Genomic DNA, 144,179 nt, shown 5'->3' with positions numbered 1-144,179 from the left:
ATTTTTTAGTTTCTAGTAAAAGCAAAGGAGGTGCTGTAGGGGTCCAGGTGCCTTAGCCCCTGCTTTGATTTCTTGCACGTACGGTACCTGTTTCCAGGATGGAATGAATTCACAGGCAAACTTACAACTCCGCTAAAAGAGACATTCTTGGGTTACTGCCATATGACCAACTGCTCTTACAGCTTGAAACTCAATAAACCAACGTTAATAAATAATTCTCTGGCTATTATTTACAAGACAAGTAATAATAAGTGTTGGAGAGGTTGTGGAGAAAAAGAAACCCTCACGCACTGCTGGTGGAAATGTAAATTATTATAGTCGCTATGAAAAGACAATATACAGGCACCACACAAATTAAAAATAGAGTAACCATATCACCCAGCAATCTCTTAGTTGGTTACTACCTGAAAAATTTGAAAGCACTTATTTGTAAAAATATAGGCTCCCTTATGTTCATTGTAGCATTATTCATGGTGGCCAAGACATGGAAACAACAGAAGTGTCTCTCCATAGATGATAGAACAAAGAAGATGTGATACATAAATACAAGAAAATACTACTCAACCATAAGAAAAAATGAAACACTTTCATTTGCAACAACATAGATCGGTCTTGAGAATATTATGCTAAGTGAAATCAGTTAGATGTAAAAAAATAAAAAAACTATGATTTCACTCATATGTGGGATCTAAAACTGAAAGCAACAAATGAACAAACAAGACAAACAAAAGAAAACTTATGCACAGACACAACAAAGAGTATGGTGGTCACTCGAGGGAAAGGGGGTTGGGGCGAGGTAGAAAGGATAAAAGGGGTCAAGTACATGGTGGCGGAAGAAGACTTAATTTTGGGTGGTGAACACACATTACAAAATACAGAGGACATATTATAGAATTGTACAATTGAAACCTCTGTAATCTTATTAACCAAGCATTTAAAATATGAAAAATAAATCTTTAATTATTATCATTTGTATGCTTTTATTTACACTTATGGTATTTGCATTCTATATTTGTATTATTTTTCTTTTGCATGTATTTTGGGCTGTGAATTTAGAAGCATTTTATCTGCTTTCCTTTTTGTTTTACTTTCTCTCTCTTTCTTGTTTAAAATATATTTTTATTGATTTCAGAGAGGAAGGGAGAGGGAGAGATAGATAGAAACATCAATGATGACAGAGAATCATTGGTTGGCTGCCTCCAGTATGCTCCCTACTGGGGATTGAGCTTGCAACCTGGGCATGTGCCCTTGACCAGAATCAAACCTGGAACCCTTCAGTCCGCAGGCCAATGCTCTATCCACTGAGCTAAAACCAACCAGGACGCTTTTTCTCTCTTTAAAAAAAAAATTATATATATATTTCAGAGAGGAAGGGAGAGGGAGAGAGAGAGATAAAAACATCAATGATGAGAGAGAATCATAGATCAGCTGCCTCCTACATGCCCCACACCACGGATCGAGCCCGCAACCCAGGCATGTGCCCTTGACCAGAACTGAACCTAGGACCCTTCAATTCGCAGGCCAATGCTCTATCCACTGAGCCAAACCAGCCAGGGCTAATTGGGTGTTTTAAATATAAATGAATGTTGTATCTTATCAAATGTTTTTCTGCATTTATTGATATGATCACATACTTTTTATCCTTTATTTTGTTAGTGTGGTGTTTAACATTGATTGATTTGCTTATGTTTAACTATCCTTGTGCTTCTGGAATGAACTCCATTTGATCGAGATGTATTATCTTTTTAATGTATTGTCTTTGATTTGCTAGCATTTTGTTTAGGATTTTTGGATCTATATTCATCAGAGATATTAGCGAATAGTTTTTGTTTCTTTGTTTTTGTGGGGGAGTTATCCTTGCCAAGTTTTGGTGTCAGAGTAATATTGGCCTCATAAAATGTGCTTGGAAGTATTACCTTTTCTCTAATTTTTTGGGAAACATTGAGAAAGATAGGTATTAAACCGTCTTTGAATATTTGGTAGAATTCACTAGTAAAGCCATCTGGTCCTGAACTTTTACTTTTTGGGAATTTTTTTATGGTTCTTTTAATTTCCCCACTCTTGATCTGTCTATTTAGATTTTGCAGTTCTTTGTGATTTAGTTTAGGAAAGATATATATTTATGGGAAGTTATTCACTTCTTGTAGGCAGCACGTAGCCATTTACAGAATTTTTTTGTATGGTCCTTTGTATTTCTGTAGTGTCTGTGATAACTTTTCCTTCACTTCTGATTTTGAATATTTGCATGTTCTCTATTTTCCTTCGTGAGTCTAGCCAGGGGTTTGTCAATTTCATCATTTCTTTCAAAGAACCAGCTGTTTGTTGATTTAAATTGGTATTGTCTTTTTATTCTCTCTTTTATTTAATTCTGCTCTAGTTTTGTTTTGTTTTTTTTCCTGCTGACTTTGGGCTACAGTTGTTTTCATTTTTCTAATTTTTAAAGATATAATGCTAGGTTTTTAATTTGAGATTTTTATTGTGTTTTTTAGAAGATAGGCTTGTAGTGAAATAAACATTTCTCATTACTGCTCCTGCTTCATTCTAAAAGTTTTGGCATGTTGTATTTTCTCTATATAACTTTTGCTCTCTCCTCTTATTTCTTTCTTGACCCAGTCATTTCTACTAGCATGTTGTTTAATGTCCATATATTTGTGTGTGTGTTTTCTGTCTTTTTATAGTTGATTTTCAATGTGAAAACATTGTAGTCAGAGAAAATGCTTGACATAATTTCAATCTTCTTAAATTTATTAAGACTAGCTTATACTCTGATATGTGGTGTATCCTTGATAATGTTTCATGTGCACTAGAGAAGAACATATATTCTCATGCTCTGGGGTGAAAGGCTCAGTATATGTGAATTATGTTCATTTGGTCTAGTGTTTCATTTAAGGCCATTTTCTGTTTTTCTGATCTATCATAGCTGTCAATGGAATATTGAAGTCCTCTATGTTAACTGGGTTTTTGTTAGGTTTTTTTTTTCTTAGTGCTATTAGTAGTTGCTTTATATATTGGTCCTCCTTGATTGAGTGCATAGATATTGAGAAGTGTTATGTCTTCTTAATATATTGTTCTCTTCATCATTATAAAATGTAAATCTTTGTCTTTTGGTACCTTTTTTATCTTGAAATGTATTTTGTCAGATATAGGTAATGCTATACCTGCTTTCCTATTGATGTCATTTGCTTGGAGAGTTTTTTGGGTTTTTTTTCCCCTTCAGTTAGTCTGTTTGTTTTTGCAGCTGAAATGTGTCTCCTGAAGGCAGCATATGTTTAGGTTGGTTTTGTTTTTTATCAAATCTATGCCTTTTTTATTAGTGAGCTTAGTCCAATTATATTTAGTTCTGGGTGTTTTTTTTTTGTGTGTGTGTGTGTGACTGGTTACCACTAGGTTTATGTAAAAGAAAAATTTTACATAAACATGTAAGCAGTATTCTTTTTTCTTCTGAATGCATCGAATTACCATCCTGCTTTGCAAATTCATTCTTTCACTTCTCTTTTTTTATGTTTTATTTGTTGTCACAGATTATCCCTACTACTGCTGTTTGTTCATTTCTGAATTCAAGTAGCTTTTGTCTTCTTCCTTTTTAAAAATGCTATTACCTGCTTTTGTCTTCGTGTGATATTTAAGTGCACCGTGCCCTGTTCTAAAAAAGGGTTGTAATATCATGCTTCTGTCTGCCTGTGGGTAATCTCCATGTAGTTTTGTGACCTTTTGTTCTTTGTTTCAGTTATATTAACCCTCTTGAGTATTTCTTGCAATGGAGGTCTTCTGTGGCAAATTCCCTCAGCTGCTGTCTGTCTAGAAATTTTTTTCTTTCTCCTTCATATCTAAAGGATAACTTTGCTGGGTATATTATTCTTGGCTGGTAATTTCTCTCTTTAAGTACTTTGAATATTTTATTCCCAGCTTTCCTCCCTTGTAGGGTTTCTTCTGAGAAATCTGATGATAATCTAATGAGATTTCCTTTGTAGTTACTGTCTTCTTTTCTCGGCTACCTTGGTAATTCTTTCATTGTCATTAATTTTTGACAGTTTTAATATAATGTGCCTTAAGTAAGGCATTTTTGAATGGAGGTAATTAGGTGTTCTATTTGCTTCTGCAATTTAAGGATTTAGTTCTTTCCATAGGTTTGGAAATTTCTCACTAATTCTATTTTTTGGAGTAGGCTATTTCCTTTTCCCTTTCTGCTTTTTTCCCCTCATATGCCCATTATTCTTATATTGTTCTTTCTGATAGAGTCAGATAGTTCTTATAGAGTTCTTTCATTAAAAATAATTTTTTTTCCAGTATCTCTCTTCTTTGCCCTGCATCATTTCTAGATTTCTGTCTTAATAGCACTAATTCTTTCCTTCATCTGGACAAGCCCATTTCTTAAGATCGCTTGTTCATTCTTTATGTATTTTATTGAGTTTTTCATCTCAGAATATCATCTATGTGGTTCTTATTAAAAAGTTTTAATCTTGTTGGTAAAGTACTAGTTTTGTTCATTGATTTTATTTCTGGATTCATTAAATTGCCCATCTGTGTTTTCTTATATCTTGTTGAGTTTTTGTAACTGCAATACTGAATTATTTTTCACTTAAATCACATTTTTTATGTCTTTAAGTTCATTTTCTCAAGATTTAAAAAATTTTCTTTCTGAGCTGCCTCATTACCTTGGTTATTCATGGTGTTTGATGGGTTTCTTTTTTGTCTAGGTATTGATGTATGCATGGCATTACCGTGTTCGGCAAACTGCGGCTTGCGAGCCACATGCAGCTCTTTGGCTTCTTGAGTGTGGCTCTTCCACAAAATACCACGTGCGGGCGTGCGTACAGTGCAATTGAAACTTCGTGGCCCATGCACAGAAGTCGGTTTTCGGCCTGGGCGAGTCTATTTTGAAGAAGTACTGTTGATATTGGGCTCTGTTGACCTAATGAGTTTGCTGACCACTGCCCTAGTAGATTTATTCAAGAAAAGTCTTTCTAATGATTTCTAGTAGGAGTCACAGGTTTTTAAGTTCTCTTGAACTTCTTTGGCTTTTCAGATCTCTGTGAGTTGGTGGAAAATGTCCTGGGAAGTTGGACATCTTTTCTGTGTCTAGTTCGCTTCAGTCTCAGGGGACAAACTCTGCAAAGCAATGGGGTGGGCATTAGGTTTCCCAATCTGTAAAATCCCTGTGCTGTTTCCTGAAGCTAGACACTGCCGGCAGTTCAGCCACAATGGGTGGGTGTGGGCTTAGCTGGGAGAAGCAGGCTGCTACCTTTGTTGCTTTATATCCAGTAATGTTGACTGGCAGACCTCAGTGGCCTCCCCTTTGTATCTCCACTGACCCTGGAAATGGGTACAGAGTGCAGCCCTCGCTGAGGGGAAAAAAAATGTTTCTGTAGTATTAGCTGTCAGGTTTGCAGATAATGCACTCTGCAATCCCACACTCACTGCTACAGCTTCTTCTGGGCCCTGCTGCTAGCTCTGGGAGGGTGATGGGAGGTGGCCAGGTTTGGTGACTTTCTGTTTCTCTGTCTGAAATGCCAATTGCCAGACAACCATGACCATGCCTCTGTTCTTTGTGCTTGCCCAGGTCACTGGGTTCAGCTGCAGCACACACTGACCACTTCCCTAGGAATGCTCACTGCATTTCTCTGTTCCTGTCTGAGGGGAGTGCCAGGGACAACCTACTAGTAACTCCTTCCCTCCCTGGGCTGAGACTCCCAGTGAGCTCCAGGTTGCAAGCTCAGGGACTCATCCCCGGCACCGTCTTAGCTCTTCTCTCTCCCACCTCCTGGTTTGCTCCCCTTGCCCACCTTCAGATGCTTCATTGTGCAGATCTCGCAGATGTGTTTGTGTGTTGGGAAGGGAATTCTTTGTTGAATTACAGCTGTTCAAGTAGCTGAAACTTCAAGAGGAGAAGCCAAGGGGGCCTCTCACTCCACCATTTCTCTGACCTCTATTATTATTTTTTTTGAGGAAACTCCATACTGTTTCCAGAGTGGCTGTACAAATTCACATTTTTGCCAGCAGTGTATGAGGGTTTCTTCTCCTCTACACCCTCTCCAGCTCAAGTTATTTCTTGTCTTGTTGATAATAGCTGTTCTAACAAGTGTGAGGTGGTACCCCATTGTGATTTTAATTTGCATTTCCTTTTCATTAGTGAGGTTGAACATCTTTTCCTATATCTGTTGGCCATTTGTATGTCTTCTTGGGAAAAGCATCTTTTCAAGTCCTCTGTCAATTTTTAAAAGTTGGATTGTTTTGTTGTTGTTGAGTTGTAAGAGTTCTTTATATACTTAGCTCCTTATCAGAGATTTGGTTTGCCCATATCTTCTAACCTTTAGTTGGTTGCCTTTTATTTTGTTGATGTTTTCTTTTGCTGTGCAGAAGTCTTTTGGGTTGATGTACTCTCATTCATTTATAAAAATTGGCCTGGCTGGCATGTCTCAGAGGTTGGATCATCAGCCCATTGCAATTCAACTCCCAGTCAAGGGCGAGTACCTGGGTTGCAGGTTCGATCCCTGGTCTCAGTTGGGGCATGTGTGAGAGGCAACCAATCAATGTGTCTCTCTCACATCGATGTTATTTTTTTCTCTCTCTCTCTCCTCCCTCCTTTCCTCCCTTTCACTCTCTCTAAAAAAATTTGTATCAGTATTCCTTGCAATATTCAGGTTAACTTTCGGTTTGACTTAGATCATTAATTTCATAGGAAGAGTTATGTGGCATATCCTTTGAGTTTTTGAGTGTTCAAATATGGATTAATTTTGGCCATATAAAATCATGATGAATTATTTGAACAAAAAAATTTAAGATTATATCACATTACCTCAGAATTCTCAAATATTTCTCCACAGCATTGAACATGAGGATTCTAATGCTAAAGTCTTAAAATTCAGACAATGGGTGAGACTGAGTGTAAACTTTTCTCAGTAACTCGGAGCACAGTTCTGTGAGTCCTCGATAGTAGAAAAGTAGAGGTTTTAGGCTGGGTTTTTGTTTTCTCCTAAGGATATCAATCTGAAATTTATTAGTGGCTGGCATATCTTTGCAAGTGGGCCCTGACTAAATGTCAGTTGAATGCTTATATAAAAACCAAACAAAGGAATAATAGTTAAACTGTCTTCAGGCTGCCACAGCAAGCATTAATGAAAGGGTAAAAAACATAAAGACTCAACACAGTAATTAATTCTCCCATAAACACTCTAGTCCCTGGAGTCACTTCTCTGCCTCACATAAAACTCCTCTCTAATCAAATACCACCCAGGGGACACCAGTGCTCCCGGGCCGTGAACTGTGAACAGAAAGCTGCATGGCTGCTCTTCAAACTCAGAGCACCTGTGGACACACGCAACTCATTTAGGGTAGAATGGGGATCCTAGGCCTCTCCCTGTGTATTCCCTACAGACCCATTCACACAACATGAGTGAAAATGTCTGTGTATCAGCTCACTACCTCCAGGTCAATCCCACTCATGGGTCCCTTTAACAGCGATAGTTTGTGTAACTGGGGAAACTGAGAAGAAGTGCACCTTCCTTAGATTATCCCATCATCTGTATTGCTACTGCTGCTCCCTTTTCACTAGGGAATATGAAGAGTTGCCCATGATGATACAGCTACACTCAAAGTGCCTAGTGTGTTCTAATGATGTTTTTGTAAGGAGCAGAATAAAAAGATATAGAGAGTCTAAGGGGATAAGGAGAACAGGCAAGGGCACGAGAACATGACGGTAGACTCCAGAGGAAAAAAATGATGGGTAGGTAAAATAATACAGAGAAGATAAAGAAGAAAGGAAGGCTGGGAAGCTGATAGGAGGAGGAGGAGACCACAGAGAGATGAGGAGTGGGGGCACTGCTGGCAAGGCCACTGGGCACTGCCAAGGACCTTCTATCACCTCTTTCTGTAGAAAAGGATATGAGAACCCAAGTATGGACTTGATTTCTCCAAGGCCAAGAGGGACATAATTTTCCAGCCAGACCACAGACGGCAGACCTTGTTGGAAGCCAGTCTCATTTTATGGTTGTTGGCACCACGGGGAGGTTAGGACACAGACAAGAGCAGGAAGAAAATGTGGAAGCCCCACAGTGGTAGAGATGGAGGGGAAATGAGAGACCTTGTGGGAGGCTGTGGCGAGGGAGGCAGCAGGGTTTCTCTGACAGAGAAGTGAGCAGAGGGAGAGGTGTGTCTGTGTGGCAGGGGAAGTTACATAAGAGCACAGAAGGGTTTGAAGGGAAGCTGGTCTCTGAGTTCTGAGGAACCCTTGTCCTGCTGTGGCATCCTTTACCCAACAAGCTTCAATGCTGCTGCTGCTGCTGCTGCTGCCCTTGCTCTTCAAGGGAATTCTCTGCCCTGGGCCAAGCCCAGAGGGTAAGGGGAACCCAGGTGGAAAGATACCTGTGGTCAGGCATAGCAGGGTGGAGAAAGGTTCTGGGGAGGATCTGGGGGCAGGGAGTAATGCTCCCCCGGGTGCCCTTGTAATCTGCATGCCAGGCTAGTTCTTGGCAACATATCCTTGACCCCAGGCTCAGTTTCTCTCTCTGATTTTGGGGAGAAGAAACTGGATCAGGGGGAAGGGGAGATGAGAATATGTGCAAACTTTACCTGCATTTCTCTTTGCCTAGATGGGCCCTTCTTCTCCCATCCTTTCACCCTCTCTCCATTGTCATTTCTCTGTCTCTCAGCTGGCCATGTCCTCGGACCCCATCATCTAGCAGGAGAGGAACCCCTCTCCTTTCGCGTGATCCAGATCTCCTCCTTTGCCAACCACAGCTGGGAGAACACCCAGGGCTCAGGCTGGCTGGGCGAAGTGCAGACTCATCGCTGGGACAGTGTCTTGGGCACCATCGTCTATCAGTTGCCCTGGTCGCGGGGTAATTTTAGCAAGGAGGAGTTGGAGAACATCCATGTGCTATTGCAGCTGTACTTCCATAGATTTCCCCGGGAAGTGCAGGCGTATTCCAGTCGGTTTCAGTTGGAATGTGAGTTTGCTATTCCAAGCTGGTTTTTGCCTGAGGTGCCCGACCAGGTGAAGATGGTATATGGGTTCTGACCTTCATACAACCTTCCCGACCTTGTTTTCTGTCTCCCTTCACTCACTCTCTCCTCTTTGCTTCACCCTTCACCATCATTCCCACTCTACCTCACCCCACCACAAACACAGAAGGACCTACACCGCTGAATGTACCTCATATTCTGGCTCCTTGGAATAGCTGTCTCCTTTTGATGTTCTTTCCTCACCCTCCGCTTCAGACTCAGCTTTTCCCAGCCAGGATCTGCTCTCCTTCCTTCCTGGTCTGAGTGTTCACATGGCCTAACCCTAACCCAAGCCTCCCAAGTAAGCTCTTTCTGACAAGTCAGCTATATTTCTAAGTCTTCCCGTCTAGCCTTTTCAAATTAATTATTATTTTTTAAAATAACAATTCTTTATTGTTGAAAGTATTACATATGTACCCATTTCCTCCACTGACCCCCTCCAGCCTACCTGCACCCTCCCCAGGCCCCCGCTGTCCCATTGTCTGTGGCCATGAGCCATGCATATATGCATACAAGGTTCTTGGTTGATTATTTCCCACCCACCCTCCCCCGCCTTCCCTCCAAGATTCTGAACTCTGTTCCACGCTTCCATGTCTCTGGATCCACTCCATTTTTCAGTTTGTTTTGTACCTTAGATTCCACATATGAGTGAGATCATGTGATACTTGTCAGATTCATTATTTTTACATACCTTTATTCTCTTCACATTTTCTTCCCACAATTTCCCCCTCCCCTTTTCATCCCAGCACGAGTATCCCATGTGATTCGCCAGAATATTTTTCTTCCCTTGATTCCCTTTACTTTACGGATTGTTCACTTTCCCTCCCAACAATTCTTTCCATACTGACGATCTCTAGTTTGTCCCCCTCAGATCCCTTTGTGATCCAGATATCATCGGGCTGTACAATGCATCCTGGGAAGGCCCCAGAAGCCTTCTTAAATGGGGCATATCAAGGATCAGATTTCCTGAGTTTCCAAGGATATTCCTGGAAGCCATCCCCAGGCGCAGGAAGTCGGGCTCAGAATGTCTGCAAACTGCTCAATCGCTACCGAGTTATCAAAGAAATTGTGAAGAACCTTCTAGGTAACACCTGTCCTCGCTTTCTGGCTGGCATCGCCGCAGCAGGGAAGTCAGAACTGGAACGGCAAGGTCAGCCCAACTTCCTCTCCCCTCACATCCTTCGCGCTTTAGTTCTTGTATTTGAGTTTGTAGCTCGTTATCATCTCTTTGTAACACACAATAAGAGGCTAGGCTAGGGGATGAGTGTTGTTTCCAAGACAAGAGAAAGAAGTGGTTACTCCAACTGCTGAGGTAGCTGACTCACTAAGTCCACTTCTTCTCATCTTTCCAGTGAAGCCAGAGGCTTGGGTGTCCAAAGGCACTAGTCCTGGTCCTGGGCGTCTGCTGCTGGTGTGCCATGTATCTGGCTTTCATCCCAAACCTGTGTGGGTGCGGTGGATGCGCGGTGAGAAGGTGCAGCCAGGCACTCAGCAAGGCGAAGTCCTGCCCAATGCTGACAGAACATGGTATCTGCGAGTCACCCTGGACGTGGCAGCTCGAGAGGCGACTGGCCTGACTTGTCGAGTGAAACACAGCAGTCTCGGAGGCCATGATCTCATCATCCACTGGGGTGAGGAAGAACCAGGGCAGCTGGGGACAATGAGAGTCTTCCCATAGTTCCGGGGCTAGTGAATGAGCACCTGGGGACATGAATAGAATGCTAAGCACTGAGGATGAAAGTGGGAAAATCCAAGTAAAGAAGGGTGAAGAAGGAAAGCAAAGAAAACAGGAGAGGGTTAGAGGTAGTAAAGAGAAAAAAAAGAGGGCTCTAATGATTTAGTAAAAAAAAAAAAGAGAGAGAGGGGTGAGATCAGGGACATAGACCAGGAAGAACTGAGAGGAGAGCTCTAGAAAATACAGAGGAAAACTCGTGGAAGCTCCCACCCTGGGAAACAAGAAGCATTAGCTGAGGCAGAATAGAGACACTTCACAAGTTGGCATTCTTATTCTGTCCCCTACCAGACGGACACCCCGTCCTCCTGATACTGATCTGCTCGGCTCTAATGGTTACCCTGGTTATGTTGGTTGTGGTTAGCCCGTGGTTTCAAAAGCAGAGGTGAGATTTTCTTGTTCTGTTTCTTCAACTACTTCCTCTATTGTTTTCTTTATTCCCCCGCTTTTCTTTTTCTTTTTTTAAAAAAAATTTTTGTGAGTTTATTTGAGCCCAACTGTCGACAATTGCTGGGAAGCAGTATCTCAATGGATTGAGATAGTGCTCCAGAGAATGGTGGGTTTTCATCTACTTTATACCTTGCAATCAAAGGAAGGGGACTTGATGGGTTACTTGAAATCCACTGATAAATTAGAGAGGCAGGAGAAAGCAAATGGGGGAGGGGGAACCTCTGGATTAGATAAAAAGTAAAATGATAGACACTTAGGTGGGTGCAGGATAGTTAGCAGTCCACAATTAATATGATACTAATAACAATGAAGGAATTGGTGGTATCTGCCCTGGCGCCCAGGCACATTAGGGTGTGCCCCAAGGAGTCTGGAAAAAGGGAAGTTATAAGTTACCCAGACATTTCAAGGATGTGTTATCATAGATGCAAAAAGACAGATCAGCTCTGTTAAGGTACAGGTTGGCCTTGTCAGCCTTCCCCCCTTTCTAGATTTCCTTTCTTTGAGATCAAGATTCTCTTCTTCTCCCACAGCTCAAACTGGAAGGTCTGCTCTCCCCAGGCACCCAGCCTTGCCTTTCCCACAGGAGCCAACATCCAAGAACCCAGGAGTTTAGGAAATCAGCTCTACTTGGCACAGAAATCCTGGATGAAAAACAGATTCTTGAAGAAAGTAAAAATAAGCCTAAGCAAATTCTGATGGCATTTGTTTTACCTGATGTATACAATTCTTGTCTGTATTTTTATTGTAGAAAGTATTACAGATGTCCTCCCTTTTTTCCCATTGACCCCCTCCACCCTGCACCTGCCTCTCCCAAACCTTCACCACACTATTGTCTGTGTCTATGGGCTATGCATGTTCCCCATTAATCACCACCCCCCATTCTCTCACCCACACCTTCCATCTGAAATTCATCAGTCTGTTCCATGCTTCCATGTCTCTGGGTCTATTTTGTTCATCAGTTTATTTTGTTCATTAGATTCCACATATGAGTGAGATCATGTGATACTTGTCTTTCTCTGACTGGCTTATTTCTGGCTTATTTCGCTTAGTGTAATGCTCTCCAGGTCCCTCCATGCTGCTGCAAATGATAAGAGTGCTTTCTTCTTTACAGCCATGTAGTATTCCATGGTGTAGATGTACCACAGCTTTTTTATCCACTCGTCTACTGATAGACACTTGGGCAATTTTCAAATCTGAGCTATTGTAAATTTCTCTGCTTAAACAAAGTGTTTTATTTTTAAATACCGTATCCTGATAGAGAACCTGACTCCTTGGAAACCTATCCTCCCGCCAACCCCCATCTGGTGATAACCTCTTTTCTGCTTTGGCCACATGTTTAGTGATCCTTCAAACTCGAATTCTTATGCCTGTTTCTCATGGAAGCTTCCTGGGATTGTTCAATTGAAATCTCAAGACAAATGCATTAATCCATTGTGTGGGACCCACGCAGTGGATTAATGGACTTCATCTGACTGAATGGACGGGACCAGCTTCACCATGAAACAGAAGCTCTGGACTCTGGCCTAGCTTCTGGCTCTGCTGGAGCCCCAGCTTTACCTTTCTTAGGGCTGGGCTAAGGGGCAAGGGACTTTGGAGCCTGAGGAATGTAACTCAGTGCAAATAAAGTCTTTTACCACATCCCCTTCTCCCGTGTGGGCTTCTGAAAGTGCTCGTGTCAGCCGAGTCCCCAGAGCCCAGCTCCCACCAGTGGCAGAGAAGTTAGATTCTTTAGTAGCAAAAGGACATTTTTCTTCTATGTCTTTAAGTCTTATATATTTAGACTCAGGATGGAGATTCATCTCCCTCTCTCTTTCTTTAGAGCATGCCTTTAATATGAAAACCAACCAATCCAGAGTCCAAACCCTCAACACTCTGCTTTTTCCAGCTCTTACACTATTTCCCTGTCCAATCACCTCATGACCAAGCATCAGACCTCTGGGGACAAGATCTACCACAGGAAGTTCACTGAAACTATTCAAACTAGCTAATACTAAATCTGTTTAGCCTGTTTGCCCTGCCTTTGTCATTCACATAAAAACCACAAAAAGGTCCTAGCTGGTTTGGCTCAGTGGATAGAGCATTGGCCTGCAGATTGAAGGGTACCAGGTTCGATTCCAGTCAAGGGCATATGCATGGGTTGCGGGCTTGATCCCCAGTAGGGGGCATGCAGGAGATAGCCGATTGATAATTCCCTCTCATCATTGATGTGTCTATCTCTCCCTCTTCCTTCCTCTCTGAAATCAATAAAAAATATATATATCTTAAAAAACCCCCAAAACACAAAACACAAAAAGGCTTTCTCTCAGTTCCCCTTGCTCTGGTTGTCTGTGACTAAACTCAGGTGTTCCCTGTCGTAGCCCTGAGTGGCATGGCATACCCCCTCCCGGAAGCTGTGTGTAATAAAGTATTTTTAAAATGACAATCCTGATCTGTTGGCCTCACTTTATCCGGATAAAAATAAAATCTAGATTTTAAAACATATTGGAAGAAAGGAATAAAGTTGAAGGACTGATACCACCTGACTTCAAGACACTATAATGCTATAGTATCAAGATAGCATAGTATTGGTAAAACAATAAAAATATAGGGGAAAAAGCTATCCTGACATAAAAGGACATTGAGAAATCTTATATGCATATTGCTAAGTGAAAGAAGCCAGTTGAAAGGGCCATATATTAGATGATTCCAGCTACATGACATTCTGGAAAAAGCAAAACTATAGAGACAGTGGTTGACAGTGGTTTGCGGGAGGGAGAGATGAATAGGTAAATCTGAGGACATTTTTAGGATGCTGAAATTTTTCTGTGTGATATAATAGTGGACATATGACATTATACATTTGTGAAAAACTATAGAACTGTATAATACAGAGAGTGAAGCCCAATGTAAACTATTGACTTTGGTTAATGCTTATGTATCAATATTGGTTTAATTGTAGCATAGCAATTCAAGATGTTAATAATAGGGGATACTGTGTGGGTGTACATATGGGAACACTGTATTTTCTGTGCAATTTTTTCCATAAACCAAAAAATGTCCTAAAATACAAAAGTTCTAAATGACAAATTAAAGAACACCATCCAATTCTCACAGTCATGATATGTGAAGAAATAAGACAGAACAACATGATTTTATTTGTATAATGACCAAAAATAAAAAAGTCAGAATTATGGTAATAGAACTTTAATGAATTAAGACTGTTTTTCTGAATAATCTCTGACATTCATAATATTACATACTTAACCCAGCAGAGAAACGGAATTGTTTTGTTTTGTATATAGAACCTGAAATGCTGCCACAAGGACTTGGGTGGTGAGAGGTATTTTTGTAGCTGACATTCTTAGAGTTACTAGTCCTTAAACTTATTGTATAAACTTTTAGACTATGCATCTGACCTGTAAAATATGTACAGTATTAATGTTAGCCATCTCTGAAAAGTGAGCCTACAAATAGTGTATAACATTCTTTAGTCAGAAACATTTGGACAAAGTAGTGCCACTTGGGTCAGAATTTTTTTCAGTGCCACTTAGCAAACCAACTGTCTTTAGTCTTTGCAATTAGCAACAATGGGTATAATGCAACAGAATACAGTTGTCACACTTTAAATGGCAAATGAGGGGTTATTCATTACGATTCTGGTACCCAGTCTAGCAAAATCAGAATAAGGGAGATCCTCTGTAGTGTTCACGCTCTCATCTCTGGTCTACTGATGGCGATGATTACAGAACTCTTTAAGGGTGTTTATATTCCTATCACCAATACATTTTACAAATGCATCAGGTCCCCTGGGAAGTGATGGCTAGGGGCTGAGGAGGTTGTCTACAGGTTTTGTTTTTTTCATTCCAACACATTCATTTCCCAGAGTCTTTGGGTTAATTCCTTTATGGTGTGTTTCAAAAACTGTGGCATTTCCAAATTATTGACCATGAGTCAATGTTAATTTAAGTTTAGTCTTTAATTAGTCACTCTAGCAGACTATCAATCCCATTTCTGAATACATGAGCCAATCTATTAAATTCTGAATCCCAGGGGGATGCTCCTACATCAATGAATTTTACTAGATTGAGATATATGTGTCTTCACCCTTGGCCTAAGATCTTTATAATTTTCTCACATATATGGCCCCCAACTCCCAATGATAAAAATTGGCAGGCTTTTTAGTGTTTTGCATGTTTGCGTGTGTGTGTGTGTGTGTGTGTGTGTGTGTGTGTGTGTAAGCTATCTCAGAACACCCCTTGTACCTCTTTATCCAGTGTACATTGCCATCTATTTTCTATTGTAGGCCTAGAAATAAAGTCAGGTGATGGAAAAATTGCCCCAGGTGTAACCACTGAGCCTTTTATGCAGAAGACGGTTGAGTGCCTTAGATGTATATATGCAGGAGGGGTGGTGGTATCTTCTTCAACAAAAACAGGTGGTTTAAGGGAATTGGAGAATCAAGATCAACTTCAGTTAGATCAGTTAAAATGCATCATTCCATTGTCTCAAGAGTTCATTTCTTATTTAATATGAGTGCTCTGGGAAGGGACATGTTACTTAGCCTCCATGTGTTGGTCTGGGTTTCACTTATTTTTTTGAAATTGATTTCTAGTTTCATATTATTGTGTTTGAAGAAGATGCTTGATCTAATTTCAATCTTCTTGAATTTATTGAGATGTGTGTCATGTCTTAAACTGTGGTCTAATCTAGAGAATGTTCCATGTGCTCTTGAAAAATGTATATGCTGCTGTTTGGGAAAAATGCTTAAAAATATCAATTAAGCTTGACTGGCATGGCTCAATGATTGAGCATCTACCTATGAACCAGGAGGTCATGGTTTGGTTCCTGGTCAGGGCGTATGCCCAGGTTGTAGGCTTGATCCACATAGGGGCGTGTGCTGGAGGCAGTTGATCAATGATTCTCTCTCATCATTGATGTTCTTCTCTCTCTCTCTCTCTCTCTCTCTCTCTCTCTCTCTCTCTCTCTCCCTTCCTCTCTGAAGTCAATACAAATATATTATTTAAAAAGAAAGAAAGAGAGAAAGAGAGACTTCGCTGGGGAACAACAGGGAATGTGCTAGTAGACATGTGAGTTTAATTGCATTTTTCTGACAATTAGTGTTGAGCATCTTTTCATATGTCTATTGACCTTTCCTCTTTGGAGAAGTGTCTATTCAGGTTTTTCTGCCTGTTTTTTTTGTTTGTTTGTTTTTTTGTGTTTTTTTTTTTAACCAGACTGTTTGTTTTGGGGGTAAGTTGTATGAAATCCTTATATATTTTGGATATTAAACCCTTATCAGATATTTCATTGGTGAATATCTTCTATTCAGCAGGTTGTCCAAGAAAATGCTTTATTTTTTTTATTAAGCCATCCTGTACTTGTTCTCAGTGACACCTGCTGATATGACCTCCCCTGGCAGGTAGCGGGAGGACCAACACAGGTGTGTACTGACAGTGTGGTAAAGGGTGCATCCATCCTCTTTTTGAAGTGGTGCAGTTTTGTGGTTAGAGTCATGTTGTTTTTATTGGCAGCAGTGGCTCCTATGATGTTTCTAAGTAGGTGCAGAACAAATGCTTTTGAGGCTTTAAAAATCAATCATCCATCTTTTTCACCAGCCCTACAACCTCCTCCCCTCGGACAGCAGTCAGTTTGTTCTCTATGAGTCTGTTTCTATTTTGTTAGTTTAATTTGTTCATTAGATTCCACACATGAGTGAAATCATATGGTACTTGTCTTTCTCTGACTGGTGTATTTTACTTAGCATAATATTCCCCAGGTCCATTCATGCTGTTGTAGAGGTGAAGCGATTAAGCAACAAACAAACAAACAAGTTGCACCTCATAGATACAGACAACAGTATGGTAATTACCAGAGGAAGGGAGAAGTGGGGGGAATTGAAGAGGTTATGGGGGTATAAATGCTGATGGAAGGAGACTTGAACTGTGGATGGTGAACACATGATACAATCCACAGATGATGTGTATAGAATTTTATTAACCAATGTCATCCCAATACATTCAATAAAAATTTTTTAAAAAGTCAATCATTCAGAAATTCCAAAACATATACTGATCCATGGGTTTTCTATCAACACAGAAAAGATTGATAAAGATTGATAGAGAGGAAGCTATTTCTTTAGAAAGCAACGTGCAATTTTATGTCTTTGAGCGCCCTTTAGAAAAACCAGTTTGCAAGGCTGATATTTACTCTTTCACGTGACTTAGTTGTGGCATATACATAGTAATGTTTTCAGTTTAACTTGAGAATGTTATTTTAAATCCTATATCTGCTGCATATAAAGTGTTTAAACCAATTATCTGAGGTGCTTTCTGTTTCTCAGTGTTTTTGTGCCTAGGAACCTATGTTTGCCGATCACAGCCTTCATTCGAATACACTGTCAGCTGGGTTCCCTAACAGAAAATTTGTTTCTCAGGGAACGCTGGGAACAAATTCCCATATTTCAAGGTTACACCAAATTCCATGCTAACCCAAGCTCTTTCTTTTAGCAAGTATCCAGGTTAGTGGTTTTCACATATGGGGTCTCGGTTTCCTGGTCTTAGAAATGGTACATGACGCTTGGTAGGCCCGAGGGGATGCGTCATACATGGGAAGGTCATTGTCATTTGTGTAGGAGCAGAAAAGACACGGGATATGTCTGATTTTGGGACAACAGATGTAGTGTGTAAATATTATGTAATTTACCCAGATGTACAAACCAAGACAGTTTTATTTTCTATAACAACTTAATTCCTAACTTTATGAGATATGTTAGAAAAATGATTAGAAATGTATTCTTTTGTCCTCTGAACTGAACTTTGGCTGGTGTACAATCAGTTTTCCTCAATCATCATTCCGTTGTTAAACATTTGTTACCCTACAAGAAATTTAGTTTAATGAGGTACATAATCAGAACATATGCTAATTTAACTAAAAAATTTTAAACTTCAGTTACTCAAACCTCAGGGCTGATGTAGAAATATGCATTTAAATGTAAGTAACAATGTTAGAAAATTCCCCAGAGATCACTTTTCTGCAAATAAACCATTTACATTTATTTACTGCTTTATGCCTGAATCTCTTTAGCTGTATAACTCAGATATGAGTTTCTATCAATAGTAATAATAAAATACCCCCTTAAAATAGCTTTCTTATGAAAGCACACTCTGTCCTCTACTTTTTAAAAAACCAACCAGCCAGCAGAATAACATATTGCTCTCATCTCTGTTTTTTTCTCAGCTATTGCTCCATATCTCTCTGCTTCCTTTCCCGACATTTTTCAAATTAACTGTGTTTTTTTTTCCTGCTTCTATTTCTTCATTTTCATTGGCTCCCAAACCAATTTCAATTTATCTCCCATTCTCCCCGCTGACTAATCTTGTCAAGTGCATTAGACCCTCCTTGCTGCAAACCTGATGGTCACCAAGCATCTTACTCAACTATCAGCAGACTGGTACCCTCTGTGTTATACAGTCCCCTCTTCACTTTTCTAGCTTTCCCTGCCTCATAGTCACTCTACTTCAGTCCTTATTACTGTTCTCTTTTCTTTCCTGGATTACATTCACGTTGGAACACCCAAGTCAGACCCAAGTCCTCATCTCTTCACCAACTCTATTTTCTCCATTGAATGTATGCCTCACCATGCCCCATGCCCTTAAGTACCATCTGCATGTCAATGCCACCTTAAGTTTTATCTCTATATTTGACCTCTCCAGCAAGCTCCAAACCCATTTATCTAACACGCTCTATGGATTTCTAATGGTTATCATAAACCCAGCATGGCTAAAACACAATCTAGCTTCCTTTTTAAACCTTTCCCTATTCTATTCTCACCTATGTCAAACACTCACATCAAATTGCGGCCAGTGCTTAAGCCACATATCAAGAAGTAACTTTTTTTCTTTTATTCCAAAGTCGTTTTTTAAAACAAATATTTAATTACAGTGTATTTAATATTATATTAGTTCCAGGTGTGCAATATAGTGGTTAGACAGTTACATAAATTATGAAGTAATCCCCCGATAGTCTAGTACCCCCTGGTACCATACATATTTAATACAGTATTATTGACTTTATCCCCTATGCTGCACTTTACATCCTCATGATTATTTTCTAACTTCCAGTTTGTACTTCTGAACTGTTCACCCTTTCACCCATGCCCCTGACCCCCTGCCTACCTAGCAACCATACATTTGTTCTCTGTATTTATGTGTCTGTTTCTGTTTGGTTTGTTCGTTTTGTGTTTTAGATTCCACAAATAAGTACACTCATATGGTATTTGTCTTTCTCTGTCTGACTTGTTTCACTAAGCCTAGTACCCTCTAGATCAGCCGTGGGCAAACTATGGCCCGCAGGCCGGATCCAGCACGTTTGAAATGAATAAAAGTAAAAAAAAAAAAAAAGACCGTACCCTTTTATGTAATGATGTTTACTTTGAATTTATATTAGTTCACACAAACACTCCATCCATGCTTTTGTTCCGGCCCTCCGGTCCAGTTTAAGAACCCATTGTGGCCCTCGAGTCAAAAAGTTTGCCCACCCCTGCTCTAGATCCATTCCTGGAGTCACAAGTGGCAAGAATTTAATCTTTTTTATGACTGAGAAATATCTCATTGTATATATGTATGACAACTCTTTTATCCATTTGCCTATCAATGAACACTTAGGTTGCTTCCATATCTTGGCTATCTATATATATAAAAGCCTAAGCGACTGGCTGACCAGCCGGCCAGTAGCTATGACATGCAAGGAGCAGATGCTCAATGCAGGAGCTGCCGAGCGACAGCAACTTTGCAGAGTGCACTGTTGCACTCCAGGACCCCTCGGGGGATGTTGGACTTCAGGTTTCAGCTGGATCCCTGCAGGCCAGGCAGAGGGACCCCACATGCCAGAGGGACCCCGCTCACTCTGCAGATGACCTTTGAGTCTCAGCACTGCCCCAGGTGCAGCCAGCTGGGGAGGGACCATGGGAGGTTGGCTCCAGGGTGTGCCTGGCTCCTCTCACCCAGTCCTGCTCTGCCAGCCACCTTCTAATTAATTTCTTTTTAATGTGCATGAATCTGTGCACCAGGCCTCTAGTTGTAAATAATACTGTAATGAACATAGGGAAGTACTAGTACATATCTTTTTAAATTCATATTTTGAATTTTTTGAATAAATACCCAGAAGTGGAATTGCTGGGTCATATGATAGCTCTATTTTGGATTTGTGAGTAGAAGTTGCCATACTACTGACAATGCACGAGGGTTCCCATCGCCACATCCTTACCAACACTGTGTTTGTTAATTTATTGGTGACAGCCATTCTGATTGCTATGAGATATTATCTCATTGTGGTTTTAATTTGCACTTCTCTGATGATTGGTAATGACACTGAGCATATTTCCATATGTTTATTGGTCAACACTATGTCCTCTTTGGAGAAATGTCTACTAAGGTCCACTGACCATTTTGGATGGTTTCATTGATTCCAAGGTGTTTATTTATTGATGCAATTGTAAATGGGATTGTTTTCTTAATTTCTCTTACTGATAGTTATTCATGTATAAAAATGTAACTAGTTTCTGAATATTATTTTTTATCTTGTTTCTTTACTGAATTTATCTGTTATAACAGTTTTTTGATGGAATCTTTAGGATTTTCTATATGTAGTATTATGTCATTTGAAAATAATGATAGTTTTATTTCTTCCTTTCCAATTTGGATGTCTTTTATTTGTTTTTTTCTTGTCTGATTGCTGTGGCTAGAGCTACCAATACTATGTTGAACAAAAGTGAAGAAGGTGGACATCCTTGTCATGTTCCGGATGTTAAAGGAAATATTGCTAGTTTTCCATCATTGAGTATTTTAGCTGTGGGTTTGTCATATATGTTCTTTATTATGTTGAGGTATGTTCCTTCTATTACCATTTTGCTAAGAGTTTTTATTATAAATAGATTATGTCAAATGCTTTTTTCTGAATGTAGTGATATGTTCATATAGATTTTATCTTTGTGTACATGGTGTATCACACTAATTGATTTCCAAATACTGAAGCAATCTTGCACCCAGGAATAAATTACGCTTAGTCATGATGGATTATCTTTTTTTAATGTAGTGGTGAATTCAGTTTGTTAATATTTTGCTGAGAATTTTCATGTCTATGTTCATCAGGAATGTTTGTTTGCCTATAATTTTCTTTTTGTGGCATGTCTTTGTCTAATTTTGGAATCAGGGAAATGCAGGTTTCAGACAATTATCTCAGGAGCCTCCCTTTCTCTTCAGATTTTTGGAATAGTTTAAAAAAGAATAGGTGTTAATTCTTTCTGAATGTTTAGTAAAATGTACCTGTGGAGTCATCGGTAAGGACTTTTGTTTGTTGAGGGTGTTTTCATTACTGATCCAATATTATTATCAGTTATTGATTTGTTAATGTTTTCTGTTTCTTCTTGATTCATTCTTAGAAGACTGTATATTTATAAAAGTGAATCTTTTTTCTTTTAGGTTTACTTATTTGTTGGCATATATTACTCATAGTATTTTTTTATAATCATTTGTATTTTTGTAGTGTCAGTTGTCACTTCCACTCTTTCATTTCTGATTGTATTTATTTAGGTCTTATCTATCTATCTATCTATCTATCTATCTATCTATCATCTATCATCTCTCTCTTGATGTGTCTAGTTAAATGTTTATCAATGTGGAGGATCTTTGCAAAGAACCAACTCTTGGTTGCATTAATCTTTTGCATTTTTTAGATTATTTTGTTTGTTTCTGCTCTAATATTCAACATTTACTTAATTGTACTCACTTTGCATATTATGTGTTCTTATTTTTTAGGTCCTGTAAGTGTAAGTTTAGATTGTTGATCTGAGATTTTTCTTGTTTCTTGAGGTAGGCCTGTATTTCTATGAATTTTCCTCTTAGCACTGCTTTGGATGTGTTAAGCAGAATGTGGATTATTACTTGTTTTCATTTTTACTTGTTTCAAGGTATCTTTTGATTTTTTTTATCTCGTTGTTAATCTATTCATTGTTTAGCAGCAGGTTATTTAGCCCCCACATATTGTGTGTTTTTCAGTTTTCTGTTTGTAATTGATTTCTAGTTTCACATTGTGATCAGAAAATATGATTGATATGATCTCAAACTTCATAAATTTATTTGGACTTGTTTTGTGGCCCAACATGTTGTCTATCCTGGAAAATGATCCATGTGCACTTGAATAAAATGAATACTCTGCTGCTTTTGGGTGAAATGTTCTAAAAGTACCAATTACATTCATGTGTTCTAACGTGTCTTTTAAGGCTGCTAATTGCTTGTTGATTTTCTGTCTGAATGAACTGCACATTGAGGTCAATAGGATGTTAAAAGTATTTTACAATTACTCTGCTAATGTAAATATCTCCCTTGATGTCCATCAATATTTGTTTTATATACTTAGGTTCTCCTATGTTGGGTGCATAAATTTTTACAAGTGTTATATTCTCTTATTGGTTTGATCCTTTTATTATTATTAAATGGCCTTCTTTTTCTCTTGCTATAGTATTTTTACCCCAACTTTTCTTCGTTTTGTTTCCATTTGCATGAAATAACTATCCATCTCTTTCCTCTCAATCTCTGTGTTGTTGGCTTTTTTTTTTTTATCATAAGTGCATCTCTTATAGGCAGCATATGTGTCTTGTTTTCTTACCCAGTTTGCCACATTTTATCCTTTGTTTGGAGTATTTAATTCATTAGCAACAAAAGTAATTCTTGATCGGTATGTAGTTATTACCATTTTATTATTCATATTTTTGTTCTTTTCTTTCCCCTTTAGCTTGTCTTGTCTGAGAAGCTTAAAATATGGCTATTTTAATCTTAAAATATGGTGATTTAAAATATGGCTAGTTTAGCACAGTGGGTAAGAATTGTGACTTTGAAGCATTTTTGCTTAGGAGCAGATCCCAGTACACCCCTTTTCCAATTCTTTGAAGAGGGCATATTCTAAAGTTTAGAGGAGAACAAAAATTAGAAGTTTAAGAAAGGAACTTTGTAAATGAGACTGCTATAGAAGAGCAGAAGTACCAAATCAGAGTATTATCTCTGCCCAAAGCCCTGACTGATTAGAGGGTGTTCAGCGAAAGAAAAAACATGCACAAATGAAAGCAAAACTTACTCCTGGAAGACTCAATGGCTCATGGTAAGATTTGTAAGTTTCATGTGTTTTTCAATGACTATATTCTCCCTGACTATTGCAGTGATTTGTGAGCTAAAGTTGGACTCTTTACTGCCCCGAGTTGTCAGATAGCAGTAATTGGGAGTAGCAAAGCAAGCAGAATTTTAGAGAAGAACAGAGAAGAGTCTCAAGATCCAAAAGTAGATGCTGCACAAATATTTGCTGACAGCTAAGCTGTGTATGCACAGTACTTAGGAAGCCGACTTTTAGAAAACAGCAGCATCTGGAAGCCAAACACATTTTGAGCAGAGACATCAACTGCTACAAAAAAATAGGTGAGAAATATTTTGAATTTTCAATTCAGAGAAGTTAACTGCCTGCTAGAAATAAAAGCACATACTTCAAAATATAAAAAGACAAACAAACAAAAAAACCAACCCCACAATAAAACAAAAACAAAATTTACAGAGTCACTGCTGTCTCTTATCTAAAATGTGTTTTTTAACAGAAAATGATTATTTTAACAAAAAATTAGTAAAGTGTAATCCATACACAGAAAATAACCCAGCTAATAGAAATTGATTCCAAGGGAATCCACAATTTGGATTTTTCAGCATTCATGTTAGGTATTATAATTGTGTTCAAAAGATTAAAAAGAAGTATTAAAAACTGAACAGATGAGAAATATTAGCAGACAAATGGAAGTTATAAAAGGAAGCAATTGGAAATCTAGGCATTAAAGTTATAATAGCTAAGATAAAATTTATGAAACGGGGCCAGTAGTATTTTGGAGATGATCAAAGAAAGAATCAGTAAATTTGAAGATAAATAAATAGGAATTATTTGCTCTGAATAGGAAAAGATAGAGAGAAATGAACAAATTCTTTGAGATTTTGAGACAATATCAAGTGATCCAACATATGTGTAACTGGAATATCCAAAGGAAATTAAAAGATAAAGAAGAAGAAAATATTTAAAGAAATAATAGCTAAAACTTTCCAAACTGGTGGAAGACTTACAAATTCGAGATGTTCAATGAAAAAGAAAAAAGAAAAAGTACATGTAAGCACATTGTAATCAAATTGCTGATAGCTGAAGGTAAAAAGAAAATATTTAAACAGCAAATGAAATTTGACATATTACATACAGTAGAGTGGTGAAGCAATTAATAGCAGCATTCTCATCACAAACTATAGAGAATAAAGACATTAAAAATGGCATATTAAAAAAATGAAAAAATACCCTGTCAATCAAGAATTTTATGTCCAGAAAAAAATACACCCTACATAAAATGACATTTTCAGATAAACAAAAATTAAGATAGTTTGTTGCTAGCAAAAGTTCACTATAAGAAATACTACAGGAAGTTTTTCAGGCTAATAAAAAATGAAACCCATGGTAACTTGGATCTGAAGGAAAGAATGAAGAGCACTGAAAATGAAAAATGTATTAAATATAAAAGATTTTATATACACATATAACTTTTCTATTAATTTCTTTTTAAAAGTGTATGCCTTTCTAAAAGTTATAACAATAATTATTGGATTTCAGCTAATGGAACTATGCCATTGTAAATTTTCTAAATTTTACTGGAAGTAATTTAATATTAAGTTTAAGTACATTATATTAAAACACATGCTTCACTCTAGACCAGGGTTGGGCAAACTTTTTGACTCGAGGGCCACAATGGGTTCTTAAACTGGACCGGAGGGCCGGAACAAAAGCATGGATGGAGTGTTTGTGTGAACTAATATAAATTCAAAGTAAACATCATTACATAAAAGGGTACGGTCTTTTTTTTTTTTAGTTTTATTCATTTCAAATGGGCTGGATCCGGCCCGTGGGCCGTAGTTTGCCCACGGCTGCTCTAGACCAACAAATTAAACAATGCTACAAGGAGAATAGCTATAAAGTCAACAGTTATGCTAGTCTCCACATCTTACTCATCTTTTGGATTCTCCTAATTGGTGCAGAGTACCAGGAATGGTATGGTAGTTAAGAGAATGGGTTCTTGATCCCATTTGCCACTGTGTGCATTTTGATTAAGTTGGCTGTATCTTGAATAAGTTATTTAATTTTTCCATGCCTCAGTTTTCCCATCTAAAAACCCGAGGGCAATACTAATAATCCTGTCAAAAACCAAACTCGGTATACTGAATAAAATCAGCAAGTTCATTACAAGGATTTTTACTTGCAAGCTGGGAAAACTCAAGGCTACAGAAGGAGTGGGTGCTGAGTTGCTTACAGACTAAGGGGTTCTTATGGGACAGACACAGAAGTTTATATATCTTAGCTTATTGGTTGCCTAGTGTTCTTTCTTATTTGAATCAAGGTACCTGAGTCAAGGGAGGAAAGAAGTTTAGCGATGGTGTGAAAAATATATCGGCTGATGTCTTCTGCTGATTGCTGAGAAGAGTTGTAAATTCCTGTAAGGTTAGATTAAATTTCCTTTAATGCACATGCATTGAACTATCTTATTTGATTCCTGACATAAGTGATTCCATTTTAGTTGGATTCTGCAATCCTTCAATATTCTAATTTTAAATTCATATAATAATACCACCAAAATGTCAGGTATTGAACACATGTTAATAATTATCATTATTTCCATTGAATCAGTGAATGGGCAAAAATGTATATTGGAGGTGCAAACATTCACACCACTTGTGTATTAGAGAAAAATACATGTTGAGAGTAAAGAGATAAAATGATTAACCTTGATGAACTTTCTGGACATTTTCAGGTTCCAGGACAATCTGAGTGATCAAAAGTAGATTGGAAATGTGGGTGCAGACATTACCATATTGTAGGAAGAAGAAAAAAGAAGAAGAAGGTAAAGTTTCTTTTAAAGTAAGATGTGTTTGAGAGAAGTGGAGCAGATAGACGAGGCTACAGGAAGGAATTGAATCGATGAGAAATCAGCATACTTTTCAATATGTGAATATGAAAGTGCATGTGATTCTGAAACTGGAAACAAATCAGAATTGGTTACCTCAAGCTCTTAAAACAACAGTATGGAAAAAGCGAATTCTATGCATCTTATAGTGTCAATTTAGAAGGATAAATCTTGAATTCTGTTACTTTGGACTGGTCACTTATACTCTATCAGGCTCAGTTTTCCCCTATATAAAATGCAATTATTAATTTATTACTAAATAATTATAAGTTTTAAAAGAGATTTAACATGTAAAATTATTAATATAATATTTAGCATTATATACACATATACATATATATACATAATGTATATATATGCATTATATACATACATATATTCATATCCATATCCATATCCATATCCATATCCATATCCATATCCATATCCATGGTTTGAATCATGATCCTAGCATGTTTTTGTTCATTTTCTTTTCTGATTTCCCCCCAAAGCATTCCCAGCTAATGACAAACACAATTAGATGTGCTTCCTGAAACAGCACCCATTGGGACTGGGGAACCCTCAGAGAAAGAAGTTGTTTTGACGGAAATAGGTATGATTCACCACCTGGGGGTAGGGGTGTAAAAGGAGATTTCCTAGTATCATTTGGGAACATCACTCTTTGTTCAGAATAAGCGTTTCTGAGATGGGGTTCAGGTTCTCTGTGCTGCAGGCAGGCCTAATGGGCGGCAGTTAGTGCATGGCAGCCGAGAAGCAGGACTTGTCTTGCTGTGAGCCTCTTCAGGTGAGTGGAGATCTTGCCTTGCTCAGTCTTTCCCATGCTTTGGTTCATAGGAGGTTTTTCTGCGACAGTAGAGCCTTGAGGCTGATCATTGGGCTGCAATTACACAACTTGCCCTGAGCCCTGATTCTTCCTTCAGTGATTAGCACAGACTCACATGTGAAAGGGCTTGGGGTAGGGAAGGTATAGACACAAGAAATTATTGTTAAGCAAGATGTTTCTTATTCTGTATTCATGTTAGTGAGCATCCCCTAGTGTCTGAGAAGAGGCATCAGGTTTGGGGAAAATAATGTTAGATTAGAACAAAAGACACTTTTTCTCTAGTCTTGCCTCTGTGTGAATTTGAGAAAGTCACTTCACTGTATTGGCTTTGTTGCCTGATCTCTACAATTACATTTCTCCAGCCACCCCACCTTAAATTCTAGCAGGCAATGTGTAAGTGTCCATATGTGTATTCTTATGTGGCAGCTTATGCCTGATGTTGGTATGAATAAATGTGTGGTGCATCTGTATATATATATGTATGTGCTATCTGAATATATATGCATTTGCATGACTGACATATTTGTGGATCTTGTTGTGAATGGTACATGTGCAATGCATAGTTTTGAATGTGTGGCATGTGCATAATAATGTGTGAGTGCTTTGTATGTGGTATGTATATGTATATATGTGCCAGCATATGTGTAGTGATATGTTTGCATGCATGTGTGTGCATATTGTGCATCTTTGTATGTCTGTATGCACAGGTGTGCCTGTGAGAATGGATCCATAAATGTGTGTATCTAACGTAACAAATACCTTTCTGAAGTTAGTTGCTGTCTAAATCAGAACTTCATTTTCAAGTGACAACAGGCAGAGGAAAATGACAATCCTAGTCATCCTGCCTTCAAAAGGCACTGGGCACCGACTGGCAAGGTGGAACGGATCAGCACAGCTCTCAAGGATGCCGCTCAGCATGGGGCAGCCCAATACCACCTCCTGGAGCGTCTTTGTCTTCCTGGGCTTCTCCAGCTTCGGGGATCTGCAACTCTTGCTCTTCGTGCTATTCCTCTGCCTGTATCTCGTCACCCTAACCAGCAATGTCTTCATTATCATAGTCATCAGGCTGGACAGCCATCTCCACACCCCCATGTACCTATTCCTGTCTTTTCTATCTTTTTCTGAAACCTGCTACACCTTGGGCATCATCCCCAGAATGCTCTCCGGCCTGGCCATGGGAGACCAGCACATCTCTTATGTGGGCTGTGCTGCCCAGATGTTCTTCTCCGCCTCGTGGGCTTGTACCAATTGCTTCCTTCTGGCTGTCATGGGCTTTGACAGATACGTGGCCATCTGTGCCCCACTGCACTATGACAGCCGCATGAATCCCATCCTCTGTGCCCAGCTGATCGGCATTTCCTTCCTGAGTGGCTACGTCTTTGGGCTGGGAATGACACTGGTCATTTTCCACCTCCCATTTTGCAGCTCCCATGAGATCCAGCACTTCTTCTGTGACACGCCACCAGTGCTAAGCCTGGCCTGCGGGGATACAGGCCTGAGTGAGCTGGGGATCCTCATCCTCAGCTTGCTGGTCCTCCTGGTATCCTTCCTCTTCATCACCATCTCCTACGTCTTCATCCTGGCCGCAATACTAAGGATCCCCTCGGTTCAGGGGCGAAAGAAGGCCTTCTCCACCTGTGCCTCCCACCTCACAGTGGTCATAGTTCACTACGGCTGTGCCTCCTTCATGTACTTGAGGCCCAAAGCCAGTTACTCCCTTGAGCGGGATCAGCTTATTGCTGTCACCTATACTGTGGTGACTCCTCTCCTCAACCCCATTGTTTATAGTCTGAGGAATCGGGCTGTGCAGACAGCTCTGAAAAATGTTTTCCAGCGTAGATTGCTGGGGAAAGGATGAAGTCTGCAGCAAGGAGACCGTCTCCTCTGCATAGGCTGTCATACACCCGGACCTGAGGCCTATGGGCCAGGTATTCAGGACCTCACGCCAGAGCTGCCCTACGGGAGAGCTCCCCCTGCCTCCTGAACTTACCCCGGGGCTGCAGGAGGATGAGCTCAGAACTTGAACTTTCACTTTCAGCCTCAGAGACACCACCTTTCGTTACTGAAACCCAGTGCTGTACACCTGAAACTAGTTCAAAATATTATTCAATGTAAACTGTAAATAAGAATTTTAAAAGATAGAGATGTAAAAGTAAAACCACACACACAAAAGCATTTTATAACTGACCTGAGCAAGATGAGGGAAGTTTGGAGTGCTCAAGTTCAAAGCAGAGCTGGCTGGAGCCCTATCAGGGATGCTGTAGTGATTCCTAACATAATTACATGATTCGTCTATTAGATCTATAATGGTCTTCCAAGATCTGAAACTCAGTGAATATCTGTGTGAATGCTTGGCTAAATAAAAAGGGAGATTGTTTTCTCTTTCTGTCATTGGGTGTCCTTCCTCTGTCCCTGGCTCATGATTACTTTACCTTCTTTCTTTCTTTTTTTAAAAAAAATATATTTTATTGATTTTTTTACAGAGAGGAAAGGAGAGGGATAGAGTTAGAAACATTGATCAGCTGCCTCCTGCACACCCCCTACTGGGGATGTGCCCACAACCAAGGTACATGCTCTTGACCGGAATCGAACCTGGGACCCTTCAGTCTGCAAGCTGACGCTCTATCCACTGAGCCAAACCAGTTAGGGCTACCTTCTTTCTTTTAACTGGCTCTTCTACTTGGGTAGATTCTATTTTAGGAAAATATATTTATTTTCTAGTTCTCTTGATAACTGCTGTTGCTCTGTAATGACCTCATAATCGTGGGTGTCAAAGACCCCCTCATTTGGGTCACTCCCTAGCACTTACACCATCTTTTAGAATCGGTGGTGTAACCCTGTATTGTGTCTGTTCCCCTTCCACCTACCACATGTCATGCCTAGTGCCAGACATTCTCAGGGATAAGTAGAGGTGTAATTCATTCACGCTGCTATCAGGTAAGAGTTTGCATACAGGTTCTGCAACTTAATGTGTGACCCTGGATAAATCACTTACCTTTTCTCAGCTTCAGTCTCCTCATAAATAAAATGATTACAACTTAATAGTCTTACTTTCCTGACTAAACAGGATCACACATGTAAAGAATTTAGCACAAAACCTGGATAATAATAATTCCCCAACAAATGTCAGCTGCTGCAACTGATAATGTGCTAAGCAAAGGTAATAGTGGCTTTTAGTTTAGGGAGAGGTTATTCTCAGCGGAGAACCAGAGACTTGATGACTGAGGTAGCACTTAAATGCACTCCTAAAGGATGGGTGTGTGTTGAATGCAGTGAGTGAGAAAAAAAGTACATGCTAAGAAGAGAGAACAGAGTAACTACAGTGTCAGTGGCAAGATAACATAGGCCTGTCTCAGAGAGTCCAGGAACTAAAAATGTCTCACAGGTGGTGCTGAGAAGTTGGCTTGGGTTAAGATTCCTTTGCAGACAGCAGTTTGAATATGCTGTTTCAGACTTGATCCTCTTGGCAGTGGGTGACAGGACACAGTAACACTGTGAGCAAAGGGCAGAGCGGCCTCTGGGAGTGACATAGGATGTTTAATTCAGCAGCAGAGTAGATCACGGATGTCAGTAGGGAGAAAATGCAGGAGATCAGTGAGAAACTTATTGACGTCATCCTAAAGAAAGGCAAAAAGACCTGAACACTGAGAGTGTGTTGGAAACTGAAGAAAATTATGGACGTAAGAGATTTTGAAAATGATATTAACATGACTCATGTTGGAAACGGAGTAATACTTGAGAGATAGGGAAGGACATATTGGGAAGACATTTTTCAGATAGAAATTTGTAATTTTCCTTGCTCTCAGGGAAGAAATGCTTCCCCAGGTGAGATTGGGTGCAAACCAAGTTTGGAAAGCAAGAAAGAAGCTAGGTCCCAGAGAAGAGAACAGTCTGCAGAGAAGTAGGAAAGCTAGTCAGATGGCACAAAGGGCGGTGGTCAGGGGAGAAAGGTCATGCCCTCTAAGGTCTTTTCTGCTATAAGCGGGAAGAAACCCCAATTGTCCTGAGGCTATCTGAGCAAGTTTCTTTCTGAAATCTATTCAGCTATCTAGTATAACATTCACTAAATGTACACTAAGCAAGGGTGAGTAAAGATATTCCAAGATTGCTAAGTAATACTCAAAGGTCCATCTAACTTTCAAAAGCAATGGTCTTAAAAAAGGGTATAAAATCACTTGGGGGTATTTTTCAGAAAAGATGTTTCTAGGAGTTATCTCTATAGACATTGTCACAATTGATCTGGGGTGGGGGGCAGGCAAAAATAGTTTACAAAATTTCTGTGGGTACTTAAAACTCCCTCCCTTGATTAAGAATGTGACAGTGCAGCCTGGCCAGTGTGGCTCAGTGGTTGAGCGTCAACCTATGAACCAGGAGGTCATAGGTCAGGGCACACGCCCTGGTCAGGACACATGCCCTTGTTGTAGGCCCAATCCCCAGTGTGGGACATGCAGGAGGCAGCCGATCAATGATTCTCTATCAACATTGATGTTTCTCTCTCTCTCTCTCTCTCTCTCTCTCTCTCTCTCTCTCTCTCTCTCCCTCTCCCTTCCTCTCTGATATCAATAAAAATATATTTTAAAAAAATGTGACAGTGTGCTTAAAAAAAGACAAATTCTTCTTTCAGGCTCACACATACACACATGCATACACAATGAAAGAGTAGTCCCTTTGATGTGAACATGACCACATACACCCAACTCATGGCTCTTTAAAGAGCCAATTAAGACCAGAGGCTCTGTAGTCATATTTCTGTGATTAGAGTCTAATTTTGCCACTTTTTAGATGTCTGGCCTAGAACAAGTTTCTTAACATTTCCATGCCTCCATTTTCTCAACTAAAAAATATAAAATGGTAGCAGCAGCTATTTATAGGGCTTTTTTTAGTGAAGATTAATATAAAGTCTTTAGATGCGAGCCTGCCGTACATGAGGCACTCAATCTAACCACCTGTTATTATTTAGAGTTTCTAGACAGCATCACTGTGGGCTGCATGTCTGTTGCCTAGCTGATGTTGGAAGAAGCCAGAGCCAGTGATGTCCAGCCTCTTATATGTAACTAGAGGCCTGGTGCATAAAAATTCATGCACTGGAGGAGGGGTCCCTCAGCTCGGCTGCCCCCTCTCACAGTCCAGGAGCCCTCAGGGGTGGGAGGCAACCCAGTGATCAGGGGAAGGTGACATCCACATCACACCTCTGCTGTTGCCACTGCCAGCAGCACAAGCCTGGTTATCTGAGCCTCGGGCTGCTGGGCAGTCGCTATCTGAGACTTGCCTGTGCCTCGGCCAGCCCTGCTTGCCTGAGCCTCAGTCAGTGGAGGGTTGCAGGAGGACCTGAGGCCCCTGGAAGAGCTGAGATCACTGAGCACCACCATCATGTGGCTGTGGGCATGGCCATCTTGTGAGGGCATGATGGTCAATTAGCATATTCCCTCTTTATTATATAGGATAATATAACCAGACAAAGAAGAGTGAAGTGTGGTTACCTGGCACAGTGTCTGACTGAAGAAGATAGAAATATGGACCTAGAGTCAGTAACTTGAGAGGATTAAGTACTGGGAAATGGTCAAGTTCCAGAAAACAAAAACGAGATGGTTCCCAGGAAAATGTTTTACATCAAACAGGTTCATACCAAGCAAAAGGCATTGTTCTCTTAAGAGTGGAAGAATTTTGAAGTCACAACCAAGCAATAGGAATCATGAAAGACAGTCACAGATATAACCATATGGCTGGGGCTCAGAGGCTGGCTCCAAGCTATGGGTTGCATAGAAGATAATTAGTAAGAATAGTCAGGGATTCCATTTTATGGTAAGTAAATAGAAGGTCAAGAAAAGATGAGTATAAATTATAAGGAACTTAACACTGAAGTGAAGAGGTAAATTTGATCCAACTTCCAATTGTTATAATATTATAAGTTGGATATTTATAAATTATGTATGCTGATTCCAATATTACCATTTTTTGCTTGAGTGCACAGGTGGCCAAAATTGATTTCAGAAGAAGCTATATTAACTCTGACAGTGCCATCTTCTTAGGGCATTTTGTTGATTCTTTGGATAAATATTAACTTCTCTAGCCTTTATAGTACTCACTCTCTTTTATAAGATGGTGCTAATGGTCCCTTGTCTAAAAGAACGTTTCTTGACCCATCATTTGTCTAATAATCTGGTTTGGGCCTTGGCAGGTGTTGGGAGGGGAATGGAACCTGCTCACCTTTGACTTTGGTTATTACAAGCACACTTTTTAAAACATATTCTCCATACTTGGTAAGTGTGACATTAAATAATGCTGATTTTGATGGGTCATAAGGTTCTGCTTCTTTTTAACTGTAACTATTTTTGGTAACTAATAATCAGGCAATTTAGACATTTAAGAACAGTTTTGTCATCTACATATTTTTCATTGTTATATTCTACTAGAGGCCTGGTGCATGAAAATTCATGCACTGAAGGAGGGGTCCTGCAGCCCGGCCCTCTCACAGTCCGGGAGCCGTCAGGGGCAGGAGGTGATTTGGCAATCAGGGGAAGACAACGCCCCCATTCACAACTCTGCTACTGCCACTGCTGGCAGTGTAAGTTTCAGCTGGCCCTGGTTATCTGAGCCTTGGAAGGCCCTGGGCGGCTAGGCAGCTGCCATCCAAGGCTTGCCTGCTCCTCGGGCTTTGGCTGGGCAGCTTCTATCAAAGGCTTGCTTGTGCCTCAGGCTGGCCCTATGTGGCTGGGGGACTGAGGGAAGGTCTGGCCACACCATGTGCCTGCCACCCCCCCTTGGTGGGCTGAAATACTGGGGGACTCCAGCAGAGCTGAGGGGACTGGGCACAGTCATCTTGTGGCTATGGGGCCTCCATCTTTGTGACAATATGACGGTCAATTTGCATATTCCCTCTTTATCAGATAGGATAGTATCCAAATGTTTAAATAAAAGTCAGTAACACTTCTCCCAAAAAGATGTACAAATGGCCAACATAAATATAAAAAGACGCTCAACTTCACTAGCTATTAGGAGAATGCAAGTGAAAATGGCAATTAGATACCATCTCCCACCTGTTATCAATCAGGCAAATAATAACAAATGTTGGAGAGGTTGTGAAGAAAAGAAAAATATACTCATTCACTACAGATGGGAATGTAAATTGGTACAGCCACTATGGAAAACAGTATAGAGGCTCCTCAAAAAATTAAGAATATAGTTACCATGTAATCCAGCAATTCCTCTTCTGGGTATCTACCCCAAAATTTGAAAACATTTATTCACAAAGATATATGTACCCCTATGTTCACTGCAGCATGATTCATGGTGGCCAAGACACAGAAACCGCTGCAGTGTCCTTCGCTAGATGACTGAATAAAGAAGAGGTGGTACATATACCCACATCCAGAGCAACAGGCCAGTGAGAGAAATCTGTATACCATCTGGCTTTGAAGATCAGCACAGATTCTTTCCACCAGAGAGAGAAGAAGATCTGCCAGAGACACAGCTGCCTCCTTAAAGGGCCGCACACAAAATCTCATTCATAGCACTCACCCTAGGCTCTGGAGGAGGGAGGGCAGAGTGGATTAGAATCATGTGAGGAGAGACTAGGGTTGGTGGCTCTAGGGAAAAAGCTGAAGAGATAGCCACCAGGATCCCTGTACTTCTCTTAGGGCAAGGGAAACCGAGGAGAAAATAAACAAATGGGACTATATCAATAAAAAGCTTCTGCACAGCAAAAGAAACCATCAACAAAATGAAAAGAAAGCCCACTGCATGGAAGAGCATATTTGCCAATGAGACATCCAATAAGGGGTTAATATCCAAAATATATAAGGAACTCATACAACTTAACAAAAGGAAGACAAACAATCCAATTTAAAAATGGGCAAAGGATCTAAATAGACACTTCTCCAAGGGGGACATACAGATGGCCAAGAGACATATGAAATGATGTTCAAAGTCACTAATCATCTGAGAGATGCAAATTAAAATGGCAATGAGGTATCACCTCACACCTGTCAGAATAAACAAATGACAAGTGTTGGCAAAGATGTGGAGAAAGGGAACCCTACTACACTGCTGGTGGGAATGCAGACTGGTGGCTGCAGCCACCATGGAAAAGATTATGGAGTTTTCTCCAAAAATAAAAAATGGAACTGCCTTTTGACCCAGTGACCCCATTTCTAGGGATATTTACTAAGAAATCAGAAAAACCAATCAGAAAGAATATATGCCCCCTATGTTTATAGTGGCACACTTTAAATAGCTAAGACGTGGAAACAGCCCAAGTGCCCATCAGTAGATGAGTGGGTAAAAAAGCTGTGGTACATTTACACCATGGAATACTATGCAGTAGTAAAAAAGAAGGATCTCTTACCCTTTGAGACTGCGTGGAGGGACCTGGAGAGTATCATGCTAAGTGAAATAAGTCAGTCAGAGAAAAAGGTAAGTGCCACATGATCTCACTTATATGTGGAATATAATGAACAAAATAAACTGATCAACAAAATAGATCCAGGCACATAGAAGCATGGAACAAACTGAAGAGTCTCAGAAGGAAGACAGGGGTAGGAGGGTAGGTGGAGAGAGATTAACCTGGGAACGTATGTGAATATATGCTTAGCCCATGGACACAGACAATAGTGTAGTGAAGGCCTGGGAGGGGCGAGTGCAGGGTGGAGGGTGTCAATGGGGAAGAAAGGGCACATCTGCAATTATTTCAACAATAAAGATGCATTTAAAAAAGATACAGAAAAAAGAAATGAAAAAACATGAAAATGAAACAAAAACTCATAGATACAGACAACAGTATTGTGGTTACCAGAAGGAAGTGGGAGGGAATTTATAAAATGTAAAAGGGGCCAATGTTTGGTGATGCAAGAAGATTTTACTTTGGGCAGTGGGCTTACAATGCAATATATAAATGTTGTCTCATAGAATCGCATACTTGAAATTTATACAATTTTATTAACCAATGTCACCCTAATAAATTTAATTTTTTTAATTTTTTTTTTTTTTTTTTTTTTTTTTAGAAAAAGAGAGAACTTGACACCCATCAGTTGGTTTAATTAGTTTCATGCAAAATAAGCCCCTGGTCTCCTCTTCTCCAACTCTACTAATGCCTTATAGCTCCCAAGGTTGTTTCTCTTTGGGGTCCTACAATAAATGTAATACACACACACTACTATCTTTCTACCCTCTGTGTTCACCTCTTTCATTCCCCAATAATTCCATAACTAAGATTTTATTTGATCTAGTATGAGTCGCTTATCAGTTGCCAAAGAAGGAATTGGTGAAGCCAACATAATCATAGCCAGCAGGGTGGCTCCGGCCCCGTGGGTCCACGTATTGCTGCATGTGTGAGGCACAGAAGGACACTTGTTCTGGTGTTAGAGCCTGAAACATAAGAGGAAAAAGATGCAGTAATAAGAATTCAAAATAGCTGGTTCCTTGGGATTCCAATATTCCCCAAACTCAGCGAGTGGAGGAACTTTAGAAGAAAAAGCCAGCACTGTTCATATCACATACCTTTCACATTAATTCATAATTCCTTGTGAATAAAACCAACAATCTCTTCAAGTCAGCTGTTACCTGAAGAGTTCCATGTCTCTTTGACTACGCTTCTTATCCCATTCCCTAAATTTGGCTTATTAAATAAATGGGATAAAAAGAATTCTTGAAGACGAGTTTCAGATTTGAGCTTGACCCTGATAGTCATTAGAGTTTGACTCTGCATGTTGATCACAACATGAAATGGTGACCAAAGCAGATGATAGCTAGAGAAAAACGAAGAGGTGGGGGCTAGTAGGCAAGTAGGCCTGAGATGAGCAAAATCTAGATTGTTATGAGAGCATAATGAGGGAAGGTGCCATTGGAATCGTACCTGCTTCATGTCCTCTTTGGTAATATAGTTCTTGCCCTCTGCCAAAGCTTGGAAAGCGTTCTCTATTTCATCGCTGGTCTTGATGTTCTCTGATTCCTTGTCAATCAGGAATGAGGTATATTCTTCCAGTGAGACATAGCCCTTCCTGTCGGATAAAAGGATCAGGAACTGTGCCCTCTCAACACAGAGAAGAAACAGGTCCGATCTCATTCTACTTGGTGTCACAGGGACAGAGGGAAGCTGGATTTTCCAAGCGCCTCTTCCAACTCAGCTCTCTAAGACCATGACCTATTTGACCCTCATTCTCCTCCCCTTACAGCCAAATAAATAGTTTCCCAAGATCCAGCTTCTGTTTCCACATGGGCCTGACACACTATATAGAATTTCAGAATTTCCCATCAGCACCAGTGCCCTGTATCTGTACCTCAAGCTCTTCAAGTTGATTTGAGGAACTCTATTTCTGGTCTTCTTTGGGTTTGGTATTAGAAAGAATCAGTCCCTAACCATAATGTGGTACCTCTATGATTCTACACCACCCTCACAAGCGAACAACACCCCCACTCCCACATGTTACTGATCCTCTCCTAAGACATTATACACATGAAGGGACTCTTCTGTCAAGTTCCATTCTCAGAACTAACGTAAATTCATGTCAAACATAAAGCAGGCATTAATCAAATTGCAGGACTGGTGCCTGAGTTGCAGTTAGTGCCATGAACTTCTGAGCCAATCCTGGAAGGGCCCCCAAAGCTGCCCTGTTCACTTATTGTCTCGGCCTCTGTCACTCCTATTCTCAAGATGAGTTAATGCCTATGGATTATTTTACTCTTGGTGCTCGTCTTGCAAAGCCCCAGTCCCTGGTATGGTCTGGCCTTGATCTTCCTCCTACCTCCCTGGATCGACGACATCCAGGAATTTCTCAAACTTGGGCTCAGGTTCACCCTCCTCCACCATGGGCAAGTAGTAATTGAGTCCTCTCAGGCAGGACCGGAAATCTTTGTGACTCAAGCGCCCTGTCAAATTCTCATCAAAGTGTCTATAGAATAAAAACATTTTATCAAGTTCAGTAGAGAAGCATATTAACAACAGAAAAGAACAGTTTTGTTGCATCAGCTGGGCCTTTATTAACATGGCATAATTTTTTTACAAATATATTTTTATTGATTTCAGAGAGGAAGGGAGAGGGAGAGAGAGAGATAGAAACATCAGTAATGAGAGAGAATCATTGATTAGCTGCCTCCTGCATGCCCCACACTGGGGATCAAGCCTACAACTAGGGCATATGCCCTGACCAGGAATCAAACTGTGACCTCCTGGTTCATAGGTCACATGATGCTCAAACACTGAGCCACGCTGGCCAGGCAGCATAGCATCATCTTATCAAAGAAATGAGTGGACAGCTTGCCTGTGTTTCTACACTTTTTTTAAACCTAATGGTTGGAGGGAAAAGGATAAAAAGTTGAACATAAAAAAGGTATTTCTAAAATCTAGGAATTTCAGAGACATATTATAAACTACAAGTTAAAGCTAAATAACATATTTAGATCTTCATTTAAAATCCTAATAAGCCACATTGAAGGGAAAAAATGTATTTGAGGTTTATTTTGAATGGTCTAAAAAACAAAGAACCAATCATTATAAAGTTACTAGAGGCCTGGTGCAAGAAATCGTGCACTTGGGGAAAGGGAGGTCCCTCAGCCCAGATGTGAGAGAAAATAGTTCACTCAGGGGGCAGGGAGAGGGTCCCTCAGCCCAGATTGCAAGAGGGTGCAGGCCAGGCCAAGGGACCCCACTGGTGCATGATCAGGGCCAGGGAGGGACGCAGGGGGATGGCCAGCCAGGGAGGGACCGTGGGAGGGCTTCAGGGCATGTCTGGCCTGTCTTGCTCAGTCCTGATCATCCAGAACCCAGCAGCAAGCTCACCTACTGGTTGGAGCATCTTCCTCCTGGTGCTCAGTACACATCATAGTGACTGGTCAACCAGTCAACTGTCTGCCCCCTGGTGGTCAGTGCACATCATAGCGAGTGGTTGAGTGGCCTTAGCATATCATTAGCATATTACACTTAGATTGGTTAAATGGCAAACCGGATGACTGGACACTTAGCATATTAGGCTTTTATTATATAGGATACTCACTTATAGGTTGTGCTAAACTCCTTCAGTGTCTCCTCACTCACACCTATAGTATCTCTGAAAGAAAAAACAACTTAATTACCTCATGAAACAAAACAGAGAAAAGCAGAAGCTATATCACATGAAATAGAAATTTTAGTGATTGTTTCACTATTTGGGTCATCTACTTTAAGGCCAAATCCAGTCTGTCACTTGCTTTTGTACAGTCAATGAGCTAAGAATGTTTTTTATATTTTTAAATTGAAATTGATTAATAAGTTTATATAGATTTCAAGTGTACAATTCTATGATACATCATCTGTGTATTGCATTGTGTGAAACCATGTTCATTGCAGCATTATTCATGGTTTTTATATTTTTACATGGTTGAGATAATAAAAAAAGAAGAATGCTTTGTTAAGCATACATTAATTTTAAATGTCCATAAATAATATTTTATTGGAATTGGTCCATGCTCATCCATTTATGAATTATCAATAGCTGGTTTCTCTCCACAAAAGCAGAGTTTAGTAGTTACAATTGAGACTATATGAGTCACAAAATTTAATTTTTAAAATTGATGAAAGAGAGAGAAAGAGAGAGAGAGAGAGAGAGAGAGAGAGAGAGAGAGAGAGAGAGAGAGACTTATTTGTACATTCGTTGGTTGATACTTGTAAGTGTCATGGCTGGGGACTGAACCCATCAACTTGTTGTATCAGGACAGTCCTCAAACAAAATAAGCTACCCAGCCAGGGCCTGGCTCATAGGGTTTAAAATGTTTATTATCAAACTCTTTACAGAAATCTCTGATTTAGATAATAACACTGCCAAAAAAGCTATGGAAACCTAAAGCTTCTTTAAGACAATTAATTTGTTTAGGGAAAAAATGAATTCTGTTTTTCTGCTCCATATCTTGACTATCTCTTGCATTTTAGACATTTTAGAGAAAAATTTACAAAGGGGAATGTTCTCTGAAGAGATTACATAAGATGGTGAAGGAATTTGAGAATTGGCGGACGGGTATTTTTAGGACAATGAGAGCACTGTTTCCTATTGCATAATAGAATAAAGAGAAACCGTCGTTCTGTGGGGCAGTAAAGAGAATATTGTTTCTGAATACAGTGAGTGTACTAGCTCTTAAGGAGTACTTTTAACCAGTACCCCAAATTCTAGCCCTTGGAGTTAACTACCTAAAACTAGTATCATCCACACCCTTCCCTAGCCCTGCTCATAGATTCCCAGTACTTGGCTTGGATCTGTTGTTCCAGGTTGTGTTGCATTCTCATCCCAAGCTGATAGAGCTGGTCCCACTGCTGCGCCAACCCAATGGTGCTGTATTTGATGTCCAGAACCAGAGCCTCTTCTAAGTTGTCTCCCAGATCCTCAATCTTGGTCAGCTGGCGCTTCATCAGCTGGATCTCCTTCTGCTTCCTCTGGAAAATGAGAAGAGAGAGAGTCACCCAGGGCACCACTCCTAGGGAGGGGAGTGAAAATAAGAAATGGATGAGTTTCCTCTAATTGCTTCCATTCAGTTATTTTCAGGGATATTCCTGTCCCCCATGATAAATAAACTCTTCAGAAAAACTATTGGTATCTTGATAGGAATTGCATTGAATCTGTAGATTGTTTTGGGTAGTATGGATGTTTTAATGATGTTATTTCTTCAAATCCATGAACTTGGTAGATGCTGGGATTCCCTTTGCTCCTCAGTGGGGACTTCTGAAGCTGAGATATACCCCCAGATTCTCAACCGGCACACCTGGCTGTGGATCCAGCCTGCTTTAATTCTTCCCCTCTTCATATCATCTGGATGGTGGCTTCTTCTTTGTATGCTAAGTAATAACACCTCTGTTCGGCTAGTATTCAAATGGTTCTGCAGGTTTATTATGCTATAATTTAATTGTAGTTTTGATGTGGTCATGGCAGGAGGCCAGCACACCAATTACCTACTCACCTTCTTGACCAGAACAAGAACTCCCTATCTGACAATGTCTTATTCTTTAGTATTTAACTTCTCTCATTAGGAAGAAATAAAATGTAACTAGTTAAAATTTTCTCCTAGGGGGGTCAATAATGAAATAAGGGTAAGAAACACAGCGGTAGCCCAGTGCTTCACCCAATTGTTAAGAGATCGTCTAGATTCAATTGTATTATCAAATAATTGTCATTATCAAATTACAAAATTGTCAGTGTTTCTAGGTGTAAGCTAGCAGCCTTGCACTTTTTCCTCTTAATCAATAACAGTAACTCTATCATAGAAATATCATTAACATTATTACATAGATATAGAAATTACAGTTTAGCGAGTTCAGGAAACATGTCCATAAAGTGGTGGCCAATGGTTAGAATAACATTTTGGCAGAGTTGGCACCAGAGCCATAGGCTCTTGACTTTCAGGCCAGGAAATTTACATAAAAGTCTTTATTTAAGAGTTTCCTTTAAGTACTCCTTATAATTCTGGAAATACCTTGACCTAATGAATAAACATTACTTACTTTATTTGCTTCCAATTGGGATTCCAGAGTTCCTGTTTCTTTGAGCAAAGATCTAGTTCAGAACCAGATAAAAAGTTACTTATAATATCAGAGGTCCATATTTCACAAAGACAGACAAACTCAGAGCTCCTACATTTCTCTACTGCAACTTCTTCCAAGTCACTTGGCCTCTCTAAAATAAATTTACACAACACCAAATTTTCATGAAACCAACCCTTCTGTCCATTGGCCACCTTGCCAGACATATGAGAAGGAACTCAGGCCCCTTCTAGCTCTTCTCTGCCTATGAGAAGGATTCCAGGTCTTTCTCCTAGTTCTTATTCTCAAACACACTCTTAACTTAATGTCAGCAAGACTCCACCTAACGGGGTATTGAGCCAGAATAATATATGTACTGTGCTTCTCCTTCTCACCCCACATTTTTATTGAGGCATCATCAGATTGAGATGAGATGAGATGAGATGCCCCAGTAGTAAGGTCTCCTTGTTTAATCATTCCCGAATGTGATAACAAGACAAACATGGTAACATAAAATACTGACCCATCCAGAAAATAAGCCCTGGGCATGAAGGTCCGGAACAGGAATCAGAAGAAAGAAAGGGAAATCATATGTTAATATGGATTACTTTAACGATCTTTTTTACTTCAGATTTATAAAACATTCTAAATTCTTTTGTAGCCTAAAACATATGCACATGTTCCATCCACTGTTTCCAAAGTAGCTTTCACACCAAGAAGCTAAGAGCCTTCCATGCAGCTACTTGCTGTAGTAGAGAGAGCTCAGGGGGTCAGGTGACGTGCTCAGTGGTGAGCACGTGATGCCGGAGGAGGAGGGACCAAAACCAAAGGAAGAGAAGGAAGAGCGATGTCGCTTGTGCCTTCTCTCAGGTGTTTTTGGCCATGAGACTGACTTTGCTTTTGTTAACTGTGTGATTTATTCTTGTCAGTGGTGTGTAGAAACAGTCGATACCATGGATTGTCCAAACCACTTATTTAACTCTCAAAATCCCACAAATCTGACCCAATTACTGAATAGTCTACCAATTTAGACCATTTATTCTAATGTATATTACACCTTCCAAGTCTCCTCTTTTTCAAGGTCATTTGCCCCAGAAGATGTGACAAATGTTATTTTCACATATAGGACACTTTGGATTCAATCAAAGCCATTAGCATATACTATCTCATTTGATTCTCATCACAGCTTTAGTCAGGCAACATACGAGCTTCATACTAGATGTTTACAATGTGCTCTACTCCTGCTGTGTCAATAAATACACATGTGACCACGAGCCCATCAATGCATCTACTAAACTTCTTTCCACACAGAAGTAATAAGGTCTTCTCTGTATACTTTTCCAGTGTGCTCTAAAAGTTACGTGAGTTACTGGACAGAGAAGTACTTTGTAAAATGCAAAGATAATTTCAACATTAAAATGTTTAAGTAAGAAAGAACTGCTAATATTTTTGAACTGTAATTATAGGCAACAGGGAAAAAATGAGAATATCCAGAATTGAATATTGAAGGGTACACAATGGGTAGAAGGCTGGAACTCTCATTTCTCGGTTTTGCAAGGATTGATTCAGAAAGTAACCAATTACCAATAGAAAGCACGTGGTAATTTAGGACAGCATAAATGCTGTAGGAGTCTCTCCTCCTCCCCTCCTTTATGAACTTTATCCTTGTGGGGAATGGAGTGTGTAGAATAAGGATCATAAATTTTGCGGTAACATAGCACACCTGGTTTCCAAGATCCACTGAAGGAAGGCACTGGCGTTCTGTTCAAACTCCTGGCACATCTCAAAGTTCTTGACCTGTCTTTCCTCTTCCTTTTGCAGCTCTTGCTCCCGTTCCTAGAAACCCAAATCACAGACAGCGAATTGCACGTTGAAAACCTTTCTTTGCAGTAAAATAATTGGTTCCCAGGCTCAGCCATACATTGTAACTCTCCCAAATTTATATTCCAGAGGCATGTGCCTATGTGCTCACATTGCTTCCAGCCCACTTCTTCTCATCTTGAGAAGGTGAGGAAACTTACATCAATTCCCATAAGTACTTGCAGATGTCTCGAAGGCAGAACTCAGTAAAAATAATAAAATAATGAAGGCAAATATTTCTACTTATTTTTTTCCAGGTGAAATTTCATTTAAATGAGCATCAAAACAGCATTAAAGAGAAAGGTAGTTATAAGAGTTGCCATCTAAAATGGGTGATTTTATGGTAAAATCTTTCTTTATTAAACTTTTAAATATTTTCCATAGCGTCTATAATGAACATCATTATAGACAGACAAAAGTTAAATGCAAACACTTTTAAAAGGCACTTTTGAGGTGTGTATAAAGTAGAGAATGCTTTGGATGAAGGCATATAGAGACTTTAAAGATATCTGCAAGCCTCGTGAACTTTCTGTAACTCATTTTCAGAGCCATGTCCTGGAGCTTGTGTTTGCTGCCTTAAATCATTGCTCAACACCCTGAAGCATAAAACTGTTCAAACTACGTTACATAGGGCTATACTTATTTTGAACATATTTTCAAATATTTCTTAGACTATCCAATTTAAGGCTGCTTTCCCAATTAAAAATGCTCCTTTCTTTCTCAGAGGTCCCCCAGCTTGGGTACTCCACTAAACTGTCATGGTCACTATAGCCAAAGGAGGTCCCTGCTGTGCCTCAGTCTACCTTGATGATGTCAGGTAGGTGGTTCCACATCCTTTCCAGCACCTCCATGGTTAACCAGGTGTAAGGGCTGGAGGGCACATTTAAGGACTTAATCTGCTGGTCTAACTCTCGCAAATAGTTCAGGTCTTCCTGGGCCTTGGCCAAGGAGGCCAAGAAAGCCTCGTGGTCCTTCTGCAGCTGGCGGATCTCATTCAGGGAGACACAGTGCACATTTTCTGACAGGTCCTCCTCAGCATTCTCACACCAGTGGTTGAAAGCTGAAGCCTTGTGTGCAAATTCCATGAATAGCTCCTCAGCCTACAGAGAAAAAAAAGACACCTTCATCTTTCCCAATAGAAAGAGGAGAGGAGAGAAGACTCGGAATACAAAATAAAAAAGTAATTGCCTTCAATATTTTCAGGGCAAACCCTTCACAACGGCAGAACTAAAACCAATGGGAAACCAATGGACAGACATGTGAGTTAGAAATATAAGTCCTGATCCTGGCATCTCATGGTGAACTTGGTCAAGTTTTCTATCATGTACAAATGAGAAAGTTGAATGATTTCTAGAGACATTTTAGCTCTAAGATTCCAAAAGTGACAAAAGGTTGTTTTCAATGAGAAGATTTTATGATTTCTTATTCTGAAATCTGTTTCAATTCTATTTGGCACATAGTAGACATGCAAAACTAGATGTTAGATGAATGATTAAATGAATGAATCATTCATGAAATAGGCAAATCTATCCTATCCTTTATCCACTTCCTCTTTCTTCTGATGGTCTATAGACCATACCTCTCGAATGTCTCTTTGAAGACTGAGTTCTTTTCCTAACATCCTTTTAAAACTTGTTTAGGGCTCACCTCATGCTTGCAGTTCCTATTTATTTTTATTTTTAAATATATTTTATTGATTTCTTAAAGAGAGCAAGGGAGAGGGATAGAGAATTAGAAACACTGATGAGAGAGAAACATCGATCAGCTGCCTCCTGCACACCCCTTATTGGAGATGTGCCCACAACCAAGGTACAAGCCCTTGACCAGAATCGAACCTGGGACCCTTAAGTCCGCAGGCCGACGCTCTATCCACTGAGCCAAACCGGTCAGGTCTTGCAGTTCCTGTTTAAATCGATTTCCTACACTCTAACCTTTATCCCTCCCCCTGCAATACACTCTGGAGTTATCTGTATGTTCTCAATGATTGAACTTCTGAATAAGAGCAATAACATGGATTGTTCCAAACAGTATGTCATCAAAAATTTTTTAGATTTAAAATCATCATAAATTTGAGGTCAGCAGATAGTACTTTCAGGGAGATTTGTTATGCAAATTCGTTTTCATCCCCATACATAGGCATTAAAGAGGTTGTGCACTATTATATTTTCCCTGTACTCATTTCTGCAATCTATATGTTAAAATAGATCAACACAGAGAAAACTCATATGAAGAATATAAAAACCTATGAAGTACTTATTATTTTCAAAATAGTATGGATCAACTGAATATTTTACAAATATTTTACAATCAGAAAGTAAAATAATAGAATCAGATTGTGAAATATCTTACATATCTCTCTCCATATATATTCCATTAATTGATTTATTCTTTTTTTTTTCACTAAAATTAGGTCTCATGTCTTTCAATAGAGTAAAAATTAACTAAGGGTCCAGACTGACTATTTTTTTTCAAACTGACTGGTTTTTATTTGTGTGTGTGTTTTCCAATTTCCCTAACTCCCTACCTTATATGGTATAATACTTGTTATGGCCTAGGAGTGCTCAGTAATTTACTGACTATCCAAATTCCGTTCATTATTGTTTTTTTATTATCAACATCTAATACCTTAGCAGCCACCATTAGAAAGGACATTTTAATCACTTATATCCATATAGAACTTAGTGGTTTATACTGAATTTTTCAGATCCATTATCCTTTTTAATAGTAATAACAGAGAACAGCAAGAGGTGGTGGTAATATTATCCTATTTCATAAATGGGAGAATCAAGGTTCAGAGATGTTAAGTGCCATGTCAGAACACAATACGTACTTGTCTAGGTCTTGTATTTGAACTGGAGAAAAGCATAGGGATGACCGTATCTCCTGCCTGCCAGCGGTAGGTCTGCTATACAGGAAGATCGTTCACCCTGTTGTGCCACCTACCTCTTCTATCACCTGTGCCGAGCTTTCGTCTCAAGTCAGCTGGATAACTGACAAAAGTCTAAAAAACCTCCCTAGCAATCTAAAGTCCAGACTGTCTTTCTGGTCCTTTCCAAAGTACACACTCAAATATATCCAAACAGGGTTTCCACTATTTGTTGGTAGATTCCATGGCTCATATATAATCAAGGTCTTATCGTGCCTCATCATCTTGTACCATTTACCTTCTGTAGGGGCAGCTGTTTCTCTAGCAATTTCTGCCTGTGGGCTGCACAGGCTTCCAACAGCTGTTCCCAGCGCCTCAGCAGGGCAGCGTGGCGCTCCTCGATGGCTTTGGATTGGCTGTGCTGAGCAGCCACCAGCTGGTCCTTTAGGTCAGTTATCTTACCCAGCCTCTCTTGTTGAAAGCTCTGCACACTGGCATCCAGTGTGTCCTGAGAAAGACCAGAGAGAAGCAGTGAGCAGAGAATGAATGCAGATTCCAAAGGGTCATTTACACCTGGGTTCCACCATATTTTTATCACGAACAAGGTAAGGACTAGAAAAGAGTTAGAATGATGACCAAGGAAAAGGAAATATGATTTAGAGACTTAAGTAAACATTTGGGATTGGGATTATGGCTAAATTCCGATGTATGTTTTGAAATTAGATTTGAACTCACATTCTAAAACTCTTTTGTATCACTTATTAGATTTTGTGTTCTACTAGAGATCTTGGAAGTATGGAAATTAAAAAAAGACCTACAGATGCTATATTACACAAGTGACATTTTTGGGACATGTTGGTATCAGAGTCACAAAATTAGGGATGTTCCACTTCCAGCTTTAATCGAGTAGCTTGTATTGGACCAATTCTCTCTTTGAGAACAGCTTTAACCGCTGGTAAAAAAAAAAAAAAAAAAAAAAGTACAAAGTTGTTTGAAAAAGATCAGAATGCAGTTCAGGTGGCTGTAACTCAAGGATTAAAATCATGGAGAGGAGGGATTGGTAGTAGAGTAAGAGTAATATTCTCGGTTACTTTTGCTTTTGAAGTATACACTGTACAGGGTAAGAGGGGGAAGCAGCTGATGAGAGCTTTGGACGGAGCTAAAACGACAAAAATTGGAGTTCGGGGCAACTGGGGCAGCCAGGATTGAGGAGCAATGAAGAGGGAACTGCAGAAAAGTAGATCCACTATTCCCACTGCATTTTCCTCTCAAGACGTTTATATGTTCCTAAACTGTGGGACACAAGTCCGAGAAGCCAAGCAGAAAACAGCAGCTGTGATATAAAACGTTACATACAGTTCTCTGAGTCACACAGTGCTGATTTCAGGACACAGTAAGCATGGGCAGCCCCAGCGAAAGGGAGTTAGTTGAGACCCCTGAAAGGTCCCAGGTGTAAAAGCAAACTGAATAAGGACTAGTCCTTAGATAGATAGATAGGTAGGTAGATAGATAGATAGATAGATAGATAAACAAAACTGAAAGTATGCTTTGAGCAATTTAATCCCTAGCTAAAAAGTAGGGGTTGGATGGGGAATGGGAGGTGTTAGATTACAATTTTAAGTAAAACTTATCAATGAATTAGTTTAAATGTAAATGAACACACTATTCCAGTGATGGCGAACCTATGATACTCATTTTTTTGGTTGACTTTTCTGTGTTAAATGGCATTCAAATATGTAAAATAAATATCAGAAATATAAATCTTTGTTTTACTATGGTTGCAAATATCAAAAAATTTCTATATGTGACACAGCACCAGAGTTAAGTTAGGGTTTTTCAAAATGCTGACACGCCGAGCTCAAAAGGTTCGCCATCACTGCACTATTCCAATAAAATGATAAAATTAGATAGACAAAGCCATACTCATTATATAAATCTATAAAATTTTAGAAAATTTAAAGGCACTCTGCATTTTTATGTTCACTGGAGCATTATTCACAATAGCTGAGATACAGAAATAACCTAAGTGTGCACCAACAGATAAGCAGGCAAAGAAGATACAAGATAGCCCTGGCTAGGTGGCACAGGTGGTTGGAGCACTGTCCCATACATCAGTAAGGTTATGAGTTCAATTCCTGGTCAGGGCACATACTTGGGTTGTGGTTCAATTCCCAGTCAGGGCGTGTAGGATAGTCAACCAATTGATGTTTCACATCGATGTTTCTCGCGCTCTCTCTCTCTCCCTTCCTTTCTCTAAATCAATAAATCATATCTCAGGTGAGGATTTTAAAAAAGAAAAAGAAAATGTAATATAGAGAGGTAGATATATAGACACATACATATATACATACATGCATACATACATAAAATGGAATATTATTCAGTCATGAGAAAGAAGGATACCCTGCCATTTGCAACAACTTGGATGAAATTTGAGGGCATTGTGCTAAGTGAAATAAGTCAGAGAGAGAGACAAACACTGCATGATGTCACTTATATGTGAATCTCAAATAGTGGTTACCAAGAACTGGGGGCCAGGGAGGGGTGTAAAGGGTATAAACTTCCTTTTAACAAGTTTTGGGATCTAATATAAGCAAGGTTATTTTAGCAAATAATACTGTATTATATACTTGAAAGTTGTTACGAGAGTAAATATTAAATGTTCTTACTAAACACAAATGGTAATTATGTGACAGAATGAAAGCATTATGTAGTTCAATGGTGGTAATCATTTTGCAGTTTATAAGTGTATCAACAAGAAAAATAAAATATAAAGTCACAGAAACATAAAAAACAACAGAAGGTGAAAACAGATATATACTATAAACAAACAAAAAAGAATTGGTGTAGTATTCTAGTATGCAAAAAAAGACTTTAAATTAAGAAATGTTATTAGAAACATTTTTCATAATTATGAAACTTTTTTCATAATTAAAAGTATCAATTCATCAAGATGATTGCATTATTCTAAATATCAACACAACTTTTAACCTAGCCTCAAAATATATAAAAATAATAAGTATTTAAACAACATGATTAACAAAATATAACAGGTAATATAAACCACCGAAAAAATACACATTCTTTCAATTGTACAAAAACTATTCACCAAAACAGAATAATTAGTGGGTCAAATAAAAATTAAGTTAGATAGAACATATTTAACTGGATAACAAAGACATAACAGTTCTGAGATGCAGTTAAGCTTTACTTAGAAATTTATATCCTTAAATCAATATATTATAAAACAATAGCTAAATATTTGAAATCTATCTTAAAAATTTTTTAAATCAAGTAATCATGAAGAAAGTTAAAGAAAATGGTAAAGATATAAAGATATAAAAAGCTATTAATGGAATATAATATAAAGATAGAACAGAAAAAAATTAAAAGCCAAATGTTGATTCTCTAATAAAAATGATAAATATCAGTTGCAAATTTAATTAGAGAGAGTGGGCAGGGAGAGGCAAAGAGGGAGAAAAAAATAGCAAATGATCAATATCAGGAAGAATAAAAGGACCAATATTACAGGTCCTACAGACAATAAAACCACACGACTTAGGAGTGGCTAATCCTATTCTGTGCGATATGGGTCTTGGCCCTCACAGGCGTCTATTACAAAGGCAACCCGGCTCTCACCTGCTTTGCCAGGAGAGTGAGGAAGGCAGTGAGGTCTGCACCGTTGCCATTGATCTTCAGGCTTCTTTCCTTCTCAGCTAAAGAGCAAAGACCATTAATAGGTTGAGAAAGATAGTTGCTCTTGGATCAGACTTGATAAGGAGAAAAGGAATATGTCCTATAGTTCACAAGAGAGCCTCCTAACTCTACACATCAGCAATTCCTTGGGCTGTGAGTAAACATTAAATTGGGGATGAATGGATTGTTCTATAGACTTATTCAGGATAAACTGACGGAAACAGCTAGCACCAAGGGAACGTCTGAGTGCTTCATAGAACACAAAAATTTCATATTAGACATAAATTTTAATTAAATCAAACATACATTTATTTCCTAGAAGTTTTGGCCACGGCCCTATCTGAATATCACATGCGAAATCACCAATTCTCAAAAAGATGCTCTCTGATACTTCATTGTGTGTGTGTGTGTGTGTGTGTGTGTGTGTGTGTGATTGTAATTGCGTCTCAGAAGGACAGGAATGAGTGATAGAGGGAGCACCTCTCTTCACAAGGTAAGTGAGAAAGCCCCAGGAACCATTGCATTAAAAAATGTATCAGCATTTCTCAAGCCCCAGCACCCTGGCCTTCACCATCATACCTATCCAGGCCTCTGCCACATCAGCCTTCCAGTTGAACTCCTGAAAGGCCAGATCATCTTCCAACTGCAACTTCCAGGAAGCTATGGCCTGGGCCAGAGACGGTGTCTTCGCGTTCAAAGCCTCTATCTTGGCGGAAATCTTCTCCTTGTGCCGACTTTCCTCCTGCAACGCCAACAGTGAAAGGAGGAAGAGAGAGAGACCAAGGTCAAACATCTGAATTCTTTGGGACGATTAGAAATCTCTCCTCTCTCTCTTTAAAATATTTAACGGCTCTCCTCTAGGTCTAGTGAATTTATTCTGTGATTTCTCTATGTCCCAGATGGTTATTTCCACCCCAGCACTTGGATGACCTTCTCATGCTTGTTCACGCAACTGTGATTATCTGAATGGGTGTAAGCATCTAGAAAGTATGACGTCATCTCTGCTTAGGGTTCTTCGTGTAGTACTTAGTCAGTGAGGTGTTGTAAAAACAAGCATTTAAACTAAAGAATGACACTCAGGTTACAAATAAGTTTCCAACGGGTCCTCCTCCGTAGAGGCTTACAAAAAAAAATTCCCCATTCTTACAAATATTCTCTGATCAAAGCAAGTCATTTATAAAAGCTTCATAAATGCCATGTTGTGCACAGGATAAGAGTAAGTGTGTCAACAACTAATTTAAAGAATCTGAAAGGTGTATTTATAAGAGCTTGAAAAAAGAGTTTTCAGAAAACAGAAATTAAATAACTATTTGCTGACAACAACAACAAGAAAAAAATGGCAGCTTAAAAAGATGGATTCAATTGGGCCACTGTGGGAAAATTTATTCCACAGAAATAATCAATTGTGGCATTAATTTTTGGGGAGCAGTAGCTGGTTGTTAAATAATTACCAGCACATCCCCTCTAAATAGCCGCTGTGGCTAGTAGCCGCCATATTGGACACTGCATCCCTAGATAATAAAAATAAATATATATTTGTTAGATGTTAAAAATAGGTGATTAAAATTCTGTGTATGATTTTAGCACTGCTCATGAGTCGATATTTGGGCCAATCCCTTTTGAAAATGAAAGTCTGGCCGTGAATTCCCAGAAGCGCTCACCTTACTCAGGATGCCTTCCCCCTGAGCACACACATTTTGCACCCGGGCCTCGTGGACAGCAAAGTCATTATCCAGGCCTTCATGCTTCTTTAGCAAACTCTGCATAAACGAGTCGGTGGGAATCAAAACATCTGGGCAGCATATCCCACCCACACTGCTCCCCAGATTATTCACTTGCCCCAAAAAGGGCAAACGTACCAGGAAAAGGGTCACGGGTATATAAGTGATATTGAGTCCATCTCACCACGTGACCTGACAGTTTTCTGGATTTTGGAATAAGAGTGTTGATCAAGGCTTTCTCCATATTGAAATTTAAACATTTCTAAGCAACACTCTATTTACCAGAAAAATATTAAGTATCAAGAACATCCTATATTAAGGGCTATTCTTAAATTTGTTTTTTTTCCCACCAGGAGGGAGATTCTAATTTTAAGGTGAAATCACTGAGAATCTAAGAAGAGATTCCTCTTAAAGAGAAGACAATGGATTCATTCCGCCCTTTGCTCACCTGAGTAGCAGCCAACGTGTCTCCAGAATCTCCTCGGGCAACCATCGCTTCCTTTTCATTGATCCAAGCTTCTTCTTCCTCGGCATTCTCCATAAATTGCAGGTATTCTAGGGACTCTTCCAACTGAAGCCCTCTGCAGCAGGCCAGGAAGCCCCGGGAAGAAGAAGAGCAAACCAGCAAGCGTGGGAATGGAGCCAAAGGCACAGCCTCACGAGGCAGCCACCGTTGAACTGGGCCACAGAAGAATTGAGCCTGTGTCTACTAGTCAGTGGTGGTGATCTCCTCTGAAAAGGGGGAGACTCTTGACCCACAAGTTCCGTTTTGTAGCATCATCTACTCTCCAGGAATGTTTGTTGGGGAAAGGAAATCTTGTCCAAACAAAAGTGCTAAGACTTTGGAGTTGGAGAATAATGGCAGTGAATCAGAACACTGTCGTTCATCTTAAGTGCTTTTATTTCCCCGGGAAGAAATGTCTTCCTATGCCAACCGACATGAAATTATAGCAGAAATTATTTTATTTGGCTATCTGACTATATGATTCTAAATGGCTATATGGCTATAAGGGAGAAAAAAACATTTCTCTCACTACTAACTGTTGCATACATGGCTAAAATTGGGGCACCATCAAACAGACAGGTGGCAAATAACCTGTTACAAAGAGCAGCAGTGATAAAAGATGGTTGCAGGTAAGTGCAGGAGTAGAGGTCTGTGAGCACAGAGGCAGCGATGACTTCTGCCTGCGGCAAATGGGAGACTGTTTAACGGAAGACTGCGCTTGAGGGGGGCCTTAGAAGATAGAGGAGGGGTGGCCGGGGAGAAATGCTAAGCAAGCACGTGGGGGTCCTCCCCAACCCCCGTTCCACACCTGCCACACAGGCGGAGAACCGGGCCTCCGCCCCACTCACCGCGCCTTGGTCAGCTCTTTGAGCTGCTCCCAGTGTTGAACAAACTGCGCCAGCCGCTCCTGGATCTCCTCTCGCCCCACCGCGGCCTTGTCTGCCAGGCCCTCTGCCATATCCAGCACGTTCTGAAAAACACACCCCCTCCATGCTGCGCCACCTCACGCCCTCTCCCGATGTAGGCGCAGTTCCCTGGCAAAGTATCCAGGCAGATTATTTCTTAGCTTCATGGTACTCGGGGTGGACTTAAAAGTCCTGGGAGGATGAAGAAAGCTGTAGCAATAGACCATGTTAAATTGACCCAAATAGTTGAGCGGACACATTGGCATCTGTACCAGGCCATGCACTCCATGATCTGATTTATGGATTAGTCACGGTCATAGGGTGGCCAAGCCGGAACCAGAGTTGCCTTTTTTACCATACGGTTCTGCTCAAGCACAGCTTCTCCGAATGTCCCAACCTGCATCCTAATTGTCAAAACTGTGCCCTGGCGTGTAAAGTGCTCCCTCCAAGGAAGAGCACGGATCCCTGTGCAGGATTCTTCTAGTCACAGGATACAGCGTGTGGAGGAGAAAAGAACGCTTTTGAATGGTGTGACTGACTATGTGATCGTGGCACGCCGCCTTCACATTTTACAGAATCATCCTCCTTATCCCCACACAGGAGGGCCTACTATTGGATTAGCTCTGCCCTCCCAGGCCTCAGACTCTCCTGTTCCTACCTGGATGGCAGGTTCGTGTGCCATCAGCTCTCCCTCCAGCCGTCTGTGCTTCTTCAGTAAGTTCTGAACCCCCTGCAGATCCCTCCCCTGGTCCTGGGAGCGCACTCGAACCAACTTCTCTCTGCAAACAAGGGAGGAACAGTTTAGGCACCTGAGGTCACCCTAGAGCAGCAGTTTTCTGAATGTGTGTGTGGCTGGGGGTGAGGTGCTGGTAACGCTCTGGAGTCAGTAATCACAAAGATAATTAGTACCAAAGGCTTTCAGCTAAATTTCTGACTTAGGCTAAGGCAGTTAAAATAGCAACTGATCTCCACCAGGTGGACAGCAGCTCCAGCCTTCTCTTTAGTTCCCTTGCCTGTCTCATGACTCATCTTCTCTCCTTTGCTCAAGAATGTAACTAGTGTTCCTCTTTGAGTAAAAGTGAAAATTATATGCATACACATACCCACAAACATATATACATATATGACTTCATGGCATTTATTATGTTTGTCTACCGATACATTTAGTTAGAATGAGTTATAAAGAGCTGATATTATAGAAGTATGGAAGCAATGGTGCTGAGTGTAAACTATTTGAATATCACTATGAAGCACAGTAAAAGACAACAAAGACAAGATTATATTACCTCACTGTTTCTAAAAGTGTTTCTAAAATGCCCTACTTGTTGCCCTGTGCACAACATTTTTCTCTAATTCATTGATTACTGTGAAGAATCAGCAGATGTGTTGAAGACAAACATGATGAGGCAGGTTAAACAGAAAATAAAACAAATAATTTGATTTGCTAGTATATTCCTAATCATATTTTTCCAAATAAATATAAACATTTTATTTTTTTGTTTTATTTTAAAAATCTAGTTAAATTTATTGAGGTGACATTGGTGAATAAAATTATGTAAGTTTCAAGTGTACAATTCTATGATGCATGATCCGTATATTGCACTGTGTCTTCACTACCCAATCTTCCCTCACCACATATTGACTCCCTTTACCCTTCCACTCTCCACCCTTCCCTCTGGTAACCACATACTCTTATATTTATCTGTGAGTTTTGTGTGTTTGTTATTTTTATTTATTTGTTGCTTTCAATATTATATCCCACATATGAGTGAAATCATATGGTTCTTGCCAATTGTATGTTTTTGCAACAAAGGTAGAATTAATTAGTAATAAAACCACGGTAGGTAATGTGTAACATTCCCTGTCCAGTGTCTAGTTTAGTATCATATTAGATACAGAGGATACAGAAAAAAGAAAGACAATGAGCTCATCAGTTGGGTAAGTTGTAAATGTCCAGCTGTCTCATTTCGAAGGAGCATTACACATTCTATGAGCTATCTAGAACTATGGTTTCTTTTTTTATTGTTTAAGGTATTACAAATAGTAGTACACGTGTCTCTTTTTTTCCCCACTGACCTCCCCCCGGCCTCCCCTCGTCCCCTTGCCCCCGTGTCTTGCGTCTGTTGGTTGTGCTTATATGCATGCATACAAGTCCTTCGGTTGATCTCTTACGCCACCTCCCCCTTAACTTTGTTCCCAGACTACATGTGAACTATTCCCCACTCCTTCTTTTCTTATCTCCCTCTGCATATATACAGTGAGGGAATTTGGAAAAATAAAATAAATGTTAACTTTAAGCTAAGGTCAACATGATTAAGAAGTAATACCAACGCCAAGAAACATCACCCATTTCATTTCAGCATCAAATAGAAACATGTTGTGTGGATTATCTGCTCTCTTGAATCACCAACTGGCAGCACATACTCTATCCAGGCCTCCTCATCGTCCAGGTCCTGGAAGAACTGGAACAGGGCATAGGTCTCTTTCAGTTTCTCATGGTGTGCAGCTGCTAGATTCTGGACGTCCAGGAAGCGCTTGTTGACATTATCTCTTTTCTCCACAATCTGGTCAGCATTGAAAGTCCCGCTGGAGAGCAGATCAGCAGCCAACTCATTCAGGTCCTTCAGTGCATCCTAGAAAACCCAAGTGTGTTCAGTGAATAGTACAGTACACGCATTAAGCTGGTAGTGGGCTCGATCCCCAGTAGGGGGCGTGCAGGAGGCAGCCGATCAATGATTCTCATCATTGATGTTTCTGTCTTTCTCTCCTTCTCCCTTCCTCTCTGAAATATATATATGTATACCCCCACACACACATATACATACATATATATTTTTTAAAAAGACGTGGCAGATTTACACAATGGAATACTACACAGCTGTTAAAAAGATGGAACTCTTACCCTTCACGTCAGCATGGAGGGACCTGGAGATTATTATTCTAAGTAAAACAAGCCAGTCAGAGAATGACAAATATCATAGCATCTCACTTATAATGTGGAATCTAATGAGCAAAATAAACTGACAAACAAAATAGGACCAGAAACATGGGTACATGGAACAGTCTGACAGATCTCAGAGGGGAGGGGGATGGCGAGGACTGAAAGAGATTAACCAGAGACCATGTAGCATATATACGTGGGCCACGCACACTGACAATAATGTGGCAGAGGTCTAGGGGTGGGGAGCGAGGGTTGGGTGGAGGGAGACAAAAAGAGGGAAACAAGACATTTACGGCAGTGTCAAGAGCAAAGAAAAAAAGATAATTAAAAAAAAAGACTATTGCAACCTCTCTCTGCTGCCCATGGATATGACCTGGTTATAATGACTAGTGGTCGAGAACACTGTATCTCAAATGACCTCCTATGATGGGAAACATTTCCTCTCTTGGAAAGCAAGCCCCAGAGCAGTGGGGTGCCAACACTACTCACATTTCGGGCCAACATCTCCGTTTCCAACAGCTGGTGCTTCTTGAGCAGGTTTCCTGCGGAAGCCAAGTCCCTGGCCTGGTCCTTCATGGCCAGCAGTGTCTCCGCCTGGGCACAGAAGAAGAAGCAAGAAAGCTGTCAGCCAAAACGATCTTTAGAAGGAACAAGATTGGCAACTGTGTCCCCAAACTTTCCCCAAGAAGAGTGAAGGGGGTTATTCAGGCATGAATCTGATGATCTGATAAGCTCCCATCCCCTCACCGCCCCCCCCCCCCAACTCCACCCACACTTCCAGGTGCAATTACCTCTGAGAGCCAGAACTCAAAATCCCGGATGCCTGTGTTGAACCTCTGTTGGCGACTAGCCTCATTGAGCTTCTGCCCTTTGTCAATTGTTCTCTCAAGCAGGTAGTCCCAGTGTTTCTCCAGCTCTTCCAGTTGACCCTAACCCAGAGAAATTGAGAAGGTCATTAGGATCGTTAGAATCCTGGGTCCTGTAACAACTTGAATGGATAATATAGGAAGGTTATGAAGGTAGGGACTAGCCAAAATTTTCCAATACTTGAATATCATAGGTTTTTATTGATTTCAGAGAAAGGAAGGGAGAGAGAGAGACAGAAACATCAATGATGAGAGAAAATCTTCGATTGGCTGCCTCCTACTGGGGATCAATCTTGCAACCCAGGCATGTGCCTGACCAAGAATGGAACTGTGACCTCCTTTGTTCATGGGTTGATGCTCAACCTGAGTCATACCGGCTGGTATGAATATCATGTGTTAAACCAGTATGCTTAATCTGGGAAAAAGAACAGAAGGTACAAGAAGAAAGTTTGAAGAAAGGGTGCTGGACTGCTTACAGGGACTGATGCCTGAATGGCAATGACTCTTGGCCGTAGGGATAGAAAATGTAAAACAAGTATGATGATGCTTAGTAATTAAGTCTAAAACTTTCTTGGAGTTTTAGGTACTAAGTGTGGTAGGAGCAATCAGGTCCCAGCATCACTGTTTTCCTCCTTCCTTGTGCAACAATCAGACAAAAGGCCACTAATCAGAAAACATATTTCATATCCCTACACATGGAAACAATAAAAGAGTAAAAAACTTATCTTCCTGTGACTCTATAGCCCAAAACCCACGCTGGCAGCACCCCTACCTTCATGGTCTCTTCATTGCCATCGCATGCCCTTTGCTCAATCAGAGAGTTCCCCAAGTTGATGACTCCTTCTACTTGCTCAGCTCGGCCGTACACCTCATTTTCAAAGGTCTGGTGCTTCAGGTACTTCCTCTGCAGGAAAAGAAGAAAGTAAGTCATCTTCTCACTTAGGGAAGCAAGAAAAGGTAACTTCTGTTGACAAAGAAGAGGTCACGTTTTCCACCATAACCAACGTGATGATGGCTTCTGAAGAACCCACTCCACATTAGATTCCAAAGTCTCTGAGGACAGCAGGAGTGATCACAGCAGTAAGCAAATGTTCACTGTAGGGAGGTGACCATTCCCCTGACAATCTCCGGACGCTGACTTTCCCCACGGTTTTTATTTTGAGCTTGCCTGAATGTTGGTAGGGTCTTTGTAGGACTCATCACAGGCGGTGGGCAGCATCTCACTGATCCATTCTTCCAGGTCCTCGAGGTCACGGTAGAATTGTTTTAGGTCCGCATAGTTTCCCAGTTTTGTCCGCTCAGCAATCAGCAGTGCTTTGAGAGCCTTCCACCTGGAAGAGGGGGCGGGATCATTTTCTGCCCTCTGCCCTCCCCTCAACCCCGAATGGCATAGACATGACTCTTGCCATTTGCCAACCTGTCCCTTCCCCTCTCATTATTTATATATTTATGAGTTACATATAACAGAGTTAAAAATTATTTAGTCTCACACCATATTATTATATGTCATATTATTATCTATACACCATATGTCTATGTTATATATAACATAGTCTCATAATTCTTAGATATAAAATAGGGTGGTTAAGTCAAGTAATTGCTAAGGTAACGTCGATGTCTTTTATTCTGTGAGTGTAGATCATAAAGTTTCCCAAAGTGTCAAGGTAGTTTTAGGCACCTAGAGAGGAGAAAAGCTCAGTGTTACCCCCATGCTCAATGCTAGCAGAGGGGATGCTTTGCTACATCCTCTTGTCGCTCAAAAACAGTTGCTCAGGTCTGACCTGTCCAGCACCCGCTGGAGGCGAGCAGCAATCTCTTCCTTGGCATAGTGGTCATCAGCTATGAGGCGCTCAGCAAAATGCTCTAGCTCAGTGATCTTCTTTTCCTAGTACCAGGGAGAGAGAGAGAGAGAGAGAGAGAGAGAGAGAGAGAGAGAGAGAGAGATTAGGCCCTGGTACAATCCCAGACTCTCTCCTAGAAAAGAACAGAGATATCCTTTGTGACTTCAGGACCAAAGGGTAGATGCCTTACAGGGAGATGGGTTTTAAATAAACAAGATGAGAACTATTACTAAGAATACTTAGATGGGCTACTTGTGTGGCACCGAATTCCTGTCTTTGTTACTTCCCATGGCCATTGTGGAGGGTAATTTCTGCACTGGGTGGGATACTGGAATAGACACTATAAAAAATCTCTTCCAACTCCAAAATTCAGATTGATTTTTAAAAAATCCTCAACAGAGGATATTTTTCCATTGATTTTTAGAGATGGTAGAAGAGAGAGAAATATCCATGTGAGAGAAATGCATCAATTGATTGCAAGGAGCCTGCAACTGAGGTATGTGTCCTTGACTGGAATTGAACCCAGGACCCTTCAATCTACAGGCCGATGCTCTATCCACTGAGCCAAAGTGGCTAGGGCTAAAATTCAGGTTTTGAAAGGTTGGACATAAAGTAAGAAAGGTCAATGCCATGTGTGTCTTGAGTTAGAATAAGCCAAAGTATCAAACTACCTCGGGGTTTCCTATAGAAGCAAATGGGAATACTTTTAAATCATAAACCACAAACATACGTAGAGTTTCTGTTATTACTAATAGTTATTTTTTGAATTCTTATATTGTTACCTGGGCAGCGATTGCTTTGTCCAAATCATCGCGTTTCTTCATCAAGGCCTCCAGACTGTCTAAGGAACCCTTATCATCTGACCTCAGGAAATTCTCACGAGCCACCATCCAGCTCTCTGCCTGGTCACAGTTGCCTTGGAACAACTATGGGAAGTCAAGTTAGAGGTACATGAGACATCAGTCCTCCCTTATCCACAGTTTCATTTTCTTCAAGGTCAACCACGTTCAGAAAATATTACATGGAAATGCCAGAGGTAAACAATTCATAAGTTTTAAATAATGTGCCTTTCTGAGCAGAGTGAGAAGTCTCCAGCCATCTTGCTCTGATACACCTTGCTTCATGCATCTGCGTTATTATACACTCCCCAACTGTTAATCACTTAGCTGTCTTGGTTATTAGACCTGCTGTATCAATATGGTTGTGTGCAAGTAACCCCAATTCTACTTTATAATGGTCCCCAAACCATTCACATAACTTGTACTATAGTATATTGTTATGAAGGTTGTATTTTATTATTTAGTTGTTGTTGTTAATCCCTTACTGTGCCTAATATATTAATTTGCAAACTTTACCATAGGTATATATGTACAGAAAAAAAAAGATTGTATATCTAGGGTTCAGTGCTGTCTGTGGTTTTAGGTATCCCGAACTCTCTCCTAGAAGAGTCTTGGAACATATCTCCCACAAACAAATGGGGGACCACTGTACGGGACCTCTTACATTTCCCTGTAACAAATTTATGTTTTTACATAAGCTATCTTCATTCTTGGGGTGCTATTTCCCACATCTACCCCTGGTGAATACTGGCTGGTTATTTAAAGTGGGTGAACATTCTCCTTCAGGGTAGCCTGGAATACTCACTCTTTTCCCTCAAAAGTGTTCATCACTTCCTCTTCTTTAACCTCAAAACATTCATACGTTTTGTTTCATTAACAAGTACTAGAATGATCTGTCTACATGTCTAATTTCACTCCTTAAGAAAAGGGATGCTATCTTACTAAACTTTATGTTGCCAGGACTCTGCACACAGTAGGCTCTCAATAAAAATCAATAAATCTAAAGGTCAATGAATACATAAATTATAATCACCCTACTTCATGCTGAGAAATGGCCCCCATTTTGTTTGGCTCTTTCAACAGGAATAAAGGCCATGAATACAACAGTCATCAGTCTACAAAGCAGAGGATACAGTGTCAGGTAACCAAGAGATACCCTGGTGCTTTCAGCATGGGAAGACCAGGGAAATGAGCACCCGTACTTAACCAGATAAAACTGCACAGAAGGAACAGACAGAGGCCAATATGCTCAATGACTGTAGATTTGCTGTACCTGATACTCTAGACACTGATTTAGCATCTTCTCGCGTTGCTCCCAAGCTTTCTCCAAATCATCTCTCTCTTGTCTGACAGCTTGAAGCTTTTTTTCAATTTCAGGACTGTCTCGGTGCCCGCTGCCTATAAGTTCTGCACCGAAGTCTTCTAAGGCCTGGAAGGTCGGAGCCTCAGCCTCCATGTCAGCATGGTGTTCCTGTGGGGAAGAAGGAGAAGAAACTGGTGAGGCCAATGCCATCACAGCCAAGTCACGTGAACAGAAGCTATGGCTTTTGTAGCCATACCTGGTGTCGCTCTATCAATATCTCAGTACCGGTTAAGTCCTCAGCCATCTCCTGCGATGATACCATGCCATCCATGCCACTGATCCAATTCTGTAGGTCCCTGGAGAAAAAGACACATTGGGATTGACAAGAAAGCCTTGCAGCTCACTACAGGGCTGTCTGTCTTTGGGCTTTTTCCTCTCTTGAAAATGTTTCCAGATTAATACCTTTGATCTGGCTTTATCTGCCTCACAGATCTTAGGTTTTTGTTTTCACTGCATGACTAACAATAGCAGCCCCTCGCATTTGAAAATCTCTTCACATATATTGTTTTCTTCAGTTCTTGTAATAATCCTGTACAGAATTCTGGAAATTCTCTTGTTTTCATTTTGGAGATGAGGAAGTCAGCTTAGAGATAATAAGTGATTTGTCCATGTTATATAAGTAGAAGAAGCATCTAGACCGGGATCCAGACACTGGAGTCCTGAAACAGTACATATTCCATCACTTCTAAGGGTTCATGTTCCTTTACAGTAGATTCTTTTTTATCATTAATAATACTATAGTGCATATTCGAAAGTTTCTAAGAGTGAATCTTTTTATTTTTTAATTAAATGTTTATTGATTTTTAGAGAGAAAGGAAGGAAGAGGGAAAGAGAGATGGAAACATGGATGAGAGAGAAGCATCAGTTGGCTGCCTCCTGCATGCCCTCTGCTGGAGATCAAGCCAAAAAGCTGGGCAAGTTCCCTGACAGGGAATCAAACCAGTGACCTCTTGGTTCATGGGTTGATGCTCAACCACTGAGCCACACCAGCTAAGCTAGATTTAGTTAAAAATATATCATCTTATGGAATCTCAAGGAAGGCATATATCACGCAAAACAGTCTCTTCTTTTGTAAACTCATTTATTCAATTATTTAAACAATTAAAATTTGTTGGGTGCTTACTGATATGCTGAGAAAAAGTGTGGAAATTGTTCCACAGACAAAGTGTACATTTGCTAAATTTTTAATAATGTCTACATGCTTCTGTCAGGCAATGATAATTCTCTAGCATTTGATCTCAACGTTTCTAAGCTTCTTTCTTGCTACTTCTCCCAACCCCTCTGAAATACAAAGCCAGTGCTCTAGCTATCCCTGCCTGTTCCATGAACAAGCTGCCCCTTTCTGAGCCTTGTGCCTTTGTTTGTATACTAGTACAATTTCATTTACCTGTTAAGATGAGAGTTTGGGGCTGTATTGCGTTCTACCATGGTTATCTGTATTCCTCTGTGCCTTCTCAGTACAATGAAAATATCCATATCCTACAACTCCTCACATAGCACCTTATGTGTGTATAGCATACACTCTATTGAAGTTTATCTAATTTGCTTAGATAGCCTCACATTCCTTCAAACTTCAACATTTTATGGCTCAACGTATTGAACTTCAGATTTTTTGTGCCTGATCAGAAATACCATCTGGACATTGAGGTACCCTCCAGACCCGCAGTAAAGAGCCCCTATACCCAGGCTGCCCTCAGGGCCAAGCAGAAAATTGCCCACCCACCTGGCCGTCTGATCTTTACCTGGCCTTGCTGAGGAACAGGTAGAATTTCTGGGCCTCACTTAGATTCTCCTTCCGGTCCTTTGTAAGTCCAAGCAGGTCATCCCAGGCCTCATTCAACTCCGTCCGCTGCTTCTGCAGGTCATCAGTGGCGTCTGGGTGGGACTCGCTGAGCCGCTCTGCTGTCTCTCCCAATATGATCACCTGAGGAGGTACAAGAGCTCTGATCATCATCCTAGAGTCACACCTAGATCCTCGCAAAAGAAAAGGCCCCCAGTCCTGAATGTCCCTGTTCCTCAAACAGACATCAATGAGGCACAAGAACATCTTGCTGCTTTCTCTACTAAAATGGCAGCTCTATCGGTGACTCCCTGAAGTAGGCCACATTGACATGACCATACATCTTTTTTTTTTCCCCAAAAAAATATATTTTATTGATTTTTTAAAGAGAGGAAGGGAGAGGGATAGAGAGTTAGAAACATCAATGAGAGAGAAACATTGATCAGCTGCCTCCTGCACACTCCCTACTGGGGGTGTGCCCTCAACCAAGATACATGCCCTTGACCGGAATCGAACCTGGGACCCTTGAGTCTGCAGGCTGATGCTCTATCCATTGAGCCAAACCAGTTAGGGCCCATACATCTTTTTAAAAATATATTTTTTATTGATTTCAGAGAGAAAATGAGAGAGAGAGAGAGAGAGAGAGAGAGAGAGAGAGAGAGAGAGAGAGAGATACTGAGGATCGGGCAGCAATCTGGGCATGTGCCCTGACTGGGATTTAAACCGTAAACTCCTGGTTCATAGGTCGATGCTCAGAACCGACCCATGGTGGCTGGGCCATAGTTCTTTTAAGATAAGAAGGCGTTCGGGGAGGGTGCTTAAGTAAAAGATGGTGAGTTACAGCATCATTAGGGAACCAAGGATCCTGATTTTTATTGTGAAGATCTTCCCAATATCAAGATTTCTGGGCGTCTTTTTGCTCTGCTTGATAATGCCATGCTGTATGATGACTCTGATTTATCCCAGAGTGTATCTGGCAAGCTCCAGGGTTCACTTTTGGGTTGGAATAGAATTAAAGTCATTCGATTACTTGTGAAGGAAATGAAGCACCATGCTCAGGCATAGGCCTGGCCATCTGGGCTGTGACCATTTCCTACTTATTTTAGGCTACTGGCTTCCAAATAGCTTCTGTATGCTCTGCTCACTTGTAGCCCATTCAATAGGCACTTGGGCAGGAGGTTCATTTCCAATATATTTTCCTCCCCTGCTAATGGGCCTGGGGCATGTCCTTTCAGTGATCTTGCTTTAAGGACAGGATACAAGGACAAGTATGGAGTAATAGAAAGATAAATGTAAGAATATGAACTGGAAAATAAGACCACAGGAGAGGGCATTGATAAGTCAAGAAGAAAGTGCTAGAAAAGCTTGGAAGCTCCTGTCTCACCTTTTCTCCCAGGGGTGCGAGGTCTCTCTCAAAACCCTCGTGTTGTCGCTGAAGGGCCTGAACACTGAACAGGTCGGAGCCAGGATCCGCAGCACTGAGGGCCTGGCACTTCTTCTCAATCTGCTCCTTCATGTCATCTGCTTCTCTTTTCACGAGAGGAAAAGAGAGTTTAGGAGTAAGAATGTGCACCAGAGGATGACTAGCTGGCCTCATAAGGAAGTCTTCCCTACCACCACCACATCATCATCATCATCATCATCATCATCACCATCATCACCACCACCACTATCATCATCATCATCACCATATCATCATCACCATCATACCACCATCACCACCACCACCACCATCACCAGCACCATCATCACCATCATCATCATCACCTCCATCATCATCATCATCATCATCATCACCGTCATCATTATCATCATCCTCACCATCATCACCACCATCATCATCATCATTATCATCCTCACCACCACCACCACCATCATCATCATCATCACTACCACCACCACCATCATCCTTTTCAATGTGCTAGAACATATGCTCATTTCATCTTCACAACTACTTGAGGCGTAGTTACTACTACCATTCCTACTTCATTTATGAGAAAACTGAATTTTAAAGATGCTAAGTATATGTTTTCAGAGTTGCACTACTGCTAAATGCCAGCCTAAGTTTGAACCAGGTGGCTTGCCTGCGGAGCTGCATGCTTAACTGTTATACTTCACAGCATTCCACCTGAAGCCATTTTGAACAAACTCAACCATCTGCACTTCACTGTTCCCTTCTCTGGATATTCAAAAATACATTTATGCACAGAGAAGGTGTTTGGTTTTCTATTTGTTTGTTCATTTGTTTGCTTGCTTGCTTAGTTGTGTATGTGTATTTCTTAGTATAGAAACAGAATGAAAATCATAAATAAGTTGTTGAAGCAACAGTTAATGTCACTGTGATATCTGTTGTTCTCTACTGTCTACATCTAGTTCAGAAATATAGTTACTTAAACCTCTTGCTTCTACTTAAAGTTTTATTCACTGACATGACAACACACATGGACTGCTGTTATGTACCAGGGCTCAAGCTTAGGCACTAGAAAACTGACATTGGTTGTCTGGGAGTATGCTATGTGCCAAGTGAGGAATATACTACTGAAACACCTGATCTACCATCTCTATCTTAGGAAGAAGAGTTATACTAATAGCTATGGTTCTACTATAATAATTAGACCTGGGGGCTTTTGAGTGGCTTCTAGAACAAGACTGCCTCTTAGGGTTCAAGTGCTCACCTGTGGAACATTTGGACAGCATGGGCACTGCCCAGCAGCTGGCGCTGCTCCTCTGCAAGCCTCTGCAAGGAGCTCCAGCGGGTGTTCAGCTCCTAGAAGAGGTGAACATGTCAGACCTGAGCCAGGGAACTGACTCAGACAGCTCCATGGTGTGTGAACACTAAACAGGGTTTAAATCATGTTAGTTTTCGTGTTATCGCCTTCAAAAATTGGATAGATTCATGTCTTTGTTGGATATTTCTAGTTCGGGCCTGATTTATGCCCGTGCAGTTAAGAAGGAGATCACTTTCCTTCCCAAACTGATGTTTCAGGGCGAAGCCATCCACCCTGGAGTGGCAATCGGTGTTTGCTGCCACAGAGACTAGGTTGCATCCTCTGAAAAGCGAGTGGAAAGCATTGCCTTAGTGATTAGAAGCTATTGCATTTCTCTAGGAGAAATACATGCCTTTCTTCATCCTGCATTCATGAAACAAATAGTCTCTTAGAGTCCTACTTTCTGTAGATGGCAAGTAAATTGTTCCTGTGAACATTCCTTTTCCCTTTATTCCATATCCACCACCACAAAAAGCAGAAGAGCACTCATCCTCATTAGTTTATTACAACCCAGAGAGCTGGACGAGACATTCCATTAATGTTCGTTAGACATTTTATGAAACCATAGGTCCAAATTTGAGTCAGCTCTGGAATGCTCCCTTCCCCATTCTCTACTGACCTATATTCATGTCCTTTTTTCATCAGATTTTATTAGGACCTATCTCTTCCAATATATCTTTCTTGATATATCCCTTCCATTATCATAGCTCCTTTGTCTGCATTTTCATTGTATTCATATTCGAGCACTGAATTTCTGTCTGTGATGATAGGGGAAAAGTGAGTACGTGTTGCAATGTGTGGACTTCAGATCAGTTCAAATGGCTGAACAAATTGGTCTATTGTCTTTAACCTTTTCGGTGGCCAGCTCCATGCTGCCATGACCTTCTGCATGTCCTAGCTGAACTGTGGAATATGAAGTTGAGTATGTTTAAGGAATGAGGACTCCCCAAGCTCAGCCTGGTCGAGAGGAGAAATGGACAGAGCCTTAGTTACCTGCCGTATATGAGTTCCTTCTGGTGTTAGAAGCCCTTCAAATAGCAGATCATCAGCTACCTTGTTGATGTCCCTCAGTCGAGGCTCATTGGTCTTCAAATCCTAGATGGGAAAATGTATGCAAAGCAGTATAGATCGCTTCTGATGAACCTTTCATATGTGCCTGCTTATCTCTGCCCTGACATGGCTAAACATTAAAACATATTGCTAACCTGACATTCAATACAGAACAAGCTTCCCTCCTCCAAATTGGCACTTAGCAGAGTACCTTTAATTTCTCCCTGAAATCCCGTGACTATCAGAAACTTGGTAAGAAGTTGCTATTTATCTGAAGTATGGAGCACATCCATTTTCCTAGATTTCTCTTTATTTTTCATTTTCCAATATAATTGTTTAATTGCCTATTCTTATTGTTTAACAGTTTTTATTTTTTCCCTTCAATTTTTTAGATATTTACGTACAGGCATATTGGCCCTTTATAAGATATCTTGCAAATATTTTCTCCCAGTTTGTTGATTGTATTCTGATTTGGTTTATGGTGATAGTTGCTATGCTAAAGTTTATCAATCTTTTCTTTTAGTGCATTCAGTGAACCTGAATTTTGAAAGTCTTTCCTTACAAGGTATTAAAATATAATATAGAAATTCTGTAATTAAAACAGTGTGGTGTTAGTCAATGAACATACAGGCTACCATAGTTTATCAAATCTATCATAGAAAAAAAACAAATAATTTACAGTAATAATTTCAAATACATATGGAACTTTGCTATATGATAAAGGTAGTAATTCAAACCACTAGGTAAAAATGGACATTTCAGTAAATGATGCTGCAAAACTTGGTTAACCATTTGGGGAAAAGATAAGATGTAGCCATCCCTTACACCAGTGATGGCGAACCTTTTGAGCTCGGCGTGTCAGCATTTTGAAAAACCCTAACTTAACTCTGGTGCCGTGTCACATATAGAAATTTTTTGATATTTGCAACCATAGTAAAACAAAAATTTTTATTTTTGATATTTATTTTATATATTTAAATGCCATTTATCAAAGAAAAATCAACCAAAAAAAATGAGTTTGTGTGTCACCTCTGACACGTGTGTCATAGGTTCGCCATCACTGCCTTACACCATATTCAATAATAAACTCCAAATGACCATGATCTAAATCTAAACTGAATCCATATAAGTATTAAGAGAAAACTGGGTAAATTTCTTTTTTCTAGCTTTCTTACAAATCTCTCCCTGGGTTGAATAGCACCGTCAGGGGGATCTATACCTGGCCATATACTATTCTTTTCTGCCAACACAAACTCCTCCACCTTCTATAGAATTTCATGAACTGAGTTGCAATCTGCTTCTACTAAGGTATGTTGTAAGAAATAGCCACAGAGAGCTCATTACACTGTCCACAGCGGCAATATTTTTCATTACATTATACAATAGCCTTTCAAGGAGTTTTCCTATGGAAGTCTCATTTTTGGTGTTATTTTATAATTTTTTTTTGTTTTCCTTTCTTTCACTTTTCTCTTTACATATTCCTAAAAAATAAAATATAATCTCTGTAGCTATCTATCCATCTGTCAATCATCTGTCACTTTGAATTTCACTGGAATCCATCAGAAAAAAGAAAGGCCTAGCTGGGGTAGCTCAATGGTTGAGAGTCAACCTATGAACCAGAGGTCATGGTTCTATTCCTGGTGAGGGCACAGGCCTGGGTTGCAGGCTCCGTCCCCAATGTGGGGCATGCAGGAGGCAGCCAATCAATGATTCTCTCTCATCATTGATGTTTCTATCTCTCTCCCCATCCCTTCCTCTCTGAAATCATAAAAATATATATTAAAAAAAAAGAAAGGGCCCTGGCCGGCTTGGCTCAGTGGATAGGGCGTCAGCCTGCGGACTGAAGGGTCCCAGGTTCAGTTCCGGCCAAGGGCACATGTCTGGGTTGCGGGCTCCAGTGTGGGGCGTGCAGGAGGCAGCCGATCAATGATTCGCTCTCATCATTGATGTTTCTATCTCTCTCGCTCCTTCTCCCTTCCTCGCTGAAATCAATAAAGAAATATATTTTTTTTAAAAAGAAAGGAAGAAAGGGATTTATATTCACTGCTAGTTAAAATAATAAAATGAGTCTGAAAGAATAAAGGAGAATGGAAGGGTTTTAAGTAGGTGGGAAATTAGAAATTGTCTAGCTTTAAAGTCAGGTTATCCTTCCTATCTGCCCATGTAACCTCTATCTCTAGCCATGCATCTATGCATCAGGAGCACAGCACAGTATAGGGCAAATTTTGAAGAATTCAGGGTGATCACCACTCCTTGTAGGACTTGGGAGTAGCAGGAACCGCAGGCTGAAAAGTTGGGTGACTACTTTCCTCTGCATTTCCCTTGCACCTACAATATCCAGAGAAAGATTTAAAATGTGGAACTCTCAGCAGGTTTGTGATAGACATTTATCAAATTTGAAATTAAAGAGTTGCTTAGGAGGAGGTACGGGATAAAAGGAAATAATAATAACCCTCAAAAAACTGTCTAGAAGAAATGGCTTCTCTTTCTCACCGTTTGGAACTCATCAAACTTTTTCTGCAGCTCCCACACGTCATCGAGTTCTATGCCAGTGTTTTCTGCCTTTTTCTCTCGGATCCAGTCCAGCATGTCGCCTGCCTCATAGGCCAGCAGAAACTCGTTGTAACGTTGCAACAGACCACGTCTGCGTTGTTCTGCCCGGTCGAGGAGCGAGTGATACCTAGGTGTATGAAGGAAGAGAATGGAAAAGGTGAAATATAAGATGGAGAAAGCACAGAAGAGAGGAGGGAGGGAGAGAGAGGGAGAGGATGAGAGGGACAAAAAAGAGAGAGAAAATCAAAAGCAAAACAGTAAAGCAGCGAAGGAAATACAGATAGAAGGAAAATAGCATTGAGAGCAGAGAAACAAACACAGTGTTCTATTTAAAAATAATAAAAGTGTCAATGTTCCAATGGTGACTGGTGACATCTAATAGAAGTGAAATTTTGAAATTCCTGCTGACAACTGGATATGAAGCAGCCTGGCAGAGTGAACAAAATTCACATGGAAGCCAGCAAGCCTTTTTATAACCTTGAAAGAAGGCTAGGCAGGGAGTCAGAAGACGTGACTTTACTAGGCGTCTAACCTCAGGCAATTGGCTTAATGGGACAGGGGTTCTCTGGCTTCATTGAAAAAATGAAGTACTTGAGCCCTAGCTGGTGTGTCTCAGTGGCTAGAACATTGGCCTGCAGACTGAAGGGTCCCAGTTTCAATTCCAGTCAAGGACACATGCCTAGGGTTGTGGGTTTGATCCCCAGTAGGGGGGCATGCAGGAGGCAGCCGATCAATGAGTCTCTCTCACCATTGATGTTTCTATCTTTCTATGTCTCTCTCCCTCTCCCTTCCTCTCTGAAATCAATAAAAATATATTTTATAAATAAATAAATAAAGTGTTTGGAAGACCCTAAGTTTACGTTTAGCTCTTACGCAGTCTTGAGAAGTGCCTTTGGCCAGCAGGAAAAGTTTGGCCAAACACCGATGCAGCCTCCAGAACTTACTGGTCCTCAATCTGCTGCTGGCGCTGGGTGATGCTGCCTGGTTCTTCTCGCCACCGCTGTGGGAGCGTAGGAAACTCATCGTGGGCCAGTTTCCTGACGTAGACAGCTGGCACGAAGCCCTGGTGATCCTCATGCTCCACCTTCCACCAGTCCTGGAGGGAGAGCAGATCCCCACTCCTGCTTTAGTTCTTGAAAAGGCCGCAAACAGGAGACGGTTCAACTAAGTCCCTAAGCACAGACACAGGCTGATAGTCAAGGGAAGCGAGCCATCACTTCTGGGAGGAGCATTATAATTTTCACTTATAAGCAAAGAACTTACATACGTATATGCATAGCCATGGACATGGGCAACAGGGTAGTGAAGACCTAGAGGGGAGGTAGGGGCTGGGAGGGGGGGGGGGGGATGGGAATACCTGTAATACTATCAGCAATAAAAATACTATTATATTGTAAAAAATAAAGGCTATTAATTTCATTGAGGTGACAGTTAATAAAAAGAATATAAATAATTTAGCTTCAGTAATTGAAGAAATAAGCTTCTGAAATCAAGAAATGTGACATTTGATATTAGACCTTTAACTTTGATAAGGTTCTTAAAAACCAAAGATAGCTCTTTTTTTTAATTTTTTTTATTTGGGAAAAGTGCTTCTTACAAAAGTCAACTGTAAAATACCAAGAGCTCTGTAACAGGACTTGGGTTTTCTTAAAGGGAAAGGACAGGTGAGATCCAAGCAATCAAGGCAGTAGATGGGACAACCCAGGAACATCTCCAAGTTATTTTCAGGAACCAGCAATAAAACACAAGCTAACTTTTCCAATCAAGGAATCCTTCTAACAGTTTAGCTTGTCTCATGGATTACCAACCCCTCCCCCATTTAGTGGGAAAGCAAAATTTATCGTTGCAAACCAATGACTCCACGACAAGAAACACCTTAGAACACAGTTCTGAATCACATCTGTCTACCTGCAAAGCACAGGGATAGAACGAGGCAAATACCTACAAAAACAAGCACAAAGACCCCACAACAAAACCCCTCAAACGAGGACGAAGGTTTGCCCAAAGGTGCCTGAACTGGAAAGGATAAGAAATCATTCAGCATTAAATACAGCTGCGTATCCAAGATCCAGTTTGTATTAAGATATGGGATAACCAGCTAGTTTTACCCTCTATGGCTAAGCCCATTTACTTATAGGGACAGACAAAGCTAGCTATGCATTAGTACAGCTACCGCCACACTGCTGTGTCCTGGCAGATCTGTCTGCCACGCTGGGCTAAGAACACTGCATCCTTGCAGGGATGAGAAGCTTACCACACGTCCCCCTCCTACAAGCCAAGTCTATCAGCTCTTGGGAGTCAACCTCAATTCTGCATCTTCTTTATGCCAGTAAACCTTTCATACATGTTCTTTCAGAATTTTCCTGTCATACTAAACACAGCAAAATTCTTAACACATTTGCACCTGGTTATGGTTACCCAGTAGTTATTACTTGCGAGTGATGAAATAAGAGACCAGAACCACAGAACGAGAGAACGGGGTGTGGAGTGCAGTAGGGAACAGAGATGAAAACACAGGCGTGCGGATTTCACCAGGAGCCTGACGTATCGGCCTCTACGGCTGTAGCACAGGCTACTTGCCACAGTTCAGATCCTTCTCCCATCACCCCTGTTCTCAGACCTCCGAGCAGGGCCAATGCTGTTACTTTTGAACCTGGGTCCTCAGAATGAGGGCGGCCAGCCCATAGACAACACCTTCCAACTGTGTGAATCTGGTTGAAACCAGATGATGCGACAAAGCTGACAGTTAAGTTTGTGTTACCAAAAAATAAATAAATAAATAAATAAATAAATAAATAAATAAATAAATAACCTTAAGGTTTATTTGTGTAACTTTTTTAACCAAGGAAAACAACACTGGGAAAATGTTGACTGACTGAAACATGGATATCTGGCAGGGCTGTGGAGGAGCCCCTCTGTTGATGGGAAGAAGGTCAGAAGGAATATGCACCTTGTTGATGGAACTGAGCAGAGTTAAGACATCGTCTTTCTTCATGGTGACTTCTCGGTTGCTGCGGGCCTGGAAGTCATATAAAGCCACGACCCTCTCTTCTCGAGCTGCGCCCTCCATGGGGGCAGCCTGTTGCTGCTAAACAAGAACAGAAGAAGTCCATGTAAGTTACTCACTGGGATCATCTCTCTGTAGAACCTGACAGAGGGGCGGGGTGGCGGGGGCTCTCCCTGGGCCTGACAAGAGAAAGGAGCCTCTGGTTGGAGCCTCTGACATGGCTGACAGTAACAAAGAGATCTCACATGGCATTTTCAGAGATATTGCTCCATCCTAACACTTCTCGGGGGACAGGGAGGCTGGCAATGTGAACACATAGTGAGCAAACGAGTGTGTATTGTGTTGGAAATATATTAAATGCTCTAAGCCATCAGTTCTTAAAGCAGATATTAAATCATTATACACATAATGTTTCAGAATATTATTTGAGAAATGTAAAGACCCATTACCTATCTCTCATTACCTTGTCCATTCTCTGGACCTCCACTAGCAATCCTCTAACCCTTTGACCGTTAAATTATTAGATCCTCATCCCTGGTCTGACACAACCAATTGATATGTCTCTATCACATCGATGTTTCTCTCTCTGTGTCTCTCCCCCTCCCTTCCACTCTCTCTAAAAGTCAATGGGAAAATATCCTCGGGTGAGAATTAACAACAACAAAGACTACAATTTTCCTAAAAATTTGGATTGTTTTTATTCATGTTTGCATATGGTAGACATTTAATAAGTGTTGGTATAGGAAAAGACTAAGAAAGGAAGCAAAGGAATCAAGAAGAAATATATGAGGAAATGCAAACAAGAGATAATAAAAAAGAATAGTGAAAATATACACAGAAGGAAAGAGAAAAGTGAAAAATAACACTTTTCTAGAAATCCTTATGGTCTAAATCTTTGTAGATGCCATGAAGGTGCAAATTTTTATATATAAGGATCATAGAACTTACTATTTTCTTTGCAATTATTTCCTGGATTATAGAAAACAAAACCCAGGAACTAAGAGAATTTCTCTTTCTTTGTTGTGGGCATTGTGATTCTTGTCATCCCTTTTCCTTACCTGGCAGGCTTCTGCCTGATCCCGTAGAGCTTGCATACTGTTTCCAAATGCATTCAGATCCACTAGGAAGGCTTCGTGCTTCTTCAGAAGAACCTGGGTTTGTTGATGAGAAAATCATGAGAAGCAATCCACAAAGGTCCGTAAGCACCCCTGGGGGTGTTTCAAGCATTACTCTGGGTTATCCTGATTGACCTAATTTCTGGCAAAAGACATTTTCTATTTAATATAAATGTTTTAACCCTAAATTAGCAAGTACAAGAAAATAGAAATTAAAAAATAAATAACTCCAAAGAGGACACACAGATGGCCAAGAGACATATGGAGAGATGCTCAAAGTCACTGATCACCAGAGAGATGCAAATTAAAATGACAAAGAGATATCGCCTCACACCTGTAGCATCAATAAAACAACAAACAAGTGCTGGTGAGGATGTGAAGAAAAGGGAACCCTCGTGCACTGCTGGTGGGAATGCAGACTGGTGGAGCCACTATGGAAAACAGTATGGAATTTACTAAAAAAATTAAAAATGGAACTACAGTTTGACCCAGTGATCCAGCTTCTAGGAATATATTCTAAGAAGCCTGAAACACCAATCACATCAGTAAGAACATATGCACCCCTATATTCATAGCAGCGCTATCTATAATAGCTAAGATATGGAAATAACCTAAATCCCAGTCAGTAGATGAGTGAATAAAAAAGCGGTGGTGCATTTACACAATGGAATACTATGCAGCTGTAAAAAAGAAGGATTTCTTATCCTTTGCAACAGCATGAGGGACCAGGAGAGTATTAAGCTGAGTGAAATAAACCATCAAAAAAGCCAAATGTCACATGACCTCACTTACAAGTGGAATCTAGTGAACATAATAAACTGATGAACAAACGAGGTCCAGAGACATGAAGACATGGAACAGACAACCTCTGACATGTCCCAGAGAGTGGAGAGGGGAGACAGGAAGAGATTAACCGACAAACTCATATACATATATGCATAACCAATGGACACAAACAATAGTGTGGTGAAGGCCTGGGGTGGAGCAGGGCCTGGGAGGAGGGGGTAAAAGTGGGGGAATTCAGGGGACAACTATAATACTGTCAAAAATAAATAAATAAGTAAGTAAATAAATAACAATTTCAATGTATTTGCTTCAATCAACATAAAGTCAAAAGTGCACAAGCATTTTATTAACACACATCATAGCTAAAAGAAGATGCTGCTGATACTGCTACTTTGTAGGATTAAACATTCATATAAATTTAGATGCTCATTTTAATTACTTCTTGCCCTAAACGTTTATGAAATACTATATTGTATTCCCACAGGACAATGAGCAAGGCAAAGAAATTGATATAAAAGTTAACATGATCTTTGATTTTTTTTTTCTTGTCCCGAGATGTATGATTTTATTTCAGAAAAACTATTTAAGGTGACTAATGCTTAAAACTATGGTTGATTTGTGAAATCTGAAGGTTACTCTGGGAAATTGAAGCTGGGACGAAGACAGGCAGGGATCTCTAGTCATGCCTCTTTGACTTTAAATTACCTCTAGGAAATCCACAGCTTTCTGTGGGATTAGGAAAATGTAAAGTATCTTTTAGGATCTCTGCCAGCTCTGAGGGTATCAGGTGAAACCCAAAAGCTATCATATCACTCTGAAATACCCGAATAACCTAACAAAACCTGTAAATGTCCCACAAATCAACTTGGTGAACACTAGACAACGTCCATCCCCATGTCTGCCTTACCCCAGCTGCTTCTTCATCAGCCCCATAGTTAGTGTTGTCTACAATGGGCTCCTTCTCTCTAATCCATGCCTCTGCCTCATGCAGGTCGGCCAGGTACTGCTGGAACTGGACATTGGCCTCAAGATCGTTCTGCCGTCTAGCAGCTCGAGCTTGGAGAGACTCCATGTTCTCATTCAAGCTCTTGACCCGGGAGGCCACATCTTCTGCAGCGAAGTGTCCTATGGAGCAGATGAAAAGGTTCGTGTGACCCTCATTGCCTTTCACTACAATTAATCTTTTTGGTGATCTTGGGGAGAGAAAGGGAGGTGTGAGGATGATGCTTGATGTACTCAATCTGCCATTTTACCTAAATTTCTGGAAATTAATGCTGGATGCTAATGAGGGATAGATGTGTATGTGTGGTGGTGTAAGTGTGTTTACATGGTGGTTAATTGGGTGCTATGTTCTGTTATACAGACCTGAAAACAAAATACCCGTGTGTGGGTGCTACTCAGTGTTGCAAAAACATGTATTCTCTAGACTAAACAGAAAATTCAACATATTTCCATTTATGTCTATAAAGGTTGTATTACTACAGGAATTGTTCTGCACCTAAACAATTAGAAAACAGGACAGAAAACTATAAAATGCAATGATTTTCAGACAATAGGGGGAGGATTGTGACTCCTGAGAGAAGGAGAAGAAGGAGGCATGACCTATGACTGCCACAGTGTATGCCTGGGTCAATTTCTAGACTGTAGCATTGGAAGTGAGAGGGGGTGGAAGGGGGAGGGGTAACCCAGACAGAACTAGCGATCACACTGAGTGGAGGAGACAGAAATGAGTTATGGGAAGACAAGACAGGTAGAGCCTGTGGAACCCAGTACTGAACTGAAGAGAAAAGCGCTGCCCAGAGAGGTCCCTTAGGGCAGGGGTGGGAACATTTTTTCTACCAAGGGCCATGTGGATATTTCTAACATCATTCGAGGGCCATACTAAACTATCAAATTAAAAATGAGCCTGCTGTATTTGGTCAAACATTTAATTAGCTCACCCCTAATGCCTTGGCAGGGCCAGACCCAATGATTTCTTGGTCCTTATATGGCCTGCAGGCCAGATGTTCCCCACCCTTGCCCCAGAGGATTAAGTTGATTAGTCTTAAAATTTAATTCTAGGATTCCTTTATTATTTTAAATATTATTGGGGACCACTTTAAGTTTTTTCATATATGGTTATATGTATGGGTAATTGCCATATCAGAAATCAAAACAGAAAACATTTAAATGTATACACAAATATATGATCAATTAGCCATTAGACCCCACAAATCTTCACTGTACACTTGTGAAGGAATGATTATTAAAAAGGCAAATGTCTTAGCATGATGATGAAAACCATAAAACAAACTTAGAGAATCACTACCCTAGAATAAAACACATGAATGTACACACACACACATACCATGGGACTACAGCTAATAAACAAAGAGAGATAGTAAATAAAATTATAATAAATATACTGCTAATCCAAAGAAAGCAGAAACTGATGGACAAAGGAAAAAATATCAAGATGTTACATTTAAATTTATCCATATTGATACTTGTTTTAAATGTAAGTGGTCTAAATATTCCAATTGAAAGGAAAGATGACCAGATTGCATAAAATAAAAACAAAATCTAAGTATATGCTGCCTATAAGTAATCTGCTTTATTCATGCACGGGAGCCATGCTAATCTTCTCTGCATTGTTCCGATTTTAGTGTATGTGCTGCTGAAGTGAGCACGATAAAAACTCTGCTGTAATATAAACAGAGTGGTTCAAGCAAAAGGATGGAGAAATCCATATTATGCAAACAAAGACACTTAGAGTGGCTATGCTAAAGTTGTCCCAAGTAGCCTTTAGGGCAGGGGTCCTCAAACTTTTTAAACAGGGGGCAGTTCACTGTCTCTCAGACCGTTGGAGGGCCGGACTATAGTTTAAAAAAAAAACTATGAACAAATTCCTATGCACACTGCACATATCTTATTTTGAAGGAAAAATACAAAATGGGAACAAATACAATATTTGTATTTGCATGTGGCCCGCTGGCCATAGTTTGGGGACCCCTGCTTTAGGGTAACACCACGGATAATGAGGGCTATAACATAATGTTAAAAATTTAAATTCATCAGGAAGACATAACAAGCTTATATACATGAATCTAATAATAGGGCTTCAAAATACATGAAACTAAAAGAAATGAAAGAGAAATAGATAAAATTCACAATTACAGCTAGAAATTAAAATACTAAGACAAGTCACTATAGTAAAATAGAAATACCAAACAAACATTTTTAGGTTTGAATCACTCAATTGTGCTCTAAAATTTTGCTCAGCATTCTTTTAAACTATACTTTTGATAGCTGGATACTGGCAGCAATTTATTTTTGAGTCAATAGAGGGAGAATCCTGATTTAGTCTGCATTGGTTATACCACACCTGGTATATGATATTTGGTTCTGAACAACATTTAATCAGTAGGGGTTTGTGAGGATGGGGGACCAGGAAGAGGAAACACATTGAGACAATTAAAGCAAAAAATGTGAAGAAGTGGTGCTACTTACTATCATGACTATAAGACAGTGGGAACTCAGACATGTCTTTATAGACTTGGAAGTTCCCATAGGGGAAAAGTATTTGATTTGTTTTATGGGGTTTGGACCTTAAATTTTGAATTTTATAACTCTTACAGAAAATTATATTGATTATTAGGGTAATGTACTTTATTTTAATAATTTTGGCTTTACAGAACAATAGAAATGAGGTAGAGTTTCCTGTTATTAGCATATACAAACATTGTGTCTGTCAGAAATGCCCAGGGGGAATTTCTGTACTAGATGGTAAGGTGGATCTGGTGTCTTTACATTCCCTTAAATCCCTAGAGTTTGGCATAGGGGTGATGGTTCGACTCAATCTGAATCATACATACCTTCCTCCACCATCTTGTTTCCCCTATCTGTTATCACTCGGATGCGTGGCTCATGGCTGGCAATGTCAGCCTGGATGACTTGGTGTCTATTCAGAAGATTCTTTGATGTAATCAGGTCCTTGCCTACAGAGAAAAAACAAGTTTAAGGTCTGGTATTGTTGTAGTGTATGCAATAAGAAGAGGCTACCCTACTCTTGAACCTACAAGTTCTCTCCTTTGAGGTTCTAATCACTGAGTGGGCTTGTTGAAATCTATATTATTTGTCTGAGTTATTTCTGCCTCTCCGTACTAAGAAAATTCAATTCTTTCCCTAACAAAAATGATAAATAAATCACCATTCTCTTTGGAAGATAGGAGAAAGGCAAATAACTTTGCAGATCAACTTCCAATATTATGTAACTGATTTTCTTTCAAAATATTGTGGTACAAAAATCAGGGTCTTCGCTTCTAATTTTTATGGGTGTCAAGGATTTATTAAATCCTCTAAATTTAGTTTTTTTCACCATAAAATTGGCACAATGTTAGCTGTTTTAAATTTTTGTTTGTAAGGATTAGATATAACATAAAAAGTGCCTCACTCATTGCTTAACATTAATCAGATTTTTTAAAAAAATATGTTTTTATTGAATTCAGAGAGAGGAAGGGAGAGGGAGAAAGAGATAGAAACTTCAATGATGAGAGAGAATCATCGATTGGCTGCCTTCTGCATGCCCCCTACTTGAGATTGAGCCTGCAAACCGGGTATATGCCCTGACTGGGAATTGAACCATGACCTCCTGGCTCATGGGTCAGACTCAACCACTGCACCACACCGTCTGGGCTCATTGCTTATCATTAAAAAGCACATAATAAATCTTATGTCTTATTAATTTCCTCCATCTTCCTAGATCCCTAGTGAATCCTCCCTGTCTCCCATCCACGCTTCACCTCCTTTTCCTTCAAAATTTCCTTCCTTATACTTCACACTAAACGCCTCTCTAGAAACTTTCTATGCCTGTTCACCTTTCAAAGAGATCTTTCTCTTCTCGGAAGTTTTCCCAGACTAGCCTTCCATTGCCACCATTGTCTCTAGACCCTTATAGATGTTCCCAATATGTGCATATTAAGTTTACATTATATTTATGTCCACTTTTTTCTCTATTTCAATGCAAGTGTCCTGGCACTGACAAAGGTAAACTGATAGCTTCCAAAGAAAAAGGAAATGTGTCCTTTATCTGCTATTTCACCCCTTTTATGTTTGTAATAGCTCATTTGGTTATAAAAGGGATTCATCAACAATCTAGACAAAAAGTCTTGGTACCTCAAACAGTAACCATGCCTGCTCAGCCAAGAACCTTGGCAATAATCTAAGTTAGAGCAAGTAGCCAAGAGCAGAGCACTTTAGCTTCCAAAAGACCTTAAGTTCATGGCCCTGTTCATGTAGATTTTAGGACATAAACTTTTAAGTTCAAATTTTTCAAACAATTTCTTACGGAAGATTGGAAGGAGCTGAGAGCAAGCTTTGCCCCACCCTCTATTGTATCCCAGATCCTTCAAACAATCTGCAGGCCTGGGGGCTCTGCTTAAGGCTCCACTTGCTCAGTCTGCACTAACCCAGCAAGGTGGAGGCTGCTGAGGGTTCGGTCTCTTGGATCCAGGCCTCCTCATCCTCGGTGTCTCTGCAAATCTGCTGCAGGCGAAGAATGTCAATGAGCTTCTTCTTCCGGGTCGCCAGCGGTTCCTTCAGGGCCTCAAACCGGGACACCAGGGACTCCTGCCGTGCCCGTATGTCCCCAGCATCAGGATGGCCGGTTTCTTCAAAATACGTCGCCAGGTCTGTGATGGTGTCGACTTGTTCCTAAGGAAGACATTGAATGTGTGTCAGGAAACCCTGTCAGTAGAAAGGGATGAGGGTTCGGTGAGAGGCCGTGGAGAGAATCAGCCCCATTATGTACTGTCTTAGGACTTCTAATCAAATCAGTGAACTCGGGTTGCTGCTTTGAGGACCATTTCATCTATCTAAAAGAGCGATTTGTGGGAAAGTAGCTTTCAAACCCCATTTGAGAAAGGACTAAATATTGATGGTGTTTGCCAAGGAAAGCAGAGATACCAGAGCTATAGAACCTAAACTGTGGGAGTATTGGTAAGTTTGGTCCTAAGGAAAATGGTGCCTGGCTTTTTCAATCTCAGTTCCCCTTTCATCCTCTTCATCTCCCTTTAAAATGAGCTATAATTGTAAATAACATAGACACTTCTGAGGCTGAAGTCTGTTGCATAGCAGGAATGATTCCTATGAGATTACATGTGATGTCACAAAACAAATGTCAAAACCTCAGAAAAAGAAATGTAAAGGCACGCCTTGGTCAATACCCAGTTATGTAAAATGGAAGAAATCACAGTCCTCATTTGAGCCATTATCTAAGAAAGGAGAAATACAGAAACCGGGTTCCAAAAGATCTCCCTGGAAAGAAAATTTTAGTTGTATTTCTATATGCTATAGCTATCCAAGATGTGTTCCTTCTTATTAGTGAGGTCAACTATAAATGGCCTGGCAGAAGCAAGTAGATAGGATTTTTGTTTGTCTGCTTGTTTTGCCTTTTTGCTGGAGTAGGGGAAAGAAGTACATAAGGAAACTTCTTCTGGTGGTTGATGGAGACTTCACTTGGGGTGGTGAATGCACAGTACAGTGCACAGATAATGTGTTGTGGAATTGTGCACCTGAAATCTGTATGATTTAGTTAACCAGTGTCACCCCAATGAATTCATTAAAACATAAATAAGAATAAAAAATTACAAAAGTGCACAAAAAAAGTTCTTCAAGAGGTAAATGAACAGTAAGCACTGGTTTTACTTATTCTATTTTGATATCCAATTCTCAACCTATAAAGGTTTTGATATATCTTGTCTCAATTTGGAACAAACCATTAACCACCAATAGCTTCTTAAAACATATACAGACTTATTCATAAAATAGTAAAAGCTCCTTAAAGAATTAAAATTAATATCTCTCACTAGCCAACTCTTTTCATCTCTTAGGATACTTTCACTTTGGAAAACATCATAGTGTACTAGAGTGATTTTGAAACATCATAATTATCATCATCGTTATGGATCTACTGCATTATTTGAAAACCTCTAGTGTTGTTGAAGATGCCCAGACTAAGAAGATTGAAGATGTAACTTCTATTCTTGGCTGCCAGTCAGTTGCCACTTGATCTTGGAAAAGCCCTTTTACCTACTTTAATTTTAGTGTCCTCGTCTATATAATAAGGATTTGGGGCTAGAGGGCATTTAAGATCCTTTCTAACTATAATATTCCCTATTTGAAATTTCTTTTGCAAGCGTATATCTTAGCCTCTTTCCCAGCCAAGAGAACCAATTCCTGGTGAGTAGATGCCCTAAATTTCCTCAAAGGATCACATATTTATTATATTTATTATGTATTTACAGATGCTGTTCTTCCTCTTTGTGTGTTTTTATCTTTCATCAAATCCTTTGTAAATCTGCTCCAAACTCTCTCCCTCCATGTTAGATTTCAAGCCATCTTCACACAGTTTGTATTTTTCTATCCCCAGCCTTTTATTTCAAGCTCCATCAAGCCATTCTTAGAGCCATATAAATGATTGCGTTTGTTTTGTTTGCTCTGTCTTCTGTAGATTGTTCTTTCTTTCCCATTTCACCCAAAGTGACCAAAAAGTAAATATCATAAAAGTGTATTTTAACAAGACAGATTAACCAGACCTTCTAGGAAATAGCAGAATCATTTTAAACACAAGCTAAGATTCCCAAGGTTGAAAAATTGAGTCGACTGGAATTGAATTTCCATTAACATTTCTGGAAACTCATATGTACAGTGTCTATAGTCTAGAAACTTGCTAGATAAATGTATTTTAAATAATAGTCTGGGGGGACTTCAAGGGGGTGTAACTTGAAATTAAGAGCCTAGACATCTGTATGACAGTCCTGGCCCTGGTGTTAATTTTCTCTGTGAAGTCATGTTACTTGTACAGGTATCAATTTTCTAAACTAAAACCAACAAACAAACAAAACTGGTAGGATGAAAGATATGTTCAAGCTTTGAATTGCAGAATGCTCAAACAAAAAGAGGCAATTTTATCTAAACCCTTATTTTATAGGTGAGGATATAGAGGTGTGAAAAGTTGAAAAGACACACCAAAGATCATATAACTAGCAATTGGCAGGCTGTATATATATATACAATATATATATATACAATATATATATTCCATGATTCTGGATTGAGTGTGCAGTATTATATCAAGAAAAGTCAATAACGCCTTATATCAGCCACAGTGTTCTGATAAGAGACACCAGGCAACCAGGAGAATGGCTGTATAAAAGGAAATATTGGGAAGAGGCTGTTTACCAACTAAAATCTTGAATTTTTACCTTTAATTTCTTGATCTCTTTCTCTTAATAATAATCAATTGTGATGAGTTTGGTCAGGGGATATACAGGTGCTTTGGCCTACAACTGGTAAAGAGCTAGCAACAAACCTGACGAGCAGCCACACCAGACTCCAAGAAGTTGTGTTTCTTGAGTAGATTTTGTACATCAGCCAGGCCTTTCCCATAATCCTCCGAGGTGGCCTGCCATTCCACCTCCTCCAGCCAGCGCTTCAGGTCTTCGGCATTATTTTCAAATTGCAGCTGCTGGTTAGCTTCGAACAACTGGGTCCCTGGGAAAGCACATCAAGTATAAGACAGGTACCGTCACTGCTTCTCATGACAAATAATATACCTCCACCCACTTAAGCAGAAATATATTTTGATAATCCAATGAAAAAAATAACTATCATATAACATCATACAAGAAATCATACAATAAATTAAGGTTTTGGTTCCATAGACATGAACTTCTTGGTATTTGTTTTCAAATAAAGTAATGTTCTCAAGACAAAGAAAAATAATAAATTAGTCCCCAGTGAGGTACAGGGCTGCTGTGTTTGATTTTAAACAGCTTGAGTGTTTTCATATGTCATTTCTTGCTCTCCATTGAGACCTCCTTTCCAAGGGGATTTAAATCCAAACACTGCATTTTCCAAGAGAAGTATAACACTTGGGGTTGGCTCAGTTTACAATTTTGAAGTGTCTTTTAATAAATGTCTTTCTCAGAACTTTGTTAGCCCCTCTTTGTGCCTGTCCTTCATCACAAACCATGCCCCACAACTTTCTCTTCCAAAACAAATCTTGATTACGCACACTGTTCCCTGATAATCTTTCCATTATATGAACTTATAGCAATTGTTTACATTATTTCTGTGTAGCAATTACTGTATGGCGATTTCTTATTGTTACAGCCAAGTTGGATTTCCCCCCTACTTTTCAGAATGACATCAAACAAAATCAATATGATCCCTTCTCTAACCAGGACAGAGCCATGTCCACAGAGCATGTTCAGAACAAGGAGAACATTAATAAGAGAACCTCATTATTTGTGTTAATTATAACTGATTATAATTAACCTAGAGAAAACTGGCCTACAGGTCACCAGGTAAATTCAATATTAGTAGAAACATTCAAGTAGATATGTGGGAGTTTTTAAAAGAGCTCATTGCAGAGCCTGAACACTTCAAGATAGGTAAAAAACAAACAACAACAACAAAGTCATCAAGCCCTTTTTATGAAAATAAAATATTGTGGAAACATTACATTTGGCACTGACAATCTTTTAATGTTTAATTTACCTGGGTTATAATATCTTGTCTTGTCTATGGAACCAAAACCTTAATTTACGGGCACTAGTGTTAGACAGTATAAAATTCATGGTTGCTGAATATTTATGAAGAAAAATTTTAGCCCAAGCCAGTGTGGCTCAGTGGATAGAGTGTCGGCTTGCAGGCTGAAGGGTCCAGGTTTGATTCCGGTCAAGGGCACATGCCCAGGTTGTGGGCTCCATCCCCATTGCAGGGATATGCAGAAGGCATCCGATCAATGATTCTCTCTCATCATTGATACTTCTATCTCTCCCTCTACCTTCCTCTCTGAAATCAATAAAATATATATTTTAAGAAAAGAAAATTTTTAAAAAGTGAAGAAAACAAGAGAAATTTCAGTAAAAAACTACATGCATGAAGGAAACATAAAATTTGTAAATATATAGTGTGATAAATTTAGATTGGACTTTGAAAACTTCTTGACTAATGGAGGAAGATACAGGAAAGCAGATGAGTAGCATCTTTCCCATAGAGGTCACCAGGTAAATTCAAAGAGGTGAAGATGAACATGGTAGGTTTTAGAATTTAAGAATTATCCTTTCAACGAAACCTCTGCTTCTCACCTTTCTGCGCTGTAGACTCCAGCAATTGCTCCCACAGGCTGGCGACTTCGGCCAGCCGAGCAGCCACACTGTCAGCGGCGTAATGGCCACCCTCAATCATCTCCTGGCCAGTCTTCTCTAGATTACTGAGTAGGATCTTATTAGCTGCCAATTCTTCTTCAAAGACTTGCTGCTTTTGAACCCGGCTCTTCAAGTTCTGTGTATCCTGAGACAAGGCAAAAAATATAAAATAAAATAATAAAATTAATAAAATAAAATAAAATCATTAAAAAATGAGGGGGAAACATTTTGAGGATAGGGGTTATTTCTCACTATGTCCTAGGGAGAAGAGAGAAGACAGAACTGTCCTTGTCCTAGTACAGACTCAGAGACTGCTTAGAAAACTCATGTGACTAATTTTCCCTTCTATATATGTGGCAGACATAGCTAATCGATCCCTAAAATTATTTCTACTGAGCCTGGAATTGTTTTGAACACGACACCTCACACAAGAGATAACAATCAATCAGAGCTGTCATGAAGGATGAAAATTAAGGTCCATTTCTGTCCTAGTATATCTACCACCCATCCTTTTGCCCCATGTAGAAGAGATGTTTACCCTAAATGCACTGGAACCATAATTCCTCTAGAGAACACAAGCAGATGGTGCTGAATTTTACAGAAAGAATAAAAGGTTCAGATAAGGTAGTAATTCTAATCCTATTTAATAAAAGCCCAGAGGCGGAACAACTGAACAACTGGTAAACCAGTCACTGTGAAGCTCACTGACCACCAGGAGGCAGACCCTCAATGTAGGAGCTGCCCTCTGGTGGTCAGTGCACTCCCACAGTGGGAATGCTGCTCAGCTGACCAGGATGAGCAGTGCTCCCACAGCGGGCTGATCCCCACAGGCCACGGCCCCCACCAGTGCACAAATTTCATGCACCGGGCCTCTAGTAGTTCTATAAAGATATATGAACAAAAGGATCTGAGGTATACATTTAAGAGTAAATGATAATACAGGAATTTCCAAAAAAAGCCCAAGTTCATCTTCTCCAAAATTCATGCCTCTAACCCCCTTACTTTAAATTGCTTCTAAATAATTGGATAACTTTGGTCAACTGACTTTACAATTGGTTTTCTCATCTATAAAAATAGAGGTTGTTCCCTTCAAGTTATAAAACTCTATGTCTATATTATACCAAACCCTTAGGTTACTTTTGAGCTCCAAATAGCTTCCAGGAAATGTGAGTGTACATTAGGATTAAACACAATGTTTTTCTACATTAAGGGTGCAGAGGGGAGCAGTAGAGGTGATAAAGGGACAACAAAGAGCTCAGTAAGGAGCATTCCCTCCTTTACACCATTCTATCAAGGCCCATTAGAAATTCTGCGCCAGAAAAAAAAGGGTGATGGGCAGCAGGGTATACGAAAACCAGAAACTAGATTCTTGGCTCTTCCCTATATGTGTAGCCTCAGGGGAACCATTGCCCTTCTGTGAGACTCTGTCTCCTCATCTGTAAAGTGAGGCTTACTAACTGAACCCTGTAGTCCTTTCAGCTTTAAGACTCTAATTCCACAAAACTAACAAATCCCAATGAATATGTCCAGGGCTGGGAAACCCTGCCTACCTTATAATCTTCATCATCTGCCAGCTTTTTCTTCTTGTTGATCCAGTTCTTCAGGTCATCTGAGTCCTGATACAGTTGCTGCAGAAGCAGGGAGTCCTCCAGCAATCTGCGCCGAGTGGCAGCCCTTTCACGTAGGGCATCCCGGCGAGCCAGCAGCTGCCAAGCCAGGAGCAAACTCATTGTCAACTCAACCAAATGTGGACACAGGAGACTCACTGTTCACATGGGTCACCATGCCCCCAACACTTTCCCTGACCGGATGCTCAGACAAGCACAGATGAGCCCTTGAACATACCCCATCCCGGATAGAAGCGATGTTCTCTGAATCATAATGATCATTGTCAATCAGTTTGGTTGCAGTCTTGTCTAATGTCTGAAAAACAAAACAAAAGAACACAGGATTGTTTTAACTCAGTGACCATCCATGAGTATGTGGCTACAGTTTGGGTAGCTATTTAAAGAAGGGATCATGGTAACATGGAAAGAGGTCCTAACTCTAATTTCTGTTATAAATTATATTTTAAAATGTAGACCTTCGTTCTATTATAAAATTTTCTGAAGAACCTCCATGCTGTTTTCCACAGTGTCTGCACCAATCTGCATTCCCACTAACAGTGCAAGAGAGTTCCCTTTTCTCCGCATTCTCTCCAACCCTTGTTTGTTGATTTATTGATGATATCCATCTGATAGGTGTGAAGTGATATCTCAATGTGGTTTTAATTTGCATATCTCTGATGATTAGTGAGGGTGAACATCTTTTTATATGTGTGTTGGTCATCTCTATATTGTCCTTGGAGAAGTGTCTATTCAGGTCCTCTGCTATTTTTAATTGGATTGTGTGTGTGTATGGTGTTTTTGTTTTGTTTTGTTTTGTTTTGTTTTGTGTGTGTTTTTGTGATTCCATAAAAATCTGATCTGTTGCTCTATTTCTTTAAAAAGTGTTATTGGGATTTGATGAGGATGGCATAGCTATGTATATGGCTTTGGGAAATATTGGGCCATTTTATCTATGTTGATTTTTCCAATCCATGAACATGGAATATCTTTCCATTTCTTTGAGTCTTTTTCAATTTCTTTTAACAACGCTTTGTAGTTTTCAGTGTTTAGATCCTGCATATCCTTTGTTAAGTTCATTCTTAGTATTTTTTTTTCATTGCAATTGTGAGACTGTTTTCCCAATTTCTTTTTCTGAAATTTCATTTTAGTATATAAGAGTACAATAGCATTTTGTATATTGATTATGTATCCTGCAACTTTACTGCGTTTGTTTATTGTTTCTATATACTAGTTTTTGGTGGAATTTTTATATTAAAAAATCATGCCATCAGTAAAAGTGACAATTTTACTTCTTCATTCCCAATTTGGTTGCGTTTTAATTTTTTATCTTGCCTGATTGCTCTGACTGGGACTTTCAGTATTATTTTGAATTAAGAGTGGTGAGAATGGATATGATTTCTTGATCTAAGCATTTAATTCATTTACATTTGGAGTGAATATTGATAGAGATGTAGTTATTGTCATTTTATTATTCATATTTATCTTCCTTTTCTCTTTCTTCTTCTCCTTCTCCTTCTTCTTTTCTCTTCTAGATATCCCTTAACATTCCCTGTAATACTAGTTTGGTGGTGATAAACTCATTTAGCTTTTCTTGCCTGGCAAACTCTTTATTTCTTCTTTAATTTTAAATAATAGTCTTGCTGGATAGACTGGTCTTGGTTGTAGGTTCTCAGTTTTCATCATTTTATATATTTCATGATAATCCCTCCCAGCCTGAAAAGTTTCCGTTGAGAAATCAGCGGAAAGTTTTATGGGAGCTTCCTTGGAGGTAACTAAATGCTTTTTTCTTGCTGCTTTTAAGATTCTCTCTTTGTTTTTAACTTTTGCCATTTTAATTATGATGTGTTTTGGTATGAGCCACTTTAGGTTTATCTTATTTGAAACAGGCTATGCTTCCTGGAAATGAATATCTTTTTTCTTCACCAAGTTAGAAAAGTTTTCAGTCATTATTTTTTTCAAGCAGATTCTAAGCTCTTGCTCATTCTTCTTTTTTCACAATGCCCCTATGATGTGGATGCTGTTGTGCTTGATGTGTTTTTTTTAGGTCTCTTAAATAATCCTCATTTTTTTTTGTTTTGTTTGTTTGTTCTTCTGATTATGTGTTTTCTGTTACCTTGTCTTCCAAATCATTGATTTAATGCTCTGCTTCATCTAATTTTCTGTTGATTTCTTCTAGTGTGTTCTCCATTTCAGTTATTGTATTCTTTGTATCTGACTAGTTCTTTTTTATGGTTTCTATGTACTTTTTTATGCTAACTATCTCTTTGTTGAAGTTCTCACTGAATTGACCTATTTTGCCTCTAAGTTCTTTAACCATCCTTAAAATCAGCTGAGCCAGGTACTCCAGGTTGTCCCTTGTGTGGGTAGTGTGTGCCCTTCTGTTGTAGTTGAGCCTTAATTGCTATTGGTACATCAGTGATTCAGAATGACCCTTAGACTGACTAGCTGTTAGGAATGGCTCCTGTGCAGGGGCTGACCCCATGGAGCGGGATTTGTCCCTGTGGAATTTGGTGCCTCTAAAGACCTCCTTTCAGTGTACCACTTGTAGAGCTAATTGGTGGTTTTAAACTGGTCACAAGTGTGTTGTTTCTGTGATTTCTTTGAAGGAACTGCAGTGCAGATCAGTGTTAGATGCTGCGGTAACTGTCCCAGGGCTACCTGTTAGGAAGAACAAAGTGATCTGCAGTAGAAGGCTGCCTGTACTTGGCCTGGATGCATATGGGAGGGGGCACACTGCCAAGTGAGGACAGCTTCCACCAGCATCAAGCCTGAGGCAGGTCAGCCAAAGGTCTATGGCACCAAAGCCTGCTGCCACCAGCCAGTTGCCCATATGTCTGTAAAGGTAAATTTTTTCTTATATTTATTCATGGACCCCCCACCCCCCGCCACCAAGAAAAAAAACCTGCTAGAGTGAAAGATGGATTAATTAAATCATAATAGGAAAATACTCTAAAATAAATAATCTAAAACATTTTATAACTAATAAAATTATTTTATACCATTTGTTTTTACCAATGAGAATAAACCAAAGAATTATATGTCTGATGATTAACAAAAGATTTATATGTCTGATGATTAACAGGGAAGACTTAGAATTTGATTGTTATTTTAGTTATTGCAATGATGGTGGCATGTGTGCCTATGTGTGACTTTCAACCAGTACCATCCTAGGAGACAGCCAAAGTACAATATATTGGACCCACAAAAACTTTCTTACATTTCTCTGGGCTCTGCTTATATATTGACCAGTTTTCCTAGATATTGTAACTTACAGTTCACAGGAAAATTGTAGTAACATTAAGTGAGAAATACAAAGGTAAAGATATGCTTATAAAGAAAAATAAAACATTATTTACTTATTGGGGTTTTTTTCCCTGCTCTATTACTAGAAAAGAAAAAAAATTAAAATAATGCATTTCAAACTATGGATATAATAGTTTCTATTTATACTGAAGAAAAAAAGACAATCATTTACTTGATTAAAAAAAATGTCATAAATACTTAAAAAATTCTAATTATTTTTTGTGGAACAAATACTGTATTGGTAGAAATTGGTATAATAATTTTTCTGGATGTTTTCTCTTAGGAATAATTCTCATGTTATATCTAATAGTTACAAGAGTGATTCTCCCTAAGGATAAGTGTTGGAGGTTATGATATATATAAACCTGAAGCCAATACCTACACCAGGGCCCATTTCTTACCGTGATCTTTTCTTCCTGGGCAGTGAAGGCTTCTTCAAAGTCATCGTGCTTCTGAAGAAGGGTCTCTACAGCACCCAGAGAGTTTCCCAGGTCCTCATTCTCCAGAAAAGCCTATAGGAGACAGAAAGACACACCTGCGCTGTACCTGATTGGTGAAAAACATGCCTTTGGAATATCTCTGAGACAAGGACTAAGGAAGAAGGTGGGGGAGTTGGAGAGCAAGGTGGGAATTAACACGAAAAGTTTAGTAGTTAGAGATGAACCTCAAACAGCAGGGGCTTCAGACTTTCTTCCCAGTCCTCTCATAGGACTCATCACCTTTGTCTCTGTCTGTTCACATAGAAGTCTCCCAACCAATGTAGGCACTGTTCTGAGCTCTCAAAGCTGCCTCATGAGGACCACTCACATCCCCTAGAAAATCTCTGGTTAATCCTGCCCGACTCATCATAACCCCTTTACAATTTGATATTAATTTTTCCTTATGTTCATTTAAGATCAAACTCTCTGCTATGTATTTAGGTATTTATTTCCATTCATTTGTTCATGAGGGACTAGTAAAAGCCTTGTATAGAGAGGGGTCAATCTTTTCTTTTGGCTCACTCTTCAGTTCCTAGGACAAGCTTAGGACCAAGGAAATAGTTGTGAGACTGTAGATACTCATCATGGTAAACAAGGGGTGAAAAATTGGTTCTGGACACTTGTTGAATCCTTCCTGTTACCTCTTGTCTACTCATCCAGCTGTCCACTTGCTCACTGTCCCGGTAGAATAGGTGCAAGTCCAAGCACTGCTCATACTGATGCTGACGCTTGTCCCATAGGTCCAGCAGGGCAGCCCAGTTGTTGGCAAGCTTTGTCATCTTTGGAAAGGGAAAGACAATGTACGAGGAAGGTCTTTAATTAATTGATCTCAGTCTACTAAACAGGAAGTCTACTTTACTGAGCATCTAATAAATGCAAGATATTTTGAAGGATACAAAAATGAACAGTAGATGAACTTTTCTTATAGGTTCCAACAGCTAAGTGAATAAATGTAGCATAGAAAAAAATGGGATAAATACCATAAAAGAGGAACAGCACATTTAATATGCATAAATAAACAAGAAAAGATTAATTCTGATTGGAAGACCCAAGGAGTAGAAATATGGGAAGTATATTACTAAATGAATATTTAAAGGGTGGGGAGGAGAATCAGGATTGTAGGAGGACATAATGCCACAAATAAGTAATTATTCCAAGTAATTGTTGATTATAAAAAGTGCTCCAGAGAAAATAATGTGCCTTTAAAAAGTGGACATTTGATGAATTTCAAGTTCATAGAGCACTTAAGTTATCAGACTGAGAAGTCTGCATCCTATTCTGAATGCAAATAAGAACCATCAAGGAAAGAGAAAAGTGACATTATCAAACCCATAAAAAAGCCTGTGTTTGCCCAAGCATTTACCCAAGGAAACTCCAGTTTATAACCACAGCTGCTGTGAACTCCACCAAAAGGGCAGCAAAAATTCTCAAAATCTAAGTGTAATAGGTAGGTTTTTAAAAATGTAGGGTTCTATACGACTGTCAGCTGATTTCTCAACAGAAACTTTGCAGGCCAGAAGGGAGTGGCAAGAAATATTCAAAGTGATGAATACCAAGAACCTACTACCAAGATTACTTTATCCAGCAAAGCTATCATTCAGAATTGAAGGTCAGATAAAGAGCTTCACAGATAAGGAAAAGCTAAAGGAGTTCATCACCACCAAACCAGGATTATATGAAATGCTGAAAGGTATCCTTTAAGAAGAGGAAGAGGAAGAAAAAGGTAAAGATACAAATTATGAACAACAAATATGCATCTATCAACAAGTGAATCTAAGAATCAAGTGAATACATAATCTGATGAACAGAATGAACTGGTGATTATAATAGAATCAGGGACATAGAAAGGGAATGGACTGACTATTCTTAGGGGGGAAAGGGGTGTGGGAGATGCGGGAAGAGACTGGACAAAAATCGTGCACCTATGGATGAGGACAGTGGGTGGGGAGTGAGGGCGGAGGATGGGGCGGGAACTGGGAGGAGGGGAGTTATGGGGGGGAAAAAGAGAGGAACAAATGTAATAATCTGAACAATAAAGATTTAATTAAAAAAATTAAATAAATAAAAATAAAAATGTAGGGTTCTATCACCCCTTTGGTAGAAAATTGTGAATAATAAAAGCCATATTATAATGTTTCCATAGATTACTGGGGAAATTCAAGTTATGGTTATCGCAATGTCATCCATCACACAGCACTGGAGGCTGTGCTTAGAATGTAATGAAATGCAAAGAAGCCTACGGATATTATTTTAAGTATCACCCCAAAGAGTTCCTGGGACTTGGTGACTGGAGCAAAATCTCTCTGAGGGGTCAGGTAGTTGAGATGAGCCCCTGCAATCCAGGAAGTTAGGATGATGGCAAGCCTAGTTCTTTATTTAGTGGAATACTGAATGTTCAAAGCTTTTTGGTTAGTGTGAATTTGAAAAACACAGTAAAAGGAAAATCAGTTTGATTTGAAATCGTATTGAGGAGAAAAGAGAAAGTACATGTGCCAAGCACCTTGGGGAACCCAAAGATCAATGAGGTGCAGTCCTCACAGAATTCATAATCTAGAGATGATCATGGAAAAGTAACAAAACAGATTATATGTGACAAGGAAAAATGATATGAAGGCTTCAAATTAGGCTGTATGTATGTTGGTGAAATTAAATAGGTCTATGATACAAGGATTCAGTGGTAAGCACACATCTTGTCCTGGGAATTTCAAATTGCTCAATTTAGCTAAAGCAGTATGTGAAGGAAGCATCATATTACTAATATCTTTATATGATGTCATACTCTTCCCATTCAGAGATTATTATATTATTATGAGATTAAGTGAGAGCCAAATATGCATCAAAATTTCACAAATTCTGGTAAATGAATCACCTTTTCCAAAATTTCACTGGAGGCTTCGTGGTTGACATCCAGCAGGGCTTGACCGGTCTCATCAGCAGATTGGAATCGGTCATCATAAGAGTCAATCTCATGCTGTGGCCACAAAACACAATGTCTTAAAATGCAGCAAGGAACTTTATGGCAGTCTTAGCACCTCTCCTTTCCGCCTCTTGAGGAGGGTCTTTCTCTTTACCTTATGCTGCTGATGCCTGTCCAGCAGGGCTTCCCCACCAGCCACATCTGTGGGCAGCTCGTCAGCGTTGATTAGTGCAGTCTTCTCTGTCATCCAGCCTGAGAGTTCATCATAGTCAGATAAGAAACGCTGGTACCTGTGAAAGAGGTAAAGTCAAGGCCAAGAAGGAGAAACCAGATGTAAATGGACTTTGTTGAAGGGTTAGGGTTGAGGTGAGCTAAAGGTGCAATATGCTCCTTGCCCTAATTCTACCCCTTCCCTTCCCCTGATGGGCTTTCTGTTCCTTTAATGGTTCAAGTTGTAAGTCCTTGACTCCAGGTTGTGTATTTCTTGGGTAGACATGTCATTATGTGATGAGGCACGTAGGCATGACATCTCGAACAGCACAAGGTCACACCTACCCCAGAGGCACTTGAAGTAAAGTACTCCCAATGAGGCCAATAAATAACCACACAATATAGAAATAAAAATAAGCACCTTGTGAGAAGGGGGGACTAGAGTTAGGGTGAGGAGGCCTCATGTATCTGAGTTCACCCTTAACCCTATTAATAAAAACAACATTCACTAAAACAGTTCAAAAAAAATTAAATGCTCACCATTTAATTTTAAATCATAACATTAAGATAAGCAGTCTTTTCTGGTGATTTAATGACTCATCATAAAATTAACTACTGAAATGATACCCATGTTTTTGACAAGCCAACCCACATTCAGGAAATAATTCTAGATTTATTATTAATACTCTCATCAGACTGGAAATTTCTTTCAGTTCCTTAGTTAGAACCAGGATTTTGACATTTCTTTAGCTGCTTTCCCAGTTTCATGGGCCACTTCATAGCATCTTACAACTAAACAAACAGGAAGAGGAGAGGTGTGCAGGTGAGCAGAGGTGTCAGGCTAAGTATTTGAGAGGCCTGCAAAAGACTTCTCTGGGCAACTTAACACTCCTTCGGCCTCTACTGAGTGGGCAGGGAGTTTGAGTGTCTCGTTGTTTTACTGCTTTCGCTCTTTTATTTCTGTTTTGAGTAATATGCCTGAATTCTGTAGAGGCAAATAGAATAATAGAAAGGAAGAATTCTGCACCAAAAAGAAGCCTGCAGCTTTGCATATCTGCTGGTAGCCAAGGCACGGATGTGCTCCCAGTTGGAGACCAAGTCCTCTCTCATCTGCTGGATCTGAGGTGCGTCTGCCGGATGGGAAAGCTTCAGCTTGTCTGCTTTGGCACATAACTCCTTCACCTTTAGGATGAAAAAGACACCTAGTGGGAATCCCAAGCGCTCTGGGTTCTCCTGGAAGACTTATATTGGAGTGATGCAACTAAACAATCATATAAATCATAATAGTTTATTAATACATATTTATTGACATATTTATATTAATATGCTAATGAACTATATTAATAATAATTTACTAAGCACTTTTTGTCTCTCATGCTAAGCCCTTCACATGTACTTTCTTGATTTATAGTCTTTATTTAATAAAACTATAAAGTGCAAACTATTCCTAGTCCCTTTATGTGATAACTGAGATGTAAATACTGTATTTTATTTGCTAAAGATCACTCAGCTAGTAACTGACAGAAGCAAGGTTTAGACTTAACTCTGTTCTTCACCAGCCTGTATACTGTTTCCGTAAATATGAGTGTGGGAATCGGAAAGACATTTCTGCTTAAGAGGACAAGAAATTCCAGTAATGCCAGCTCATTTTGAGCACAATTCCTGAGGAGCAGGGTTAGCAGGCAAAACTACGGATATGGGTGACTTTCCACATGTTGCCATTAGTCCTTTATTAAAACTAACTAAAATCAGGTATTGTCTAGGGCAGTGATCTTCAACCATGTATCGCAGGGATTTTTAACACATGCAATACCTGACTATTTAGTTAGGGGTACTGACCTCTTTTCCTTTAGATTGTCAAATAGAAAAATGACGATAGCCAACACAACAGCAGCAACCTGGTGTGACCGCCCTCTCTTGGGCCATAAATATATAGGTCATATAACAGAGCTGCATCTTATTGGTCATGTCACATAAAAAGGTTGTGTCTCATTGGCTAATTCTTGGTACCAGAACACCTTCTGTACAAATATAGGCAACTAACTTTTTTTAAAAGTTACTTGGAGCAAAATATATAAAATGAAGGATATTCAATATTCAAATACAAGTTGTGAACTCAAATGTGGAAGCACAGAATTTCGACTTTATTGAAATAGTACAGTTACTGTGTTCTCTGGAGGCAGGATGGTCAATAAATATCTCTTCTAGCTCAAGGGGGCAGCCACACTCCTCCAATAATGGCTTACCTTGTCATTCATGACTGCAAGGTTCCGCTCAAGTCCCTTGTGACTGTGAAACAGCGCCTCGGAGCTAACGAGGTCTTTGCCATAGTCCTCAGAGGTGAGTTGGGGCTCCTTCTCCTTGATCCACTGGATGGCTTCAGTCACATCCCTGTCAGACATCCATATGAGCTCCAACAAAAGAAGACAGCAGGCATCCCAGAGCAAACAGAGCCCAAAGAAAGGTCCAACCTAATTTACCCAGCTAGATAAATTACTCTATCTTCCTTCGCTCCAGCAAAAAGTAATGTAAAGAGTTCTTGCTTTTAATGGTTTCCTTTGAGATGTAGAGACCTGCTCAACCTGACCATTGAGCCTCCAGAAAATTCTCATGTCATGGTCAACACTTCATGAATGTCTTTCTTCTTCTAAGCTCCGTCTTCCTCCCCCATCCAATTCTCAATCTGCTTTCCTTGCCTTCCCAGAGCTCCCATCACTAATTCCTGGTGCTATTTTCATTGCTTTGGGCTCCAGCCACCACAAACTTGGCTATAGAGTGGGTTACAGTTTTCTTAACTGCCTAAATGTCTTAAAGGCAATCCATGGCTTTCTTTGCGGTATTGGCCACTAATTGCTAACCGCAGGACATGGTGCTAATGCAATGCCTGGACTCATACCTTTTGAATCGCTGGAGGTCTGCAGCATTGGACAGTGTTTTCCGTCGCTGAAGAGCAAGACCATGGAGACGCTCCCAGGCGGCATTCACCTCATCCTGCTTTGACTTAATCAAAGGCAGTTCCGGGTGGTTCTCCTTTGAGAGGAAACAAATGCTGGAATTATGCAAAGGGGAAATTATTCCATCACTTAAACACTTTCCATTTCACACTGGCTCATACTTTGTCAGAAGTGAAGAATGACAATAGAGCCAGATACTGAAATTCACATTAGCCAGACTCCCTCACTCTAATCTGAACTACATTACAAAATCTAGAAAGCTAACCTGCCAGATGTTGCATCTTTCCTCACAGCACTGGTCTAGCCTACTAACACAGTTGCCCAATCATGATGTTATTTTCAGAGCTCCACCTTGTTGATTCCAGTTACACCCCCCTGAACATCATTGATTCAAAGAAAAGGAAGAAAAAATTCCCTTTGTGAAGCATGACTTAACTTTCCAAACTTAACACTGTAGTTCTTAAAACTTTTGGGGTCCTAACACCTTCAAAAATCAAATGAGAACAATCTTTCTCTCTCCAGAATTATATACAAATTCACATTTAATTTTGCTGAAAATTAGAACTGGCTTCCCAGTTTTCTTGCATATTATTATATTTATTTACATACACTTTTGCAAATCATCTGAAGTGATGAGACTTATGAATACCACATGGATCAAGCAACATCAGCCTGTTTGGATACTTGGCAGTTTTGAGTAGCTCCTCTATGGCCATCTCCCTAGTCCTCTTGTTCCTATCTCTTCCCATTTCCATTTCCATTCCAAAGGCTCTCCAGACAGAATTTTCCACATTCTTCTTTCTGAGTGTATGGTCCTCTTTATTGCAGCTGTGTGAGCCCCACTTCCGAAGAGCAGGGGATAAACTCTGTATTGGATTAGTCCTTAGAGTGGTAGATTAGAAAAAGTAGCCATGATATTTTGCCAGGAGATCCTCCTTTCAAGAGACAGACTCTATTTCCTCACTCATTGGCTATGGATTGGCCTGTGAGTTGCTTACTAACAGTATGTGACAGAAATGATACTCTATTAGCTCCAGCACTTAGGCCTCAAGAGGCATTTCAGTGTCTGTTCTGACACCTCTGCCGGAGGCCTCATTCCTGGGCAAGGGGCCGATCTGGTGATTGGCGATCGGAGAGTGATGAGGGTCAACTCCTCTGGCCGAGGCATCAGGCCTGGGCAGGGGGCTGGGGGTCCCCTGCCCAGGTCTGATGCCTGGGCCAGAGGCATCAGGCCTGGGTGGGGGGCAGAGCTGGGGATTGGGGGGATATGATGTCCCCCTTGCCTAGGCCTGAAGCCTGGGTCAGAGGCGTCAGGCTTGGGCGGGGGGCTGGAGCAAGTGATCAGAGGGAGATGGGGGTCCCCTGCCCAGGCACGATTCCTGCCCAGAGGCATCAGGCCTGGGTGGGGGTCAGAGCCAGTGATGGGGGGAGATGGGGGTCCCCTGTCCAAGCCTGACACCTCTGGTGGAGGCGTCAGGCCTGGGCAAGGGGCCGATCAGGCGATCAGAGGGTGATGGGGGTCGACGCCTCTGGCCGAGGCATCAGGCCTGGGCAAGGGCAGAGCCGGTGATGAGAGGGCGAGGGGGGTCCCCTGCCCAGGCCTGAATCATGGGCCAGAGGCATCAGGCCTGGGCTGGGAGCAGAGCCAGTGATGGAGGGAAATTGCATCAGGCCTGGGCAAGGGGCCGATCCTGTGATTGGAGGGTGATGGGGGTCAACGCCTGAGGGCTCCCAGTATGTGAGAGGGGGCAGGCTGGGCTGAGGGACACTCCTCCCCACCACCACCCAGTGCACGAATTTCGTGCACTGGGCCCCTAGTCCTATATAATAAAAGAGAAACATGCAAATTAATGTCCCTCCACTACACTTACAAGCCACACCTACAAGCCAATGAGGAGTGAGTATGCAAATTAACCCAACAAAGGTGATGGGTAATTTGCATACACAGAGAAGAGTGGGAGAGCTGGCAGCTTAGGGGGACGTGGCTCCTTCAGTCACTCCCTTGGTCGCTCCCCTGGGGCGACATGGCTCTCTCGGTCAGGGAAAACCCAGAGCATGGAGAGCATCAGGAATTCTGGAAACAGTAGTTTTGGTGGCAGCCCCAGGATGGGAAGTGGAAGTCCAGAGCACGGGGAGCACCAGGAATGCTGGGAATCATAGTTCTGGTGGCAGACAGATCTCCTAGACACTAGGGCAAAGTGAGCCTGGAGCAAGTTACTGTTGTGGTTGGGGATGGAGGGAAAGCAAAGGTGAGAGACATCATAAGTAAAATCAGAGTGTCTAGGAAAAATTAAAGGGAAGATATCCTAAAACTTCCAGGAAATCTCCACCAATGGAGCAAAGAAAAAAAAAGCCTCTATTATTCTGTGAGCAACAAACCAAACTGGGTTGGGGGTCTCAGACAATTCGCTCATATGATTGCAAAGACAAACAGAAGCTCTCAGATTGGAGAGGGCTCCCCTGAGGGCTCCCAGATTGGAGAGGGTGCAGGTCAGGCTGAGGGACTCCCCCTCTACCCCCTAACCACCAACACCCCCGCAGTGCATGAATCTTTGTGCACTGGGTCCCTAGTATATTATAATAGCCCACCATTATTTTATATTTTTTGCTATTTTATTCTGATACTTCTTTAGGAGGAAAGAATGCTGCATAAACATGAGTAATTAGTGTAGTGCACCATGCAGTAGCTACCTCATTGTATATTTCATTTCTCTGTATGCACTCACTCACTCACTCACTCACACCTCCTTTCCCAAGGACTGGCAAGGGATGGATCCAGAGAGGAGAAGAAACTCATTTGGGCATGTCATTCCAGGGACATGCATCTCTATTTTCCCACAATGCCCTATGTACCCCGTGTCACACCTACTAATGACCACAAGTTCTTCTTGAAGATCAGGACCTTATTTCTGGGTTGACCCTTTTGCTGTCCACCTCACCTCAGCACACTTATTAGCGTATTCGTTCACTCCATCCACTCTCCCCTTCCGAGTTGCCAGGTCTACTTGGAACTCTTCAAACTTCTTATGCAGAACCTCTGTGCGTTCCCAGTCTTCACCCAGCTCTACGGATGTCACTATGGCCTCCTGTAGGCACAGAAAAGTCTATTGAATCGCCAGCAATCTTTAGGAATTCCTTTAGGTAAAATGCCTCAAATCCCTGCCTTCTTCCTAGGATAACTCAGGAGGTACAAGTGGAGCCTGGGAGAACCACTTCTAGAAAGAGCCAGAAGCAGAAGCATATTTCCTAAGGTGGCATTCTGGCCCAGGGGACAGTGCTCTTTGGGCTAATACTTTAGAGCAATCAGGGGTATTGTTGGCCAGAGTCTGTGGAAGCACCCTTTATGTTTTGAATCATGAAATGTAAATTTAGAACATAAAAATAGTTCGTCCTTGTTCTATTCAGCTCAACATACTTAATATCTACAAAGTCATTAATTTTTAAGTATTAAAAAAAAGAAACCTTCATAATTATAGGCACTGAGAGACAAGGGACTAGGGAAAGATCTGGCAATACTGTCAGCCTAGACCTAGAGTCAGAGTGACATTCTAGAAAAAGGAGTGAAATATCATGGAAGGTAGAAGGGGACAAACCTAGATTATCTTCCAGTGCACATTTTTTGTGTAGGTCGGGTCTTCTTCATAGTCAGAGTCATAATTTAGACTTGCCCTCTCCCTTACCGTGTTAACAATCTCCAGAATATCTCTAAATCTTGGCCCAAATGTCTCCTTCTTTCAAGAAACAAGTCCAGGAACAGACACTCTGCCTTTTTTATGAATAGCCTATATTAAACTGCTTTGGGTGTTTGGGATAGAGCGTGGTGAGTCCTAAAGGCATACTGTTTAGCCTCATACCTTGTCTCCAATCCACTCCAGGATGTCGGCACACTCCTGTAAGTACTGCTGGAGCCTCAGGGCCTGCAGAAGGAAGGTGCCCTTCTCCTGAGTCAGCTCTATCAGCAGGTCCCACAGGCGGCGCAATTCCTCCAGATGGACCTTTGGGGAAGAGAGACAAAACTACTGAGGCACAGAGGCTGTGGATCAGGTGCAGACTCAGAGACTTGTGCAGAGAGGGGCCTGGATAGAAATGTCTCCTCCCATTCGCTTGTGCATTAATTGCTCAACAAATATTTTAAAGGGAAGATAGGATATATGTGGGAATAGCTATTAAATTAAGCCATATATTATCTTTCATAACAAAAATTTTTAGAAATGCTTTGGGGTGTTAGATTATAAAATGATTACAAACACTACGATGGATAGAGTCAAGGATTCATGGAAGAGTGCTCATTGGAACTGGGCTTTAAGAAACAGAACTTGGACAGATAGATAATAGGCAGAGGGTGTCCTAAGCAGTGGCAAAGTCACAGAAGAAACTTAGCATGAGCTGTTTGCCAGAAAATATCAGAACTACAATTTTGCTAACTTACAAAAAATAAAATGAATGGCACCAAAGCAATAGAGTTTTGAGAGCATATAGTTGAGGGCTTTGATGGCAGGTTAGCTTGGATATTATGTAATACATATCTTATGACATTGAAGTTATCATCTTTGTCATGTCTTAAAGAATCTTGTATCTTACAATTACTCCATTGTTCAAGGCAGTAGTAGACCACATTTCTCTCTAAAGCTGGCATGATACAATCTGACATAGCCCCAGTGGTTCTGATGGAAGTGAAGATGTTTTAAACATTTCTCAAACTTTTTAATTAATGTAGGAACTTAGCAGCAAAACTGCGATTAATAAAGAAATGATTTCTATTTTATATCAATAAATACCTTTTGAAATTGTCTTATTACCGATTCTTTCCTAATAAAGTTATATTCTGTATCACCTGACTATATTTTGTTGACAGTAAAATAAGGTCGAATTTGCTAAATATGGGAAGACAAGCTCCAATTTTTAAATGTGTGACACAAATGTATTAACAATTTTAAAAGGACACAAACAGTACAAACTCCACTGACAGAAAAAAGGTCCTGAATGGACTATATGATCTATGTTGGAACAGTACATAGATTAAATTAGAAAAGAGCTGATACATTAATGGTGGGTTCCAAAGTGGTGTGATCTTCAGTGTTCAGTGCGCAAGAATTTCCTGAAGAAAGGGGTTTAGCCGAAACCGGTTTGGCGCAGTGGATAGAACATTGGCCTGCGGACTGAAAGGTCCCAGGTTCGATTCCGGTCAAGGGCATGTACCTGGGTTGCGGGCACATCCCCAGTGGGGGAGTGTGCAGGAGGCGGCTGATTGATGTTTCTCTCTCATCGATGTTTCTGACTCTCTATCTCTCTCCCTTCCTCTCTGTAAAAAATCAATAAAATATATTTTTAAAAAAAAGAAAAAAAAGAAAGGGGTTTGTAGGATTTTTTTCAAAGTGGTCAGGAGGGTTTGGGGGTCTACAGTAGTGATCATACCGTGTAGGCTGTGAAGAGAATGAGTTATTATGGACAAAGGGACAAAGATTTCAGAGAAGATTCTAAGGGAGAGCATCCCTTGTTCGAAAAGTTTAAGGGACAAGACTCTGAGGTCTGAAGAAATAATTGGGATATTTGCGAAAGCCATTTCATCTGGGAAATGTGGAACCAGATTGAAGTGGGCTTGATCTTGAGTCCATTTATTCTGCAGTGGCATAGGGAGGGATGTGGCACCATCAACGACAGCTTTCGGATCATAGCTCTTTTCCCCACCCCCAGGAACACAAGGACAGCCCATCGCTTTTCTTACCCCAACCCCAGTAGAAGATAAGAGACAGACGCCTTAATTCCAAGCCAGCTGCATGAAAGCTCGTATTCGACATAATCAATTAAAGCCCCGATAAAGTAGTCAACAATTAGAAGCTTATCTTTGAGAGCCCTACCACATCTTTACCTTGGTGTCCTCGTGGGCAAAATGCCCCTCAGCAAATCGGACTTTCCTGATTTCCTCCAGCTCAGGAATGACCCTCGATTTTGCTTGTACCTCTGATGCAAAGGACTCATGCTTCTGATACTTCCCCTGAAGTTTAGAAATCACAGCTTATAGTTAAGGAAGCCCCGTCTCCCTGGACCACAAAGAGGTCCCTCTGTTCCTCTTCTTACTTTCAGTCAGAACTACTTGTTGCCCAATCTAGATTAAGTGACAACCTATGACCATAGCTGGAGCAGTCACAACCTAAAGCAGCGGTTCTCAACCTGTGGGTCACGACACTTTTGGGGGTCGAGCAACCCTTTCACAGGGGTCGCCTAAGACCATCGGAAAACACATATATAATTACATATTGTTTTTGTGATTAATCACTATGCTTTAATTATGTTCAATTTGTAACAATGAAAATACATCCTGCATATCAGATATTTACATTACGATTCATAACAGTAGCAAAATTACAGTTCTGAAGTAGCAACGAAAATAATTTTATGGTTGGGGTTCACCACAACAAGAGGAACTGTATTAAAGGGTCGCGGCATTAGAAAGGTTGAGAACCACTGCAAAGGAAATGGGACCTCTCATTTGGACTTGACAAGGGGTATGACTAGTATTTTGTAGAAAAACCAGGAAAACTCGGGTTAACTCGTTCCTCCCGAGGAGAGTGGAAATCAGTTGTTTCAGAAGCATTGACATCTCTTCACTCAATTCCATCCTTAACAACACAAAATATTAAAATCACACAAATAAATTGCTTAGACTTTCAGCTACGGTTTTGCCCAGAGTTTATATTTGTAGAATGTTATCTAGAATTCCACTCCTTTGTAAAGAAGGTACTGAGGCTTAAAAAGTTGAAGGCATGGGCTACTTACAGGCAAAATTACTGCCCCTCACAGATAGTCTAATCTTTCTATTACATCCTCGTCCTGCAGTTAACCAAATACACACTAATTACAAAAATATTTCCTTTTCTAGAGATCTTGTGGTCTGTTCTGGGGAAGCTCGTGGGACTGAGTGACCTGTATGTTAGTTGGGTCTTCATAGCTCTTATCTCCTGCGATCTTGAGTTTCTCCAAGATCCACTTCTCCAGGTCATCGGCATCCCGTCTGAAAACCTGGTAGTGGTAGGACTCTTCAAGCTTCTGGCCCCTCTCAGCAACCAGGTCCTTGAACCTCGCGTACCGGGCCAACACCTCCTGGCGCCGCTCCTGGATCTCCTCGGCTGTTTCCAGCACCTTGGGCCCACCGCTCTCCATAGCCTGCAAGTTAGAAAGCTCTGTCCATTGCTGGCTCTCAAGTTCCTAGTATGTTGTCACTCTTATGTGTCCCAAGGCATTTGCTTAATGTTCAAATTTACTTACAGTCATGTATCTTTAAGCCTGTACTAGTAAAAAGCCTGTTGTTAGTACATTTATATAATTTTAACCATATATGGCTAAGACTAGGCTAAGAACTCTTGATCAGCCAGAACACTTTGCCAACTTTTCACATAAACCTGTGCCATTTATTGAGTTATATAAATAGAATTAATTTGGGCTAATAATAAATGTTATGTTTAAGTTAGCAAAATCACTGTTTCAAATGGATAAAAATATAATTTTATTGTTTTCAAAAGCTAATAAGGTTGACAAGTCCTAATCATTCTGAACTCAATGTAATGAATGATTAAAAATGGCTTGCAATTAACTTTACTAATGATATACACAAAAGTTTTAAAATGTTGTTTTCTTTTTCCTTAAAAATGTAGCTCATAGATGCTTTACTCTTTTTATTTACTTAATTCATAAGCACTACAAATTAAAAGTCCAGCCCTTCTTCCCTCCAATTTTTACAAATGTCAAATTATTAGTATCTTTGGAATTAGCTTTTGAAATATAAAACATTGTACTCTCAAGCAACATAAAATACTACCTTTCTGTAGTGGGAGCTAACTAATTTGTGGTGATATCTTACAAGTTTCCATGGAGTCCATCTTCATTCATCTGGATAAAGGTACAATCTCCCCTACTTTATCTCAGCCAGAACATTCAATTTAAAGTTCAAATTTCCGTCTCTTTCTTTCTAAATATAATTACTACCCTGTGGGTGTCCTTTACTAGTCTGGCTAGAGAATCAATCATTCTATGGAAACCTAAATCAGTATTGTGTGTTATTTTGTCCCAAGTGACTTAGTCGTTCTCTCTGGGAGCCATGGAAGCAGTTCATGCTGGATTTTAGTGCTGTATAGCCACAAGTTCAAGGTAACTGTTCAAAGTGAGACAGTCACACACACAAAAAAAGAATTAGAATTTAACTTTTCTACTTCCTAAGAGTCAAGGACAATTTTTAAACCTCCTGTCAAGGACAGCGCAGAAAGTTCAAAGGAGATAGCTTTTCTCATTCTACTAGGGACAAACTGCACTGTGAAGAATTCTGGCCTCGGCCAGCGTGGGTCAGTGCTTGCACGTGGACCTATGAACCAGGAGGTCACAGTTCGATTCCTGGTCAGGGCACATGCCCGGGTTGCGGGCTCATCCCCAGTGTGGGGTGTGCAGGAGGCATTGTCTCTCCACGTTGATGTTTCAATCTTTCTCTCTCTCTCCCTTCCTCTCTGAAATCTATAAAAATATATTTAAAAAGAAAAGAACAGAATTCTTTACTCACCGTTTCCTTGGGAGAGTGTTCTAGTTTTCCTAAAGGTCTAGAAACTGGGAAGATAAAATGTATCCAAAAGAGAGAGGCAAAGAGGGAGAGAAAGACAGACAATTCACATGGAATTGTCTAGTCTAATTCAGATAGTGACTAGAGAAACGTTACATACGTGTCAGAGAAAGAAAAAAAACACCTTTTTCTCAGGCTCAGAATCCCGCCAGCTACCACCTCCTTATCTTAGGAGACAGAGGCAGCTTGAGGCAGCTGCAAACTTTCACAGATGCCCAGTGACTCAGCAGTTTTGGGGGGGACAGTGGCTCTTAAAGTTTCTCAGTAGGACTTCATAAAAAATAAAAGCAATGTTTTTAGAGGAAAATTTAGGGGAAAACACACAGTTACAGATGTAAGATAAAGAGGCTGTGTTAAGATTGTGTTTTGTTTCTTTAATAAGTTTCAGAGTTTAGGTCTGAGAACCATAAATTAAGAAATAATTTCATATTGCCCATTATTCAGACTCTGTGCAGAATTACAAGAACTCAGGGCATACAGAGGTTCCTGTTCCAACCGATCCCTGGGAAATACAACTCAATAACTTTGTCCAGATCCCACTGCAGACTTCTAACAGCCTTTAATTCAGCAAGGTATCCTAATTCTTGCTGTAGAACCGTTGCTTAAATAGAAAGAAAATTTTATTGCTGGCCTCACAGATTGGGTTGTAAAAATCTGATTTGGCTCCAAAGGAAGTAAGATGTGTGTGTCTATTTGTAATTCATGAAGCAAAATTTAAGATACCTCATTTGACAAATGAATGGCGTCACAAAGCATTTGAAAATGGGTCAGTGATCTAAAATGTGAGATAAAGTCATCCTATTTTCAGTTTAAAGGCATTTTATTTTTAATGGAGAGAAAAGGAAGCAGAAATTCTTTCTCAAAGGCATAGTTTTTTTTTTGTTTTTGTTTTTTTAAGGCAACTTTACAAAAATGAAGCAAACAAAAGGAAGACAGTGGAATGGTTTCAGATCCTCCTATGAAGCAGTGGTGTTGCCAGTGGGAACGGGGTTCTTTTAGAGTCACAAGGAAAGCATTCTGGGAGACCAGGTCTGGGAGGATGTGGTTTATTGAAGAAGGTGGAGCAAACACAAAAGACTGTCCTGGATGCAGCTCTGGTGTCTCGTTTCCATCCATCTGTTCCGCCGTGGAAAAAGTCCAGCCTTGTCTCTATCAAGCCCAGAAATAGGGCCGATGTCCAGAGGGTCTGTGCCATTTGCTCATCCACATCTGTCCCCATGAGGCAAACAAATGGGAACAGACATTGATCGGCCGCCTCCTGCACGAGCCCACAACCCAAGCCTGTGCCCGAACCAGCAGCCTCTTGGTGGATGGGATGACTCTCTACCAACTGAGCCACACCGGCTTGGGCCTGCTGCTTTTTCAAACGAAGTAATCAATTTCCCATCTTTTGTGGGCTTTGCCGGTTCCTACCCCTAACGGATCCATTTCCCAGGTCTTCCAGAGTTCTGTGTCCTTTGTCCAATCTGACCCTTCACCCGGTCTATGCAGACAGACATTTACAGTCGCCGTCTTGCTTTCTTCTGTGCATGCCTCATGGTAGAAGCACCTTCCCCAGGGCCATCTTGGCTTCTAGTGGGCATGCTCCTAGCAGAGGAATTTCTCCTGCTATTTTTACTCCTTCCCCCGTAGTCTAGAGGGATGGACTGGTTGTACTCTGGGAAGATTGAAGAGAGGCCCCTCCTCCCTAAGGGGTGGGAGCACTGAAGGATGCTCATTCCTTGTCAGGGCGATGCTCTGATCCCCTGGGGTACCTTTGAGTGCTGCAACTTCCTAACATGCAGGCTTATGCTTATCTGAATAATGTCTGATTCTCTTTGCTCCTTTCCTTTATTGATATCTAGCTACCTATGTTAACAATGGCATTCTCCATGCCAAACTTCATTCTAGCATAAATCCAATTTGAATAATCGAACTTTCATGATCTACTAGATCAGCGGTTCTTAACCTGTGGGTCACGACCCCTTTGGGGGTCGAACGACCCTTTCACAGGGGTCGCCTAAGACCATCGGAAAACACATATATAATTCCATATTGTTTTTGTGATTAATCACTATGCTTTAATTACGTTCAATTTGTAACAATGAAATTGGGGGTCACCGCAACATGAGGAACTGTATTAAAGGGTTGCGGCATTAGGAAGGTTGAGAACCACTGTACTAGATTGAATCAAGGTTCTACATTTCCAGTTTTCCCTGTTCCTGGATTATGTCACCCAAAGAAACAGAGCGAGCTTAAATTCTCTTCTTGAAAGTCTAGTACTGCTTTACTTTTCCATATACTTTCATTATATTCAAATCAAATTTGAGTACTAAAGGCAGGGACATAAATCTTTTATAAAAAATGCATTATATCACATACACCAAAGAAACTCTGACTGCAGTTGAGGTGGAGAGGAAACATTTTTGGATCTTTATTCAAGAGATAAGATAGACCACCTTCAATTAGAATCTATCAAATCTTAATTTACATGTCAATATGATTACATTATTTTCTCATCTTTAGAAGATTTTGCAAAACAGGTATTCTAGACCCCATTTTTATGTGAGAAATCAGAGAGAGTCCCTGAGAGGTAAGCTCCCCCCATGGTTATCTGGTTTGTACGTTTTTAAACAGAGCCGAATCCGTGTGAGTATGTCCATCATGCCACAGTGCTCCGCATCTGTGTTGGTCTACCTTCTCCCAGTCCATCAACGTTGTTGAAGGTCCTATTCCAGGACTTTCGCACCAAGAATGCCAACCATGTGATAACCTATGGCCAAACAGATAATGGGAAACCATCAGCAGGCTTGGCCATCGGGAAATCAAATAAATGTGGATAAGAACAATAGTCTTTAAAGCGTGTAGCAAGGTGGTTATGCACAGGAGACACTCAAGAAAGAGGTTTCATACTGATGAAGAAATGTTTGTTCTTTGAATTTTTAGTCACTACAAAAAAAAAAAAAAAAAAAAAAAAGAGGCCCTAACCGTTTTGGCTCAGTGGATCGAGCTTTGGCCCGTGGACTGAAGGGTCCCAGGTTCGATTCTGGTTAAGAGCATCTACCTTGGTGCGGGCTCTATCCCCAGAAGGGGGAGTGCAGGAAGCAGCTGATTGATGTTTCTCTCTCATCGATGTTTCTAATTCTCTATCCCGCTCCTTTCCTCTCTGTAAAATAAAAAATAAAAAAGGAAATGGGTGAAATTAAAATTTTAAAAATGCATGGTAAAAGTTTCTCTGACAGCTCTCTGGCTGTTAGTTTGGCACTGGCTGACTTTAAATTTAGTCCCACCCTAGCTTCCAAAAGGCTGACAAAGTTTTGCCATTCTCTGAGCATTAATCACCATTATTAGTATATCATGGTGCAACCTTGGGATCTATGGAAGGGCACGATGAGAAAATCTTCAACCCTGGTGGCTTAGCATTTGGACCTCTGACCTCTTGCCACTTTTATGGTTTTCTGAGAATGCCTATTGGCTCTGATGACACAGAGACCCTGGTTAGAGAAGCTCAGGTAAAGAATGCAGGACAGATACTGTGGGCGTTTAGATTCATGTCCATCTTTAAAACTGCATGTTGTTGCACTGTGCATACATGACTGCTGAGAGGTACAGAGGGAGCTTGAGTTCACCGTGGACGTTTCCCTAAAGCAGTGATTCCCAAAGTGGGCGCTACCGCCCCCTGGTGGGCGCTGCAGCGATCCAGGGGGGCGGTGATGGCCACAGGTGCATTTGTTTTAACTTTTTTTGTATTACCTTTCTATTCTGAGTCCAATAAATAGTTTCATAATTTCAAACTTCAATGTTTCTAATTTACACCTTTCTTTACTATATTTTACGAAAAAGGTAGAAACATTAATACATATATCTTTCTATTTAATTGCTATTAAAATTTAAAAAAAATTAATTTCCAGGGGGCGCTGAGTAATATTTTTTCTGGAAAGGGGGCGGTAGGACAAATAAGTTTGGGAACCACTGCCCTAAAGAGACGTCTTCAATGAAAAGTGGGAGCGATTCGGAGGGCTGTTTTATTTGGTCATGGCTATCAGCCCTGAGCAGATACATTCTTCACACACTGGTTTAATCTGCCCTGCCCAGCTTGCCTGAACACTGCTCAGTTATCAGATCCTCGACTCAGTAACGCCGAGAGATGCTTTATATACACAATTTCTGAAGTCTTCTCAACTTGCATCACTAAAATTCATATGTTTACTGTAGATTTTTTTGGAGGCCAACTTTCTCAACTTATTTACCAACAGGAAAAATGTGTTAATTTTAATGTAAAACATTTTTATTTTTTTAGAGGTTATCATTATGTTATTATGTTTTAAAAATAATTTTTGTTTCTTCAGAATTAGTTCTCATTTAAAAATGTCTCCAATTTTTGGTTCCTAAATGGATTAGAATATTAGACAATATTACTCAGAAAAGTAAATAAAAATATTTTTTGCAGTTTATTGTCTCCACATCAACTCTTATTGCTTCAGGTCCTCTAAAGATATTTATCTCTTGACTCTATTTGAAAAATCATATATTATTCAATTTTGCAATTCTATAATAAAAATAGAACTCCTGTTTCCCCATATTATTATCTTCTCTCACTCTACCTTTTTTATTTTATTATTTTCTGTTTTATTTATTTGGTATTAGGACAATGAATAAGAAAACCCATTATATTTTTACAATGAATTATGTAATCTATAATAATAAAAGCATAATATGCTGGAGCTGTGAGGGAAGCCGAGGTCCCAGGTGCCAGAGAAAAGCCGGTGCCAGCAGCCGGGGGAAGGAAGACCTCCTCATGCACGAATTTCATGCATTGGGCCTCTAGTTAAAATATAAAGGAAGCTTGGGATAATGGAAAGTATACTGCTTTTGAAAAAGAAGCATGTAATTTGAGGGCTTAATTCCACCATTTAATAATCAAGTGATCATTAGAAATTTGCTTAAATGTTATTAAGTATATACTGGGAATAGTAATGACTAATTTATCTATTCCATCCCTGGCTGGTGTGCTCAGTGGTTGGAGTGTTAGCCCAGGCCCCTGTCTGGGTGCAAGTGGGAGGCCACCAATAGATACATCTCTCTCACATCAATGTTTCTCTCTCTTATTCTCCCTCCCTCTCTCTCTCCCCTTACTCTTTCCCTTCCACTCTCTCTAAACATCAATAAAAAATATATCCTCACTCCTCAGATGAGGCTTAAAATAGTGATCATCATCATCATCATCATTGACCTATTTCAGAGAATTGTTATATGACTCAATTTAGATGGTTGGTTAAAAAGCATTTTCTATTTTGCCTGGCCACCTACTTAGCTACATGACTATGAAAAAGATGCATAAGTCACTAAAACTTTAGTTTATTCATCTTTAAAGTGGGATATAACAATGGCTAACTTATGAGAATATTGAAACGATAAAATGAGATGAAATATATGAATGCCTTAGAATATTTTTGGCACATACTTAGTAAATGGCAGTTATTACATATTATTGATCCTCTTTTTCTCCCATCCAACAATTGTGACCCTCCAGTTTCTTCTTATTCCCTACATTTTTGTTCAAGTACCTAGTGCTTCCTTATAGTTCAATTATAATCTCTACTTAAATAACACATCTATGGCCATAGGTTTATCTAAATGTAGAACTCCAGTTCTACATTTTCAGTGGCAACTGGAAATTTCTACTTAAAAGTTTTCTCACATACTCAAAATAGCATATCTATAACTCATTTTATAATTTCTCCTTTACTATCTCTTACTTAGCTGTTCCAATATCTGTCAATAGTGGTATCTCACAAACTAACTCAAACTAAATGTCATCTTTAATGATCTTTCCAACGTGGCCTCCATGTAGTCAGTTGTCAAATCCTCTTGGTTATTCATATATACACTCATTTCCTCTATCCTTTAGCTCCATTATTACAGAAAAGACAATTGCAGAAAAAGGTCTGATGCCTGAATAGTGTTCAAAAGTTACCAGTTAAATAAATTAATGATACTTTCTACTCCCATCATTTCTTGGCTTAAATGCATTCTACACACTATTAAGGTGCAATTTTGTGCATTAATCCCCACTCAAAATTAAGTGGCTTTGGATTGCTTGCAATATACATACAGGGTGTCTCCAAAACATGTATCTACACTTTCAAAGCTGATAGCTCAATTGGTGTTTCTTTATTTTTAGCCAGACTAAGCTTTGAACAAAGGAAATTCATCCTAAAACAGACTGGAAGTTTGAAAACACAGTTGAAGTACAAACACTGCCTTTATAATTATTCAAAGTGTGTATACATGTGTACACATTTTAACAGCTGATAACTCGCTTTTTTCACTCCTTTCCAGTTTTAACTGATCTTAAATAATGGGTGAAGCCAGATTACGATTTGAACAAAGAACATTTATCCACTATGCTTTTCTATGAGGATACATAAGAGATAAAGCTTACAGCACAGAACCAGCAATAGCTGATAAATTGAGGGCACACAAATACCGAACAAAATGATTCTTGATGTTTGCCATTCTATTACTTCGCATTATCAGAAGTCCCTGGACCAGAAGAGTCATCAGTTTGAAAATAGGTGCTGACCAAAAAAAATTACTCATTTCTGTAGATTCTTTTAAATTTTGAAAATGAACTGTATGTTAATAAACACTGACTTTTTTTTCCTTTTTTTCTTTATTGATTAAGGTATTACATAAGTGTCCTTATTCCCCCATTAGCCCCCCCTGCCCCCGCCCTGCTCATGCCCTCACCCCCCTGGTGTCTGTGTCCATTGGTTAGGCTTATATGCATGCATACAAGTCCTTTGGTTGATCTCTCCCCCTTACCCTCACCCTCCCCTACCTGCCCTCTGAGGTTTGAAGGTCTGGTTGATGCTTCTCTGTCTCTGGATCTGTTTTTGTTCATCAGTTTATGTTGTTCATTATATTGCACAAATGAGTGAGATCATGTGACATTTATCTTTCTCTGACTGGCTCATTTCGCTTAGCATAATGCTCTCCAGTTCCATCCATGCTGTTGCAAATGGTAGGAGTTCCTTCCTTTTTATAGCAGCATAGTATTCCATTGTGTAGATGTACCAGTTTTTTAATCCACTCATCTGCTGATGGACACTTAGGCTGTTTCTAATTTTGGTTATGGTAAATTGAGCTGCTATGAACATAAGGATGCATATATCCTTTTTGATTGGTGTTTCTAGTTTCTTGGGATATATTCCTAGAAGTGGGATTACTGGGTCAAATGGGAGTTCCATTTTTAGTTTTTTGAGGAAATTCCATACTGTTCTCCACACTGGCTGCACCAGTCTGCATTCCCACCAGCAGTGCACGAGGGTTCCTTTTTTTCTGCATCCTTGCCAGCACTTGTCATTTGTTGATTTGTTGACGATAGTCATTCTGACACGTGTGAGATGGTACCTCATTGTCGTTTTGATTTGCATCTCTCTGATAATTAAGTGATTTGGAGCATGTTTTCATATGTCTCTTGGCCTTCCTTGTGTCCTCTTTAAACACTGACTTTTTAATCACTCAAAATGTGTATGTACATGTACATTAGTTTTATTCTCTCTCTTTTTTTGCTCAATCCCTCCACCCCCAGTTAGCCTCCCAACTCCTTCCCCAGCAGCTGCCAGCCTGCTCTCTATAAGTCTGTCTCTATTTTTCTTACTATTTAATTTTGTTTATTAGATTTCACATATGAGTGAAATCATATGGTACTTGTCCTTCTCAGAATGGCTTATTTAAATTAGCATAATGGTCTCCAGGTCCATCCATGTTGTCACAAAGGGTAAGTTTTCCTTCTTGTAAAATATATTTTAAAAGTCTCAATGCCTGACATTCAAACACCTCCACATTCACCTAACCTGTCCCTTCAATGCTGTTTCTCCATACTTCACTTTATAAGCCCTCTGATTAAAACCAGACATATTTAATATCCTACAAAGTTCTTTTATTTTTGTTAGGGGCAGAAATAGAATATTGGGGACCAGCTATAATTGTAAGAAATATTAGTAATGCTCTGTTAATCATGATTGTTAAGTTCTGATTAAAGAAAGCACATTCTAACCTGGCTGGGAGTTGCACTAGAGACCTGGGAGCTCCCCTGGAAATGCGGCCCATTCTCCACATCCAGGAGCTGCCTATTGTCATGGAAAAATTTACAACCTTGTTGCAGAAACCAGAGGTGCCAGCCCTTTGAAAACTCCCAGCCCTCTGCATACCCCCAGGCCTTTGCAATGCTCCAACCCATATTACCTATAAACTGCCCATTTTGCATCTACTTCCCCATGTAATCATCATCTTTCTATCCAATATAAGCAGCTGGCATACAGTGGGGGACAAAACAAATTTTTGTGGATGACCTGCTGCTCTCCCATGCTGCTGGAATTATTGGGATAAACGCTCATATGATTCAACCCTGTATCTGCCTAATTGGCTCAAGCACTGACAGGCAGCCTGGACTTCTTGATGGTCTTATATTTATAGTTCTAGAGCTTAGTTTATCCTCTTTCAATAAACATACATTACTTGGTTCCATGTGAGCCCCTGGTTCAAATATGAATAAATAATGATAATAATCAAATTTCTTATAATCTATACATATAAACAGATATATTCAACAGCATATGTATGCATTAGATGCTTTGGCAGTGCACACACACACACACACACACTCACACACCAGTTTGGTTACCAGGAAAGACTTGCTGAAAGAGAGGATACTATGCTTAACCTTAAAAGCATGTGCATGTATTTTGGAGAAAAGACAGGCAGGGTTGGAATTCCAAGAAGAGAGACAAAACAAAACCAAGAACAATGGATCAAACCGGCATTGTGAGAATACAGCTACAAGCAGTTTGGTTGCTAAGACAAGGAGTTGAGTTGCTAAGGCAAGGAGTAGAGTGGGAAATGGGGCCAGAGATATAAGCAAAAGTTCAAGAATGTCCTTTATCTTCAGTTTTCTCTCTCTTAGACAAACCAAGTCCTGCTAAATGGTACTGCAAGTTAAGTAAAAGATCAAGATGAACATGTATATGGGAGTAACCAGTAGAGTTTTAATTAAAAGATAAAGTTAATGTTTACTCAGATTGGAGCTCAGAGGATCAAGATTCAAATTCTTCGCTGTCTTGTGTTGCTTATGTGAACTGGGGCAAGCCTTTAGCTTCTCTGATCTCTCCATATGCAAAATAGAAATAACTTTTCTTGTCTACTTCATACATATATAAAGCATGTAACATAAAATTTAGCATCTTAACCATGTTAAGCATACAAATTATTTGAGTGATTAAAAAGTCAGTGTTTACAGAGGACATAAGAGGACATTTAAAGAATCAAATGAGGTCATGTGTATTTTTAAATTTTGAAATATATTATTACTAGAGGCCCAGTGCCTGAAATTCATGCACTAGGGGGGAGGGGCCCCTCAGCCCGGCCTACACCCTTTCCATTCCAGGACCCCTCAGGGGATGTTCGACTGCCTCTTGCAATCCAGAACCACTGGCTCCTAACTGCTCGCCTGCCTGCCTGATCACCCTTAACCACCTCTTCCTGCCTGCCTGATTGCCCCTAACTGCTCTCTTACCAGCCTGATTGCCCCTAACTGCCTCTGCCTTGTCCTGCACCCAGGACCCAGGATTCCCTGCTCCGGCCAGTCGCAGGCACCTGGGACCCGTGCTCCCCTCCCTCTGGTTGGCCGCAGGCACCCAGGACCAGAGCCGGCTTTGCCTGGGCCAGCCACAGCCACAGGGGACCATGGGTGGGCAGCTTTGTCTGGGCCGCAGCCACAGGAGCCCAGGAATGCAGGGTGGGTGGCTTGTCCCTCTCTTGGGCCGCAGCCTGGCTGGTCCTCATTCCTCACTCCCCAGTGTTGAGCCATTACGGCGTGATGGTGTGAGGGTGTGATGACCATTTGCATATTAGCTCTTTATTATATAGGATTAGTAGTAGTAACAATAGTATATCAGCAGGAGAAATGAAAAGCATATAAACAGTGAGTGAAAGGCTGAGAAGAAAGTGATGTGTACTGATCTCAGAGAAGCATGATGCCAGCTGAAGTCTATTCTGAGGTCTACAGCCACGGTACCCACCCTTTTCACCCCCAGGTACACTCTCTATGAGAGACAAGGTTGTTGAGCTGCCTGGAAACTTCTGAGATGGGACCCTGGGGAATGTCTGATTACTATGAGACACTTTTCCCCTAATTTGTCCCTTAGAGGGGAGAGAGAGATGCACCATTTTCCTTTGATCTTGCATCATGTAAAGATGCACTCCCAGGAAAGACCATCTTTCATTCTGCATATTCCCTGACTATCCCTCAGAGGCATTTATATCCTCATTGACCAACTAGCAGAGGGGGGCATGTTGCTGCAGAGATTCTGAGGGGGATTCTTGTGGGCTCAGGCATGGTAAGTGCTAAGGCTATTGCAGGGGCATTATCCAACCCAGAGTGCTAACCTGCCTTTTACCTTTACTATTGCCCAATACTTTCCTTAAATCCTAGCTCTCTGGGCCCAGATTTTCCCTAGTCTTTCAGGATAAAACTTCCTCAATATATGGGATCAAACTTCACAATTTTGGAACTTTATTATATGAATGAATAATTCTAGAAGGAACTTTAGAAAGGATATAGTTCACCTGACAGATAAAGATACTGATATTATCTAAGGCAGTGGTTCTCAACCTTCTTAATGCCGCGACCCTTTAATACAGTTCCTCATGTTGTGGTGACCCCCAACCATAAAATTATTTTCATTGTTACTTCATAACTGTAATTTTGCTACTGTTATGAATCATAATGTAAATATCTGATCTGCAGGATGTATTTTCATTGTTACAAATTGAACATAATTAAAGCATAGTGATTAATCACAAAAACAATATGTAATTATATATGTGTTTTCCGATGGTCTTAGGCGACCCCTGTGAAAGGGTCGTTTGACCCCCAAAGGGGTCGTGACCCACAGGTTGAGAACCGCTGATCTAAGGTCTTCCCAACACTACTATTTTGTTGAATCTCAAAGAATTGTGGTTCCTTGGGGAGTAACAGGAAAACTCAGTGCTTTTGTTCTAAGGCTAAATCTAATTCAAGTTTCTGTTTACTATACAAGGACTATTTGTAGGCTGAGCTCCATGGCACTGCTTATTATCTGTCTTTCTGGGAAATTTAAAATGACCTTTCAGAAGCAAGAATAATGTTGTATTCAATTTTATATAGCCCTTCAACCTGTGGCAGCTATTGGCACGTAGCAGAGGATCAATCAGCATATGAATATTAATTAAATAAATGTATGAATGATGAATAATTATGCAGCCTTACTAGTGAGAAAGGGGGCCTCATCCAGAGCCACAAAGTTGCCACTTTCTTTGGCCTTTATGAGCCACTTAGCACTGAAATTTTCTGCATTTTCTCATAGCCCCCATAGTCTCTTGCTTTGTTGACCTGTTTTGAATAATGACTAATTAGCATGGTCATTCTCTGTTACTTTAAGCCGAGAAAGACAACACAGTAAAAGCACAGTAAAAGAAGTGGCTGGCTGCTTAGGTCAGAGAACCCTCAGATCTTTCCCATCTTTCCCCATGCAGGCTCTACCACTCTGCTAAGCATTATTGCTTCTTCCCTTCCAAAGCCCATCATTCCTATCCTTCTTCCTCAAGGCTTAAGGCTTAAGGCATAAGGCTAAAGGCATCCTCTATGAATTAATTTTCTTAGTCTGCAATGCATTTATTTTCATCTATTTTTTTACCTAAAAAATAAACAAGCAAACAAACAAAAACATATCAGCTCTCTCATTTCATACCTTGCATAGTTCTAATATATAGTGGTGTTTAGAGCAAGAAACAAACAGAATGACTGAAAAATTCTGACCTAAATTTCCCACTGGGGTATAAAAAATAATAGTGGGCTTCTAAGGCCCACAGACCAGACTTCTAGTTTTTGTTTTGCATCCTCGCTGTGTGAATTTGGACAAGTTATCTCTCCCCTCTGATTCTCAATTTCTCTACCTATAAAACAGTAGCAATAATCTCTCCACCAAAGGTAGAAATAGATGGAATCACATATGAAAATGCCTCGTCTCATGACCATTGCATGGGAGCTATGCAATAACACTATTTTGTTTATCCCCTCTGATTCCTCCTGTAGAGAACGAGGAGCTTTCGTTCTACTTGAGAGAGGTCATGCTTATTTACATGTAAATATCTAAAATGCAAGAAGGGTGTGTTTGAAGTCACAAAAGAGGAAAATATAAAGCACTCTTAAGAGTCAGAGGAGAGCGTGTTTATTTCTGACAGTGAGGACGGATGAGACTTCCATGGTAATGGGAATGTTTAATGAACACTGGCAACTAGGATTCCAACAGAAAGAGATTTAAAAAAAAAAGTGGAAGGGAAGAGTGACATGAGCAAAAAATAGAAGCGCAAGAAAATGGTCCTATTTGATTGAGCTGATAAGTAGGTAGAAATATATTTGCCTCTAACGTTTAATTAGAACCAGATTAAAAAAAAAAAAGACAAGGAATATCAGGTTAAGATTTTTGGGTTTTATCCATAAATGTATTTGAAAAGAAGAGAAACAGTTTTTTATCCACTCATCTATTGATAGGCACTATAGTGTGGTGATGGCCAGAGGGTTGGGGAACTGGAGCTGGGTGAAGGTGTGCAAAGTGTGGGGGATATGGGACATCTGTAATGGTGTCAACAATAAAAATAAAGTTTAAAAAATATAAAAACAGGAGAAAGAAAGTAAAAGCCAAGCTTAGGAATATTCATCTGTAGAATCACTTATTGGAGGTAAGAAGACAAGTGAAAAAGATATTTAAACAGTCAAGGTAAGTGGTAATGCATCCTGCTAACACTATAATTAGCCTTGCAAACACTTTTGTTGCTCTTTCTCCCCAATAAGTAGATGCTATTCTAATTTCCATTGTAGTTGACTTTTGTGACACTTCCTTCCCAATATAGCCATAGTTACACAGAAGTAATTTTTTTTAAGGTCGTAGGTGTGACCTTCCTAAGACAGATGGAATATGCGGGGAAGGAGTTAAATGCTTGTCCAAAATTCAGCAGCCACTACTTAGGTTCAAGGTCATACTGGAGAGAGTCTTGGTCTGAGCAACTATCAATATTAACAGTTGAGAGAGGATGAGAAAGGGGAATTATAGAAAAAAAAAGAGAATGATAGGAAGAATATTTTCTGACAACTGGGTATTTATGATCTAATGAGAAAGGCCTGTTATTATTGATACCGTTGTAATTTATCTAGTTATAAATAACAAAAAAAGGAGTAAAGGGAAGGCCAAATAATATAAGCTTTTCCAGGAAGCCTCAGCTTAACCCTTCCCAGGGAGCTACCAGTCTATTCCCCATAGATCACTGGGGGGAGGACTGAGCAGGGTGAGGAATAGATGCATGCCCAGTAAAGCCTGGGTGACAAATGGAAGCACTTGTCTGTCAGTCACACCTGAGAAGAGGCCATTGGCCAGAATGCAAGCACGGGAAGATTTGAGATATTTAATCCCCCAAACAAAGGAGTTCATACTCTTGTCTCCTGGCTCTCTTGATCACTCTTGTGCTCCTGCACTCCTACATCCGCCCACATGGCCCACAGCCATGTGGACCCCACACTCCATGGTCTAATGGACTTCAACTAGCCTAATGATAGCTGGGCCCATTTTCAACATGGAATGGAAACTCTAGACACTGGCTTTGCTTTTAGCTCTGCTGAATCCCCAACTGTGCTTCTTCCACGACTGGATTAAGATAAATGGAACTTTGAAAATCCAGGGATGTAATTCCACACAAATAAAAATCACGCATCCTCCCATGCGAGTCTCAGCTATCGCAAGGACCCCACACTCAGCACCCAGTGGGGAAAGGGATACCCTATTTCCATCAATAACACTACAAAATCAACAGAAAAAGGCAGAGACATAAAGATGAATACTGTAGTCAACCTCAGATTAGATAACATGGCTAAAAAAGATGGGGAGAGCAACATGAAGAACTATTGAGAGAAGGGCTTCTGAAGGTCTTTACATTTTTTTAAAACTTACTTTTCTAAAAAACAAAAGTAGAGAATAGCTGGAAAGAAATGTACTTGTTTTATAAAAATGACTGAACCTCCTGAAAATATTTCCAGAGAATTAAATTTGTCGGTCACTGTTTTTGTTTGTGTGTATGTTTGTTTGTTTTTGCCTCGATTGAAGTTTAATTTAGGGCTCCAAAAACAAATAGTTCAGCTTTTTCTATCACGGAAGTACAACTGAGAGATAGTTCTAACTGGCCTGTTTAGGGTCCCAGAATCAGCTTAAGTAACTGATTACAGAAAGGAGTGAAGTGATTTGCAATGAATAATCACCATCCCATTTCCAGGAGTTTGTCCCCTTTCTTCCCTTCACAGGTCACACAGTTTATGGCCAGTGGGAATCAGACAATGGTCACTGAGTTTCTCTTCTCTATGTTCCTGAATCTGCATGAAAGTGGTCTATTATTTTTTATTCCATTGCTTCTCATCTATGGATTTATCATAACTGGGAACCTAGTGATATTCATTGTCATCCAGGTGGACACGGCCCTGCACACCCCCATGTATTTCTTCATCAGTGTCCTCTCCTTCCTGGAGATCTGGTATACCACAACCACCATCCCTAAGATGCTATGCAGCCTCGTCAGTGAGCAGAAGACCATTTCTCTGGCTGGCTGCCTCATGCAGATGTACTTCTTCCACTCTCTTGGGATCACAGAAGGCTGTGTCCTGACAGCGATGGCCATTGACAGGTACATAGCTATCTGCAATCCTCTCCGTTACCCAACTATCATGACTTCCAACCTTTGCATCCAGCTGACAGCTGGCTCCTGCCTCTGTGGCTTCCTCCTCGTACTCCCCGAGATTGCGTGGATTGCCACCCTGCCTTTCTGTGGCTCCAATGAGATCCATCAGATCTTCTGTGACTTCACACCTGTACTGAGCTTGGCCTGCACAGACACATCCTTGGTGGTCATTGTGGATGCTATACATGCGGTGGAGATCCTGTCCTCCTTCCTGGTCATCGCCCTATCATACGCCCGGATCATCATGGTGATTCTGCGGATACCCTCAGCCGAGGGCCGCCACAAGGCCTTCTCCACCTGTGCCTCCCACCTCGCAGTGTTCTTGCTGTTCTTTGGCAGTGTAGCGGTCATGTATTTGCGCTTCTCAGCCACCTACTCAGTGTTTTGGGACACAGTTGTTGCTGTCACCTTCGTTATCCTGGCTCCCTTCCTCAACCCCATTATCTATAGCTTGAGAAACAAGGACATAAAAATTGCTATCCAGAGGCTTTTCTGCTGTCAGAAGAGAGCAGGAAGGATTGGGAGCTAGACCCAGATCCTAGAGCAGTGATGACGAACCTATGACACTCATTTTTTTTTTGGTTGATTTTTCTTGGTTACATGGCATTGAAATATATAAAACAAATATCAAAAATATAAATCTTTGTTTTACTATGGTTGCAAATATCAAAAAATTTCTGTACGTGACACGGCACCAGAGTTGAGTTAGGGTTTTTCAAAATGCTGACACGCCGAGCTCAAGAGGTTCGCCGTCACTGTCCTAGAGAGTGAAAAACCTTCTAGAAGTTCAGCATTTCACGTTCCATGACTAGTTTATGATTATGCTTTTTCTATTGCTACAGCTATTTGTTCTATTGTTATAAATAAAAATGTAAAACTGCTGTGTCCAGTTCATTGGTGGCCATTGCATAGCCTGTTTACGTCAATGCCCCCACAATGTGTATGTTAGCTGAAGCAGTATACGTGGTTTTCCTGCTTTTATACACGGGTTAGCTTCTTCCTAACACTCCCAGCTGGGCTTCTGCCTGCTCTTCTGTGGTTCCATATGCTGGTGAGGCTAGAGAACAGGATAGAGGAGGCAATAAAGACATCATGGTTCTGAAAATTGCTCATGTTAACTTTTCTCCAGTCTTCTCTCCAGTAATAAATCCCTGCTGTCCATCATGCCACGGTAACAAACAATACCCTGAGTCTAGAGAGGGACAATCTTAACTTTTAGCTGATTTAGTCTATAAACTCAATTCACTGGCCGTGGACTGGCGATGTACATCTTGTGTTATAGCATTTTCGGCCCAATGAAGTGACATAAAGTTAATAACAGTAATAGTACACTGTATTTCTCTAGCAATTTACTATTTTAAAGTTATATATATATATATATATATATATATATATATATATATGAATCCTCTGGAAATTTAAAATATTCTAAAGTAAGTAGGTCAGACATCAACTTTATTTAAATGTTGGAAATAAAGCTCAGAGACGATTAGTGACTTGCCTACAGCCGTGTAGATAGTTACTGACAGAAGAAGCCGCGTAGTGACTGGTAAGAAGGGCGAGACACAGAAGGGAAAGCCCCCACTCAGGTGAGGAAGCAGCTGAGAAGCTGGAAAACTCCCTCCCCCGAGAAGTGTGGAGTCTCAATCTTACACAGGGATCCCCAACCCAGAGCAATAGACAGGGGAAGAGGAGACCACGTAGCATCTAGTAGTGAAAATCAGTGGGAATTCAGTGTCCCTGGGAGCCTCAGACCACGCCCTCCCAGGGACCAGTACTCCTAGTGTTACAGCACCCGCCTGGGGAGTGCAAGGCCATGCTACCATGCGTGGGTGCTGCAGAGGGTCTGCTGGCTACTCCTCCCAGTGAGTGTAAGGGGCCTCTCTTTTGCCAGAGACCCAGGCAGTGACTAGACTGTGCACTGGGAGAAAGAGCTGGTCTGCCCACCTCAAGCTCACAGCCGGCTCCCATCCCTCCACCTGTTGAATCACTTAGCCAGCCTCGTCCTGGTGAGCTCAGCTGCGCAAGGAGATCCAGTGCAGTGCAGAGCTGGGACTTTCCACCGTGTCCTGTGGAGCTCAGTGGCATAAGGAGACCTGAAAGCTGCCCACAGATGGGATGTTCAGATTGTGTCTCCCCGGAACCTTTGTCTGGGAACCAGACAGGTGAGTGCTGGGCTCTGTGGCTACATTGCAGGGAGGCAAATCCAATCTCCCCTGTGAGTTCAGTCTGCACTACCCTAGGAAGGGAAGAAGTGCCTGTCCCCCTCCCACAGGTTTGCTGGCACCACCCACAGTGGGAGACTGTCTGGATCATCCCTGCCTAGTCCTGGATGCCCTGCCCCACTGCGTGCAGTTCTGTGGGGGTGGGGGGAGGTAGAGTGGCTGAGACATTCAAAGTGTGAGATGCTTAGAGGCTATTGTCTGAAATTGGGATGAAGTGCTTAGGCCCCGCCCCTGGGCTGGGCCAGCATCATGCCCAGTTGGAGACTCTTGATATATCCCCCTGAGCCCAGGGTGGCTGAGCTTCCCTCTAAAGGGGAAGAAGGCTGGCTGTGCCCAATCTCAACCTACAGCGAGCCCCTCTAGCAGGAGCTAGAGTTGGAGATTCTAGAAGAGACTGAGTGGTTTGGCTTTGAAGCAGGGGCCATATCCCCCTCATTGAGTGCATGACTGCATGATCCCAATGAAGGGCCTCAACTAGCCCTGTCCTCTGGACGCTGATTGCCCCACCCTATCAAGCTTGCAACCTGTGAAAGGGCTGTGGGTCCTGGCTACGCTGGGCTCACTCTACAGTCTTTCTTCAGAAAGCTCTGGAAATAGACCAGGAAACCTCAGGAGGAGATGGAGTAGCTGACGGGTGGATGCAGACCTCAGGGAGCCTCTGTCCTCTTACAGGTCTGCCCGCAGCTCTAAGCTGGAGAAAGCCAAGCCTTTCACACCGATTGGCCCCTTCCATGCACACCGAGGTACAGTAGATGCAGACACAAACAGTGAAATGTGTGGCCACTCAAGACAGCTGCGCAGTGCTGGTTACACACATCTGACGGTGACCTGTACCTGAACCCCACACAAGTAAACCCAGAACTAACACAACCAGCGGCGGGCTTCAGACCATACGAGAGTTGAACCCAACTTGCCACACAAGCGGCACATCCAAAAGAAGATTTTGGCAGGAACCATATGTTGCTGGGAACAATTCTTCCTTGGAGGGCAGGCCCTGCACCACGTCTCATACATAATTATTGAGATTTATCCTCACAGTTACCCAGCCTAGAGTGGTAACTCCACCCACGAAAAGGCCAACAGCATTCAAGACTCAACTGCAGCAGCTGGTGCACGTAACTCCCGAGAAACATTCCTTGAGCACAAAGCTCAGGTGATCTGGAGGATTGTGCATCTGAGCCCAACAAGACACCTTCATCACACTGTGTCTGTGACCATGGACTAGACCTATTTGTTCTTTGTCTAATCTCACCTTCTTTTATCCACTCCCCTACACTCCCTTCCCTTCCAAGATCTGTCAGTCTGTTCAGTGTATCCACACCTCTGGTTCTGTTTTGTTCTTCAGTTTATTTTGTTCATTAGATTCCTTATACAAGTGAGATCATATGGTATATGTCTTTCTCTGACCGGGGTATTTCTCTCAGCATACAAATCTCCAGGTCCATTCATGCTGTCACAAGGGCAAGAGTTCCTTCGTTTTTATAACCTGCATTGTCCTACATTTCCAGAAAACCAATTATATAAACACAGATTAGAAATACATAGCTGGTTTAGTGATATTTCATAGGGAAAAAGTATTGAACATTCTTTTGTTCTCAAGTACAATGTAACGCAGAAGCAAAAAGAAAAGAGATAAGAAAAGAACCATATAACAAAAAACATAAGCAATGTGACTTTAAATGCATAAATACTGTGTACTAAGTGGACCCTGCAAACAAGGAGGACATAAAGAATGAATAAGTAACTTTTTCCGGGGGGGGGGGGGGGCGGGGGGAAGGAGGGCTCACCACAGTGCTGACAGACTTTACAATGAGTCTGTTTTCCCCATCAATTGGGATGATCTTTGAGAGTAAATGTAGTTCTTCATTAATTATGCATATCCCCCTACCAATGCCTAAAACAATGAGAATTGCATTCTGAACTCAATATTTTTTGAAAGTACTTTTTTTTTCTGTAGCCCGAATTTGTTATATTTCTCAATTGCACCTAAACACATTCTTCTTGTCCTCTTAATATCTTAATCTCAACATCTCTAAATGAACTTAACATCTCATATCTTGTTCTGCCTCCCTTCTAATCCTGCTGAAGAATTCATAATTACTCTCACCCAGGGAAATTAAATTTAAAAACTCAGAGGAATTTAAGATCTAGAGGTCTTCAAAGTGTTCCTGACATCATTCCAGGTTTGCAAGACCTTACTCAACCTACACGTGCAGTTGGCTTTCTTTCCTCTGGCTGTAGAGCCTTCCGCCGATCCGTATGTGTGCTGAACTACCTCCACATGCTGCTCCTTCTTTCTCAGATGGCTTTAGTTTGTCCTTGTCTCACTCCTAAAAATGGCAACAAGATTTCAAAATTTTCATATAAAAATAGAAATCAACTAAATTCTCTAAATATTTTTATCACAATCCCCTCTTCTTGGAACACTCTTAGAATAAAATCCTGTATTGTACAACCATATCCAGGACTGCTTTCACCAAGGGACACATTCAAATTCTTCTAGTCTCCATTTTTATTCTTCCGGTCTCCCTTCTTCAAACACGCCTGTTCTGACCATACGATATATATGCCCCATTGTCCAACCCTTATTCTGCTCATCCTTGCCATTTCTTTTGTAGCAAAATTTTTAATTATGTATTTAGATATTTATTTATCTCTGTTCAAAAATAGGGTCAGTGAAGACAGAGATCAACTTTGTTTAATACTATTATTCAGTGCCTAGCATTTTTCCTTGAACAAAGTAGAGACTCAATAACTATTTGTTAAATGAATTAAATAAGAAAGACTTTTCTGATACTTCCTTCACACACACACACACACACGCACACATATTTTATTTTAAATAACATTTCTCTGTCTCTAGTTTTTTTTCCTCTGGAAAAAAAAAGTGTGTTACAGGAAATGATTAGCAATAATAAATGAAAATCTGTTTCAAAATAATTTTATAAGTGGTTCTTCATTTTTATCTAAATACTTATATGTAATATTGTTTTCCAAGAAAAAACATGTGTCCCAAAAGTTAGAAAAGATGTTATCTAAAGTACCTTAACCAATATGAAGAGAGGGGAAATCACAGCAATTCTGTTCTTTATTCATCAAATATAATTATTAAATGCTTTCTATTTCTCACACTTATACTATGCATCTCATACTTACCAGTAACTATGGTAAGTATGAGATGCATAAAACATAATCTCTATCTTCAAAATGCTCAATTTGGAGTGGGGGAAACACATCTCCAAATAGGTATTTATAAAACCACAGAGAATCTTAAATATGTGAAAAGATATTCAACATAACTCATAATAAGATACATGCAACTTTAATTACTTAGAGATACTTTCCTTGCCTTCAGATTCACAAAGATACAAAATTTTAAATCACATTTTATTGGCAAGTTTGCAGAGAAGCACACATTTTTATACAGTGCTTATAGGAGTCAAGAAATCATAATAAATTTGGAGGTAAATTTAGCTATACTTATGCACATTACACATTTACTTGTGCCTAGCAATCACACTTCTAAGAATTCATCTTGCTGATATATATGTGTGCGTATACGAAACAATATATATACATCCTATATAATAAAAGGCTAATATGCAACTTGTTCCCTCAGGAGTTCAACCAACCAGGAGTTCAACCTCCCACTATTACGTGTGCTGACCATCAGGGGATGGAAGGCCCCAATCAGCCCTGATCCCTGGCCAGGCCTAGGAACCCTACCTGTGCATGAATTTCGTGCACCAGGCCTCTAGTATATATATAATTATTCATATCGCACAACTGTTAGAATGGCTGTTATCAACAAGACAAGTAATAATGTTGGAAAGATTGTGAAGATAAAGGAACCCTCATTCACTGCTAGTGGAAATGTAAACCGGTATAGCCACTATGGAAAACAGTATAATGGGTCTCAAAAAATTAAGAATAGAGTTACCATATGTTCCAGCAACCCCTCTTTTGGGTTATCTATTTGAAAATATTTATTCTCAAAGATACAAGAACCCTATGTTCAGTTCAGCTCTATTCATGGTGGCCAAGACTTGTAAATAACCAACGTGTCCTTTGATAGATGATTGAATAAAGAAGATGTATTCACATATACTATGGAATACTACCCAGTCATAAGAAAAGATGAAATACTGGGAACAACGTGGATGGACCTTGAGAATATTATGCTAAGTGAAGTAAGTCAGAAAACGCTAAGAAACACACAATTTCACTCATATGTGGGATGTAAAACTGAAACGTATAGACACAGACAACAGTATGGTGGCTACCAGAGGGTAGGTGGGGTTAGTAAACAGTAAAGGGAGCCAAATATATGGTTAAAAAAAAAGGTATTCAATGTATTCCAGCAAGACTGGAAGCAACCATGAACCCCTCAATAAGGAACAGTTAAACACAATGGGACACCATGGAGCTATTTACCAAAAGTCAGTTTCTACAGCGATATGCAATGACCTCCAGAGAGCTATCAGAATATTTATCTTTATTTGTTTCTGCATGAAGAAACACTTCAAAGTTGTAGAAAACACCAATGAAAGTTGTTGCCTACTGTGGGATGTGAGCTGTCAATGAGTAGAAAAGGCTCATGTGCTCTTCTACATATACCATTTGAAAGGTTCGGGGTTGGGCCGGGGTCACACAGAATGGACTCAAGCCTCAGGGTAATCAAAATGATATTTACTCCTGTCACCTGGGTCCAGATGATCTAACTTGAGAAAGAGCCAGTGGTGTATTGGGGAGGGAGCAGGCTTTTTATGCTCAGGGAGAGCTGCAGAAGGGACTTCGGCTTGGCCCAGGTATCAGGACCATGCCCCCACCATAGTTTTACGACCTTGTCCTTTGTCCTGCTGGCGCCAGACATCCTTTCTCAGGGGGCTGTGCAGGGGTGATGGTCTTCAGGAATTTCTGTAAAATAACTACTCAAGGGGAGCATGTTTGTGCAAGGCTTCGGCTAACAGAACAAGCTTTCCCTTTGACATTTGTTAGATTTTGTAAGGCTCAAGCCTTGTGTTCTCCAGTTAACCCTTTCACCATTTATAAATTATTGTGATATTTAAAATAATATAGATATACCATCAACTAAAACATTATGTTTATTTTTTAAATACATGTTAGTATAGTGACAGAGTGTAATCGCATACCCTGGTTTGCCCAAGTGAGTTCTGATTAATGTCTGTCATCCCAGGAAAATTATTAATAGTGCTGCGCATCTTTCTTAAAAAGATTTCATCTTTACTTTGATGATAAACTAAACATCATGGGTGATAGAATGTTAGCTTTCATCCTGCTTTGGATGTTTGTGGTCTGAATAAGTATGTACATATTACTCTTTGAATATTTATGCATTTTATATATATATATATATAATATATATTACTCTAAAAGAAGAGAAATAAGCATATATATATAAATTTCATCTTAATATTCTGTATTATGGACATACTATATGTAATACTGTTTGCCAAGAAAAATGTGATTCAATGTTAAAGAAGGTGTTATTAAAAGTAGCTTATATAATATGAGGAAAGGGGAAATCACAGTGATTCTGTTATAAACATTTATAATAATACTAGAGGCCTGGTGCATGAATTCCTGCATGGGTGGGGTCCCTCTGGGTGGCCTGCAGGGATCAGGCCAAAACCCCACAGTCCAACACTGCCTGCAGCTCCTACCTGCTGCTCCCACTTATCCCGGCCCCACTGTGCCTGCCACGGCCTCACGCCCAATCAGTCCTGATCAGGAGAGCACGCTAGCCATGAGCCCTGCGTCTGGCGCCCCCACAAGGGGAGTGGCCTGCAGGATTGTGAGAGGGCACAGGCCAGGCTGAGGGACCCCACCTGTGCACGATTGGGCCAGGGAGAGACAGAGGGAGGGCTCCAGGGAGAGTCTGGCCCATCTGGCTCAGTCCTGATCAGCCAGACCCCAGCAGCAAGCTAACCTATTGGTTGGAGCATCTGCCCCCTGGTAGTCAGTGCACATCATAGCAAGCGGTTAAGCATCCTTAGCATATCATTAGCATATTATGCTTTGATTGGTTGTTCAGTTGTTCTGCCATTTGGTCTATTTGCATATTACCCTTTTATTATATAGGATACTTATATAAAGTATTTATCTATAATAATAAAAGCATAATATGCTAATTAGATTGGACGCCCTTCTGGATGACCTTCTGGACAAAGCCAGGGCTGTGAGGGAAGCCCGAGTCCCGGGTGCCTATGAGCGGCTGGAGGGAAGCCCAGGTCTGGGGTGCCAGATGGAACTGGTGCCAGCAGCCAGGGGAAGGAAGGCCTACTCTTGCACAAATTTCATGCATCAGGCCTCTAGTATAACTATAAATTATTATACTTAATATATATTAGATATACAGAAATAAGTATTTATATAGAATATATATAATATAAATATAATGTATATACTTATTTCTTATTTCTCTCCTTCTAGAATGATTAAACTGATGTCAACATGGGGGGAAAAATGAGGCAAAGATTTGGCATTCACCTCGATGTGTCACATTGACATGATACTCTTAACTTCTTTTTACATCATAGAAAAAGAAAAACTGTGATAATATTTGTATAACATCCTGAATTAAACAGAAGGGCTGCTTATTGACAAATGTTAACTCCCCAGGAGCTGTAATTCCTTGGGCTTTATCTTATCAAAGGGTGAAGTTCAGGGAGATCAGTAACTCAGCTCACCTGAAATCTACATTTTGGAGGAAGCTCTGTTCTAAAGAAGAACTGAGGGGGAAAGACCTCAGAAGGACTAGGGAATAAAAGAGTTTGAAGTAAAAGGGAAGATAAGTCTGGAGCACTGAACTGATCTGCAAAAGGGAACGACTTCTGGTAGGGTTATAACAAGGGTACTTAATCTCTATGACACTCATTTGATTCTTAAGAATCCATTCATTCATCCATTCATTTGTTCATTTATTCATAAATGATGAATATGCCAGGCTCCATACTAGAAATAAATGGTGAGATATATGCTTCCTTGAAAATAATCACAATACACGAGAACAAAAAGAGTAAGAAAAGTCTAGGTGCCCAAAAGTGATGCATTAGGGATGGTATAAATGTCACCAGGGCATGGGAAAATACACAGGATGTTCCAGGGTGACCGTGGACACCTAGGCTGAAAGAAGATGCTTGATTTGGAGTGTTACCAGTTCAATTGACCCACATGTGACAAAATGCAAGGAATGTAAGACTAGGCATATTCGAAGAATGACATTCCCACTGAAGAAATTTATGTAGCAAATTTGATATAATAACGACTAATATTTATTATTCTCTATGCTTTACATGTACAAATTAATGTGATGCTCAAAAAACATTATTTGAATCCTGTTCTTTTATTGTCCCTATTTTATAGAGGAGGAAATTGAAGAACAGGGGGGTTAAGTACCTTGTCCAAGGTCATGCAAAAGGAAAGTGGTAGAGATAATGATTGAATTCAAGCAAGAAGAAAGGCTTCAAACTCCCTTCCCCAACCAATACCCCTCCCTGCCTCTGGAATAATAAGGCTTCTTAATATATGTATGGAGCACCTCTTAAGAGTCAGGAACACTTAAAGAATTAGGCACTTTTCATGTTTTGTTTCCTTTATTGTAGTGCTGCTTGATGGAAATAATTATATATGAAAATGAATGCTCAGGGAGAGATTTCGTTTTCTTCTTGGAATTGTAGAACCAAAAAGCGGCACCTGGAGTCCTGGTGGAGATGTGGCCTGTGGCTTGGGGAAACTGCACCCCATTCCAGGAGCGAAGGTGTTGCTGTGGTCGCTGAGGAAGGAGGAGAGGGCAAGGCCCACGCTTTCTGGAGAGAAGACAGTGGCCATCCATCTGGAATGGAGGGAAATGCAGTGGCTGTTTGTGGCCCGGACCCCAAGATGTAGCAGATGGTATGTGAACTGTGCACTACAACCACGGAAGGCACCATAGAGAGAGAGAGGCCAGAGGACCAGTAATCTACAAAATTCTCATTTATGGCTGGAGAAAGCACTGCCTCTGCCTATTTGTTCTTCTTTTGCTCCTCGTTCTCCTTGAGAATTTTACTCCTATAATGTGGGTTCTTAAAGAGATGTGATTTTCCCCAACAGGAATGGGTCACTTGCTTGTTACAAAAGATGGGCTTTGCCTGGAAGAGGAGTCAGAATTTTTATTCCTATTATTGTATGCCAAAGGAATACACTCCAGAGTGACTCATCCCTGCTTCTAACAGTCTACTCAGAATGTGACCCTAAATACTCACAACTCTTAATGAGAGGTCACAGGCAGATTAAAAGTGGGTCCCCAAAAGGTAGAAGTCCTGAGTCAACACTTTGCGACCAATTCCAAGGAAGGCAAGCCACTGTCCACTCTTGATGACAGCGAAGTTGTGTTGGTACAGACAGACTTCAAGTAACTGGGCCTGAAGGGGCTCTTTTTGGACATTCAGTGGAGCCACCCCTTGTAAGGGCAGACCCACTTCCGGAGCTGAGATTGGAAAGGGAGTTCATCTGTAAGCTGATGCTGGGATAATCAAGGCCTTTTCTCAAATGGACATACTTTTTTACGGTAGTGATGGAATCCTTGTGCTTGATGCTGAGTCTGTGTGCTTACCCAGTTGGTTCACCCCGAGGTGACTCAGGGTCCTGCTGGCAACTCACAAAGACTCTATGGAATTTGTGTGTGTCCAGATGGGAAGCTTTACCCGTCTGTGGATGGCACAGGTACCACGTGCCACGAAAACGGTCACATCTGTCTCAAAACCACTCACGTCTTCCATGGAGCACCTGCCTTGTAGGAAACTTTAAAGTACTGATCTCAAGCCTTCACACTTAGAGCAACTTGACATCCTGGAAAACTGAGATGGCGGCTAGAAATAGAAGGACACACTTTCAAAAGGAACTCAGAAAGAAAAATGTACCACTGAAAATATTCGGATGAATGATGTGTAGATGTTAGACACAAACGTCAAAGAAATATCAAAAGACTTTCTTTATTCCACTAGATTGATTTGCATCGAACCATGTGACTTTTAGTTTTCTTTCTTGTACCTGTCAATTTACAATAAAATATTGAACTGCTGTGTGTAATTAATTCATGATCAATATGGATATCTAACTCCCCATAAAATTAGCATTGGTCGATACTAAAATGCCCCAAAGTTCTATGAAGTGTTTCCTTTATATCACTCAAAGCTGTGTTTTCTCTTTTCATTTTAATGCAAGTATGTCAGGCTTCAAAAAAATATCTTTAGGTTTTAAAGGGACTTTGAAGTTGATTTGATTTTCAGTATGTAGTCAAAGGAATAAATTATGCAAAATCAACCATGCTTTATATACACGCAATGAGCAATAAAAATCAACCTACATTTCACACACACACACACACACACACACACGTGGCAACACTGGGACTTGGACCAACTCCTTTTCCTCTCAGTTCTGGATATTCAAATTTTACCATCTGGGTCTATCTAGTCCAGATCTTGCTTTCTTTCAGAAGTTGTGCAAGCATGGAATCAAAACTCCCTAAGCAAGAAGGAATGCGAGCAGTCATCCACCCCAGCCTCTCATTTGTCAGACAGAGAGAAAATAAGGCTGAGGAAGACTTACCAAGGTCACCAAACCACTAGATTGGGTCTGGGCGTGAATCCATGCTCTAAATCCAGTAATCTTTCTATTTTTATTTATGCAAAAACATGATTACAAATAATTTTATGAGGAGTTTTCATGACCCAAACAGTGTCCCTGACCTATTCCAGTTCTTAGTCACCCATGAGCCACAGCATCCTTGGCAGGTCATGTGACCCCCTTGGTCCTCAATTCACTCATCTAGGTAGTCAGAATCCTAAACTAAGTCATCTCAGCAGAGGAAGTAGGTTAAAAGCCAGAGTAAAAGGGACATAGGGAATGGCCAGTGCTTCACGTCCCAATTTCCACTTCTATACCAATTTGTTTTCTACTTTGTAGTTCTCTTCTCTCTACGTTACAGTTTTAATGCTGTTTGTTTGAAAACGTGGGATCAGATATTTCCTGGGGGTAGTCTTTGATACTTCAAGAAACTTTGGTCTGCTTCTTGCTAGTGTTATGCAGTAACTGCTGAGCTAACATGAAGAAGGAAAGAACATTCCTCGTTCCAGGTTACCTGCCTACCTGTGGCAGACATAGACAAGGGTGCATTCTAAACAGCTAATATGAGTCAGTGCCCTCATGGAAAAAGCCGGTCATATAGGGCTTCAGACATATGGACTGAGATCCAGGAACCTCAGGCTGGATAACGGCCTAACAATGACAAACTCCTACTGATGGTAATTGGCAGAGACAATGGCGAAATCAGAGCAGAGTCTGTCTGAGACCCACAGATCCCAATGAATCTTCTGGTTTTGCTAACAGAGAAACTGAGTACTTGATTGATCGAAAATGAGTCTCTTAGTAGATCCAGGTGCCACAGGCCGGTGAAGGTAACATCAGGGTAATAATGTGCTCTAACATTCTCTGATTCTATTATCTTTTTTTAAAAATATATTTTATTGATTTTTTACAGAGAGGAAGGGAGAGGGATAGAGAGTTAGAAACATCGATCAGCTGCCTCCTGCACATCTCCTACTGGGGATGTGCCCACAACCCAGGTACATGGCCTTGACCGGAATCGAACCTGGGACCTTTCAGTCCGCAGGCCGATGCTCTATCCACTGAGCCAAACCGGTTTCGGCAGGATTCTATTATCTTTCATTGTGTCTCCCATTTGCTCCCCCTGGCAAGCCCTCCTCTCCATCCATTTGGGACTGTTACTAATTCATGAATTCATCGCTCTACCTACTGTTATTTCTTCACCTAAAATGTCCTCCTCCTCTCTCCTCACCGAGGCATGAACACGGGAGCCATCGTTTCTGCTGTGATCCTAGACTAGCCTGAGCCTGTTTTCTCATCTATTTATGTTTCCACACCCATTTCAGTGGGTGCTCCAATAGTACCACTGCTGTTGACATTAATTTCTTGGCAGTAAAAATATAGGTATTAAATTATTAATGGTTGATCTGAATGGACTAAAGATTGGTCAATTTTAAATGTCATTTCACCTGATCTTAATAAATAAGGGCTCTGTTCTGGGCAAACCTCAGTCCTCTGTTTGAAGAATAGAGAAGAGTTGTGTGTGTCCTGTTCTTGTCTCACTGGGGAGGCGCTGTTCAAGTGTGAGAGTGCTTGGTGAATAATGAAGAGATGTACCAACATACAGGGCCTGTAGGCATCCTGTACATGGGGGAGGAATCCAGATGGCCTGGGTACCTCGGCTCAGGGTCCAACAGCACAATACAATCCTGGCAATGTTTCAGCAGTGTGTGCGAAACCAGTCTTACATGTCCACGTCCATTCTTCTCAGTTAGATCTCAGGCAATTGTATTTAACATCTACATGCTTAGCCAGTTCAGGTTTTTGCTTCAGCTTCTCTTTGATCAAGCAGAGGAGCCTTGCGCGCATTGGTGCATTATTACTGCCAAACGTAGCGTGTTTGAAGGGCCTGGGCTCCTAGACATTCCACAGGGAGGCGGGAGAGCCAGGCCTACCCAGCTTGGGAAATCCACAAAACTTTTCTTCTGAGCGACTCAGGGGAACAGAGCAAACAAACTGATAATGAGAAGGCAAACAAACTGCTTAAATTGAGCGGGGAAGCCAAGGTTGAGGCAAGGGAACTGTTCCCAGGGGCGGTCTGTGCTCCTTTAATGAAGCGCATCCTCAACTTCTGTAATTACCAGCATTTTCTCTGCAGAGACCGACCGCTACCTGCGCTGTGGAGCAGGGTGCTTTGAAGGGACCCGGTTTCCTCTCTGGCCCTCCTCAATTAATACTAATTAAGAACGTGTGAATGCAAACCCGGAAGGAAGCAGCCCCAGAACGCAGTCCTTCGGGGAGTCCTCCCCCCCCCAACCCCCACCCCCCCCACCCCCAGCCTGATGAGGAGACACCCATGTCCCAGCTTTTCCTGCACCACACACAGGAGCATCTATCTCTGCATTCCCAGGCCTGTGGAGGTGCAGACTGGGAACCAGGATGCCTGTTTCCATCTATGTTCTGCCACTAATTAATTGCCACTTAAAGTGGGTCACACACCTTCCCCCGACTCATATTTTTAAATATATAAAACGTGAAAATTGAACTTCATGAATTACATGGTTTCTTTGCATTGTAATTTATAGACTATGAAAAGCGATGTGTTTTTCCTTTTGATGCCCAGGTCAACAACATCAAGAATCAAGAGTAATAGCCGCACTTCTGCTTTAAAAACAAGTTTCTGAGTATGGTGATTGTGAAGGGAAAAGGAGGGAATATGAAAGTGGGGTAAATAGATACCCCAAGAAGCACCCCTCCCCAAAAGGGCGGTGTACTATCTGAGGTCAAGCACAGAAAGGTATTGCCACCCTTATTTACTCTTTCAGAACATTTCTTAAACTTTCATTTCCTTTTTAGAAAAACAAACAAACAAAGCAGTTCTGATCATCTGCCTGTCTGCATATCTCTGCTTTTCTCCCACCAATCTACACGTATATGGAACTATGTCTCATGAATCTCAGATGCTACCAAAAAATCAGTATCACAATTTCAGATTTCAGTCTTGGTAATAATATAGGGATGGGCAAAAGTAGGGTTACCGGTGTGAGTACAGGAAACAGTTACTTATTTAGTTATTCTATTATTACCATACAAGTTCTGTATTTTACTAACTGTAAACCTACTTTTGCCCACTGCTGTATAGAAGAATATGCAATCAGAAAAGTTTGGGCTTGAATTTCAAACTCACGAATCAGCAGCTGTAAAATTTAGTGCAATTTAGCCACCCCTCTTATTTCCTCATTTTCAACACTGAAAAAGTCGCTTCAAAACGACTTTTAAGGTTGTTGGAAGAATAAAGATAATTTATGTTTGTGGATAGCAGGTGCTACAGTACTAAAAGCTAACGCTGTTGATTGCGATTATATCGTCAGCATTATAGTTAGAATCTAATACCTAATTGAGCCGGGGAGCTGATCCCTGAACCAATGAGCATCCGTTTGCTGAGGAGTTCCGCAAAGGGCTCTCACCCCAGCCAGGTTCATTGCTGTGGCATTCCCGTCCGGAGCACTGCAACCACGATCACACCGAGCTGCACAGACAAGGGGCGAGCAGAATACTTTCTAAGTCTAGAAACATGTGGGGTCTCCACTAGCACAGACCAGCCCTAATGAGTAATTGGGAGACAGCAGAGGGGAGAGGGAGAAAGGGCCCTAACACAAACCTGGTACACAGAAGACGTTCAATTAACATGAAGTTCCTGTCTTCCCTTTAGACGTCTTCTTAAACTACATTTATTGGGAAACAGGTTTGCAAAGCCATGCCGTTTTCAAGTACAACTCAAGAAAACGTCACCTGCACACCGCATCCTGTACCCATCGCCCCGAAAAGTCTCTTTCTATCCCCACTTCCTTCCCCCACTTGGTCCACTTCCACCTGGTCCCACCCTTTCCCTCTGGCTATTGCCACACTGTTATCGGTATCTATGTGTTATGTATACAGTGGGGCCTTGACTTACGACTTTAATTCGTTTCGAGACCAAGCTCGTTAAGGAGCTCATTAACTCAAATTACTCTGTCAACTCAATGCAAAAAAATCGGTGGAGAGACAGCTGGTATCTCAAAAAACTCGTTAGTCGGGACACTCGTAAGTCAAGGCCCCACTGTATATGTTTTTTGGTTAATCCCTTCACCTTCTTTCATCCAGTCACCCAACCCCCCCCCCGACCCCCCCCCCCCCCAGCTGTATCCATGCCTCTGTTTCTATTTTGTTCGTTGGTTTATTTTGTTCAAATGATTCCACATATCAGTGAGATGATATGGCATTTGTCTTTCTATGACTGGCTTATTTCACTCAGTATAATAATCTCCAGGTTTATCCATGCTGTTGTGAAAGGTAAGCTTTCCTTCTTTTTTTATGCATAGTATTCCATGGTGTAAATGTACCACAGCTTTTTTATCCACTCATCTACTAATGGGCGCTTGGGCTGTTTCCAGAGCTTAGCTATTGTAAATAATGCTGCTATGAAAGTAGGGCTGCATATATTCTTTCTGAATGGTGTTCGGGGACTCCTCAGATATATTCCCAGAAGTGGGATAGCTGGGTTTTACTATTTTTAACATATATATATATATTTCATTGATTTTTTAGAGATAGAGGAAGGAGAGGGATAGAAAGATAGAAACATTGATGAAAGAGAAACACCATCAATCAACTGCTTCCTGCACACCCCCAACAGGGGATCGAGCCTGCAACCCTGGCATGTGCCCTGACCGAGAATTGAACCTGTGGCCTCTTGGTTCCTGGCTTGGAGCTCAACCACTGAGCCACACCAGCTGGGCTCAGGCAGTTCCATTTTTTAATTTTTTTGAGTAAAATCCATAGTGTTTTCCACCATGGCTGCACCAGTCTGCACTCCCACTAACAGTGAACTAGGGTTCCCTTTCCTCCGCATCCTTGCCAGCACTTGTTGTTTTTTTTGATTTATTGATGATAGCCATTCCGGTAGGTGTGAGAGGATAGCACATTGTGGTTTTAATTTGCGTCTCTCTGATGATTAGTGACATTGAGCATTTTTTCATTATATTTATTGACCATCTGTATATCTTCTTTGGAGAAGTGTCTATTCAGGTATTTTGCCCATTTATTAATTGGGTTGTCTTCCTGGTGTTGAGTTGTACAAGTTCTTTATATATTTTGGAAATTAATCCCTATCAGATATTTCATTGGCAAATATGTTCTCCTATTCAGTGGGTTCCCTTTTCCATTGGTTGTGCAAAATCTTTTAGTTTGATATAGTCCCATTTCTATACTTTCTCTTTATTTCCCTTGCACAAGGAGATATAGCAGCAGAAATATTGCTATGAGAGATGTCTGAGATTTTACTGCTATGTTTTCTTCTAGGATTTTTTGGTTTTGTGATTTACATTTAAGTGTTTTATCCATTTTGAGTGTATTCTTGTGTGTGGTGTAAGTTGGTGATCTAGTTTCACTTTTTTGCAAGTACTTGCTCAATTTCCCCAATCACTTTTCATCTTATCGAGTTGCATCTGGGCTCTGATCCTTCTGTGTATCCTATTGCAAAGAAATCTTCAGTTGCCTTTAAATACCTTAATACATTCTTTAAAAAAAATAAAAAAAAGACTCTTTTTAAAGAACAGTTTTAGTTTCACAGCAAAACTGAGCAGAAATTACAAAGCTTCCATATACCTCTTGCCTGGCCAGCAATAAGAGCGTGGAAAATAGCTGTCATTTATTTAGAGCTAGTCCTACCTCAGAGGAGCATTTATTGGGCGCCTCCCTACCATGTGCTAGGCAAAGTGCCTGGTGGCTGAATCCATCTACACTCACCCCTGCCCTCCCAGAGCTCCCCTTTGGGGCTGTGACTTGCCCTGGGCCTGGCTGGTAGCGTTTTTGTAGAAGAGGAAACAGGACAAAGAGTGGGAGAGTGGCAGCTCCATGGGGAAAAGGGACGGGGATAAACTGTGGGTGTTGGTCAACCCTTGGTCAGTCAACAGATGTGGAGCTGAAGCTTTATGTAAAAGCCTTATTAAAAACCCTTTGTTTTAGATCTATTTATTAGTTTTTGACAACTCTATGAGATTTAGTCAAGCTGGAAAAAGGGAAAATACTGATTTTAAAAAACACACACACTTCTTTTTTTAAATATATTTTTATTGATTTCAGAGGGAAAGGGAGAGGGAGAGGAGGATAGAAGCATCAATGATGAGAAAGAATCATTGATCAGCTGCCTCCTGCATGCCCCCTATTGGGGATTGAACTCACAACCTGGGGAAGTGTCCTGACCAGGAATTGAATGGTGACCTCCTGGTTCATGGGTCGACACTCAATCACTGAGCCGCACTGGCTGGGCAATTTGTTTTTAACTCTCTGTTTTATCACCAGAATTTAAAATAGTTCTTGTTGCCTATTATAAATTTCCAATTGGCAATTACTGAAAAGATAAATAAGTAAAAGAGTGGATAACATACTGGTGCCTCCCATTGCCACCTGAATGCAACCATGTAATCTGGCTTTGGTTACCCATGTCAATGGTCAAGTCATATTTAATAATGAAAAGCCAATTTATATTCTTGACTTTTAAAAGACCATGTAGCAAGGTGGCCATGCTCAATTATTTAAAGTCCTCTCAGGAAGATGAGGGGTAAAAAAATTATTGGGTATTGTTTCTGATAGAATATAAGCAGTTCTGACTTGAGGCGAGAAGGCAATGCAATCACTTTGAATTTACTAAAAATAAGAATGATTTAGTGACTAAAGCTGTTTTTGGGTAGAATGAGCTATCTTATGAGGTACCTTTCAAAGAGTAGAAAATGGTTGGCTCTGTCAGGGATATTATAGAGGGCCCTCTGCTTTAGGAAAAAGTAAAATGTACCTTCCAGTGGTAAGGTAGTTCCATGAAGCAAGTGTTTCAGAGAGGAATGCAGACAAAACCTCCCTTCTATGTTGCCAATATAATAGAAAAAAAAAAACAGACTCAAGATATGGAATTACTATATTACTCTGCCATATCACATCACCATTTTTTATGTCACACATTGTGGTTTTATGGAAATATTTATGGATGAGTATATCTGCCTACCACGTATCTCTCATTCTCCTTAAAAATAAGGTGTACATTTTTATTTATTATTTCATTCATCATTTTCAACCTTCTATTTAAATCTTACAGGACTTTTATAGATATTGATCATATTATCTCTCAGCTGCCTTTTCCTAGGTGTTAAGTACCCTCATATTTTTCTCTATATTCTTATAAAAACCTATACCATTTACTTATTATTGACTCTGTTTGTCTTTCAATATTTTTCCAGACATCCTCTACGTACCATTAGGTAAACCTGGAAATAGAACAGTGCATAGCACTTTGTGTGTAGGTATATAGTGGCTGTCAAAAGAACATTCAACAAAGAGTAACAGATGAAACCTAGAGAAAACAAAACAAAAAATGGTTTCCTACCTAAACATCTTTGGCCTGTCTTTGTCAACATTTTTAGATTTCATGTCTGTTGTCCAAGATCAGAAAAACACTGGCTGTTAATTACTTGAAGAAGCTGTGTAGTTACTGCCACCATGCGGCCATCTCTAAGAGCTACACCTGACTTCAAACAGTAACCGAAAATAAAAAGCATAATATAAGTAGGCCTTTCTGTAAAGTGCCTTAAATACTACATAATATTTCATACCTTTATAGCACTATATCATCACTTATATGTTATAATTTATGTATCATAAAAATCATGTGTGAGAGACCATGTTATCCATGCTGTACACACACACACACACACACACACACACACACACACACACAGAAATCAAAAAGTAAAAGGTGTAATATTTGCTGTTAGATTTGTACCTAAAATTGTTGTATTTGGAGACTCTAATGTGTAAGACATGCTCCTTTGTTGGATCTTATTAGTCATTTAGATATAAAACCAGGATGTATCAATTGTGAGGGAATAAAATCAGGAATGTAAACCAAGTTCTGTTCAATAATGCAATAATTTTTTTAAAAGACTTTGATGTGGAAAATTTATAGTGTCATCAGTGGTAGAAGATAGAAGATAGACTCCCTGAATTAAAAAGAGATGATCTGCCCGGCCGACTTGTCTCAGTGGTTGAGCATCGGCCTATGAACTCGAAGGTCACTGGTTCGATTCCAGGTCAGGGCACATGCCCGGGTTGTAGGCTCAATCCCCAGTGGGGGCGTGCGGGAGGCAGCCGATCAATGATTGATGTTTCTGTCTTTCTCTCCCCCTCTCCTTTCTTCTCTAAAATAAATAAAAACATATTTAAATTTTAAAAAAATAAAAAAGAGAGGACCTGTGACCATCCGATGAAGAACACGTGGCAGGTGCGAACACAGGAATACAGAGAGGAGGTTGGGGTGGCGCTGGCTGCGGAGGTTGGGGGGCGCTGGCTGCGGAGGTTGGGGGGGCGCTGGCTGCGGAGGTTGGGGGGGCGCTGGCTGCGGAGGTTGGGGGGGCGCTGGCTGCGGAGGCTGTGGCAGGAGCGCATGGTGGGATCCCAGGGCTGAGACACACCACAGGGAGCAGTGCCAGCCTCCTGCCAGCGCCCCGCCTGGGAAGTTTGTCCCAATCTCTGTCAGCAGGAGGGGCCACGCATAGAACCTGAGGCAGCAGAGGGGTCTGGTCAGCACAACCAGCTGTGACTCTGAGGGACCTTTTTCCCTGGAATAACTTTTGGTTGAAAGTAGGACAGGGGCTGGACAATGTGCCTGGGAAAGAGGACCAGTACTGCCCACCTAAGCATAGGGGAGGTGCCCCTTCGCCTGCCCATGTGAGGCCAGGGGGAACGCTCAGGGCTGGAAATCCGTGCTGTGCTGTGCAGCTGGGTCTGGCAGCGTTGGGAAATGAGACATTTGGCCTGGTTGAAAGCTCTGCCCAGTGGAAGCAAGTTGCAACGAAAGATGGGAGTTCCAAGCAGGCTGATTTTTTTATCCCCACCTGCTGGAGTGGCAGGGAAGGAGTGCCCGCGAGCCAGACAGAGCTGAGGCATTGAAAGGAGAGGAAGTGACCGCTCCCACTCCTATAAGCTAAGGGCACCACCCCCAAAGCAAGTCTGTTTAAACCATCCTGACCAGGACCTGGGTACCCCTGCAGAGCCCAGGTCCATAGGGGAAGAGAGAGCAGCTCAGAGCAGTGATATTCAAGGTGCAGTACCTGAGGCAAACCCAGCCTTTGGGCTACAGAAACCCCACCCACCCCTGTTGTGCTTCAGTCCGGTTGCCCAGGGCCAGGCAGGGACGATGGCTCACCTTGGCCTGCATTAGAGGACCTCGGCAGAGGCCTGGGACCAACACACCAAAGGGTCAGATTCAACAACATCAGAACCAAATGCAGCGAGCTCCACAAACAGTAGATCCAAAGATTTTTTTTCTTCTCTTTTTTCTTTCTGTCAGCTGATTTTTCAACAGAATCATTTCAGGCCAGAAGGGATTGGCATGAAATAAAGTGATAAAAGCAAGGACCTACAACGAAGAGTACTCTACCCAGCAAGGCTAGATTCAAAATTGAAGGTGAAATAAAGAGCTTAGTTACTACTAAACTAGTATTACAGAAAATGTTAAAGGTCTTCCTTAAAAAGAGGAAGAGAAAAAAGGTAGAGGAACGTAGTTAGAAAGAGTAAAAGAGCAATAAATACATATTTATCAGAAATCATGTTAAATGTAAATGGTTAAAATGCTCTAATCAAAGACATAAGGTAGCTAAATGGATAACAAAACAAGACCCATATATATATGCTGCCTACAAGAGACCCACCTCAGAACAAAAAATACACACAGACTAAAAGTAAAGGGCCGGAAAAAGATATATTATGCAAATGGAAAAGGGGGGAAAAAGGCTGAGATAGCAATACTTATATCAGACAAAATACTGGTAGTCTTTAAAACAAAGGCTGAAATAAGAGCTAAAGAAGAACACTGCATAATGATAAAAGGATCAATCTAACAAGATGATAAACTTTTATGTAAACATTTATGCACCCAACATAGGAGCACCTAAATATGTAAAGCAAATCTCTATGAACATAAAGGGAGAGTTCGACAATAATACAGTCATAGTAGGGGATTTTAACTCCCCATTGACATCAACGGATAGATATTCTAGACAGAAAAACAACAAAAGAATGGTGGCCTTAAATGACACACTAGATGAGATGGACTTAATTGATATCTTCAGAGCACTTCAGCCCAAAGCAGCCAAATTTTTTAAGTGCACATGGAAACTTTTGTAGGATAGACCAAGTGTTAAGATACAAAACAAGTTTCAGTAGAAGTAAGAAGACTGAAATTATTATCAAGCATCTTCTCTGACCAAAGCGGTATGAAACTAGAAATCAATTACAAAAATGAAGCTAAAAACCCCCACAAACGCAGGAGGCTAAATAACATGTTACTAAAAAAATGAAAGGGTGAACAATGAGATCAGAGAAGAAATCAGAAGTTACCTTGAGGCAAATGAAAATGAGAATACAACAACCCCAAGTCTATGAGACATAGCAAAAGCAGTCCTAAGAGGGGAATGCATATCATTACAGGCCTGATTTTTCAAGAAGCAAGAAAAATCTCAAATAATAATCTAATTTTACACTAAAGGATCTAGAAAAACAACAACAAAATGAGTAGAAGAAAGAAAATAGCAATATATTTTTATTGATTTCAGAGAGGAAGGGAGATGAAGAGAGAGATAGGAACATCAATAATGAGAGAGAATCAATGATTGGCTGCCTCCTACACATCCCCCATTGGGGATGAAGCCATGTGCCCTGAACGGCACTCAAACTGTGACCTCCTGGTTCATCAACCACAGAGCCACGGCAGCTGAGCAAGGACTGAATCTTCATGGGCGCTTTATTCAGATGGCCAGGAATCTGAGAAGATGGCGGATTACTTACCCTGAAGATTGTCTTACATTGTTGAGTGTTCCTTCCCACGTCCCGCATGGATCAGGGTTCAGGAACTGGAAACAGAGCCTCACACAAATGAATATGAAAAGACAAGAGATAATTTGGAAATATTGGGGGACCAGGCAGGCAAGTCCAACTCAAGGGGAAGGACTTCCACCCATGCTCAGGCCTCACCAAGCTTTTATTGATCTGGGATACACCCATAGCATAGCCCTTAGGCAGGTGACCCCTGGCAACAGGCAGACTAGCCCATCAGCAAGGATTTACATAATAATAAATGGGGGAGTAGTTTCAGCTACCACTGTCTGGACAAACAGAGGTGGCGCCTAGCTCCAACCTTTGCTACGGCTTCAAAGGCACCCAGCCTTGGGGGGCGGGGGGGGGGGCTTTCTCTGTGTATGCTTATCAGATAGTGAAGACAATAAACTGTTTCCCACATTACATCTGATCTCAAGCCAACCTTTTTAATAGGGACAAGAAAAGTGTAGATAAAGGGTTTGGAATCTAGGAAAAAGTTAATCAGCTGAAAGCTGCAGTCCGGCCATTTTCCTAGCATCCCTTCATCTGCTGAGCAGTGATTCTTTATCTGCATCCTGGGAGCATGAGGGCTCAGATACCATCTTGATCACTTCAGTCCTCCTGGGGCACAAAGATCAAATTGCTTGCGAGTCTCCTGCAGTCAGGGTAAATTCAGTCATACATTTCAGTTTCTGGAACTATAGCTTTCCACATGCACTAGTCACCAACCTATTAACTATATAACTAAAGCAAAAAATGTTTAACTTCTTGAGTTTTCCATCCCTCCCTACTGTTAGTACTTAAATACCTTATTTCTATGAGATTAGTGTCATGTTGAAGTGATCGTTTTGCTGTTGAGCATGTATCTTAACATTTGAAAGCCTCATAGAGGGCTTAGGAATACACTTAATTACAGATCCACATCGGGGGGCACGCTGTGTGCAACCACAAGCTATGACACTGAAAGAGATGAGAAGGATGAAAATGACAAATAGTTTAGGCAAATCAATACCAAAGAATACCTCTGTCTGTGTTATCTTAGACACTGCTTCTTTTACTTGCTTTACTTCATGCTCTGTGAGCTGTGAGTTATCAGTCAGGTTAAACAGCAAAGTCCTTTACATTCTTCCCATCTGTGATTATGTCTTAAAAGGAGGTCATTGATAGCTGTGTGATTTTCCAATGCCACTTCCCTAACTTGTCCTCATTCTTGACTGATGGCACTAATGGCTTGCGAGGTGGCATTCAAAGCTTTTACCATCGTGCAAGCTAATCCACTTACTTTTGTATCCAAAGAGGCTACCATGACTGGCATTACACATATAGTCAGAGATATATATCCAGTGGGGCTACAAAGGTGCAAATCATGGTCACAATCAGTGCAGTGAGAGCTCCCATCGAGCCCAGATGGATTGGAGCTCCTGAGGCATAACCACCGTCCATCGTCCTAGAGAGCAGGGGCCCCACACTGTTTGCTGGAACATAGGAAAACACAGTCCTTCCACAGACAGAAACCACCCTGCAGGCAATGTGACATGAGACACACTAGTGGTGGTGTTGCAATGTAGGGTGCGGCTGGCTATAGGGTTAAGCCTCAGACTGACCTGTTGGCAAAGCCACAAACAAGTCCCAGCTTAGAAGGCACAGTCCTCTTAGCATAATTAGGCTTGACCTTATGAGGCCCCCTGGATCTTACCTGGATAGCTAATGGGCTGAGGGTGCAGCAAGTGCTGCCAACACAAGTGAAACTCACAAGAACATTGTAACTATGGTGACCACTACCTTGTTTACCTCTGACTATAAAATAAAGGCTCCACTTGCCTCTGGATCTCTCTCTGTGGCCTCAGCCAGGCACAGGAAGATACACCTAGGCCCAGCTTATTCTCTTTGTCTGTCATTTCTCCATCCTTCACCGCCCTCTCTCAGGCTTGTGAACCCTTGGCTGAGCTGGCTCGGCACATTGCAATACATCCCCATGTCTGCTGAGAGAATGGAACCATTTTTAGCACAGTTGACAACAGTGCACATTTTCAGCCGGGACTACCTTAGTGACTTTTAAGGAAAACATTTCCCTGTCCTTTAGAGCTACCACAGGTCTCCAATTATAAGTATCAGAGCAGATATGGTCTTACTGAGATGTGGAAACAGAATAATTCTGAAGGCTTTCCAGGGGGGTACAAACTCCTACAGGACATGACATGAACGTTTGTTCAACACAGGTTCCCCCTGAAGACAGAAGTCAGAGATGTTTAGAACATTTTTTTGCTAAATATACCCAAATATTTTCATCTTGTTTGAAAGGAATAAGTTCTCCATAACGTGGGGTTAAAGTAATAGAAAGAATATGTCATGATTTTTGAAAGCTGACTCTCAGGTTTTCTTGAGGATCGGTGTCCATTGTTCTCCCAGGGCTCTCTTTA

General features: G+C 40.5%; 4 protein-coding genes and 1 pseudogene across 5 annotated transcripts; 4 read left to right on the top strand and 1 right to left on the bottom strand.

Moving 5' to 3' along the window:
* Positions 1-8,264: 8,264 nt before the first annotated feature.
* LOC308534751 (T-cell surface glycoprotein CD1e, membrane-associated-like) lies at positions 8,265-10,678 on the top strand (the record flags this gene model as incomplete). The annotated part of the gene is made up of 4 exons (XM_081113307.1): positions 8,265-8,334; positions 8,649-8,945; positions 9,872-10,150; positions 10,353-10,678. The coding sequence occupies 4 exons, from the start codon at positions 8,265-8,267 to the stop codon at positions 10,676-10,678; spliced, it is 972 nt and encodes a 323-aa protein (XP_080969433.1).
* Positions 10,679-27,913: 17,235 nt separating this feature from the next.
* Positions 27,914-28,867, top strand: LOC308534339 (olfactory receptor 10Z1; the record flags this gene model as incomplete). The annotated part of the gene is made up of 1 exon (XM_081112822.1): positions 27,914-28,867. The coding sequence occupies one exon, from the start codon at positions 27,914-27,916 to the stop codon at positions 28,865-28,867; it is 954 nt and encodes a 317-aa protein (XP_080968948.1).
* Positions 28,868-35,846: 6,979 nt separating this feature from the next.
* SPTA1 (spectrin alpha, erythrocytic 1) lies at positions 35,847-104,287 on the bottom strand. The gene is made up of 52 exons (XM_081112810.1): positions 104,159-104,287; positions 102,535-102,774; positions 101,480-101,605; positions 99,465-99,605; positions 98,550-98,696; positions 95,553-95,686; positions 94,903-95,047; positions 93,684-93,838; positions 92,601-92,736; positions 92,399-92,500; positions 90,171-90,308; positions 89,452-89,562; positions 85,986-86,063; positions 85,691-85,846; positions 84,081-84,285; positions 82,298-82,479; positions 79,395-79,638; positions 77,802-77,924; positions 74,855-75,072; positions 73,105-73,197; positions 71,990-72,127; positions 69,984-70,135; positions 68,980-69,166; positions 66,430-66,531; positions 65,344-65,435; positions 64,053-64,197; positions 62,631-62,812; positions 61,085-61,184; positions 60,799-60,996; positions 59,469-59,612; positions 58,627-58,730; positions 58,014-58,176; positions 57,618-57,749; positions 56,771-56,908; positions 56,469-56,573; positions 55,463-55,671; positions 53,697-53,817; positions 52,982-53,103; positions 52,077-52,209; positions 51,569-51,667; positions 50,487-50,649; positions 49,851-49,927; positions 46,510-46,719; positions 44,149-44,445; positions 43,209-43,321; positions 42,009-42,026; positions 41,468-41,519; positions 40,218-40,405; positions 38,997-39,050; positions 37,749-37,895; positions 36,860-37,004; positions 35,847-36,372 (listed from the first exon to the last, which is right to left on the bottom strand). The coding sequence occupies exons 2-52, from the start codon at positions 102,769-102,771 to the stop codon at positions 36,247-36,249; spliced, it is 7,227 nt and encodes a 2,408-aa protein (XP_080968936.1). The 5' UTR covers positions 102,772-102,774; positions 104,159-104,287; the 3' UTR covers positions 35,847-36,246.
* A 14,311-nt stretch (positions 104,288-118,598) lies between these two features.
* Positions 118,599-119,549, top strand: LOC308534750 (olfactory receptor 6K6-like; the record flags this gene model as incomplete). The annotated part of the gene is made up of 1 exon (XM_081113306.1): positions 118,599-119,549. The coding sequence occupies exon 1, from the start codon at positions 118,602-118,604 to the stop codon at positions 119,547-119,549; it is 948 nt and encodes a 315-aa protein (XP_080969432.1). The 5' UTR covers positions 118,599-118,601.
* Positions 119,550-129,156: 9,607 nt separating this feature from the next.
* On the top strand, positions 129,157-130,043 carry LOC308534749 (gamma-sarcoglycan-like; annotated as a pseudogene). Its single transcript has one exon. The product of its transcript is annotated as a gamma-sarcoglycan-like (transcript).
* The last annotated feature ends 14,136 nt before the right edge of the window (positions 130,044-144,179 follow it).

This window comes from Myotis nattereri (genome assembly GCF_964212035.1).
Source record: "Myotis nattereri genome assembly, chromosome: 18".
NCBI lineage: Eukaryota > Metazoa > Chordata > Mammalia > Chiroptera > Vespertilionidae > Myotis > Myotis nattereri.
This window is presented reverse-complemented; position numbering and strand designations above follow the sequence as displayed.

Coding starts and splice junctions, on each gene's coding strand:
- SPTA1 (XM_081112810.1), bottom strand. CDS start 102,771: ATGGAGAGCGGTGGGCCCAAGGTGCTGGAAACAGCCGAGGAGATCCAG. Junction 59,613..60,798: donor ATCAGTGTCTAGAGTATCAG/GTACAGCAAATC, acceptor GACTTCCCATAG/TTGTTCCAAGGCAACTGTGA. Junction 56,574..56,770: donor TTGAGTTCTGGCTCTCAGAG/GTAATTGCACCT, acceptor TTCTGTGCCCAG/GCGGAGACACTGCTGGCCAT.